The sequence below is a fragment of the Zingiber officinale genome, chromosome 5A, assembly GCF_018446385.1.
Source record: "Zingiber officinale cultivar Zhangliang chromosome 5A, Zo_v1.1, whole genome shotgun sequence".
Taxonomy (NCBI): Eukaryota; Viridiplantae; Streptophyta; class Magnoliopsida; order Zingiberales; family Zingiberaceae; genus Zingiber; species Zingiber officinale.
In genome coordinates, this window is record NC_055994.1 from 147881749 (window position 1) to 148025927 (window position 144179).

The 144179-nt window shown below is 38.4% G+C and overlaps 8 protein-coding genes and 1 long non-coding RNA gene across 12 annotated transcripts; 2 read left to right on the forward strand and 7 right to left on the reverse strand.

Moving 5' to 3' along the window:
- The first annotated feature begins 13628 nt into the window (after positions 1-13628).
- LOC121980148 lies at positions 13629-15067 on the forward strand. Its single transcript, XM_042532112.1, has 5 exons — positions 13629-13682; positions 13779-13890; positions 14099-14247; positions 14315-14368; positions 14699-15067. The coding sequence occupies exons 1-5, from the start codon at positions 13629-13631 to the stop codon at positions 15065-15067; spliced, it is 738 nt and encodes a 245-aa protein (XP_042388046.1).
- Positions 15068-29364: 14297 nt separating this feature from the next.
- Positions 29365-31644, reverse strand: LOC121983368 (THO complex subunit 5A-like). 2 transcript variants are annotated; one of them, XR_006112467.1, is made up of 3 exons: positions 31265-31644; positions 30005-30339; positions 29365-29564 (listed from the first exon to the last, which is right to left on the reverse strand). XR_006112467.1 is itself a non-coding variant. In XM_042536309.1 (2 exons), the coding sequence occupies exons 1-2, from the start codon at positions 31328-31330 to the stop codon at positions 30124-30126; spliced, it is 282 nt and encodes a 93-aa protein (XP_042392243.1). In that variant the 5' UTR covers positions 31331-31643; the 3' UTR covers positions 29871-30123. The 2 variants fall into 2 exon arrangements, 1 of the variants encoding a protein (XP_042392243.1); XM_042536309.1 differs by lacking the exon at positions 29365-29564 and having other exon boundaries at positions 29871-30339; positions 31265-31643.
- Positions 31645-32324: 680 nt separating this feature from the next.
- On the reverse strand, positions 32325-44072 carry LOC121982361. 2 transcript variants are annotated; one of them, XM_042535379.1, is made up of 12 exons: positions 43937-44072; positions 42502-42561; positions 42342-42395; positions 42173-42233; positions 41969-42045; positions 41166-41215; positions 35249-35331; positions 34246-34316; positions 33999-34164; positions 32880-33025; positions 32699-32788; positions 32325-32579 (listed from the first exon to the last, which is right to left on the reverse strand). In XM_042535379.1, the coding sequence occupies exons 1-12, from the start codon at positions 43973-43975 to the stop codon at positions 32493-32495; spliced, it is 984 nt and encodes a 327-aa protein (XP_042391313.1). In that variant the 5' UTR covers positions 43976-44072; the 3' UTR covers positions 32325-32492. The 2 variants fall into 2 exon arrangements, with proteins under 2 accessions (XP_042391313.1, XP_042391314.1); XM_042535380.1 differs by having other exon boundaries at positions 42502-42552; positions 43937-44044.
- A 10719-nt stretch (positions 44073-54791) lies between these two features.
- LOC121982362 lies at positions 54792-60651 on the reverse strand. Of its 2 annotated transcripts, XM_042535381.1 has the most exons (7): positions 59961-60651; positions 59825-59871; positions 59597-59741; positions 58783-59474; positions 58606-58695; positions 55179-55904; positions 54792-55081 (listed from the first exon to the last, which is right to left on the reverse strand). In XM_042535381.1, the coding sequence occupies exons 3-7, from the start codon at positions 59694-59696 to the stop codon at positions 55022-55024; spliced, it is 1668 nt and encodes a 555-aa protein (XP_042391315.1). In that variant the 5' UTR covers positions 59697-59741; positions 59825-59871; positions 59961-60651; the 3' UTR covers positions 54792-55021. The 2 variants fall into 2 exon arrangements, with proteins under 2 accessions (XP_042391315.1, XP_042391316.1); XM_042535382.1 differs by having other exon boundaries at positions 59825-60651.
- A 1157-nt stretch (positions 60652-61808) lies between these two features.
- On the reverse strand, positions 61809-64958 carry LOC121982364 (protein CPR-5-like). The gene is made up of 5 exons (XM_042535383.1): positions 64496-64958; positions 63614-63670; positions 63499-63534; positions 62620-63390; positions 61809-62534 (listed from the first exon to the last, which is right to left on the reverse strand). The coding sequence occupies exons 1-5, from the start codon at positions 64862-64864 to the stop codon at positions 61986-61988; spliced, it is 1782 nt and encodes a 593-aa protein (XP_042391317.1). The 5' UTR covers positions 64865-64958; the 3' UTR covers positions 61809-61985.
- Positions 64959-86679: 21721 nt separating this feature from the next.
- Positions 86680-87892, reverse strand: LOC121983369. The gene is made up of 2 exons (XR_006112468.1): positions 87438-87892; positions 86680-86763 (listed from the first exon to the last, which is right to left on the reverse strand). It is a non-coding gene; the product is annotated as an uncharacterized LOC121983369 (long non-coding RNA).
- Positions 87893-92005: 4113 nt separating this feature from the next.
- On the forward strand, positions 92006-92896 carry LOC121980149 (BRI1 kinase inhibitor 1-like). The gene has a single exon (XM_042532113.1). It carries the CDS (start codon positions 92006-92008, stop codon positions 92894-92896), a length of 891 nt encoding a protein of 296 aa, XP_042388047.1.
- Positions 92897-100510: 7614 nt separating this feature from the next.
- On the reverse strand, positions 100511-101333 carry LOC121983370 (calmodulin-like). The gene has a single exon (XM_042536311.1). The coding sequence runs from the start codon at positions 101287-101289 to the stop codon at positions 101002-101004; it is 288 nt and encodes a 95-aa protein (XP_042392245.1). The 5' UTR covers positions 101290-101333; the 3' UTR covers positions 100511-101001.
- A 20266-nt stretch (positions 101334-121599) lies between these two features.
- LOC121983371 (calmodulin-like protein 5) lies at positions 121600-122128 on the reverse strand. Its single transcript, XM_042536312.1, has one exon. It carries the CDS (start codon positions 122086-122088, stop codon positions 121795-121797), a length of 294 nt encoding a protein of 97 aa, XP_042392246.1. The 5' UTR covers positions 122089-122128; the 3' UTR covers positions 121600-121794.
- Between the last annotated feature and the right edge of the window lie 22051 nt (positions 122129-144179).

Below are 144179 nucleotides of genomic sequence, written 5' to 3' on the forward strand. Positions count from 1 at the left end.
ATCCCAAAATTTAAGTGGAACTGAGGCATAATTAAGAAGAGGTAAGACATTTTCAACTACATGACAATGTTTTTTCTCGACGAATATATCCATTTTGTTCAGGAGTGTGGGGACAAGAGACTCGATGGAGGATGTCAGAGGAAGTAAGATGACTATGAAATGCTTGATACTCTCCTCCCCAATTAGAATGAAGGAAGAGTATTTTATGATCAAAATAACGCTCAACATGCAATTAAAAGCGATAAAAAAAAAAAATCAAAGACATCATATTTTTGTTACGAAGCCGCAAGTGCACAACTACGCCGTTAGTAATAAAAATATCGATCTCACAGGGATTGGGAACACCTAAAGACTTATACCTTGAATTAGCTAAACTAAAGAACCTTGGAAAATGGTTTCTTGCATAAAAGCAAAGAACACAGACAAAGGAAAGCAAACTAGAAATAAGAAGATTGAGGAAGTCTTGCTTAGTAAAAAGTTCTAGGGGGTTTGATTTCAAAATAAAGGAACTTAATGTACTTGGACTCAACCATTCCTACCATCAACTCTTATACGTGCGAGAAACCTAACCAATGTACCAACACTAATCCGTATCAAACTCCACTTGTAGCATGGAGTTTGATTTTCATGCCCTAGAACCCCCGACGGACTAGTAGAACGAAAAAACAGAACCTTACAAGAAGCCGCTAGAACCATGCTCAACGAATATAATCTAAATCATCAATTTTGGGCTGAAGCAATAAATATGGCAAACTATATTCAAAATTGAATTCTAATTAACAAACTTTATAATAAAACCCCTTATGAAATATATTATAATAAAATTTCTAACTTAAACTACTTAAAAGTATTTGGATGTAAGGTTCATATTTTAAACACTAAAGACTACTTAGGAAAATTTACAGCCAAATCAAACCAAGGAATCTTTTTAGGATACTCTACAACCAGTAGGGCCTATAGAGTTTATAACCAAAATACACTAAAAGTTGAAGAAACAACTAATGTAATATTTGATGAAGAAAACAATCTGCCAAATATAGATAAAAATGCAGACATTAACCCAAGAATTATAGAAGACGATGAAATTCAACTTAATACTAGTAAACCAGAGGAACTAATTCCTAACACAAATATAAGACCAACGAGAATAGGTATTTCTCACCCACCTGAATAGATTTTGGGTGACCCAAATCTAGGAGTTAGAACTAGATCCTCTTACAGAAACCTAAGTCAGATTGCCCTTATTTCAAAGATTGAGCCTAAGACGATAGAAGAAGCCCTACCTGACCCAGACTGGATCATTGCTATGCAGGAAGAGCTAGCACAATTCGATAGAAACCAAATCTGGGAACTCGTACCTAAACCCATAGACAAGTCCATAATTGACATCAAATGGGTATTTAGGAGCAAATTGGATGATCAGGGTGAAATAGTTAGAAACAAGGTCAGACTAGTAGTCAAAAGGTTCAGTCAGGTTGAAGGTTTAGATTATGACGAAACCTATGCACCAGTAGCTAGACTCGAATCCATTAGGATGCTGCTGGCTTATGTAGCACATAAAGGATTTAGATTATATCAAATGGATGTCAAGTCAGCCTTTTTGAATGGATTTATTAAGGAAGAGGTATATGTAGGTCAACCCCTAGGTTTTGAGGACTTAGATCATCCAAACCATGTATTTAGATTTAAAAAGGCCTTATATGGACTAAAACAAGCACCTAGGGCATGGTATGAACGGTTATCTAATTACCTAATATCCAAGGGCTTTAACCAAGGTCAAATAGACCAGACTCTATTTGTCAAAACCATAGAAAAAGACATTTTTGTTGCCCAAATCTATGTTGACATAATTTTTGGCTCAACCAACACTAAACTGTTAAAAGAATTTGTTAATTTAATGGAAAACGAATTTGAGATGAGTTTGGTGGGGGAACTCAATTTTTTCTTAGGTTTACAAATTAAACAAACCAAAGATGGAATCTACATTTACCAAACCAAATATGCTAAAGAACTAATTAAAAAATTTGGCATGGATAACTCAAAAATTATAAATACTCCAATGGCAACAAATAGCAACATTGATTCTGACCCAGATGGAAAACCAGTAGACCCAAAGTATTATAGAAGTATAATAGGTAGCCTACGCTACCTAACTGCAAGTCGACCCGATATTTTATTTGCAGTAGGTATGTGCGCAAGATACCAATCCTGTGCAAAAGAGTCACACCTAACATATGTTAAAAAGATACTTAGGAACATCAAGGGCACCCTAAATGTAGGACTTTGGTACCCTAGAACTTGCACCCTTGACCTTTTTGGCTATTCTGATTCAGACTATGCCGGGTGCAAATTAGATAGAAAAAGCACAAGTGGTAGCTGCCAAATTCTAGGTCAGTGCCTAGTAAGTTGGTCAAGCAGAAAGCAACACTATGTTGTTCTATCCACTACTGAAGCTGAATACATAGCACTAGGAGAATGTGCTTCCCAACTTTTGTGGATGATGCATACACTAAAAGATTATCAGCTAGAATATAAAAATTTTAATTGATAATATAAGTTCAATTAACTTAACCAAAAATCCAATTCACCACTCCAGGACCAAACATATAGAGGTAAAATATCATTTTGTAAGAGATCATGTGGCTAAGGGTGAAATTGTACCCAGCTATGTTGAGTCCAAGTCAAACCAAGCTGACATTTTCACTAAACCCTTACCTGAACTTGAGTTCAGTGCACTTAGAAGGCAAATAGGAATGTGTTGGGTAGAATAGTTTTTTATTTTCAAATCAATTTCGTACAATTTTTAAAATCATCTTATGTTTTAAAATTCTAGGAAAATATTGTTTTTAAAATTCCAATTTTACTAGATTTTCAAAATATGGAATTAGCTTAGGCTCTACCCTAGAAATCATGCTCCCCTAGAATTCAGCCAGAGCATCTCACAAACACCTAGGCTTACCTTACTTGTGTTTGAAAAACATAGAATGGTGTGAGATGCATAGGGTACAGCCTGGACTCAAGAATGCTTATATCTGTGCATCAATATGAGTCTGAGCGTTAAACACCTAGTTAACAGTAATCAAGTCAAGTGTTCCAGCACTAGTCAAATCTAACTGGATCTATTGACTTAACTTGACTAACCAAGTGAAAGTTGTTGCCCTCTAGGTAATCAGCTAGTAGCTAAATGGTTAGACATGTGGCCACGAACCTACGTGCTTGATTTTTAAACCTTTTGAGATCACTCAGGCATGAACATTAAGGCTCTGATACCTTACTTAAAGAGAAATTAGCTAATTTACAATCAATCTCACTTAACTCATGCTTGGACATTAAGGATTGAAGCTCCTCCCTTGCCCTCAAAAGCTTTAAATTAATTATTTGTCTAAAAAAAAAATTCTTTCAAATTTAGCTAAGTTTTCAAAACTTTAAACTTTCAAAAGTCATTTTGGTTGTATTTTTTAGACTAAGCTTTCAAAATTATGGCCATTTTAAAAGCTAAGTATTTTGAAAATTTAACTAAGTATTTTTCAAAGTCAACTTTTTTAGCTTTTATGAAAGAAAAATTGCTCTTTAGACCTTGATTTCACTTAGCTAAAGAGTGTTACCAAAATACTTTGTCCCTTATTAAAAGCCTAATGTTTCGAAATCTTGACTAAAGTGCTTAAAACTAAAGTTGTTTTTGCTATCCTACAAAAGAAAAATCTTTCTCTAACAAAATTAATTGATAAAGTTTTAGAAAACTAACCTCGAACTCAAATTATTTCACATAGCGATTTGATCTCTTTTAAAAAGTGTCTTAAAGTTTTCTTACTTAATTTTTTTCTCTTGTCCTATAATTTTTGTGAAAAGTCAAGATTTTTTCAAACGTGCTCATTCTTTTTAATAAATGGCAAAGGGGGAGAGTAGAGAAATTCAGAATTCAAAAAGCAAAAATTTATAAAGAAAATTTTTAAAGAATACCTTTATTAAGGGGGAGCCTGACAAAGTTTAAGTTTTAGCTTAACCATGCGTGCATTTAAAATCTATTAAGCTTGCTTACTTAAACTTTATGTATCTATTTTACTTGGCTTTGAATTTCAGTTGTCATAATCAAAAAGGGGGAGATTGTTGGTACGGGAAGTATCAGATGATCGACCGTTGTTTTGATAATGGCAAAGGAATTCAAAGTTAAGTTGTTTTGTGATCTAATGCACTTAATTGAGTGTTTCAGGAAAGTCCTAGCTGCGGTTAGGTAGGTGGAAAACCCTAAGGGGTGGTAACCCTAGGTCATAGGGGGCGGTAACCCTATGCGAAAAGTCTTGACGGGTCGAGAGCTTCAGACAAAAGTCCTAGGGGGTAACCCTAGGTGGAAAGTCCTGGTGTCGCGAACCAGGTGAAAGACTGGACCAGCCGGGAAGCGGAAGTCCAGCAGAAAGTCCGGAAGCTTCGAACGCTGAGCAAAAGTCCAGTCGATCTGGAGGATTGCACTGGCATTAGGTAAATCTCCTGAGTGGAGTAGGTGAGGACGCGTTCCCCGTAGAGGGAACAATAGGCGTCGGGTCGACCTAGGGTTTCCGGTTAGAAATCCGAAGTCAGACCCGGACAGTCCGACGACTATCAAGTATATCTATCATATTGTTTTTGTGCTAACTTTGTTTTGCAGGGTTTGTGTTTGGGACTAACACAATTTGCAGGAACAAAGGAGCAACTTAGACCTATGATGAACAGTGTCCAAGGCGCCTCCATGGGGCTTGGAGCCTCGGGTGCTAGCCGAAGCTAGCTATCCAGAGACGCTGTTGGCGCTTCGGAGGTCACTGGAGGGGCCTTGGACCAGGCGTTGGAGGCGCCTTGGAGCAGCTTGGAGGCTCCTTCAGTGGGATAAGGTGCGACCAGATCAGAGCTGATCCACGCGTGCGACTCGGCGGCCTGGAGGCGCCTCGGACAGGCTTGGAGGCGCCTCCAGCACTGTTTAAAAGGGGATTCGAGGCAGAGGCTCAGAACATCATCTTCCAAGCGATCAAGCTACAATGCGCTGCCTCAAAAACACCCTGGAGTGCTGCTACAAGTTTCTGACGACCCGGAGCTCCGCGATTCTAAGATTCTGTCGTCGGTATAAGTTTACTTTAATTTGCACTTATTGTAATTCTAAGTTGTACAAACTTTTGCGTGATATAGTTGTTGTCCACAGTAAGTGATCAACGATCACGGACCTTGTGGTAGGAGTCACCCTAGGCTCCGAACCAAGTAAATGTTGGTGTGTTTTTGTGTGTGTGTCTACTTTATTTTATTCCGTTGCTTTATTACTCGAACGATTTATGAACGTCTTTACAAATTCGAAAATAGTGAAAGCTACGAGCGTTATTCAACCCCCCCCCTCTAGCGCTTTCGATCCATCACCTGGTATCCGCGACCCCTAGGATTTTCACCTAGCGTCCTCGACCATAGGATTTCACCCAATGTTCTCGACCCACTAAGACTTTCCCTAGTCTCCCGGACCAGGACTTCGTCGCCTAACCGCAACCAGGACTTTTCACCTGCCTAGTCTCAACTAGGACTTTCACCTTATCTAAGATCATTTAGAACTTTCCTGTAAACTCAGTCACGCTTATTAGATCACAAGACAGCTTAAATTTGAACTCCTTTTTCATTATCAAAACATAGGTTCCATCGTATGGTGCTCCCTGCACCAAGAATACAGTCATTGATTAACCCCCACTTAATGTTTAGGTCTTACTACTACAATTCACTACCTAAACTAGAGTTAATCTAGTTTACCCCTAATTAATCCATCATCTTCATAATACAACTTGTTGTGATTCAATTAAAATCCTACATTAGAAAGATTTGGTAAAGATCATGGGTTTAAAAGGATGTAAGATATCTCAATTAGCTTGAGGCCTTTTGGGGAGAGCCTGAGAGTAAAGTCATGAAGGTCTAGGCCCAAAGTGGATAATATCATGTCATTGTGAAGATATGTGAACATCCTTTGGGTACAACAATTGGTATCAGAACTATAGGTTTTGACAGATTTCTTCAACATATCGGGAACGACTTCTACAAAGTTTGATATGGTAAAGTTTGATAGAACCAGAAACTTCGAATTATGGCAGAGAAGAGTCAAGGACTTATTGGTGCAACAAGGCATGGTGAAGGCGCTAGGAGAAAGGAAACCCAAAATCATAGAGAAGTCGGATTAGGAAGAACTTTAGGCGAAGGTCATGGCAACAATCGGGTTTTGTCTTAAGGACAATGTGATGTACCATGTCATGGACGCTGATGTTGTTGAATTCTCTACCTTCATCTCCTACATACAAGAATTTGGTTACTACTTTGATATGGGGTAAGGACACTCTTAAATTGGAGGAGATCATAGGTGTATTGCTAGGTTTTCACCAAAAGAAGAAAACAAGAGATGAAGTTTCTCAAGGAGAAGGACTTGCAATAAATAACAACCAAGAGCATGGTAGGAGCAAATCTCGACATGGATCTGACGATAACAAAAAAGGTTCGTTCTAAGTCAAAAAGGAAAAAGGTGATCACGTGCTACAAGTGTGGAGGCAAAGGTCATATCAAGAGAGATTGTTCAAAGATAAAGAAACATGTTGCAGAGAACAAAGGTAGTTTGGTAAAATCTGCAAACATAGTTGAAGAGAAAAATTCAGAGAGCGGTGATGGAGATATGTTATCAGTTATGTCAAGTTCAAAGCAACTGACGAATGCATGGATCTTACACTCTGCATGTTCATATATTACATGATTTCAAACAAGGAGTGGTTTTACACCTATAGGGCAATGGATTCTAATTCAGTGTTGATGGGAAATGATACGTCATGTAGAGTTATTGGCATAGGGAATGTCAGAATCAAGATATTTGATGGTGTGATCAGAACTCTATGTGATGTCATATATATACACCAGAACTAAGGAAGAACTTGATCTCACTAGACACACTGGATGGTATTGATTGTAATTACAAATCAGTGAGAGAGATGATGAAGGTCAATAAGGGATCTTTGACAGTAATGAAAGGATAAAAGGTAGTAGGAAATATCTACAAGTTGATAAGGACAACAGTTGTAGGTAGAGTCACCTCGGTGGAGTCTGAATTAGACAGTACTGTATTGTGGCATATACAGCTAGGGCATATGAGTGAACATGAGATGCTAGAACTTTACAAGAGAGATTTGTTGAAGGATGTCAAGACGTGCAAGCTTGAATTCTACAAATTCTGTGTTCTTAGGAACATAGCAAAGTGCAATTCAAGACAACAACAAACAAGATAGAGGGGATGCTGGACTATGTGCATACGGATCTCTGAGAACCAGCGAGTGTAGCATATAGTATCACGTGGAAGGCACTTATATTTTTTGATTTTTATTGATGATTTCTTACGAAAGGTTTGGGTATACTTTGTGTCACAAGTCATAAACTTTTACAAAATTTAAACTGTGAAAAACTGAAGTGGAGAATCAAACCGGAAGGAAGATCAAATGTCTTAGGTTAAACAATGGGACTGAGTACACAAATTCAAAGTTTCAAGAATTTTATGAGCAAGATGGGATAATGAGGTATTTCTCGATTCGTAGGACACCTCAGCAGAATGGGGTAGCAGAAAGGTTGAACAGGACAATCATTGAGAAGGCAAGATGTTTCAGGCTGAATGCAGGGCTTGCAAAGAATTTCTGGGCAGAAGAGGTTAACATGACATGTTATCTCATTAATAGATCACCAATGGCAACACTAGAAGGTAAAGTATTAGAGGAAGTATGGACATGGAATCCAGTAGATTACTCTCATCTTCAAGTTTTTGGATGTTCAGCCTATATGCACATATCTAGTGAGGAAAGATCAAAGATAGATGTGAGGGCAAAGAAGTGTATTTTTCTAGGGTATCAAAAAGGAGTTAAAGGATTTAAGCTTTGGGATCCTAAGACAAACAAGATGGTGATCAGCAGAGATATGGTGTTTGACTATAAAACTATGCTACAGTATACTCAGGAAGAAGGAAATGAAACACCACAGAGCAACATGGAGAAAGATGTTATGTAGGTGGAGCTAAAGACTCATGACTCCGATGATTCTAGCTCAAAGCACACAAAGCATCGCATTATAGCTAGTGGTAGAATGAGATGAATCGTAAAACCACCCACCAGATACGGATTCGAAGACTTAGTCTCTTATGCGCTTATCACTAGTAGCGGAGACCCTACATCTTTTCAGGAGGTAATACATAGCTCTGAGAATGACAGGTGGACAAGTGCTATGGAAGAGGAGATAGAGTCGTTGCATAATAATCAAATATGGGATCTAGTGGAACTTCCTAAAGGAGAGAAAGATATAGGGTGCAAGTGGATATTCAAGAAGAAAGAAGCAATGTTAGAGGGAAAAGAAGTGAAGTTCAAGGTTTGGTTGGTAGTAAAGGGGTATTCACAGAGAAAGAGGATTAATTATGAAGAAATTTTCTCTCCAGTGATAAGACATACGTCAATTAGAGCGGTGTTGGCTTTGGTGGCACATTTCTATTTATAGCTGGAACAAATGGATGTGAAGACGACATTTCTTCATAAAAATTTAAAGGAGCAGATTTTGTCACAACCTGAGGGATTTAGTCAGCCTGGACAAGAGTGGTTGGTTTGTAAGTTAAAGAAATTGCTCTATGGATTGCAACAATCTCCTAGGCAATGGTACAAATATTTTGATTCATACATAATTCAAAACGAATATAGAAGATGTGAGTATGACTGCTGCATATATGTGAAGAGCCTTGAAGATGAATCATTGGTTTTCTTACTACTATACGTAGATGACATGCTCATTGTTGTGAAGAAGATGAAAAAAGTTGACAAATTGAAGAGGCTACTGAGCAAGGAATTTGACATGAAAGATTTGGGAAAGGCTAAGAAGATTCTTGGGATGGAGATTCACAAGGATAGAGCTGCAAGGAGATTATGGTTGTCTCAACGTAGCTATATGGAGAAGGTGCTGGATAGGTTCAACATGAAGAATGCAAAGTCAGTAAGCACACCCTTAGCGCATCACTTCAAGTTATCCAGTACACAGTGTCCAAAGATGGATGAAGAGATCCAAGAGATGTCAAAGGTTCCTTATGCCAATGCAGTTGATTGTCTGATGTATATGCATGATTTGCATGAGACCAGATTTAGCGCAAGCAGTTAGTATGGTAAAAGAAAGTATCTCTCAAATCCTGGTTGACCACATTGGGATGTAGTAAAGTAGATTTTTAGATACTTTAGAAATACAACTGATTATGACATCATATTCAGTAGACAACCGAAAGATCATTTAGTTGTTGAGTACGTAGATGCAGACTATGCAAAAGATTTAAATGACAGGAGGTCTATTACAGGATACGTGTTCACTATAGTAGGAGGACCTATTTGTTGGAAATCTATGATATAATCTATTGTTGCATTGTCTACTACGGAGTTGGAGTACATGACAGCAACTGAAGCAGCGAAGGAAGCTTTATGGCTTATAGGGTTAGAACTGGGTGTTCAGCAAGGTGGAGTCAAGTTGTTATACGATAGTCAAAGTGCTATCTATTTGGCGAAGAATCAGGTGTATCATGCAAGAACCAAGCACATTGATGTGAGATTTCACAAGATCAAAGAGTTGATTGCTTTCGAGAAAATTCAACTTGAGAAGGTTCACACTGTAGACATGCTGACAAAGCTAGTGACCATAGAGACGCAAAAATCCAAATAGAGATTTATTCAGATACTCGTGTTCTTCAAAAGGGTGAATATTCGTCAAGGTGGAGACTGTTGACGGGTGGCTCTTATTTGGATGAAGGTCAATGCGATGGATGTTATAGAAGAAAAATCTGTTAAGATTTTTCGTAACAAAATTCTGTTACGATTTTATATAATAGAATTCCGTTACGATTTTTCATAATAGAATTCTATTGTGATTTTTCATAATAAAATTCTATTATGATTTTATCAGATCTGGGGTTTATGTACTATTTATAGGGATCATTATAAACTTCTTGAACAACAATCACAAGAATCATAGAATGTGATTCTCTTATGTAAAGAGAATTCTAATAAAGCTTCGGCCTTTTTGTAGAGTTGGCACGTCGCCGAACCACGTTAACTCTTCTTCTTTGTCTTATTCTTCTCTTTCCTCATGTTTGTTGTCCTTTTGTGCGTCTTTGTTTTGTTGCTTCGTGCGATCTCTTTCTCTTCTTCTGCATTAAAGGTTGAGAGGTGTTGCCCCCTTCTTTGCGCAACACAACTTAATCCGACAATCATCTAATCGTTTAATCCATTGAATCAACTACTACGCATCATAAATCCATTATACATAGTTCATCCACATGATCAATTGCTAACCACCCAATCTAATCATTAACTAAATTCATTAATCCAATTAGATTTAATTCAAACCATTTCCATTAACTAGCATACCTTTATCCCTTAACCAATTAGACATTGATGGATCCCAAATCTAGAAATAATCTCCCTGTCAATCTAATATCCCTTACCCAAAGAAGGTGGAGATTGTTGACAGGTGGCTCTTATTTGATGAAGGTCAATGCGATGGATGCTATAGAAGAAAAATCTGTTAAGATTTTTCGTAACAAAATTCTATTACGATTTTATATAATAGAATTCTGTTACGGTTTTTCATAACAGAATTCTATTGTGATTTTTTATAACAAAATTCTATTATGATTTTACCATATCTGGGGTTTATGTACTATTTATAGGGATAATTGTAAACCTCTTGAACAACAATCACAAGAATCATAGAATGTGATTCTCTTATGTAGAAAGAATTCTAATAAAGCTTCGGCCTTTTTGTGGAGTTGGCACGTCACCGAACCACGTTAACTCTTCTTCGTTCTCTTATTCTTCTCCTTCCTCATGTTTGTTGTCCTTTTGTCCATCTTTATCCTGTTGCTTCGTGCGATCTCTTTCTCTATTCTTCTTCTGCATTAGTTCATCCACATAATCAATTGTTAACCACCAAATCTAATCATTAACCAAATTCATTAATCCAATTAGATTTAATTTAAACCATTTCCATTAACTAGCATACCTTTATCCCTTAACCAATTAGACATTGATGGATCCCAAATCTAGAAATAATCTCCCTGTCAATCTAATATCCCTTACCCAAATCAACCAATCACCATCAATCCCTAATTAACCAAAACAAGTACATATAGAATGGATTCAATTCTATAAAAACAACTTCAATTCTAAACACATATCTTCATCATCAATCAATTAACACAACCGACTATAGAAATGACTAAAATTTTAAATCCATTACTGAATAGATCTCACCTCATTTCCTACACACGCAACGATTGGATGAAGAGATTGAGTGCTGCCGGGAGTTGAAAGCCTTTGGTGTCACAATGCCTTGCTCTTCTCCCCAAAACTAAATTCGACTGGCATTCTCAGGTGAGCCAAGAACTATTCCCCTTGTTCCCATGGCACAATAATGATCTCAGAGGAGAGATCTAGCACAAATACAGGGATGATAGCTCACGGAGGGCCAAAGAAGGAATTTCTATTACCGATAGGTGCAGAGGAGGAGTAAGCTAAAGGCAAGGATCTAGGGCACCATAACGTGCCCCTGCTCATACTTGTAAAATGTCCTCTCGAGGTGAATTGTTGGCAGTCGGCGAGAGGGATCTAGAGCACCGCAGCTCTACAAGACTGGCCTCACACGAAGGATTGGCAATGGGTGATTGGTGGCACGACGAGGCAGTGACGTTAGGGAAGAAGGCAAATCATAGCTGCGAGTGTCGTGAGCTAGCCACGACTGGCCCCGGTGGCAATGTATAGTCGCCCGCATCTGATCGGAGAAGAGGAGCAGCGTCGAACGGAGCGGTGGTAGAGGTCTAGGGCACAACACAAAAAGGGAGCCGAGGTGCTCGGCTTCCGACGAACGCCGGGTGTCTGTGGCCAAGAGAGAGAAGGCGGTGGTGGTGTCAGGTGGCGCTCGGGTGCCGACGATAGTGGATCGGCGATCCGGTTACGGATTGAGTTGCGGAAGAGAAGAATCGGGGAGGAAAGGAAATCAGCGTATAAGGGCACAGTAACATTAGTTTTATAGTTAGGTTAACTTAATTAAATAAATCAACTCCCACTTACTAGATAATTCAAACATGCTTTCCGTCTAATTTATTCATCTCCTTAAACATGTCATACAGACTCCATTAATATCCAGAATTTTTTTTAAAATTTTAAAAAAATCTAATGAGATTATTTATCTAATAACACTTATTATTTAATTTATCATATCTTACAATTGGCTTTCAGTATAGGTCTCCATGTATATTTTTTCGATTTATCCAAGTGGTTAATCGAAAACTTCCGTAGGACCGGATCGGTCACCTCTAGATTATTCGAGACAAAGGTTTAGATACTTGGTGCCAACTAAAAAAAAAAATTATAACACTTATTAATATGTTTTAGAATTGTATTATAATATTTTTTTAAATTATAAATTATAATTTTATTAAAATTATTTATTTATTCTATTACTCAATAATTGGAGACCTATTTGCCTGTGTTAAGTAACCAACATTTGACCGTCCTTTATTAAGTCTCCAATTATCAAGTGATAGAAATAAAAACAGATAATTTTAATAAAAGTATAATTTACAATTTAAAAAAATTAATAATAATTTTTTAAAAAAATTTATAATAATATTTTTTAAAAATATTAATAAGACACAAAAACACTAAGTAATATTAACAATTTTTAATGGTTTTTTGTGAATATGTCCGACTTAATTGTTGGTTCCAAATAAACACAATGAATAAAATGCTAAGTAATATGATGTGATATGAAAGTTTAATTATTTAATATGTTGTAAATTTAGTCTCTTTCTCTGGTTTATAAAGACCAAAAAAAAAGTTTATAGTAAGCCAGATATACGAATCATTATTTAAATAAAAATAAATGGTAAAAACATTAATTTTACTATTAATTTTTATTAGAATTTAAGAATATATTAATAGAGAGATAATTGCTTACATTTTTTTGTATAAATTTATATTTATTATTTTAACAATAATAGAGGCTTCTATTAGTATCCATTTTGAAATTTCTTATTTTAACATTACTATAGATAAGCTTAAATTAATTTTAACATTAATTTCATATAAATTATAAGATTATAGTAATGATAAATTAAACAGATAAAGAATGCAAATAATTTTCCTTATTTATTTATTTATTTATTTTATTTAATAATTAATACATGTTACTAATTATAAATTTTAAGATTACATTAATAATAAATTACAAATTTAAAGAATACAAATAATTTCCCTTTCATTCATTTTTTATTTAATAATTCTTAAATTTTACCAACTATAGAATTTTTATGTGTATTTATAAGTGAGAATGGGCAAGATTTACTTACACATTGCGATACTAAACTTCTATATCATTTCACATCAACATGTTGCTTCGTATTTTATTTCTGGTGTTTATTTCAATTGGTGGGGCACAAGGAAGATCATGGAACAAGAAAACTAAGCATTCACTTAAAACTATTCAAGTCATTTTTACTATTTTTTGAGAAATTATAAATAATATTTTTATTAAAATTATTTATTTTTTATCAGACAATATCTGGAGATCTATTTGACTGTGTTGACATGTATAAGCAACCAGCATTTGACCACCCTTTGTTGAAAAATCACACTCTTCAGGTATTGAGCATTAAAAACATAAGTCAAATTGATATGATGTTTTTTATTGCATGGTATAGTTCATTCGGTCCTTTATCTGGCTTAATAATCTTGCAGTTAAAACCAAGTAGTCTTCCAAAAGAAATGAAGCTTGCAAAATTTAAACCAGCTTCTTTTAATGGATTCAACGATACTTGTCCTTCTGGCACTGTTCTCATCCACCGTGCTGGTAAACAAGATTTAATTGAGTCTCAACCCTTGAGAAACAAATTTAGAGCACAAGCTGTAGTTAACAATCTAACTACGGAAGGAAGTCACGTTAGTCATTATTTTTTATCACTTTTATTATTATTATTACAATTTTAATTCATTATTTATAGAGTTCAAAGATAAATAATCTTTGCATTATACATAGTACGCAATGATGCAAACTATAGATGGTCAATTTTATGGAGCATATGCAAAAATGGCGACTTATAAGCTTCCAAATCTACAACATGATCAATCATCATCTAGCGCTATATATCTTTTTGGCGATACAAAAGCTCCAAATAATGAACTCAATGTGATCCAGGCTGGTTGGCATGTAAGCTAATTTAAATGGCTTGTTAATATTGCTTTATATCGTCACTAACTAATATCTAATTTCACAGGTTGCACCCTCCATGTACAATACCAATTATCCTCGATTTTTTATTGATTGGACGGTAAGTATGAATCTTTTATTTTATTTTTATTCTTTTATTCATATATATTTTTTTAGACAAAATATTTAATTACATTTTTTCCAGAGCGATGGGTATGATAAAACGGGATGTATAAACTTTCTATGTGCTGGTTTTGTTAGCACGACTAATATTTATGGACCTGGAAGTTTTATTCCTCAATTTTCCACTTATGGTGGCGAACAGAAATATCTACCGATACTAATCGCTAGGGTAATTTCTTTCTTCTTTTTTTTCCCTAAATGTGTGTGTGTTTTAAATTTTATTGAAGTTTAATCCTTATTAATAAATTTTATATATTTTTATTTATAGGATTCTAATACAGGAAATTGGTGGATTACTTATAATGATCAGTTACCTCTTGGGTATTTTCCTAAGGAATTGCTTCCAAAGATGGATGATTATGCAAATGTGGTTCAAATGGGTGGGTTTGTTGACTCTCCCTTGAATGTGCCGAGCCCTCCGATGGGCAGTGGTCATCCATGTAATGAAGGACGTAATAAAGCTGCTTATTTCATTCAAGTTCAGTTTATGGATTCGTCCAATAACCTGTACAATTTGAATCCTCTTTTTATTGTGCCTTATACTGATAATGATGATTATTATAGTGTAGCGGATGATCATTATGAAGATGATAAAGATAAATATGTTTTTGCTTATGGAGGTGTTGGAGGTTTTTAATAAGAGATATCAATGTAGTAAATTGTTTAAGGTTGATTAATAAATTTATATTAACTCTTTTTTACTTATTGTTCCATATTGTTGAAGAAAATTTTTATTAAATTTAGATCTATTTTTTTTAATGAAATTATTTTAGCCCAAAATGAACCACTGGCTAGGTCCAAAATGGATTCTTATCATGCCAAACCCGACCTTCCATTGTGATATCAAAGTCGATCCTTTTTCAAATGTAAGGATTTTCTTTTATATAGAGGAATTATGTATTCACATCTCTGGACTATATTCAATATGAACTAGTGCATGTTTTCCTCCTCCATTATAATTGAAATAATCTAATAAATCAATTTATTTTAAAAATTCAGTTTGGTAAATTTGGTTTATTTTAATTAATCTCTATTTATTTAGTTCAATTTTGATTATAAAATTTAGAATTTAGTTAAACTGATTAACCTAAATTTTTAATAATCATTATAATCAATTGATTAATGGTTGGTCCACAAATTAATAACGGTAAATTCAAAAGTCGACTTATGCAGTTGATTATCCAACAGTTGATTGTTAATAAAAAATTTTGATTAATTTAGAAACAAATCAAATTAATTATTTTATTTCTGTTCGATTTATAATTTTAGTGACAAACTTCGATCAATTCGGATAGTTAAAAAAAATCGATTAATTCAATTAGATCGGTTCAATTTTAATCGAATGAACAACGGGCTCAATAAATAATTTAACTAATTATATCATAATTATTAAATGCTAGAATTTTAGTTTATTATTTATATTAATTAATTGGTATTGAATTTATTTTGTAGTTGCACCTTATATGTACATGGGCAAAAATAGAGATAATAGTGTATCTATCTATAATTTTGTTACCGACAACACAAATAAAGTATACAACTCTAAATATTGAATGCCTAAATTTACATAGGCTTTAGTTTCAAGGAAGCATAAAGTAGATTTGATAGTAATTACTACCAATGTTGGTGGTGTCAGCTCAAGTTAAATGTTTTATATCGACTCTTTCAATATGATTCTTATTGACATGGGGATCATCTATAACTTCTTAATTTATCTTTCTATATATGATCATAGGATCGACTACGTGGGATGCTCGGTCAACATCTGACCTTTTGTTGCATTATTATTGATATGGGTTATGATAAGTGAATCTTTTTGCAGGAGAAGGAAAGGGGATAACAAAGACAAGGAAGGCTTAAAAGGACGAGATGAGGGGCCGTCCGGAAAAGGTTTGACCCGATAATGGGGTCGCTACATGTATGGCAGACAAAGATCGGTCGAACGTAATAAACCGACCGAACATATAGGACCGACAGATGAAGATCGACCGAATATAAAGACCGATCGAGTACGTATGGTCGGTCGGATATAAAGGATTGATCCAGCGTAAGGAAAGGTTAACCTTAGGTGGTCAAGAGCATGGCAAGGTCATTTGAACATAGGAGTTTAGTAAGCAAAGACCGATCAAGCACGGTTACTCGATCGGGCATATATAACCGACCGAGCATAGAGAGTCGGCCGAGCATGGAAGTTCTTAACCTTGCACACAAGAAGCAGAGGTCGACGAATGAATAGACCGATCAAGTCTATAAGTTCGGCGGGCAAAGGCTGGCTGGGTTCCGTAGACCCGTCGAACACAGAGACATTTAGTCTCATATGATCCTTAACATACGGTCGATTGAAGGAAGGGCTATCGGATAATATTGTCTCTATAAATACAACTGGTTGAACTTGGTCAGTAAGGTAGGATCGGTCGCGCTCAATGGACCGGCCGAGCATATGAGTTCGGTAGGCGAAAATTGGTCAAGTGTAAGAAACCAATCGAAAGTAGAAGCACTTAGCGTTAAGTTGTCTTGAAGACCTATATACGCTTGACCTATTAGTCTCGGTCGATAAGGTAGGACCGGCCTGGCTTAATAGACCGATCGAAGCACAAAGGCATTTAGCAGCATATGATCGACCGAAGGAAGGGTTAAAGGGCAATGATGCCTTTATACGCCCGACCGATTAATCTCGGTCGACAAGGTATGACCGTCCGGGCTCAATAGATAGGCCGAATATGAGAAGTAGATCGAACATAAAGGTCTTCAACCTTACATGATTTCTGGCATATTTATAATGAAGTCCTAGTCGGTTATAAATAACCAATCGAGTATAGAATACCGACTGATACTAGTACAGACAGAAGATATTCCTCATGAGCTTATTTGACTAACCAAGTATGTGTAACAGGTGAACCATAACAATATGTAATCATATTACAGCTTAATCAATTTGGCAGCAAATAGCTGTTGGTACAATCGACCTAGGTTTTGATCGGTACGATCATAGTTTTGATGTGTGTGTCAAAGAGTTTAAGCTAGGTTCACCCTTGTATTTGATATGTGTATTTGAGTTGTGCATGTTTGCAAGGATACACATGCGACTCAGGTTGATGGCTTCGGGTCCGGTGAAGGATGAAGCATCCGAGGGATCATGAACAAGGCAGCGAGGACAAGGGTCGAGGGAAGCGACTTCGAGGCATACGCGAAGGATGACATTGGGGACGAGCCGCGGGCTTGAATGCATCCGAGGGACGAGAGCCAAAGGAAGTATGCTTGAACGCTAGAGGTTAAAGCTGCAAAGGAAGCGTCAAATGAGTCGTAAGGGTGAGGTTACGAGTGCATGAGAACTTATACTTGGAGTAAAATCATAGTTTTAGGGTTTTACTGTAGCAGTCGACTGCATGTTTTAGCAATCGACTAGTGCAGTCGACCGCGCAGTCGACTGGGTGTGAACAGAATGGTTCTGTTCGTTCGGTCAGTGTGGATCAGTCGACTGCTAAAACATGCAGTCGACTGCACCAGTCGACTGCATGTTTTAGCAGTCGACTAGTAAATGTTCGTTGGCATACTGTTGGTGCTGCAAAGTAGTCGTTGGCTACCTCCAACGATAACACCAGTCGACTGATGATTTTTCCAGTCGAGTGGTGTCGAGATGAGTTGATATGATGATCAACTCTCTCCTCTTGTTTAAGGGAAGTTTTGGGGCTTGAAGGAGGTTACTCATGCTTGTTGAATAACTCCTTGTCATTGCCCAAAGCTTCCAAGCATACTCTCTTCCTCCTAAACCTAAGTTCATCATTGTAAAGAGGAAGAGATCCTTTGTGAGAGGTTTGCTCCACCGAGAAGGAGAAAGCTCTAGCCGGAGATTGCTGAGGATTGATCCACCGAAGGATCAAGGGCGCATCCACCTCAAGGACACGCCGTGGAGTAGGAGCAAGTAATCTCCGAACTATGTTACATCGAGCTTGTTAGCGATTTGATATTCTTTCTTTATTTTTTTTCATTAGTTAATTGTATTTCCGCGTGTGCACTAATCTTTTGTAGAGAAGAAAAGAAGTTGGGGGTGACCTATCTATCCAACCCCCTTCTAGTCAACCACTGATCCCTTACAAGTGGTATCAGAGTGAGGGCGCCCTTCAACGGACTAATCGTCGAGAAGAGCACTTCATCAAAATGGCCGGCTCAAATATTCATCCACCCAAATTCGAAAGAGACTTCTCTTGGTGGAAGAAGAAAATGGAAGTATTTTTCAATACCGATTTTGACATTATGCTAATCATGAGAAGTGATTTTGAAGAACCCAAGGATGAATGCAATGAGACAATCGACATAACAAGATGGACCAAAAGGCAAAAAGAAGAGCATCTAGTAAATTCCAAGGTAATGCATCACCTATTACATGTTCTTCCACAATAAGAAGTAACAAGAATTGGAAACTATACAAGTGCCAAAGACTTGTGGGAAAAGCTAGTAGAGCTTCATGAAGGGACATCGGAAGCAAAATTGACAAAAAGAGACCTCCTTCGAACTCAACTCAACAATATCAAGTTTGAGAAACGAGAAAAAGTATCAATTTTATATTCTAGAATTAAGGAAATTATTAATGGGCTAACAAGTGCAGGTGAGACACTTTCAAATCGAGACATGATGATGAAAGCCCTAAACGCTTTCCCAAGAACCACAACTTGGAGTTCCATTGTAGATTCATACTACATATCAAAGGACCTAGAGAAATCCTCTCTAGATGAACTCTTCTCAACAATGGAGCTTCACGAAACAAGAGTTGAAGGATTAGATGGAGAAGCTCATAGATCAAGAGGAGTAGCCCTTGTGGCAAACAAGGGAAAAGGAAAGAAGAAGAAATCTTCATCACCACCATCTTCCGACTCCGAAGAATCAAGTGCCTCAATGGATAGCGATCAAGAGGCATATATGGTAAGGAAGATGAGAAAGACATTTAAATCTTTTTCTTCTAACAAATCTCGTGTTAGGAAAAGTTCTAGAAGCAAAAGTAGGACAAGGAAGATTATTTGTTATAATTGTCAAGGAGAAGGACACATAAGAGATTATTGTCCTCTCTTGAAGAAAAAGGAAGGGAAGAAGAAGGAGGAGGAGAAGACAAAAGAAAAAGAGAAGAAGGCTCAAAACCTAAAAGTAACATGGGATGATCCATCATCATCATCGGAGGAAGAAGAGCAGCATGTAGTCAATTTTGCTCTAATGGGAATTGATGATGTAGCCTCCACCTCATCCGAAAATGAAGAGGGAAATAGCTTAAGTGAAGATGAAGAAGGGAGCCCAAGTGAAGGGGAAGGTCAAACATCGGATTCGGACGTCTCGGTAAGTGAGGTATACAATCTTCCTCCTCATGTCTTAATTAAGATCATTAAAAGTACAAATTGTTGGTGCAATATCCCTCAGGTCAAGGTTGACCTAGGTAACCAAGCTGAGTCTTGGTTTGGGTTTAGATGTTTGACAATAAGATATTGATTGAAGAAGAGTCAAGTAGGTCAAGGTTGACTGGATACTTGACTGGGAAGTCCTAACTGGGATGTTAGGCAAAATGAAAGTCCTGGTGAGTGAAGCCAGGCAGAAGGAAGTCCTAGTGAGTGAAGCTAGGCAGATGGAAATCCTGGTGAGTGAAGTCAGGTGAAAGTCCTAGTGAGTGAAGCTAGGCAGATGGAAATCCTGGTGAGTGAAGCCAGGTGAAAGTCCTAGTGAGTGAAGCTAGGCAGAGTGAAAACCCTAGTGAGTGAAGCTAGGTGAAAACAAGTCCTAGTGAGTGAAGCTAGGCAGATGGAAAACCCTAGTGAGTGAAGCTAGGTGAAAGTCCTGGTGAGTGAAGCCAGGCAAGGGAAAATCCAGATGGATCAAGGATGATCGGACATCTGGTGTTGGGAAGTCCAAGTAGGTCAAACGATTGACTGGATACTTGGCATGAAAGAAAAGTCCAAGTAGGTCAAAGGGATTGACCGGATACTTGGCACAGAGAAAAGTCCAAGTGGGTCAAAGGGATTGACCGGACACTTGGTAAGGGAGTCCTAGCAGGTCAAGGGAGTGACTAGATGCTAGGCATGACATACCAACAGGTCAAGGTTGACCGAATGTTGGTTAGGGATGTTTGGGACTTGGTTTTGGACAAAACCAATCGGATCGATCCGTGGATCGATCCAGGCTCTGGATCGATCGGTGGATCGATCCGCCGATCGATCGACGAGCCACGGATCGATCCGTGGATCGATCAGATGTCCCAATCGATCAATGGATCGATTGGGACGCCCCTCGATAAGCGCCGGATCGATCCGTGGATCGATCCAGCGCGCTTCTGTGCAGAAGCTCTGGATCGATCCGTGGATCGATCCAAAGCCTCCCCGATCGATTGGGAACATTCGAATCGATCGGGATCCGACCGTTGGCGTCGTTTATAGCTGCAGGCGTTCGATGGCTGCGAGTAGAACTTCTTCGATTCACTCCAGAGCTCTCGCCAACTCCTCCACAGCGCTCACAAAGCTCAGATCGCCAGTTCTTGAAGGATCTTGGAAGCTCTCCAAGTCAAGAGGCGGATCAAAGCCAAGAAGAGAAGCTAGGGTTAGGGTTTTGTACTCATTGTAAGCTTGTAAGCTTGTATTTCTTGTATCCTTTCCCTCTCTTCTTGTATTGAGTATTGTAGGGCTTCTCCGCCCTTGGTAGTTACCACAAAGGAGAGTTTTATTTAGTGGAGGGTGTGTGTGTTGGTGTGGATCCTTGGATTAGTCACCTCTTGTGAGGTGGATACCAAGTAAAACCAACCGTGTTAGCGTTGTGTGTTTGTTTCTGTATTTTCCGCTGCACATCTTTGAAGGAACAAGCAACGCCGAGCACCGAGCGAACGCGACGAGCTATTCACCCCCCCTCTAGCTACTTTTGGTCCTAACAAGTGGTATCAGAGCAAGGCCGCTCTTCACCGGAATCATCGCCGGAAGGGTCAAGCATATCAAGAAAAGCTAGAGGGTGAAGAAGTTGGAGCAAATTCTTCAAGTTCAAGATTCTATCAAGCTCAACTTCAAGATGCAATTCCAAGATGGACTTGGATTTGACACAAGGGTGGCTCCACCGTACACATCGGCAAGCTTCGATTCTTGGAGATCAAGAATCGAAAACTTTCTTATGATGGAGATAGAGCAATGGTTTGCTCTAATGGAAGGCTTCAAAGCTCCAACGAACTCCAAGGGCAAGCTTCTAAAGAAAAGCAGATGGAGCTCAGAGCAAATTCAAAGGGGCGAGGCAAATGACAAAGTGACCAAGCTTCTGGTCAACTTATTGCCTAGCCACATCTTGGCTCGAGTTGGAGAATTCGAAGATGCCAAGGAGCTTTGGAGCAAATTGGCCAAGCTTCATGAAGAGATCCCCTCCACTGTACAAGATCATGAAGAATCCAAAGAGGGTGACTCTTTGGAGCAAGACCAAAAGGAGGATTCCGAGGTTGATAGATGCTCAACCTCCCAAGAAGAGGAAATCCAATAAGCTTCATCCTCAAGGGAATGCAACGAAGGGAACAAGGAGGGAGCATACTCCTTGTTTCATATTCAAGATGATGAAGCCTCCACCTCTAGGATTGAGGGGGAGCAATTCTTGGTGACGCCGGATCAAGAGGAAGGAGAAGCTTCTACATCCGGGTCAAGAGACGAAGAGGAGGAAGTAGATTCTACCTCCACAAGTCAAGAAAAATCAAATGGAGGAGAATCAAGGTCCGATCAAGAGAAAGCTTCTACCTCCGGATCCAAAGAAAAAGATGTCACCCCTACAAGCAAAGGTATAAATATTTCAATTAATAATAAAAATCATATAATATGTTTTGAGTGTAGGGAACATGGGCACTATAAGAGCAAGTGTCCCAACTTGGCCAAGAAGAAGGGCCAAATGACACAAAAGGGCAAGGAAAAGCTCAAGGAGACCACCCCCGGGACAAAGAAGAGCAAGGAGCACATTGTGTGCTTCTTGTGTCAACAAAAAGGGCATTACCAAAGTCAATGCCCCAAGGGGAAGAAGATGGTCAAGGCTCAAGGAGGCACTAGTCAAGGGGGAGCCTCCAAGGTAAAGAAGAAGGTAACATTCATTGAGCCTATTCCCTTGCAAAATGGTAAAAAGCATGCTAGGTCAAATTTTTATCATCTTAATGCGATTTACCATAAGAATAGGAAGCATGAGGGCTTTAAGGAAAAGCATGTGGCCCTACATGCCAAAACTACTATCCCAAAGGCTAGGAATGTAGGTAAAAACCTAGGCGATAACTCTAAGGATGTAAGATACAAGCCTAGAAACAAAAATGCTCATGAACTTAATGGAAAACCAAAAACTAAGGACTTAGTGATGGAAAATCAAGTCTTGAGGTCAAGACTTGATAAAATTGAAAAGACCCTAAAAAGGATGGAAAATATCCTATTAGGGCAAAATGAGCATAACCTAGGTTTAGGGGTACAAACGTCATCCAATGGCCATAAAGGTTTGGGATACAAACCAAAGGCTAAGAAGGATGTGCCCTCTTACCATAGAGTTCCATATAGTTATGGAACAAACCCTAGGTCTAGTGGTCAAGCCAAAAATACTAGGGAAGTCATCCCTAAGAGTATTTTTGCAATAAATGTGACTAAGACTTCTAAGAAGTCTAAGAAAGTCACAAACAAGGTCACAAGGGAGGTTATCCCTAGAGTTGACCTAGAAAATGTGACCAAGGCTTCTAAGAGGCCCAACAAGGTCACTAGGAAGGTATCTAGGGAAGTTATCCCTAGTTAGTACCTAGAGCATCCAAGGAGCACCAATAGGTGTTGGGTTCCTAGGAACATCTTCTCTACCCTATAGATGGGTTAGAGAGTGTCAACTCCGATTAGAAGGGTAGTTAACCCAACTTTGAGGAAATTGACACTCAAGGAGCATTTTCAAGGTTTTTGTTAACCTTTGAAAATGAAATGGAATTATTTATTACTCCTTGAAAGAGTAAAATGTGCCTAATGGTGGAAGAATTGATTTTAATCTTAAATGGCACATATTGGAAAATTAATAAGAACTATCAAGTTGGATTTTTGGTATGTTCTTAGGCAATTTAAGGCAATCCGGGCCTTAAATTTAAAAGTGCTACTCTTGAGGAAAAATAGAATATGCCAACATTTGAGGACATGTTTATTTTAATTGGCATAAATTAATCAAGGGAATAAGAAATGCAAACTTAGGCTTTGGCATTTTCTTGAAGCACTTTAGGGCAATCTAGGTTTAAGGTGTAAGTTTAGCTAAGACTTTAAGGATACTTAGATAGTTAATCTAGGTATATTTTATTTATGATAAATCTTGCCATGATTGTTTGCCCATCATATGCTATGACATCATGTCTATTTTTACATTCATGTTTTATTATGAAAAATTCAAAAAAAAAATACCATGTCATGACATTCATACATCATGTAGCAATAGGATATTTTCTTTTGAAAATTATTTTCTTTTGATGTATGCCATAACATAATCATGCATTAAGTTTAATTCCTTGTAATTAAGGACAAATGACATCTAACGACACTTATTGACAAGTGACATCCTGGGTGGATGTCTAATATCTCTAAAATGCCTAGATAGATATGCATGATCCCTAGAATGGGGCAAAACCAAATTTTACATCTCACAAAGACCTCTAAGGTGACTTGTATGTGTTTTAGTGAATATTATATACAAGTGAGATGTTAGGATGATGAACAAAGCTCAAGATGTTGATTTAGTGCATTCCTTTGAGTTTTAAATTCATCAAAACACATAGTTATGTGTTTTCCCATCATTGGAAAAGCTAATGTACAAGTCATGTGCATTAAGGCCAAGGAACATGATGGGATATTGGTTTTGAAAATGTTTTTAAAATGTTTTTGGAAAACCTTGGTGAAGGCTATCTTTTGAGAGTAATCACCATTGAATAGTTAGACACAAACTTGAAGAAAAACACTAAAGTTTTTGCAGGTTTTCAAGTTTGTGTCAATCTTTGAAAATATGATGTATTTTCATAGAAAGTTATTTTTCCATGATTAAGTATGCCCTAAATAATGTCTACACGAAATTTCATAATTTTTGGATTTTTGTAGAATTTTCTAGGGGTTTCTGAAGTTGACTGAAATGGAATTTCAGCAACTATCGAACTCGATCGATCCATGGATCGATTGAGTTCTGAATCGATCCATGGATCGATTCAACGGCAATTAGCCGAAGCTCGCTGGATCGATCAGCCGATCGATCAGGAGTCTGAATCGATCCGTGGATCGATTCGAAAGGTTCAATCGATTGGAACTCAACTCAATCGATCCAAGTTGTTGATTTTGGGAAGGCCTGATTTCAACATCTTTGAACCTCTTTGAGTCTAGGTAACCATTCCAAACCCTTAAATACATTTGTATACATACAAAGGGTGTTTTCATGTTGAAAACAAGGATGGATTGGTTAACGAAGACTAAGTAGAAGTTTAGGTTGAGGTTGTTTCAAATTTTGAATATTTGAACCTCAAAACTTCCAAATTTGGATTTCCTAATGTTTTAGGGATTCCAAGTCATTGTTGGTGCAATGACAGAAGTTACCACCATGTCTTTAGGGGGAGGGACTCTTTAAAGACATGAAAATTATTTTTCATGAACCTTGGAAGGTGGTTAACCTTCTGTTGTGAACTTGCTCAAGGTTGAGCATTTAAACTTGAAATGGGGAGAAATGGGGAGTGGATATCCTCATTATTTCAAGTGGACACTCAAGTAGTAGATAATGCTCAAGGTTGGGTAGTTGTCTACATTGAGGGAGAAGTTAAGGATAAATGAAGGGTATGGGACCTTCATTATCGTGTTGATCACAACGAGTGATGTTGTGAACAACGATGAGCAACTCTTCAGGGTAAGAGTCTTCAACAAATGGATTTGTTGAAGTGTGCCCAGAATTGGAGCATAGGTTGATGTGTGTCCAACGATGGGTTGATGTGTGCCAATAGGGGGAGAATGTATGGTTAAGCTTAGTCCTTCATTACCTATGGGAAGGTCATAGGGGGAGAATGAAAGGACTCATGAAAGGGAGTAAGTTAGGCTTTCATTACCTAGAGGGAGTTTGCCCTCTTAGGGGGAGAATGAAGAGCTTAATTTATGCTTTCATTACCTAGTGGCATGAAGAAGGAGGCTATGGGATTAGCCTAACTTACATATGGGATTGTAAGTGTTATTGTGGTATTGTCAAACATCAAAAAGGGGGAGATTGTTGGTGTAATATCCCTCAGGTCAAGGTTGACCTAGGTAACCAAGCTGAGTCTTGATTTGGGTTTAGATGTTTGACAATAAGATATTGATTGAAGAAGAGTCAAATAGGTCAAGGTTGACTGGATACTTGACTGGGAAGTCCTAACTGGGATGTTAGGCAAAATGAAAGTCCTGGTGAGTGAAGCCAGGCAGAAGGAAGTCCTAGTGAGTGAAGCTAGGCAGATGGAAATCCTGGTGAGTGAAGCCAGGTGAAAGTCCTAGTGAGTGAAGCTAGGCAGATGGAAATCCTGGTGAGTGAAGCCAGGTGAAAGTCCTAGTGAGTGAAGCTAGGCAGAGTGAAAACCCTAGTGAGTGAAGCTAGGTGAAAACAAGTCCTAGTGAGTGAAGCTAGGCAGATGGAAAACCCTAGTGAGTGAAGCTAGGTGAAAGTCCTGGTGAGTGAAACCAGGCAAGGGAAAATCCAGATGGATCAAGGATGATCGGACATCTGGTGTTGGGAAGTCCAAGTAGGTCAAAGGATTGACTGGATACTTGGCATGAAAGAAAAGTCCAAGTAGGTCAAAGGGATTGACCGGATACTTGGCACAGAGAAAAGTCCAAGTGGGTCAAAGGGATTGACCGGACACTTGGTAAGAGAGTCCTAGCAGGTCAAGGGAGTGACTAGATGCTAGGCATGACATACCAACAGGTCAAGGTTGACCGAATGTTGGTTAGGGATGTTTGGGACTTGGTTTTGGACAAAAACCAACTCTTGGATCGATCCGTGGATCGATCCAGCTCGATCGATCGGTGGATCGATCCGGACCTGCCCCAACGAACGAGAGCTCGGATCGATCCGTGGATCGATCAGATGTCCCAATCGATCAATGGATCGATTGACGTGATTCGCGCGATAAGCGCCGGATCGATCCGTGGATCGATCCAGCGCGCTTCGTGCAGACGCTCTGGATCGATCCGTGGATCGATCCAAAGCCTCCCCGATCGATTGGGAACATTCGAATCGATCGGGATCCGACCGTTGGCGTCGTTTATAGCTGCAGGCGTTCGATGGCTGCGAGTAGAACTTCTCCGATTCACTCCAGAGCTCTCGCCAACTCCTCCACAGCGCTCACAAAGCTCAGATCGCAAGTTCTTGAAGGATCTTGGAAGCTCTCCAAGTCAAGAGGCGGATCAAAGCCAAGAAGAGAAGCTAGGGTTAGGGTTTTGTACTCATTGTAAGCTTGTAAGCTTGTATTTCTTGTATCCTTTCCCTCTCTTCTTGTATTGAGTATTGTAGGGCTTCTCCGCCCTTGGTAGTTACCACAAAGGAGAGTTTTATTTAGTGGAGGGTGTGTGTGTTAGTGTGGATCCTTGGATTAGTCACCTCTTGTGAGGTGGATACCAAGTAAAACCAACCGTGTTAGCGTTGTGTGTTTGTTTCTGTATTTTCCGCTGCACATCTTTGAAGGAACAAGCAACGCCGAGCACCGAGCGAACGCGACGAGCTATTCACCCCTCTAGCTACTTTTGGTCCTAACACAAATGATGATTTGTTCAAGGCAAAAAGGAAAAATAAAACCTTGAAAAATAGCATTTGCATGCTTAAAGAAAAATTAGAATCCATGTCTATTAGGGATGATGATATGCATGCTTCTTCTACTAATTCAAATGATTCAGGTTTAGAAGAAGAAAATAACGCTTTAAGGGAAAAGGTAGAATATCTTACCAATGCCTTTAGAAAATTTGAAATTGGCTCTAAAACCCTAAACATAATCATTGGGAGTCAAAGGGCAAGTTTTAAGAAAAATGGGTTAGGATACAATGAACCCAACAATGATAAGACCTACCATTGTCTACTTGCTAGGGGGCAATCAAAAACCAAGACCATAAATAGAAAATGGATCCCCAAGGAATATTTGATTAACCCAATTAGAAAGAATTTCTATTGGGTGCCAAAATCAATCCTCAAGGGTTAGAGGATTTTAGGTCAAATTAACCATAAGAAATAATTATTCAAATATATGAAAGATGGTTGACTTGAGACCTTAAGAGGGAGCACTTAGCCTTGATAGAAAGTCATGATCAAGGGGGCTAAGTAGAAGTTACCATTGTACCTTATCTCACAATGACTTGTATGATTTTCCAACCATAAATGTGAGATAATGGAATGATACTAATAATTCACTTATGCTTATGGCATTTTGATGAGTTATGTGATGTATCAATTTTTAGTGATCATAGGTCAGCTATGGGGAAAGTAAATGTTTAATTAATGGACATCTTGCCCATAGATCATAGTTAGACATTTCAAATGTTTTGAAAACAATTCTATGTTTTATTTATAGTGGATAGTTATTTTGAAACATATGAATTCAAAACTAGGGTTTAATTTGATACAAACTTGAGTGTTTTTCAAAGTGTTTGAGTTTTTATCAAAACTTCGAAAATATGATGAATTTTCATGGAAGCATATTTTTCCTTGTTAAAGAACATTATAAGAAATATATGTTCAAAATTTCATGATTTTTCGAATTTTCTAGAATTTTTTATGCATTTCTGAAGTTGACTTCAGAAAGCTGAAATTCAGCCTTGTAATGTGCCAGTCGACTGCAACAGATGGCAGTCGACTGGTACCTGTAAAACGATTATTCGAATTGCTAGTGAATTTCCTAACGAAAGCACCCTCGTGTGCGGGCCTTGGAGTAGGAGTCACCAAAGGTTCCGAACCAAGTAAAATTGGTTATTGTGTTAGCATTGTTTTAATTTCGTCTTTTCCGCTGCGCTTACTCTTGTCGAAATTTTTATAATCGCTATTCCCCCCCCCCCCCCCCCCCTCTAACGAAACTTTACGATCCAACATTCAGAACCCGACAGTTCAAAGGCTATCAAAACTTATCTTAATGTACTATTTTATCTTTTATTCTAACTCTGTTTTTGTAGGAAAATTAACATTTTTGCAAGGTCAGATTATGTCTTGTTCGGTCGATTGAACCTTTGGATTGGTTGATCGAACCACTAAGCCAAAAGAGCAAATTTTAGCTCGCGATGAAGTGTAGACCAAGGGATCGATCTACCGAACAAGGAGGTTAAGTCAACCGAATGGTGGATAAACTTCGGACCGGATTGATCGGACTAGATAAGCCGAGAAGTGTCGAGGGTTCAGTCAATCGAACAGACGGATCGATAGACTGAACGAAGATTCTATTCGAAGCGACGGCATCTAGACGAAAAGTCGGGTAACTTCAACAGATTAGGTCGACCGATTTAGGGGATTGATCGACCGATCAACATCGAGTCAAACTTGATCCCGATATCAGTGGATCTGGATCAATTCCAACTCGGCTATAAAAGGAGACCAAGACCCAACACTTTGAGATAACGAATTTTGACAATCATTAGCTTCCACGCGCTGCTCCGAGAACCTCTACGATGCCCAAAATCTTCTTCAACGACAGAAAGCTCAGCCTTTTCAGATCCTTAGAAGTCGTCGGTATAATTTTAAGTAAGAGTACTTCAATTATATTATTCTTGTACTTCATATCTATATTTGTAATTTCCGAATTGATAGTAAATTGTCCAACGAAAATGATCAACAATCACGGACTTTAGAGTAGGAGTCGTCAAAGACTCCAAATCAAGTAATCAAAAATGTTAGCACTTGCTAGCATGCATCGATCTTACACAACTAATATGTGTATTATAGTATTGTTTGCCAAACTATATCCAAAAATAGAGCTAACAGTGTAATTTGTCTATTATTTTGTTACTGGCAACAAAATAAAACACTAACTCGAAAATACTAAATGTCAAAACTTACACAGGCTTGGGTTTCTAGACAACTAAAAGTAGATTGTGTTGGTGAAGGATGCACAACACTTAACCCAGAGTGTTGAACTCAAGATAGAAAAGAGGTATCAACTCCTGCTGTCCCTGCATAGATATATCTTAAAATATTTTAAACGTCTTAAATATTAGGCAAAGGAATGATCAAGTTATTAACTGTTCAATAATTTGAGGTCTTTATGTACGGAATAATCAAAGGGCAAATATATAAACCCTCCTTAGCAAGTGAACACTATTAGTATCCGAAATCAGACAAAAAAATTGTAACGAAGTTAGTAGCTATTCTGCATAATTGAGTTTGAACATCCATGTATCTATCAAAAACTTGTTATCTTTCAAGCCTATGCAGAGAGGAAGGCAGAAGATTCTACCTAGAAACTTGTTAACTCCAAATGGTCAAGAACAGGTAAATAAAATCTACCACGTAACTAAAAAATAAACAATATTACGACAATTCTACAAATACATGTGTGAAAAGGAATAGGATAATTCAGGAGGAAATATATTCAATGTTTTTTCTCAGTTACCATTTCCTTGTTTACTTGTTGCAGAGCAAAGGTTTGAGCATCCTTCACACTCCCCAAAATCTCCATTTCAATCTTCTCTCCAAATGCTTCTTTCTGTGCCAAAAGTTGTGAGTACAATGTTAAAGAGGTGGTGGAAGAAATTCTGCTGCATGAAGCTGCTTCAATTTCTTGGTATGGGAAAACCCCAGGTGTTGTTGCACTGGTAAAGATGCTTTCTTCAGAGATTTCAAATGTGACGGTAGACTTGATAGAAACTTCTTTCTACCAGATATGGCATCAAGAAGACTTGCTTTATGCTGTTCCAGTTTCTCATGAAGCTTGCAAAGCTCCTTTCTCTGATGACATGATAATACAAGAAATAAAATCATAAGTTTGGAATGGTAAAATCCAAACATACAAACACTTAAAAATTCAACACTTAAAAATCCAATATACTCAAAAGAGAAAGTTGCCTGAGAATATAAGGAGGGCAACTGGAAGAGGGCAACTGGAAGAGGATATAAGGAGGTAAAATCCAATAGTTAAAGACAGGTATCAGCAGTATTCTCAAAATCCAATGTACTCAATCACTTAAAAATTCAACATACAAACAATACTCACTTTCGATTGATATAGAGAATATAAGGAGGGCAACTGGAAGAGGGTACAAGAATAAGATGCCTCAACGAAATGTATGGCAACTCAAAAGAGAAAGTTGCCTGAGAAGACAATGCAGCTGACAAGGAACCATAGTCTAAATGAATCTGAAAATTAATCAGTTGTTTTCAACTATATACTTCTCAAAAGGACGGTATATTTTAATTCTAAATGCCAAGCAAAGAAATATTTGCAAATTAAGTGACACGGGGCAACAATTACCAAGTAAATTTCCACCAAATTTTGGGAAATTGAAATTTACATATAATGGAGAATAAAGGAGATGAAGAATAAGTTATCCTTCCCTCAATGATAAGCTTCCCAAAAAAGAAGAAGCAAATTCCTGTTCTCCATATCCCTTCAAACTTCTAATATAAACGAAACCAGAGAGGGTAAGCTGCTATCTAATACCCAATTTGTTTAATCTCGGCTTCCATTATCAACAGTGATTCCTTTTGATCCCCCAATGAATCTGTCTACAGAAAAATGCTTACGACTACCAAAGGCATGGATTTTAGCGATAGAATCAAGCCAACTTCCATCTGCAGCATTGATCGGCTCTAGGTGACAGAAACTATCGTCATTGAATCAACAATTTAACAGAAATACAACAAAGTCAGGTACCTGAAATAGCTCAAAGTTGAGCCTCTTCAACATCAAATCATGCGCCACGTGGCCCGCCATCGCCATCCCCTTGATTTCCTCCGGCGCGCTACTTAAGAATTCTTCTTCAGGCACGAGCTCAATATCAGGATACTTGGACCGGAAATCTTTGCAAGCCTTGATAGCCTTCAGGTAGTGGCTCTTCTCATACAGGAGGTTGTGAAGGTGCAGCGTGGTGGTATCCACCGGGCCCTTCGAAGCCTCCGTCTCCGCCTTGATGCAGTCCTCCTCCACCAAAATCGACCGATTGACCTACAAAACAGCTGAAGAAGAAGAAAGTTAGGGTTCCACTAAAACCCCTAGAATCAAAGTAGGAAAAAATTGAAACTTTCACCGAGAGGAACCTTCCGTAGGGTGATGAAGTGCTCGCAGCGGGCAGCTCAAGAACCCAGCATCTTTTAGTTGTATGTCTCATTTAGAGAAAAAATTTCTATAAATTCATCATAACTGAAGCTCGAACTATGGATATCTAGGTGACAACTTAAATGTCCTCCCGTTACACCATAGCTCCGGGGCTCTTTGAATGAACATTGATGGCAAAAGACGAATACGTTCGCCCCCAACGTCCCCATCAACCCGTCCCAGAACTAATACGAAGGAACATGAATAATGAAGAAAGGTAGATAAATGGAACGAAAGTGAAGGAAAAGATCTATTTTACCGTCATGCCAAAGTACATCCTCATAAACCCATCCTACTCGCATTGGCAAGCCAAACCTACTCACTTGGGAGCGATTACAATCACTCAACTTGACAGATCTTAGATGCACACCTTGCCACCCATAGAATTGGAATTGGCTAGGGAGCTCAATCTCCTAAATCATACGATCAAAGATGGTACAATATATCAATCAATCTTTGCACAAATAAACATTTCTCGAATAAAGATGGATTGCCTCTTCACCAATCAACTCGTATAGCTTCCTTTCTTGTTTTCCCGAATTTAGTCTATACTTACAAAACTATGTTAAAGTTGCCACCTTATGCGGTATCGCAATTAACTTGATACAAAGCATTCGACTGTATGTATATTGACAAAGATTAGATTGATTTAACAAGTGTACAAAATGGCTACAATAAATATTGCCAACACACATGTAATGAACGGTCTGAATGAGGAAATTCTATGTTTTAAAAATCGTCGAATTGAGTATAACACAGTACGTAGCCAAGTTCGCATGACATCTAGCTATTTTTGTGAGGAAAGATTTGGTCGAAGTGTAGCCTGAAGGCCTGCGTGGAACCCTTGTGTGTATGCTGCATTCTTCAAACTCATCTGCAAAATGAATGCATAATGCTTTAGCTCGTAGTCGATTGATAGACATTAATTCAGGCATTAATGTTCGAGTTGTTCTAGAGCTACTCGTAACTACACTAGATGAATTCATCGCTTACAATCATATGCTCCAAATCAGAGCTGACGCGTCTGCTCGCAACATCCACAACTGAAGGTCTAATTTGCGTATCATTTAACTCCTTGGTTACCTGCAAGACAAAGTAAGTGCAAGATAAAGTAATTCGAATGGAAATAAAATATTGGTTGGAAAATTAATAAGTGCAAAATTAATTTTTTAACCTCAGTAAGCAAGGCTGTGGATGTCTTGTTCAATATTTCTTTTACGAGTTTCTCGATATCGGTAGCTTCAGCTAGCGGGTCTATTGAGCGTTGAACTTTGTCGACCTTCTTTGGTAAGACTGCCCGACTTTTGGCATCTCCTGAGGCTGGAAGAGGAAAGTTCCATATTAGTAAAACTAAACAAATCTTAGATGAGATTGCAGCATATTTTGCAGAACGAAGAACTCAATAAACTCAACAAACATATGCAATATGTACAGTTTGAATGAGCATTGGGAATTAACTGTCAAAAACTTGGATCTAGCAATTAAAACTCTCGCAGTCAAATAAGTCGAATCAATTTATAAGAGGGTTAAAGGTAGACAAAACAAATGCTACAACACAACTATACAAACAAAGATCTAAGTGATCTAGGTATTGACGTATTGTTACATTAAAAGGGCTAGGAGTAAGGTATTTCATGCCAACTGATATAGATGAACATATGTATTGGTGGCCTACAATATGATCATAGCACCCTAAATGATCTAAGTACAAACACAGAAATATTACTTCAAAATATATCAGAAACATTTTCAGATTAAATTACCTGGGATATCAGATAAGTGAGCACATGCTGTATACGTATGCTCCACAGAAGTTAAAGATTGAGAGATATATTTGCATTCATGATTTACTAATTATGGATATCATTACAGGAGATTAGTGACGGGTGGGATCTCCGATGGTAAAATTAGTGCCCTATACCTTAATTCTGTATGCTATCTTTCATGCTCATGCTTTATACATGTTAAGATTCTATATGTTCGCCCTGCTTTCGGTCGATAAAGCTAGCTCAAGAAACAATACGATTCTAAAATCACCATTAACTTGATGCAACGAGCATAAAGAAGGAAATTGCACAGGAGACTAGATGAAATTTCTCGTGCGAAAAGAAACCAAGAGCAGAAATTTTATATCCTTGCAAGCCAAAGTGGTCATTTCTTTATAAAGACCACTCAAACCATTAATGCAAAAAAAAAAAAAAACAAAGAGATAATAGGTAGGTAAAAATTCTCTAAACATCATGATGTGAGGGAAAAAAAAAATATTCTACTAGCTTTAAAAAAAGAAGCTCACCAGGATGGTTTACAGATTTCTTAGCAGGAAGAACATCCTTTTCAACAACCTTTTCAGTTGGAGCAGAAGTAACAGTGTTTGCTATTGTATCCGACAAGGTGGTAACTCCAGATGGAACTAAATCAGCAAGATCAGGTGGATTGTCCTTCCCAACCACTGGATTTGCCTATTATAAAAACTATTATCAATTTGTATTGAAACAGCTACCATGAACTTATGTTTACACTTCCACTAACTGCTGAATCACCTCTAGATCCACATATGAAGGCTGTCTTCCAAGTGATACCAGAAACTTGTCAAGGCTGCTTGCGCTGAGGGCTGTAGAACAAAATATTTGATGATAGCAATCTGCCTAAGTAATTGATATACAAACATTTAGTAGAGGGAAAAATGCAATCAGCCTCACATCAGTAGACCAGAGAGTTGAATGATTCACCATTGGTCTAGGAGGACAATGAAACTAAAAATTGTCCAGATATCAGTTAGCAATGCTATTGTGATTAAGATCATATCAATATTCGCTCGTCTATCATTACTTTCTTCTGTTTGCTACATTAAGTCAATTTAACAAAGTTTATATTGTTGAAGATTAGATTTGACAAATTTGTTTGCTACAATGATCAGGAAGCATGATAAAGGAAGGGATGTACTAAGACTCAAGCAGAGACTGCTTCAATTAGATGAATCATCCAACATGTCATCCTACATTTGAATATATATTTGACCATAACTACAGAGGTTTATGATGCAAACTTGATTCATGCACTTAATTTTAATCATGATTTTTTCTTATAATTGTCATATATAGCCTCACCATGCTTGATCAACGAGCCACCGGTTAAATGATTTTCACAATAATATCACCTGCAACTATATTGATGAAGCATGCCCATGGTTCTTGAATCAGAAGAATTTTCAGTTACAAAGATTAAGAAACATAATTCTGGCCAAATTCATCATCAGAGAATGTCACATCACTTTATTTTAGCAGTAGAATGCACAAAAAATTCTCACAGTTGGAGTTTCTTGTGTGATGTAGCAATAGAAATAAAATGTGCATATATATAAGGGAAAGAATACTTCAGATACTTAAAATGCTGAGTTGATGCAACAAACTGATTATTGAGCCCAATCCTTAAGTATAAATATGTAACTGGCCCTAACAATTTAATAAACTTCAAATAAACATATTTAAAAGGAAAAAATAACAGGTGGAAAAGGAAGCAATCAGAAAAGACCCTCTGACTTACAAATTGTAACTTCATTAGTGATTGGGTGGAAGTAGCAGGACGGACTAGCTTTGAATCCTTGATCCAGCAACAACGAGACGCAACTTGAAAAATAAATAAATAGTCTATTAAAACACCAGCTCTTAAACCAATAGAAGAAAGATTACAGCAAAAAGAACTTCACTCGAATATACTTGAGAAAGCATTTTCTTGTCATATAATTTTTTTAACAGGCAAAAATTTGTCATTGATTTGAAAAATAGAGAAGCAATAAGGAAAATTGGGTTAAAGATAGTTAGGCGTCTTGTTTAGAGTTGTTGAAGTCTCTGCATCCTTCTCAACAGAAATTAGAGAATCACAATGACAATTGATAAACTTGCTGCCTTGAGATCCAACAAGAGACCAGAAAGCACCTGCCAGTAGGAGGCAATCAGATTCATTGAATTTGAAAAATGTTCTAATGGGAAGTGGGGGTTTCTAATCAGCTAGAGACGTAATTGTCATGAGGGAGAACAAGAGAGAATGGTATCTCTTGGCTACTCATCTAGAACAAAAAGGAAAAGTAGAAAAGGCAGAGGGAATAGAGTTACCATGATTAGAGGAAAAGAGTGCATGATCCTAAAACAACGTCGGCCATCCACGCGAGACCCACCAACGACGCCACAACCCTCGCCGTTACTGGAGGCGACGCTGCTAGCCCAGAGATGTCGCGAGGCCTCTCTGCTCCTGATCCAGCCAAGGTCCTCCCACCTCCTCAGCATCGATGCCGACCCTCGCAGGCCACCGACCCTCGCGGCCCAACGTCGATTGTCCGAGGCCTATCGCTGACATCATTGGCCGTCAAGTGAGACACCTCTCCTTCCGTCGACGCTGTGGAAAGGGGATTGATTTCGATCTGTGCATCTTTGATCGGCGATTGGTGTCGATCGATGTTCATCGTGCTCCTCTCCTTCCTCCAACCACTGAGTCGAGCCCTAGTTTTGATTTCCGTCACCATACCTGAGTGTCGCGGCTCTGACCAACTGATTTCTCCCCTTCTTGCACCCATCTACCTCCTGGGCCAGCGCTAGGCCTCACCTCCTGGTCCGACAAGAAGATTTCCGCCTGAACCTCCAAACATTACGGCTCCAGCTCACAATCAAGGATCGATTGAAGGTAGGTTGTTTAGTATCTTTGGTGGTAGATTAAGATTTGGGAATAATGATCGGATCCTAAGCTTAGTTGTGTTTTAGGGTACTCGTGTGGAGATCAGTGACTCCACTTTGCTCCGGCCACTGTTTCTGATAGCAACCTCCTCCGGCAGCGGGTCAAGTGGTTGTGCTACGGATTTAGATGAGTTTTGGGTTGATTTATGCCTGAATTTAAATTCAGATTGATTGGTGACATGGTTGGGAGATTAATCAAAGATTATGTACAATTAGAGATACCCTAATTAGGTTGGGGATTTTGTTTAGCTATTTAATTCAGATGAAATTAGCTAAATAAAATATGTTGATGCAAGACGTTGATTCGAAACAAGCGTCTTGACGTGGGATTTGTTCCCATATGAACTACTGATTAAGGCGGATACTTCTTACTTTGATTCTTTAGTACTTTGACCTTAATGCAAGATCTAGATATTTAGATAGATGTTGTATTTACTTTGACTCCACTCGTATTTTTCCTGAACTTGATACTTATCTGCTTGATCTTTGAGATGATCGTTTCGATATATATACAGTCTCTTGTTGTCATCCATGATATTTAGCAGATACTAGATACCATGTTTACTTGCTTTGATTGTTGTTTATTCATGTACCTTATTGAGCATGCTAGCTTACTGTAGCATACCTGATTTCTATTTATATATGTGATGACTGTTGCATCTTACTTATCGTGTCATTGCATGCATACCAACGAATACGTCTTCCTTGTGGTTGAGTGAGTTGTTGGTCAGCGCCGCACACTCGGTTACTCATGGGTAGTGGTAGATGGAGGAGATGTCGCTTGTCCTGCCGTGCCACACTCGGTCACTCACGGATAGTGGTAGCTGGAGTTGCGAGCAACAAGAACCCCATTGCTACGTAGCTAGTTAGCTATTATGCACCTGTCCACTCGGCCACTCGAGAGTAGTGGTAGCTAGAGTGTTGTACAGTTGTCATTGTCTAAGCCTCTCGACCATACAGGGGTCATGGTGCAGAGGGGTGGGCGGGAGTAACCATCCATGCATATGCTTTTGTTATTATACTTGTTTATGTTATTGATTGCTTATTTATGCAGTTATTTTATTGTATCCATGTGATATGCTTACATATGTTGAGTTATATACCTGTTGCATGTGGTTCGACACTGGTTTACTTATTGATAGTATGTATATACCTCACATGATACCCTTGTAGTTATGAGCAGTACTATTGCAAATCCTCACTACCCCTAACTTTCTATTACTAGCTTAGTATATGGGTTCAGGTATGAACATCTATTATGATATCACTGTAGTACATGATACTCTTCCCTATGAGACTATATACCTTTAAATCTCTAGATATTTATTATGCTCATGCACTATCTATCTATTATCCGCTTAGTCCCAGCACTCACCACCCCTTGAACTGATTTTTCTTTTGCCGGGGAAGAGGTAGATGATACAAGAATACTTGGAGGATCCTGACTGCCGGTCCCACGTCACATCTGAGGATGATTTTCTGGTTTTGTTTCCTGCTTTGTTTGTGTTTTAAATTTGTGAACTTGGTATTGTAATAACTCAATGTGGACTTGGAGTTTAGCCTTGGCCCTTGTGGTTTCTTGTATTTGGTTTGATGTTGTGGTGTCAAGCCAAGTCGGCTCGCAGTTTTTTTTTTTTTTTGTGGCTTTGCGTTCGTTATTTTGTGACTTCTGTTGTGTTTTATTTCAGCCGTGTGGGTTATTTATCAATTGTGTGGTTATGTTTACATCCATGTGGACTATTGATTACTTGTGAGTAACCTTGTGGCATTGTATACATGTTTCATTTATCATTGCTATAGGGAAGGTGTTGTCCGATTTTTGTCGGACAACCTTACCCTCGGGGCATGACAAGCTCCAACTCCTTATGTTTTCCGCCGGCCCTAAGAAGCTCCCCTCCCCATTGTTCTCCACCGGCTCTAGAACTCCGAGGGAAGACCAAAAGGAGAGAGTTGGTAGCTAAAGATTGAAGGCGTGTTCCCTACTTAATTTATGCTTTAGCAAGTTTCTATAATTACTGAAAACTCGGATCTTATAGTGTGATGTTCTTGGCTGTTTTTGGGAGATTGATTCCCTAGTTTAGGTTCTTTTCCTAAGCCCCAAATGATTTGTATGAATAGAAGATTTCGGATTTCTTGAAGGGATAGTTTCCTCACTAAATTTTAAAGGTTGTCCATCATACTCTTACTTTACAAGTTTGTACATGTTCTTTATCTTCTAGTTGCTTTAAATCCTTCATATAATGTGTAAAATTAAGGGGCATGTATGGAGAACATTTTAGGTGAATTAATCTGAATTTAATGTCATTTAATTACTAGTGAAAACGTTTAGGATTCTCTATACTTCATGAAATCGGATCCTTGTTTGTAGTTTTAATATTTCATGTAGTTTCTTCATTGTTTTGATGTATACAATGACCCTTAAAATTTAGTAACTCGTGGAAATGTATGGAGAACATTTTAGGTGAATAAATCTGAATTTAATGTGGAAACGTTTAGGATTCTCTATACTTCATGAAATCATATCCTTGTTTGTAGTTTTAATATTTCATGTAGTTTCTTCATTCTTTTGATACATACCCTTAAAATTAGGGAACTCGTGGAAATGTATGGAGAACATTTTAGATGAGTAAATATGAATTTAATGTCATTTAATTACTGCTGAAAACGTGTAGGATTCTCTATACTTCATGAAATCGGATCCTTGTTTGTAGTTTTAATATTTCATGTAATTTCTTCATTTTTTTTATGCATATAATGACCCTTAAAATTAGGGAACTCGTGGTTAATGGATTGAAAACATTTTAAGATGTTTTATCAGAATTTAAGGTCCTCTAAATACTGTGAGAATAATTAAGGATCTTCACATTTCATGTAGTGGGACCATTGAGAATGATGTTGTTGATGTGCTAGTTTGTTTGATATCACATGTTATAGTTTAGTTTCGGTTTGTATCATGATAAATGTTAGGAAATCAGTAACCTTAACAACTCATCAAAGCGATAATAGTTTTGGATCCTTGGGACTTAACAAGTTAAGTCATAAAGCATGTCCTTGATGACCTTTCATTGTATAATGTTGTTGATAAGTTTGTTGTTTGATATGTACCAATTAAATTTCGGTTTACATCATTTCAAATTATATGAAATCAGAAAATTTATTAACTCATTAATGGGATGAAAGTTAGGATCCTTAGGATTCAACAAGTTAAGCTATAAATCATGTCTTTCCTTTACAATCATGTTTAGGTCCTTATACTTGCTTCCGTTAGAAGTGGCACTTTCCTTGTTACTCTTGATGGATTGTATAATTCCTATGTTTCGGATTTAATAAAAGTTAGTTTTATTCACGGTATTAGGGAGCTTGATCATGTTATTCCCTTACTAGCATGTTAGTTTCTTATGCATGCTCATGCTATGTTGATGCACAGTCTATGCTTAAGCTTACGTTATGAATTTGCATGTTTATGTTAAGATTTACGATTATATCCATGTTTAAGTAATGATCAAGTTTATGTTAAGTGCATGATTATGCTTATGTTCATGTTTATGTAATGAACATGGTTGAGTGTGACCAACATCCTTAACCCGGGAACTCACTAAATCTATGTGGTCGAGTGTGACAAGTGTCCTTAATGTGGGAGCTCACCAAATCTACGTGGTCGAGTGTGACTGGTATCCTTAGCCCGAGAGCTCACCAAACCCTATGTGATCGAGTGTGACCGGTGTCCTTAACCCGGTAGCTCACCAAATCAGTGCCCGAGAGCTCACCAACCCTACGTGGTTATGTTTATGGCTGTATGTACATGCTCATAATTAAGTCTATTCTTATGTGTATGTTTTTATGCCATGTAAGTATGCTTATGTTTATGTACATGCTCATGATTAAGTTTATTCTTATGTTTATGTTTATGTCATGCAAATATGCTTACGCCTATGCTTATCTGCTCATGATCAAGCCAACTGTTATGCTTAGCTTATCTACATGCTTATGTTTATGCTCTCATGCTTATGTTGATGCCTATGCTGGTATGCCAATAGGAAAGTCCTAAGCGACCTAGCATGTGTTTCCCTTAGTACACTAGATATAGGCGCTAACTATTGCATAACACAATTTTGAATATGCTAAGTCTATCAACTCACAAATTTTAACGTTTTCAAATAATGGGACCAATGAGATAGGAGGCATTAACCAGTGAGCTAGCCCGAGACAATGGCATTACAATCCGAAAACCTTCCAGTTTAGTTTCCGCATTAGTTAGATGTTTTCTTTGAAGAATAAATCCCGAACTATATGACCAGTACCAAAGGTCACTAGTAATTTATGTTTTAAGAGCTATCTATGTATCTTAGTTGAATTAAGAACCCATTATGGAAGTATGTGTAAGTGATGCCTGTAGTTTTATATATATATGTATATATATTAGGGACGTCACACAACTCACTAGACATTGGAGGTTTGTTGTAGTTTCTAACAAATATGCTAACTTTATGTAACACTTTGCGCTGATACTAGTTAAAGACTAAGCATACCGGGTTAATTCCACTGTTTGGAGAATTGACCTTGAACTAGGCATGAGAAAAATAGGTCAGAAAAAATTAGAAAATGAGAAAACTTAAATAACATGCATTTTTCACAAAACTATATATTACAAATATATAGCAAAATAAAAGGTTAAAAATCCACTAAAACTTTTCATACAAACAACATAACATACACAGTTAAGGAATAAATACCTTGCAGAGTCATTAATTAATGCAAATGGTGTTACGCATCCAAGTGGTACCTTGAAAAGCAATCCAGAAGTTATATTAACTACAGAAACATGATATCCATCAATATAATATAATAGGCAAGATCCATAATTTTTTGTATTGCTTCCTTCTAGTAGTATGGATTTTTTCTTGGTAGAAATCAAATCAAAAAAATATTCTATATGTGGGTTCTGTAAGTACCCGAGATAGTTTTGATGTGGTCAACCAAGTTCAGTTAGATCCTATTGTGTTTAATCCTCATGTCTAAGTGTGCAAGTTCGTAGTCATCTTTTATTTAATCACTGACAAATCTTGATCATGGTTAAATATGAAGCAAAAGGCAAAGGTGACAAGAAATGGTAAATGATTGTAATAAAGTAGTTCAGGTTAAAAGGTTAACATTTGTATTCCATGCAACTTTTTTAGATCCATTTATGATCTCCATATTAATTCACTCACATATTGATAATTAAATAATCTCAAATGAAATATACAAGCGAACCTGGTACGTTCATGCATAGCTTGTAGTAACTATGACTGGTTTATAAACACTAGTAGATGAAATTGCCAAGACTAGTCTGTTTTATCTTGAACCAATGCTGAGTTTTTATAAGCCAAAGAACAGAGAAAACCAAAGTAGTTAATAGACTAGCACCAAACTGTAAAACTATTTGAAAAGGAAACTATAATCCAACATAGTCATTATTAAGGCATCATGAACAGAGAGATAGTCATGATATCCGACAAAAAGGAATTATTGAAAAATATACATAAAAACAAGAAACCTGAAGTAATTCTTGCAAAGCTTCTTCAGGAGCCATCCGCAAACCTCCTTTTCCCAGACCAAGCCTTTGGGATAAAACTATTTGATAAATTGCATATGTTTAAAATCTCAGAAATTAGACAAGCTGATCATTCTAGTAGCAATACTGAATGCAACATAAATAATTAATCATGTAATATGGAAACCATTAAGTTATCATCAGTACCCTTTAAGTCAACGTTTGTGTCTGCAAGAGCAGAAACAACGTAAAACCTCTGTTTCTTGTCCTGAAAAAATAATTAACTGTCAGATATATAAACAGGATCGAATGTTTTCCACTGTTGGCAAGCAAAAACTTTGCATTACAGAAAATCCATTTTTTCCACTTGTATTACCTTTAACAGCAAATTTTTACTTAATGCACCTCCCAAATGCCCCACTTCCTTTGCCTGACAAAATAAAAAATATTTATAGGGGAAAATAGTTGATACAAGACATATTTCATCATAAGGAAAACAATTATTTAAAAATAGTGAAGAAGCAATTATTACTAACCTGAGCCTCCACAGCGAGGACAGGAGGATGATCATAGCAAAGGAAGTCTATCTGAAGTTCCTATAGACGAACACAATGAGCCAGAGTGTTAGAATCTATAATACAGAAGAGACCAAAGTTTGTTTCAATAAATAATAATAGATGTGCAAAACTAAATCCCCACACTTTCAACGACACTTAAAATTAACTGCTCAATAAATAAGTTGTTTCAAACCAAATCATGATACACAATTTTTTGTATCCTTGAGTAAAATGAATCAAGTAATTGCATCCCTATAGGATAATTTAAAGGTTCTAAAGATTGTGCAAGTGTCATTGAGTCATTGCACAATATGCGTGATATGTGGATCGTATACGAGCAAAGATGCAGTCTATCATCCGCATCAAGACATGTTTGCTACAACAATTGAGGCCAGCTACATAGATATAGTCCCTCAATGGAGACCTACGTACTATATATTTAAGAAATTAATATTCACAGTAATGAAAAACATGTGTCAAAAATATATATATAATATTTTTTTTTTGCTATATAATATGTCAAATAATCAACCTAAGTAATAAATATGAAAAAATCGTCCACCAATCATTTAAAAAGTAAATCAATCATTCATTCCAATCCATAATTCCAACTAAATATTTTGCATACGAATCTATGTGATTCATATAACACTAAAAAATATAAAACATGACAAACTATGCTAATCAACAGACACACTCTAAAAAATAAAGTTTAAATGTTAACCTAAGAAATATATAAATGTGTTTTTCATTTGTCTATTTGTAAAAGTATTGTTTAGTTAAATCAATAGCAGTTCTATATGACTTAGACTTTTAACAATCCTTATGTGTCCATAAGCAGATGCAGTGCAACCCAGTAGGTTCCTATGCATGAGAAGACTAAGCGACTACTAACACTTTGAAAATATAAATCACACTAATGAAAACGTAGCAAGGAAATTGAAACTAATGATTAGTTAACATTACAGAAACTGTGTTTGTATTCGATTTCATGACTCGGAAACAAATCCCATGGAGGCTCAAACTAAATCTAACACTTCAAACATAAACAAGATTGATAATGTCAACTTGTAATATTTCATGAATTTGTACTTATAATAAACGTCCTTCCTAATTAAAAACACTGGTCAACACATTTCTTTTGCAATCTATCATTAGCGAACAAAATCCATCTTTCTATCCTTGCTAATGCCCTGAAACAAAAAAAAAAAAAATTTCCGGTACCTGCTTTTTTTAGAAAAAATAGTTTTTTAACTTAAAACTAGCACAGTAGTTTTGAGAAAATGCTGTTGTCGATAGAACAAGCTTATAAATGCATCCGATAAATCACAGAGAAACAATTGACTGGAAAATTCAATGGCATCGGAAGAGTGCGCGATGAGAAATGCATCGACGGAAGGCTTAAGAGACGCACCTTTAGGCGAGCAAGGAGCTGATCCTTAGTATACCCCATTGCGGAGACGGCGACTGAAAGAGAGACAGAGGAAACCCTAATGTCAAAGCATAGAAGGCAGAGGAGACGCTAATGGGTAAGCCTGGCCCGTTGAAACATACAATTTACAAAAATAATAATAATTCATTTTTAAAAAAACAACTTAATTAAAATTAGTTTAACATAAATCATCTTAAAATTATTATAATAACTACTAGATAATTACTATTTTAACCTTTTTCAAATGAATATTAATTAAATTTAAATAATATTAACTTAATTAATAAAGAAGTTTTGATATAAAAGAATATTAATTATAATATTTTTGTAAAGTTAAATTTTAAAAAATAATAACTTATTTTAATATATTATTTTACTATTTAATTAAGAAACAGAACTCTTTAATAACTAATTTGGATGAATTTAAAATTAAATTATGTTAAATTGTCAATACTATGAGTAAAAAAGTTTTTATAAATATTTTGAACGGATGACATTGCATATATGAATGTAATATCTATTTTTATTAATTTAATATTTGATATAAATAATTAAATTAATTTTTAATGAGAAATAGTCTATAGAAAATGTCATTTTACTCTCTCTATATTTTATAATTGCTAATTAGACTAGACTAATCTATTTAATTATATGTCCGCTCTTTTCTTCTTCCTCATAATAACTAGAATGGTAGCCTTTTTAAATATCATTATTTTTTATAATGATAAATTTTTGCTTGTCCGTATTAGGAACTATGGATTTCTATCGATCATAGTATCTATTTTAGAATGATTGGTAATAAAATTGATACTTAATTGTTTTTGGTATATTAGAAAGAATGATATTTCCTTGGGAGAAAGGAGAATTGCAAGAGAAGATGTTCGTAAAGGATAAATCATGGATTAGGAAAATCTTAGTGTGTTTGGTTCGGGGTTATTCTTGATAATCTTGATTATCCATCCAAGGTTATCAACAAAAATCTTGTTTGGTTTAGGTATTCGATGATTCCCGAGTAATGTTCCATGCCCGACACGTCGGCAAAAGGGTCATGAAGCCCGGAATCGGAAAACCTCAGAAAACTAAGGTTTTTCTTGATTCCGGGGTTAACGAATTTTTTTTACCAAAAATACCCTCCGATAAGAAAAATATGAAAAAAAGAGAAAAAAATATTAAAAAAATATTATAAAATGTTTAAAAAAATTTAAAATTTTTAAAAATAAATAGTTTTTTTAAAAAATATATATAAATTTTAAAAATAAAAAATAAAAAATTTAAATTTTAAATTTTAAAAAAAATTAAAATTTTAAATTTTAAAAAATAAAAAATTTATAAAAATTTAAAAATAAAATAAATAAATAAAAATTAAATTTTAAAAAATGTAAAAAAAAAATATAAATATAAATCACATAAAAAATATAAAAACATTAAAAAAATAAAAAAAACACATAAAAAGGTAAAAAAATATACAAGAAAAAGAAAAGTAAAAAAAACATAAAATAATAATATTAATATTATTATTATTATGTATAGTTGATTTTGTAATTGAGGGTAATATAGTAAAATATTAAACTAAGGTATTCATTAAAACCTTCAAACAAATAAGTTTTTGTTGCATTACCTAGTTTGAACCAAACAACATTTGGTTATGTTTTATTTCCCATAACTTTGGTTATGTGATTACCAAGTAATCATATAACCAAGGTTATACATAATAACTTGAACCAAACGCACTCTAAATGGTATTTTTACACTGTAATTAGGCAAAATGATAATTTTCTCATGTAAAAATAGTGCTGGACTAAACTAAAGAAAAAATAAAAAAACATGCAAATGGAGGGATATAGTTTTATTAGTCTGCCAATTTTATGACACTAAATTTAATCCCCTATTTGGTTTCTACATGATATTCGTAGCTCTACTGCTAATTTTAGATATATTTTGGATCAATTAATCTGTTTAGGTGTATCACTATTGCCATTTTTTTATTTCAAAGTTCTTCTTGTGCTTGTAATAAAGTTTATTTTAGTTGGCGGATCAGTATGAATATTGATATCAATTATCCTACCTATAGATTTTATCCTAAATTTAAAATAGAGTAGTTAAATTTAAAATAAACCTTTGCATCAGCTACCCTATTCATTCCCTAAATTTTGATTTGATGAATAATAATTCTCTAAATTTAGAGAATATACCCTAAAATAAAATAATATATTTTTTAATCTCTCTCCTTCCGCTCAATGTTTTTAATCTCTCCTTCTATTCATTTCATAAATATAATAATTAAAAAATAGAAGAAAGAAGATAAATAATAAAAAATTAAAGATGATAAAAATTTTAAGATAGTTAATGTAGTGTGTAGTGAAAAATAATTATCTAAATTTAATAAAATAAATTATTTGTCTTAAATTTTAAATATAATAATAGAAAAACGGGTGGACATGCTCTAACATGTTATGCATCTTACCACTCTTTACCTCTACTTTTATATTTTTTTTTCCAATTTTTGTATTATGGATATGGAAGACACCAGTAAACTGTATTTCTATTTGGCATGTACGATTATATTTTTATTTTTGATTATCTATTGAGAAATGATTATTTATTAATACTATGATAGATTAGGCTACTTAAATTAATTGATCCAAATAAAATTTAATATTTATTTATATTTTATTAAATTTATGCAGATAATAATCAATTTTTAAAATATTATCAAATTAAAACTACATGATATAAATCATATTTTATTATTCATTTAATTTTAAATAATATTATTTTGATAAAATAGTATGGACTTATTTTTATTAGTATTATTATTATTATTATTATTATTTGAATATAAATATACTGGCTAAAAGAAACTGAAAGAACTTATTGAGATAGGCTCTTAATAAATTTATTACTAATATTTAAAATCAAAATTCAGAAAATAATATAATTTAAATTTAAAAAAAAACTAGTTAAATTTTCATAATTACTTTAATTATATTATTAATAGCTACTTCTTCCTTTCAAAATAAGTTTGAACAATTTAAAATGGAAAAATGGCTCAAAACGTCATATTAACAAATTATTTTTCTTCCTTAGTTTCTACATTAGAAAAGTTTGTTTTCAAACCTGCTTATAAACTTTTCTTATATGCAACTTCTTAATACATACTTATTTATCTAGTTACCTTTTATTTTTTATAAGTACAGAAAATATAAAAGAAGATGTAATTGTTCCTAAATTCAACACATTTTAGATTAGAATCTAATATTAATTTTATCAAATTAAGCAAAAAAAAATTTCCACCTGATCAATCGATTTGGAGCGCAGACCAATTGATTAACGTAGAATGAATCGATTGGTCAATCGATTCAGTCTAAGTCAATCGATTAATATAATTCCTAATCGATTGGTTCGATGAAAAAAAAGTTGTATTCAATTGAATAGAAAATATATTAGATTCTCTTTAAATTAATCTGAATTTAGAAGGAATTATCTCTCCTTTTAGACTTTGTGTACTTATAAAAAATTAGAGTAATTAGATAAATTGGTATCCATTATGATTGGTTAGAAAGTGAGAACAAATATTTTCTGATTTATCTAATTATCCTTTATTTTGTTATGTAAAAAAAAATCCAAAAGAATATACAATTCTTTATAAATTTAGCATATTTAGATTTTCTATCAAATTGAACATAATTCTTTCAATCGATTGGGAGTTGATACTAATCGATTAACTTAGAATGTATCGATTGGTCAATCGATTCAACTTAAGCCAATCGATTAATATAATTCTCAATCGATTGGTCAGGTGAAAAAAGAATTGTACTTAATTGGATGAATAATATACTAGATTGTACTGAATTTAGGAAGAATTATATCTTCGTTTAGACTTTTTGTACTCATGGAAAATGAGGACAATTAGATAATTTTGTGTTTATTATGTTTGATTAGGGGTATTTTCTGACACGAGGAGTAAGGATAAAATCTAATTTATAGTTGGAGATTTTTCTCTAATTTATTTATTTATTTAAAATATATGAAAATAATTTTAATTATTTATATTACATTAAAAAATAAATTGTTTGATGATGAATTTTAAAAAAATAAAATAAAATTTTTAAATTTTAAACATTTAAAAGAAATAATAAACCAAATTAAAAACCGAATATTTAACCTAATAAATTCCAAATACAAGAATAGGTCCTGGAATATACTTCCGATATTATTTTTTTTAATGAAGAAAGATTAAATAATTTAATAATTTTATTAATTAAGAAAAAAATATTATTAAAATTTAAATATAAAATTTTAATCAATAATTTTATGTCAGTAAATTTTATATGAAATTTTATTTTTAAAATTAATATTTTATTTTTTAAAAAAATTAAAATCTGTCGGTCCCAAGAATAAAAAAGAAAAATTGGGAAAATTTTATTTTATTTTTTAAAAAATATTATAGGTCTAAAAAATTTTTTTGCATAACGTTGAGACGGCCCTGTCGCCGCTCACGTCGTCCGCGACGCCGAAGCAGAAACGTCGCCGGTTTTCTGGCGGAAAGACGACAATTGAGTTTCTTCCAGACGACCTCCTGCATTGCACCCTCTCGACGCTGAGCGGCAATCTTCGGGACGTTGCCGCATGCTCCTGCGTCTCCCGCCGCTGTCGCTCCGCCGCCGCCTCACTCCCTTCCCTCACCTTCGGATATCTTCAACGACTTCCTCCGCCCCCGCACCGCTGCCGACGCCGTCATCGGATGCATTGTCGCCGCCTCCCTCTGGCACCTCGCCATCCTCTACCACATCTCCGAACCCCCACCTCGCCTCCTGGCTAGCCCTCATCACCCTCGAGCTCCGATTCGACACCCTCGCCGTCGGGGAAATCGACTGAGTCGGCCTCGCGAAGGGGCTGGAGTCGCTCAAGCTCGAGAGCGCTGATGCGACCGCCCAATTGGGGCTCCGGTGCCTTTCGAGACATGCGGATCTTGGAGATAGAGGTGTTGATAAATGATTCAAAATTAACAATTGAGTTAGTGGTGGCAATAAGTGGTAGTAGTGATAGTAGTGGGGTAGAGTAGTTGGGTTAGTGGGGTGAATTGTGGAGCTAGTGGGTTATGTAGGTAGCTTATAAATAGGCTACATGTTTTATAATTTAATGAAGAAGTGTGAGAGATTATTGTATTTCACTTGTTCATCTTTGTCCCCTTATCCTCCTCCTAATTTTCTCTATCAGTGGTATCAGAGCGTCGAGTTTGATGTGTCTTAGTTTTCTCGCAATGGCAATCAATGGAGTTTCTCAACCCCTCATCCCCATTTTCAAAGGAGAGTGCTACGAATTTTGGAGTATCAAAATGAAGATTCTATTTAGATCTCAAGATCTTTGGGATTTAGTAGAGAAAGGTTTTGACGACGAGGATGCCGATGAAGCTAAGGTCGATTGAAGGAGAACAGAAAGAAAGATTCGAAGGCACTGTTCATTCTTCAACAAGCAGTACATGAGACGATTTTCTCAAGAATTGCAACTGCCTCATTTTCCAAAGAAGCATGGGAAATATTGCAGAAAGAATTTCAAGGCTCCTCTAAGGTGATAGCAGTGAAACTCCAGACTCTCAGAAGTGAGTTTGAGGCCTTGCTTATGAAGGGTTATGAAACTTTACAAGACTTTCTATGTAGAGTAATTTCGATTGTCAGTCAAATGAGATCTTATGGAGAAAAGATCACTGATGCAATTATTGTTTCGAAAGTTTTATGAAGTTTGACTCCTAAATATGATTACATAGTAACTGCGATCGAGGAGGCAAAAGATCTCTCGATTTTATCTTTTGATGAACTAATGGGTTCTTTGCAAGCTCATGAGGCAAGGCGAAATAGATCCGTTGAGAAGAATGAAGAAAAGACATTTCAAGCTTCTCAAGTGAAGGGGGAGATAGAAAAAAAGGAAGACTTCGCTGGCAGAGGTCGTGGAAGAGGAGATTTTCGTGGTAGAGGAAGAAACCATTTTAATGGACAAGAGAAGCAATTTAACGGGGATCAAAGATGGAATAAAAATTCCATTCAGTGTTATGGCTGCAAAAGATTTGGGCATATAAAGGCAAATTGCATAAATGGCTCACAAGCAAACTATGTGAAAGAAGAAAACGAGAAAAGTAAGTTATTTATGGTTCATTCTCATTCTAACGAAGTTCAAAAAGCTATTTGGTTTTTGGATAGTGAATGTTCAAATCACATGATTGGAAATAAGTCATTATTTAAAGAGTTTGATGAATCACAAAAGATGATAGTAAGACTTGAAGATAATAAGCAGATACAAGTTGAAGGCAAAGACACAATTGCCGTGGAAACTAGCGATGGTAAAGTAAAATTGCTTTACAATGTCTATTTTGTTCCTAGTTTGGCACATAGTTTGTTAAGTGTTGGACAATTGATGATGGGTGGCTATACTATTGTATTTGATAACGAAGCTTGTGTTATTTATGATAAAGGTTCTGGAAAGTCTATTGTTAGCGTGCAAATGACAAAAAATAAGATGTTTCCACTGAAGATCTCTAATGTGGAAAACCAACCTTTTATTGCTAGCGAAGATAATGAATTCAAGATGTGACACTTGAGATATGGGCATCTCAACATCAAAGGCATGCAACTTTTAAATCAGAAAAATATGGTTTTTAGATTACCTCAAATTAGCTCTCTTGGTTTATGTGAAGGATATATTTATGGAAAACAAACAAGGAAGTCTTTCCCAAGTGGGCAATCATGGAGAGCATCAGAATGTCTTGAGCTAATTCACGCTGATTTATGTGGTCCTATGAGAACTACATCATTTGGTAGGAGTAAATATTTTTTAATGTTTACTGATGATTTTAGCATGATGAGTTAGGTATATTTTCTAGCAGGCAAGTCAGAGATTTTTGAAAATTTCAGAAAATTCAAGGATGAGTTGGGTATATTTTCTAGCAGACAAGTCAGAGACTTTTGAAAATTTCAAAAAATTCAAGGTGCTTGTGAAAAAACAGAATGGTACTTTAATAAAGACTCTTCGTACAAATCGAGGAGGTGAGTTCTTATCTAAAGAATTTAGTAAATTTTGTGAAGAACATGGTATTCACAGGGAATTAACAACGCCTTATACACTGGAGCAAAATGGTGTTGTCGAACGGAAAAATCGAACCGTTGTAGAAATGGCTAGAAGTTTGTTGAATATCAGAGGACTTCCAATATTTTCTGGACTGAAGCAGTGGCCACATCAGTTTACTTGCTGAATATTTCTCCAACAAGAGTCGTTTTAAATCAAACATCATATGAAGCATGGCGAGGTAGAAAACCATCGGTAAATCACTTAAGAATTTTTGGTTGTATTGCATATGCCTTGATTAACTCTCAATTTCGTCATAAACTTGAGAAGAAATCTGAAAAATACATATTTGTTGGATATTGTAATCAATCAAAAGCATATCGATTGTATAATCCTCTTACTAGCAAATTAATTATATGGAGAGATGTAGATTTTGATGACAATTCAAAGTGGAATTAGAATACACAAGGAGAAGAAACTCAAATTCACATCCCAATGGAGGATAGAACTCCAACAACAGAAGGTATTGAATCATTTCCTTTGGAATCACCAGCTCCATCACCATCAAATTCAAGAAGTAGCAGTTCATCCTCCTTACAAGAATCTTCTGATGAAGCACCTCTAGCAAAGGTTAGATCTTTAAGAGAAATATATGAGTCAAATCAATTTACTCTTTTAGTTATAAATCTGAAGAGACTCAAATTCACATCCCAATGGTGGATAGAACTCCAACAACAGAAGATGTTGAATCATCTCCTTTGGAATCACCAGCTCCATCACCATCAAATTCAAGAAGTTGCAGTTCATCCTCCTTACAAGAATCTTCTGATGAAGCACCTCTAGCAAAGGTTAGATCTTTAAGAGAAATATATGAGTCAAATCAATTTGCTCTTTTGGTTACAAATCCGAAGAGACTCAAATTCACATCCCAATGAAGGATAGAACTCCAACAACAGAAGTTGTTGAATCTATCTCCTTTGGAATCACTAGCTCCATCACCATCAAATCCAAGAAGTAGCAGTTCATCCTCCTTACAAGAATCTTCTGATGAAGCACCTCTAGCAAAGGTTAGATCTTTAAGAGAAATATATGAGTCAAAATAATTTGCTCTTTTGGTTACAGATCCTATAACCTTTGAAGAAACAGTAACAAAAGAGGAATGGAGGAATGCAATAAAAGAAGAGTTAATAGCAATCCATAAAAATGAAACATGGGAGATGGTAGATCTATCCGAAGGCAAGAATGTGATTAGTTTCAAGTGGGTGTTTAAAACAAAATATCATGTTGATGGAACCATTCAAAAATACAAAGCTCAACTTGTTGCAAAAGGGTATTCGCAACAACAAGATATTGATTTCAAAGAAACCTTTTCTCCAATTGCTAGATTTGAAACTGTGAGAATTGTCCTAGCATTAGGCTGCACAAATGCATTGACATGTTTATCAATTTGATATTAAATCTGCATTTCTGAATGGAGATTTGCAAGAAAAAGTTTATGTAGATCAACCAGAAGGTTTTATAATTGAAGGCAAAGAGATGAAGATGTATAAATTGAGAATGACACTTTATGGGTTAAAACAAGCCCCACGGGCATGGTATAGCAAGATTGATGGTTATTTTCGTCAACATGGTTTCACAAGAAGTGAAAATGAAGTCACTCTCTATGTGAAAAAATAAGGTAGAGATGATTATATTATTGTGTGTCTTTATGTCGATGATACAATTTATATGAGTTCTTCTGATTCTCTATTGGCTGATTTTAAATCTAATATGATGGAGAGGTTTGAGATGTCAGATATGAGAATATTACATTATTTTCTTAGTCTTGAAGTAAAGCAAGGAGTTGATGGGATCTTTATCTCACAAAGAAAATATGCGACAGATCTTCTGAAAAGGTTCACTTATTCAATTGTAATCCAGCTACTACACCTATGAATATAAATGAGAAATTACAGCTAGAAGATGGTTCAGAAAAAACTAATGCAAGAAATTTCATAAGTTTGGTTGGAGGTTTAATTTATCTAACTCATACTAGACCAGATATTGCTTTATCTGTTAGTGTAATCTCCAGGTTTATGCAAAATCGTACGAAGCATCATCTTGGAGTAGCTAAAAGGATTTTATACTATGTTGCTGGAACCATGGATTATGAAATTTATTATAGTAAAGTTTCAAAATTTGATCTTTACGGATTCATTGATAGTGATTGGGCAAATTCAGTGGATGATCGAAGGAGCACTCAGCTAGTGTTTTTAATATTGGATCAGGAGCAATTTCATGGAGTTCAAAGAAACAAGCTACTACAGCCTTATCATTTTCAGAAGCAGAATATGTAGCAGCAACTTTAGCAGCATGTCAAGCAATTTGGGTTAGAAGATTACTTGCAGATCTTCGCCAACAACAAAATGATGCAACTACTATTTTTTGTGATAATAAGGCGACAATTGCAATGACAAAAAATCCAGCTTTCCATGGGAGGACTAAACATATTTATATTCGTCTACATTTCATTCAAGACTTAGTTGTAAACAAAGAAATTATATTGGAGTAATGCAGCACACATGAGCAAGTGGCGGATATCTTGACGAAGTCACTTCCAAGAGAGAAGTTTATTTATTCAGATCGTGTCTTGGTATTTGTAATTTTGAATCAAGGGGGAGTGTTGATAAATGACTCAAAATTAACAATTGAGTTAGTGGTGACATTGAGTGGTAGTAGTGGTAGTAGTGGGGTAGAGTAATTGGGTTAGTGGGTGAATTGTGGAGCTAGTGGATTATGTAGGTAGCTTATAAATAGGCTACATGTTTTATAATTTAATGAAAAAGCGTGAGAAATTATTGTATTTCACTTGTTCATCTTTATCCCCTTATCCTCCTAATTTTCTCTATCAAGAGGACAACATTCTTACTGGCGAAACCTTCTCCGCTTTGCTCCGCGCTTGTCCCCACCTCACCGATCTGTCCCTGCTCAGGTGCTTCAGCGACAGTGCCATCTCCATCGAATCAGAGTCGCTGGAGAAATGCAGCTTGCACGTCCACGGATTCAACCGGATCACAGTTGCCCATGATCATCGGAACAAGAGGCTCTTCATCTCAAACTACCCGGGTGACGTCGAAACACCTTAATTTAAACACAACTTAGTAGACATCAAAATCTTTATCCATGTTTAAGTTGTGTGACCGTCCCCTCGGGACGGTGCGATGGTTAAGACATGGGGTGTTGCCACATGAGGTCTTGGGGTCGAAACTCGACGTGACCGAGCATAACCTCCCCCATATCTTGACCATTTGCACTAATGGCTAGTAGCTACCCGTGATTTACCTCCTCCGTGTTGACCTAAGGACGGGTTGGCGGGGGCGTTGGGGGCAAGCGAATTGCTTTTTGCCACATGTTTAAGTTGTGTGACCATGCTTGATGGCCATGAGAGGGCAAGAGTGTAGGTGGAATGTGATAAACTATGTTCTACAACTTGCAGTTGCGGTGAAGCACTTGGCGATGAACATCGAATCCTGCAGCGATATCCATGAACCCGAAGTTGCTCTTCAGTCGATTCAAGTAGAATAGTTCTTCGTCAACCATTTGAAGCTGCACCAAGTTGGAGATTCCTGGAGCAATCTTCGTGGCATTGTGCTACGATGCACGGGTGAAGGAATTGAAACAAAACAATGTTTAGACTAACTGGCACTGGGAACATAAAAAAAAAATAAAAAACAACAACAAATACTTCTTCTTGATTCCGGTTGGAGCTTTATCCCTTGACAAAACACGATTGAACATCTTATAAGGGAAGAAATTTGATCTTATTCATCATTTCAAATTCATTTTGGAAGCTAAAGGACCAAAAAAAGAACTCATTGATTTCTTTTCTCCAACCTATATTTTCACAGCTCGTATCTCTAGTTCCCATAAATATCAATGAGAAAACACTTCAAGAAAAAAAAAAAAAAAAAAAAAACTAGCTCACTGAGGGCATTTGATATTGAATGGAAATATGCTCAGTTTCAGACTTCAAGCATCGGCACCAGACGAATACTCGGGCACAATCTTCAGTGGTCTCTGCTTCTCGTACTGGGAAAACATTGAAGCAAAGCAGCATAAGGAATACAAAATAAAAAGGGACTAATGCTCAAGGTAGATTGGTTTACAAAAAAGAAGAGAACTTTACCTTCTTATGAAAGTCGTCAATCTCCTCAGCAGTAAGGGCTTCCTCCCATCCATTTTTGTCCCATCCAAGAGATCGTAAGAAGGCTTCCTCTTCAGGATCGACAACAATGTCCGAGTCAGGATTAGTTTCTCCATTGTCCGAGTAAGATCTCTCTGACAGATTCGAAGTGCAAAAATCTTCACTCATGCTTCCGACCTCTGTTGATCCATTAAGATCAGATTCTGATGGAAAGCTATTATTCAACTTATTATTAACAGGGGAGGTGCAGTGCTGGTGCTCTGCATTTGACTTCTCAGTGATCAGTGCTGGTTCAACTGAGCTTGGCTTTGAAACACTAGTTGAACCACTTGAAGATTTCTTCCTTAGTAAATTGAAGAATGCATTCCTATTTTGAGCTTGAGAAAGGATTTTTCTATCCCCTGCATTTTTGTCTATGTTAAGATTTTGGTCAGTTGGGATCTTCGATGGAAGAACTGCAGAAGGAAAAGGGGCAACAACGTTCACAGACTTGCTGACACCTTGGCCATCTTTAGCAACAGAGATGATGTCATTCTTCTCTCGGTTAAGAACCTGAAAAGTCCCCACTGACGATATCTTTGCAGCATCAGAATTAGTTGATGACCGGATAGTTTGGTTCACATGTGACTGTTGGGCAACCTTGCTAAGAGAATTAAAATCCCCAGCTCTTGCAACTTTGGATTTTGTCTTATCCGATAGACTGCCATTCTGAGAGCAACAGACAATAACGAACAAATTAAAACATAAAAAATGGAGCAGTAAAAAAAAAATAATTTTATCAAATTGAGATCTCGGTTTGAGCTCAAAAAGCAGTTTAACACACGAACTTGGGCAATTTTTTTAGCTCTGCTTATTTACAGAAATAGCATCCTAGTATCAAAATGATTATCAGAAATTTGTAATAGTTATTGAAATCTGAACTTCCATTAAACTGCTAGATATAAACAAATAAGAATGATGCTGAGCAGTTTAGAGCATGTTAATTAGCCAGATTGTTGCCTACTTTCCTTGATCATCGTTTTTTCATTTCTGTTACCAATATTCAAGAGTAAGTTGATTGAGGAACCACAACTGGTTTGCAGTATGTGATCTCATATGTGAATAACAATTCAAGAGATAAAATTAGTTTTGTCAAAAATAGCAGAGAAACAAGAAGATAAGTGTGGGTGTATGTCCCCACCTAATGGGATAAGGCTTGGGTGTTATTATTGTACTCATTGCATATCTTTCCCCAGATGTCATTGTGGCAATTTTGGAAAATACTTACTGTTTGTAGTCTCTAACCTCAAGGTGCAATTTATGCTGAAGATTAAAAGCACACGAACTAATCATACACCCGTAAGCTATTGTGTTGTCCACCTCAGCTTGAAAGTTCAAACTGCCCAACCATATTACAAAAATTAGATACTCCACTTCATTATTAGTCATCATAAACTAGAACTAGAAGGCCTTTTCATTGAATGCCCCTCTAGGCATCTTGTCCACTTTTTTTAATGGTCAAATCATCAACAAACAACACTCAGCTATGTTTTGCTCAAAAACGTTCACAACCATATCATCTCTTCTATAAAGTTACTAATAGCTATACCATTATTGCAGACCTTTAGAAAATTAAAGCAAACTCACTCAATACTTTGGCCCAATATGCTATCGTCCCAGGAAGCCTTAGCGCAACGATAAAAATTATTGTCGTGTGACCTAGAGATCATAAGTTCGAGTTGCGGAAACAGACTCTTGCAATATAGGATAAGGGTTGCATAGGAATTAAAATACTGTGCCAAACCAGTCGAAACATCTCGTTTCGTCCATTGATTGGCACCGGCATGACCTCGATACTAGGCCCCGTAGCGGCAGAGAGGTGTCGCCCCGTGTTCGCGACGGAGGGGTTGTGCGCCCAACCGCACAAGAGTCGCACGAACCGCCGCATTGTCATGCAACTTTCTCACGCAGCAAGTCTGGTGGGTGGATAGTTTTTTTTTTAATTAAAACTTAGGTAAATTATTTTAATCAACTCCTAACTATGATAGGGATAATATAAAGAGTCTTTATTAAACTCTAATAAAATTATCTAATTAATTTATTTTAATTATAAAAAATATAATAAAATTTTTATTTATTTATTTATCTATTTTCATATTTATTTCCATATTTCTTTTATATTTTAAATATTTATGTTAAATATTTTATTTTTAATTAATATATTATATATTTAAAAAATACCAAAACTATATCAGCACGGCACGATACGATACCGAAATCATATCATTCTAGTCCATATGACCGAAACCTTGGCACGAGTTGAGATTTTAAACCATGGGTGTATCTTTAGCACTAATATGTCACCAAACAGATTTCTTTTTCCAATATAAATAAGGTTCCATCAAATTTCAAGTCTCTGTTAAAGAGATCCATATTTAGCTCCCATAAGAACCTTAACATCTTAATTGTAACATCATTACATCAAACCATGTTTGTCCCTAACTATTTGGGGTCAGCTACATCTACATGAATCGCCTTCCTACATTGAGCTCCATACGACTAAGAATATTTAAATTAATATATTAGTTTTTATTATAACCACTAATGTCTCCTTTGTCCTCCCTCTACTCCATACCACCCTCTCTAATAGATTCAACTCCTTTAACATCTCCTTCAATGTGTCATCAATATCTTAATCTGATCATTTTACATGAAAAAAAAAGCATAATAAATTTATTTAACTCAGTTAATTTCTTTTATTCTCTGTACATGTATAGCAACCAAGCAGCCACCTTCACGTTTACTAAGAAACATATCATAGTAAAAGATTCAAACAACAGTACATTACTGATGCTGCTAATGTGCACCCTAAATCACACAGAACTGACGTTTTAAAAGTTAAGCATCATATTTATTCAGCCTTTAAGTTTGAAGAACATAAACTATGCAAACTAAGCATATTAGAATAACCCACCAAAATTCATATATTCACGAATGTCTTAATTTTCTGAATATTTATATGGAAAGTTGTTTCACATTTTAGTTTATCATAGACAGATGACAATTAAATATTTTTGCTTTCACAAATCACCAAGAGTTCCCACTACAACCTATTTATCATTGTCTAATGTGAAACATGAATTCTCTTAAGAAATGTATATATGACTGGTTGAGGCTTTTGTGCTGAAATTGACTTTGGGTTAAGGTTTCAAGGTCCTGTTTATGTAGCAATAAGAAAAAGGCGCTAAACTGCTTTTCATAGTCCCCATTGATTTGGTTAATTATTGGTGGTCTCTCCTTCGCTAGTACTACTATTCTAGGTTTTAAGAAGAGTTGAACAATTGAAAACTGAGGAAAGGGAGCAATATTTATTCAACCGGAATAAAATTGGAAAAAAACAAATCACCAAGACTCAAGGAGATTATCATACCAAGGATTTAGGCAATGAAGGTGTCATGGGTATTAGTTGCTTGCATTTTCGAAGATTAAGTTCCTCAATCCTTTGAGTGTTTATGAGCAACTGCAAAATAAATAGAAAATCAGTTTGATGGAAATGTTATCTCAGTGTTACATAAATAGGCAACAACTATCCCTTTCTATGAATTACCTGAGGAACATCACTAACTTGAGATGGAACCTGAGTCAATGCCTCTGCCATGTTTAATCCTGGCATACTGCTTCCAGGTGTAGATGCTTGATTGACGGTACTAGTTGGTAAAACAGGAGAATGTATACTTCCATCAGTCTCAACTTTGGCTGGTACTTCTGCCAGGGCTGAAGTCCCAATTATGACAGGAGTAATAGCAGGAAGACTCTGAACAGCAGTTCTAAGACCAAGAGGTGATACAGTAGATGCATCGTAGAAGCTCTGCTTTGCGTCAACCCGAAGAGATGGAAACTCTTTCTCAAATGAGGTTTTACCAATATTTCCAATGATACTTCCCCTAGATGGAGAACTGTTATTTCCACTACTTCCAAGCTTTTTTGCCCGGGACTCAGCTTGCCTTTCTGCTATCAAAGATTGGGAGCGCCTTAAGGCATGCTCTTCGGACCTAACTCCTAATACTGAATCATGATAATCAAATCCATTGTCAAATGAAAGTGACTTATTTTCTCTGTCACGGGAATCAAAATCCCTATCCTGGTACCTATCACGAGACCTCCGAAAATTACTGTAAGCCTGTGATCTGCCAGAGCTCCCTTTCTCTACAGATTCATTGGAGCTCAAACTCCGTCGTATATTCCTATCATGGTTGCCTAGTAATCTATTTCTTGGGCTATGTCCCACACTATTTTCATCTAAGGAAAACAAAAGAGCATTGCATTAGCAGTGATTCTATTTATAAACATAATAACATACACAAATTGTAAAAGAGCAATACTTAGAATCATAACAAATTTAATGTGGAATAGTTGGATACCAAAACGTTTAGATGAATTGGTTCGCAGGCCATTGGTTGAAGTGTTCCCGTTTGCAATCTTGTACCACTGTGGAACCAATGCTGGTTCACCTTGCTCCATTTTCCACAAAGACCATTATCAATATGCAGTTAAGATCTTCTACCTCTGCATCCAATTTCGAACAGACTTATCCAATGAATGTTATTTCCTATACAATACACATCCATAACAGAAGCCCATACTACTACCTCGCCCAAACATGAAGCTTCCGAAATGAAGAACCAATCTTGAAGTCCTGCACCCACCACAGCCTCTAAGTTTGCATCATAAAATTATAAGAACTTTTCTGGTAGGAAACCTAAACCGTCAGGGGAGGGGGAAAACCTCTTTTTGCTCAGATGGTCAAGCTTCGCCCTTTATGTATGCGTCTCACGGTATCAGACATCTACGGGAGCGCATTCTATCCGGAACGAAACAAAGATGCCACCATAAAAACCACTCCAATTATTCCAGAGGACGACCCTAACACCCAAAGGGGCGATCAACTGACCCAATTCCTCAAACGATAAGCGTTGCTAATCCAGAGCAGCAAACCCTAAAAAGTGAGGAACGAGGGCGAGGAAACGAAAGAGGGAAAATATCTCACCCTCGCCTCAAAGCCCCTGAGGCAAACTAGTACGAGCTTCAAAGTTCAAACCCTAATTTCGTCCGATAAAAAAACACTCAAATAAGAAGAAGAAGAAGAAAGAAGGCGAAGATTGGCCGCGAATCTCCGCGCCGAAGCGGGACAGATACCGACCAACTGGAATCCGGTTTCGATCGGGCAAAGGGAGTTGCGGGAGATCCAGAAAGGGACGACTGGATGAATCGCAGGGGCCGAGAGCTCGGTATCAAGTCTGGAATCGAGGAACCGGCAGCCGCCGGGTGTCGTGCGTTATTGTCTTGTGGAGTGGCTAGATCGCTTGATGTGGTCGTTGCGGTCAAGATTGGAAAACCTACGACCGATGACGACGATGATGACGATAACGATGACGAAGGAGAGAAGAGTAAGGAAAGGAAGGATGCAAATAACTCGCCCTCCTCCTCGCTCTTCTCTTGCTTCGTTTATTAATTAAGGAGTAACACGCGAATTAAAATAATAATATTCAGTAATCAATATTTATTTATATTATTTCAAAGATTTTACAAAAGTTTATCTAATTTAAGAGATAAATTCTAGTTAACTGTTTTAATAATACTATTATTGGTAGGACACTGGGTAATCATAAAATTAAAAGAGGCCATCTATGTAATATCAAAAAAAAAAAACTGTGCTTTAGGGTTCTGCTCCAAAGAACCTTGTCAAGATGTAACGTGCCTGAGTGATTTAGAACCCGAGCCAGTCCCATTTCTTATCATCGCTCAATAGACCCACGGATTAGAGTTCTACTTCTAGTTTTTTTTTTTTTTTCGAAAACGTAAATGACTTGGTGCTCCGTAATCAACGTTCCCGAATTATCTTCCCACACACGATCGAAAATTAACGCAATGCATCGTAGCTAAGAATCGATTCATGAATATCTGATTAACTGTCGAAGTGTTTTACCGTTGCATCATAACCTGGGGCTATAGTTAGTGCTTTCCGATTTTAATCGGTATCAAGTGTTCAGCATACGTCGATTAATACTGGGAGTGATCTGTTTGACTCCAAGGAAATTTTCTACCCGAATAAATCGGAAAGTACTCACTACGGACGACTCCTCCGTCCAGTTTTGTAAAATCAACCATTTATTAAAAAAAAAATCATCCGCTACCATTAGGTGCTTAAGAAATTGAGAAGGTGTCCCCTCAGAAATTGAGAAGATGTCCCCTCGGATGGGTCTAGTGGCTAGCACATGAGGTGTTGCCACAGTGAAATATGGGGTTCGAATCTCGACAAAATCGAGGTAAATATCTCCCTTATGTACTAGTCACTATTCCAAATACTAGTAGCCGCCCATGATTTACCTCCTCTGTATTGGTCTTGAGACGGATTGACGAAGACACTGAGGGCAAGCGTATTCACCTTTTGTCACAATTAAAAAATTGAGAAGACTCTACATCATTGTATTGTTGCCCTAGGGATTAGAGTTCTACTTCTAATTATAGTAAAAAATGATTACGTTCATCCTAAACGTCTCTCACAACCCACCCCCAAATTATATGGACAGGAGCTCTTTCCAGCGAGCTATAGATATTGCCTCATCGTTGATATTTAGATTCTTGAATACCGGCATGGAGCATACATATATTATTCGAGGTTAAGCATACATACATTTGCAACCAACAAGGAGACTCGAAAGTCCTCCCTATAGATACCACAATGAGCTCAAGTAAGAGGTGAGACTCGCATGTTCTATATAAACAGCATAATTAAGGTACAACATCTTCTCATAAATAAAACATACTTAGAGTCGTCAAATTTGGACCCCAGGAAGATAATTTCTCGGCCAAATGCGCTTTCCATTCAGAGACAGAAGCAAACGGCAGTAGCCCGCTCGACAATGGGAGAATCGGCAGCAGCAGTGAGTAGAATGCATATCTTCTCATCCAGAAAGGAATGGTAGCTGATTTTGCTCCTCGCGACAGGGTTACAGGGCCGTAAAGAAGATGGTATAATGCGGACGGGAATGCATTGGCGAAGAAATGGAGCGCGCACATAACTTCCCAATCAAATAACCAGCGATATCCATTCCCGCCTAATGTGTCAATGCATAACTTTCCAGAAAACCCGCAAAGAACTCCTAGTAGCAGCACGATAAATGTCACTGGCATGGCCGCGGCGGACTTTACTGACCGTTGGAAGGCCACGTAAGCAATTGCTACAATCATTAACATCCCAAAAGACAGGCGAGATAGGACCATTAATTGGCACCTCAACATTTCCATGCCTGAACTGAAAGAATGAACTCCTTTAGGAATCCACCAGGATTTTGATTTCTGGAGAAACAAACAGAAGTTTCAGTAAGATTACGAAAACAACAGAAAGAAAAAAAAAAGTCGAGAACACCAAAATAGCTCATACCTCAGTAACAGACACGCACACAGATGTGATCTCTGAGAGGCGTTGGTACGAAAAGATGAAAACTCCGTATGTAAGGAAGATACACATGACAATCAAACCAGCAACAAGAAGGTCCATACATCGTTGCAAGAGTTGAGCGTGTCTAGTCTCTTGCATTTGATTCCTCAATTTCTCTTCTTTGAAGGAAGCCTTGGAAATACCTAATGATATCTTGATCTTCTCTAGCAAATTTGCATCCGAACTAATGACTAACTGGGATTGCTTCAGCTGCAACTTCTTCATAATTAGCTCTATCTCAACAGCCTTGAGGTCATTAGAGCGTGTCTGCTCGATTACAGATCTCTCGATTGTACTCAGAATAGACTGACTAAACCCACTCCCACGTGTGCCACTGTGAATATTTGCAAGTTGCTGATTTCTATCTCGATGGAGAATGAGTTGATTGTCTGCTGATTTAAATGGAGCATGTTCCTCTGGACCTTCAAGGGTTCTGATAAATACAGTACCAGCCAAGTCAGGTGTGATTTCATCACTCTTGTAAGAACAAGAACCGGAAGGAACAGCAGTTTCCACAGGACCTTCAGTGGTTCTGATAAGTTCAGTATTGGTCAATTCAGGTGTTATTTCGCTGTTGAAAGAACATGAACCAGTAGAAGTTGCATTTTCCTTCCTATTAACAGACATGTTATTGATCAAACCAAGGGTCTTCAATGAGCTACAGAATGACTTATCAAAATTCCTTATGAAACAATCAAATTTTTGCCCATATATCTGTCCAAAATTTTTAAAAAAAAAGACATACTTAAAAAATTATGCATTATATATCTGCAAAACAATCCAAGCTACATGAGAAATCGATTGATTTAGAGACAGACTTACATTTGTTATAGATTCTTTCACTGCTGAACTGCACATCTGCAGCCAATAGTATATCCAAATCATACGGGTGTAAAACACTAACGGCATGAAAACAAATGACAAGCAAAAGACTAACCTTGGAAAGATGATCTATTTCTATATTATCTTTTGAAATGCTCTTCCCAAACGAAACCTGGAAAATATGGTATTCCAAGCATCAAAATTTGCAACTATTAACCAGCTAAAAGTACAGTAAACCAAAATATGATGATCCTGTCACTAAGAACTTCACAAAATAGCTCTTTCTCTGCCCGTGAACATTACTGAAACTGGTAGCCGAGAATAGAAACTGAAGGAAAAACTGAAAACTTTAACAAATCAAATGCATCTTTACTCTCCTTTTCTTTACCCTTTTCATCTTGTGCAACATTCATACAATGGCTCAATGTGTTCCTTATCTATCCCCTCCCCAGCCCCCATCAACAATAATACACACAATGATTCAATGGTTTCTTATTTACCCACTCCTCCCTTCCTTATTAAATGTAATATGAACAAAAGACCTAAAACATAAAAAATAAATAAATCAAACCACAGGTTTCATGGAGACTAAGGATCTAGAAATGATAATTAACTTGCTTTTGCTAAAGGGCAGCAACACATTGATAGCTTGTAGATAACTATATGCATTTAAGTTTTAACAAAGAAAATAATCATTTAAATCTCATCTGAATTAACTATCACTTCATGTTTAGAAATATGGTCGCAAGTCTTGATTTCACTTCATTCTACAATAATATTACTCCAAACTCCAAATTCTATCTAGTTTAAGTCCCACTGCCCACTGAAATGAAAATTTTTAGTAAACGGTGCAACGAAGTATTGTAGTTTATGTCAAAGTTGCTTCTTTCGTAAAAAGGGGGAAAAGGACGATCTTGATTGAAAATAATGCAAAAGAATTAAATCATTAAATTTCATGGATAAAAGCATAAGCTTCGAGCCTCACAAACCGAAGCACCTGAGCAATAACCGCAGCGAATGACATGCCGAGAGGGAGAGCGAGATCCTGGAGACTCTCATTGCAGTGATCGGACGCGAACACCAAGAGGCTTCGACTGCTTCCGCTCCGCAAACGCACCCATCTCATCTTCCACCGCTTGGTCGTGGAACGCGAGGTCGGGGAAGAGGAGTGCGAAGACGACGAAGAAGAGGCGTCGTCCCTCTCCCCCCTACTGGCTTTCGAAGTAGCAACGCCTCTTCCCCTCCTTAGCAGCAACGACCGCCGCCTCCCAGAGGAATCGGAAGCCAAGCCTCCGCATCCATCGCTGGCGATATTTCCGCCACCGCCGTCGCGTGTAGCGCGGCCGTGAGAACGAGAGAGATTCATGCTTAGCGAAGAAGGAAAGGAAAGGAAAGGGCGAAAGGGGTTTCCTTTGGGTTTGGGAAAGGAAACAGGAAGGCGATGGATGGCACAAAGAGGGACGGTGGCACGTTGGTAATTTCAACAACAATAATATCGAACGGGCGCTCAAAAATCGGCTACTGATTATTTTTATTTTATATTTTCCCTTTTTACTTTTTCCTTTTTTTCAGTGATACAAGGAAAATATTTTCCAGTTCCTCCATTGTACGAAATTATTAATGGGCAAAAAAAATGGAAATAGCAGTTTTTTTTTATAAAAAATGCTAATAATTTTTTTACTAGAATCATCAAAATTATTTTTTTTACTTTTTTTTTGAATTATCCCTTTTGACATTACCTTAATAACTGCCAGGTTACAATATAATACTATTCATATTGATGATAAATAAATTGTTTATACTATTATAACACCATATAATTGCTACAACATAGTTTATTAGTCCCTAGGGCTTAGCTGAATTTGTCACAATATGATAGAATTTGTCAAATTTCATTTCACCGATCAGCCGTGGACAAGCAAAGCAAACTACCAAGGTGAAGTATGGTAGGGCAGAGATTTACTGGGCTCCAGCCCAGTGCAACCCAGCAAGTAGCCCAATAATTTTAGGTCTCAATTTATTTATGACATACATAGGGTTGGGCTTCATCGGGCTCCAACCCAGTGCAGCCCAGTAATTTTAGGCCTCAACTTGTTTAAGCATAACACATGTTTAAAAATAAATTGGCACATGCTTAAAAATAAATTGATATCAAAGAATCTCCTGGATAAAGCTTGGACATCTGGAAAATTGAATGTATAAGATCAACAAAAAAATTTAAATACTATATAACAAATCACAAATTTTGATTGTAGTGGCTTCAGATATGAGTTCAAGTCGACCATGACAGGTAGCCCCTAAATTGTTTACAAACTAATTGTCACAAAATAAGTTTCATGCAAAACTTGTAGGATACCAGAGTGCCTATATTAAAACATGAAACGAACATACTCACATATAAAAATTATTAGAATATGATATTAAACATGATAGGAAAAGAAAATGATATACCTTGCAAGATCCAAGTCAGCATCATCTGGAAATAAGTTACAGAAGATATTGCTGTCTGATTTTTCATCTGTATCCTCAAACCCGACACAAACAACATTTAATTTTACCAAGTATTCGAACTTCAAAGTGATTAGTCTACTTGGTTTTGCCCCAGTATATTCATCATCGTAAACATGAAGAATGAATTTGAGTGGATGAAGTTTGGCAGATTCCTGCCTGTTCAACTCTATCCTTCACCACATTCTTCTTTGGCCTTTTTCGTCTTCTTTGGACATCATCCTCTAACTTGGCATTGTAAAGATTTGATAATGAACCTGTCATTATAATTTCCTTCCATCAATCTTCTATAGGTGACGTGTCCAAACTTGCGTGACGCGTTTGGACACCTCGTAGTGTCCGGACGTTATGTCCGAGCTCGCGCGATGCATCCTAACTTGTCGTCAGGCTCAAGTCATGCATCCTAGTGCATCGCAATAGCGAAACGGCAGTAGTGGTGACTCCAGGCACAGCGATGGCGGAAGCAGGTGAGTTATCGCCTAAAGCACCTCCTCATCCTGAGGCGGTGCAATTGATGTCCACCTCCTGCCTAGACGGTCACCTACCGTCATTTAAAACCAGGGCCGTCTCAAGATTCCTTGAGGCCCTAGGCAAAAAAAAAATTAAAAAACAAAATTTTTTAATATATTTTTAATTTTCTTTAACATTTTTCATTTAGATTTGGGACCGAAAATAATAATTTTAAAAAATATTTTTAAAATTAGTTATTAAAAAGAATTAAATATTATTTTTTAAAAAAACTAATTTTTGATATAAAATTTAGTTTTCTGACGGGTATTTTGATAATAATTTTATTTTTATTAATAAAATTATTAAATTATTTAATCTTTTTAGTTAGAATGTCAAATAGATTTTATTAATTTTAATTTTAAAAAATTTATTTTTGCTAATGCATTTTACTTTGTATTTTATGATAAAAAATCTCTAATTCATATTATTATCGAGAAAAGAAATATTATCGGCAAAGGAAGAGAAGGACGTTATCTCCGAGTATCATTGGTGAGGAAGGAGAAACATGCAAAATCGCTGATGAAAAAAAGAAAATGGCACAATACACTGACGAGAGAACTATTAGGATTTTTAAGAAATATTGAGGAGAAAAGAATTCATTAGGTTTTATAAGAATAGTATTACTAATTGTAAAATAAAATGGGAATCGGAGTAATAATAATAATAAAAAAATATGTCAATTTAAAAATGAATTATATTTAAGGCAGAATAATCTCATATAAAATTATGGTAGGCAATTAATGAGGAAATAAAGATAACTACAAGGTATAAATAGGAAGTGGAATCGATAATAAATTAATTGACAAGGTGTCATTAATGAATTAGCAAGACATTTATAATTAATTAATATTAATGATGCTAATTTAATTTTTTTTAATATTTTTAATTAATTAATCAATGGGCCCCAATAAAATTGGGGCCCTAGGCATAGGCTTTAATAGCCTATGCCTGGAGCCGGGCCTGTTTAAAACACTGTGAAATAGTTTCCGACGACGGGCCCAGAGGCATCGCCTGGACCCCACGATATGTCTCGACACGTTGCTCGGACCCAGTGACGCATCCGAACTCGTCGCCCGACAAAAACAGAGTACGTAGATAAGTTGTAAGTTAGGATTTAATTAAAGTATTTTATGTTAATAATTTTAATCAACTCCTAACTATGATTAGGATAATTTAAATAAACTTAATTAAAACCTAACAAAATTATCATATTAATTATATATATAATTATATTTTTTATTTTAAAATATTTAGATTAAATATTTAATTTTTAATTAATATATTTGATTAAAAGTAAATATTATAAAGAATAATGAATATTTATAATAGTAAGTATAAAAAAGGTGAAAATTATTCAACTTCCTAGGTATCGCTTAGGTGGTCGAGACAATAGACGGTCACTCACCGTTCCACCACCATCTACCGTCATTTACAGCACTATTATTTCACTATAAATTAAGCAAATATCAAAACATCAATAGACATTTTGCACTCTTATTTATTGACTCCAATCTTTCTGCATACCAAGCTTCTCACTATAAACTAAGAAAATATCAAAAGATCAATGGACATTTTGCAGTCTTTAATTTAACAACTAACTGCTAGTCCAACACAACGTATGCACTTGTAAACAAGAAATACTAAAGTTAACTTTTATGATTTATTTCAGCAACAAGCTTAATTAAGGGCCACTAGCTAGCATACTGACCAAGCTAATTAAACTAAGAATATCAAAATAAAACACACACACACATATATTATCTAGCAATATATCAAGTTATTAACTGATCAATAATTTGAGCTTTTTATGTACGGAAAAATCAAAGGGCAAATATATAAACCCTCCTTAGCAAATGAACACTATTAATATCCCAAATCAGTTTAAAAAAAATTGTAACAAAGTTAGTAGCTATTCTGCAGAATTGAGTTTGAACATCCTATCTATCAAAAACTTGTTATCTTTCAAGCCTATGCAGAGAGGAAGGCAGAAGATTCTACCTAGAAACTTGTTGACTCCAAATGGTCAAGAACAGGTAAAAAAATCTACCACGTAATTAAAAAAATAAAAAATAAAAAATAATACGACAATTCTACAAATACAAGTGTTAAAAGGAATCTGATAATTCAGGAGGAAATATATTCAATGTTTTTTCTCAGTTATGAGTACACTATATAAAGAGGTTGGGGGAAGAAATTCTGCTGCATGAAGCTGCTTCAATTTCTTGGTATGGGAAATCCCCAGGTGTTGTTGCACTGGTAAAGATGCTTTCTTCAAAGATTTCAAATGTGATGGTAGACTTGATAGAAACTTCTTTCTACCAGATATGGCATCAAGAAGACTTGCTTTATGCTGTTCCAGTTTCTCATGAAGCTTGCAAAGCTCCTTTCTCTGATGACATGATAATACAAGAAATAAAATCATAAGTTTGGAATGGTAAAAGACACGTATCAGCAGTATTCTCAAAATCCGATGTACTCGATCACTTAAGAATTCAACATCCATAATAGTGCATCAGCAATACTCACTTTAGATTGATAAAGAGAATATAAGGAGGACAACTGGAAGAGGGTACAAGAATAAGATGCCTCAACGAAATGTATGGCAACTCAAAAGAGAAAGTTGCCTGAGAAGACAATGCAGCTGACAAGGAACCATAGTCTAAATGAATCTGAAAATTAATCAGTTGTTTTCAACTATATACTTCTCAAAAGGACGGTATATTTTAATTCTAAATGCCAAGCAAAGAAATATTTGCAAATTAAGTGATACAGGGCAACAATTACCAAGTAAATTTCCACCAAATTTTGGGAAATTGAAATTTACATATAATGGAGAATAAAGGAGATGAAGAATAAGTTATCCTTCCCTCGATGATAAGCTTCCCATAAAAGGAGAAGCAAATTCCTGTTCTCCATATCCCTTCAAACTTCTAATATAAACAAAAGCAGAGAGAGTAAGCTGCTATCTAATACCAAATTTGTTTAATCTTGGCTTCCATTATCAACAGTGATTCCTTTTGATCCCCCAATGAATCCGTCTACAGAAAAATGTTTCCGACTGCCAAAGGAATGGATTTTAGCGATAGAATCAAACCAAACTTCCATCTGCAGCATTGATCGGTTTTATGTGTTAGAGACTATCGTCGTTGAATCTTGAATCAACAATTTAACAGAAATACAACGAAGGTACCTGAAATAGCTCAAAGTTGACAAACCCATCCTACTCACATTGGCAAGCCGAATCTACTCGCTTGGGAGCGATTATAATCACTCGACTTGACGGATCTTAGATGCACACCTTGCCGCCCATTGAATTGAAATTGGATAGGGGATCAATCTCCTAAATCATGTTGAGTTTTAATTCAAACCATTCCTTTTGTTTTTTTGGTAATGCATACGTGTATGCATTTAGTCCTACATTGCTAAGCTAAGTGTTGTTTCCGGGTAGCTTCTGGAGTATGCAAACTGATCGTCGAGGCTAGTGTTCGACACTATCTCCGTAAACAATATTGCTCCGCACGGAGTATGCAAACTGATCGTCGAGGCTAGTGTTCGACACTATCTCCGTAAACAATATTGCTCCGCACGGAGTATGCAAACTGATCGTCGAGGCTAGTGTTCGACACTATCTCCGTAAACAATATTGCTCCGCTACGGTGCTTAACGGATTGTTGTAATTCGTTCCCAAGATACAACGATGACGAACGTCTCGGAATCGTAGCACTCCGACTTCCGAGACCAGCGAACCTTTTAGTAGACTTCTTGGACTCTTGAATGCACAAGATGAGATGAATGCTTGAGGAAGAGAAGAGAAGATTGAGTGAGTATTCCATCATCTGGAGGGTTCTATTTATACTGAACGAAGAGGTTGAGTGTCCTTTGGACGTGCAAAGTGCGCCTACAAAGCGCTCATTGCGCACGTGCGCACGTGGCGGGTGGCGGGCTCACAGGTGCGAGCACCTGCTCGCCCTGGGCTAAGGGGTCACCTGTCCTTTTATTTTTTGTGTTAACTCCATTAACACATCTTCATTAATAAGTAGAGAATACACATCGAGAATTTCCGATGTGGGACTATTCTCCTATGCACTTTATTAATGAATAACAAATGTTATTTTGGGTTGACTTTAAATATTAATTTCTCATTCACCCTTAATCGGTTTTGAGCAAATTAATAGTCTAAATCTATCTACGCGAATCGTAGATTTCAATTTTGAAGTCAATTACGACTTTCAACAATTGATGGCTTCCTTCCTCTAAATCGTTTTGGTCCATTTAAGGCCCCAATATCCAACAATCCCCCACATGAATGGAAATTAATGCAATGCGTGTATGCATGCTGACATTTTACAAGAGTCCAATCGATAAATCACTGCATCGGGAGAGGTAGCTTGTGGCTTTGAACCTTCCGTAGTGAAATGCTATCGAGTATACTAGGTTGCGCAGTGAACGTGTCTTGAACCGCTCATTGTTGGTGTATACTTAGACAATAACACCACACGGAGATCTATCTCACCTATTTTAGGTTCTCATGGTTGGTTCCGTTTCGGCCATGGATACCATCTTGGATTCATGAGTGTTTCATTGAAGCGGCCTGTCTTCACACTCACATAGGTGACACTTCTATCAAGAGTATCCTACCATACTCCACCTTATCAGGTATAGAAGTCACTAAAAGCATAAGCTTAACCTCACTACATGAGGTAGGACAGCACAAATTCATCCTAGGATTGGGATAGAGATAAACTATCTAATGTGCTGGACCACAACTTCTGTAACTTCGTTGTCCCATTGAACCAAGATCTTGGGATCTCCAGTCAACAAGGTTGGGTTACCGCTACAGTCGTTTTTAGTTGTAGATTTTTAATCCCATTCCTCTTGATGAGCAGTATACTTGATCTCGACTCAACCCCTTCGTTAGAGGATCTGCCAAATTATCTTTGGACTTAACATAGTCGATTGCAATCACTCCATTCGAGATCAATTGCCTAATGGTATTATGTCTACGACGTATATGTCGTGACTTCCCATTATACATATTACTCTGTGCCATTCCAATCGCCGATTGACTATCACAGTGGATTAGTACGGCAGGCACAGGTTTCACCCAGCTAGGAATATCTTCCAAGAAATTCCGCAGTCATTCAGCTTCCTCAGCTGCTTTGTCTAGTGCTATAAACTCGGATTCCATAGTTGACCGAGCAATGCAAGTCTGCTTAGTGGATTTCCAAGATACTGCTCTCCCACCGATCATGAATACATATCCACTAGTGGATTTGGAGTCTTTTGTATCTGATATCCAATTAGCATCACAATATCCTTCCAATACAGCGGGATATTTTCCATAATGTAATCCATAGTTCATAGTATATTTCAAATATCTGAGAACTCGCATCAATGCTTTCCAATGGGTGTCGTTTGGATTACTCGTAAAACAACTCAGTTTGTTGACCGTACAGGCAATATCCGGACGTGTGCAGTTTGTGAGATACATCAAACTGCCTATTATCCGAGAATATTCCAATTGCGATATGGTCTCACAATGGTTTTTTGCTAAGTGTTGACTTAGATCCATAGGTGTTTTCACTGTAGAGAGATCGTACGCATTGAATTTTTTCAATACAGATTCTACATAATTGGATTGTGTTAAAACTATCCCTTCTGATGTCCTGAGAATTTTAATTCCCAATATAACATCTGCTTGACCCATATCTTTCATATCAAAATTTCTGGTCAACATTTTCTTTGTAGTCATGATTACATCATGATTATTGCCCATTATTAGCATGTCGTCTACGTATAGACAGACAATTACATAGCCTTCAGGTGTGTTTTTGACATAAATGCATTTGTCACATTCATTTATTCTGAATTCGTTTGACAGCATTACTTTGTTAGATTTTTCGTGCCATTGTTTAGGCGCTTGCTTAAGTCCGTACAACGACTTAACAAGTCGACACACCTTTTTCTCATTTCCAGGAGCCATGAACCCTTCGGGTTGCTCCATATAAATTTCTTCTTCCAACTCACCATTTAAGAATGCAGTCTTAACATCCATTTGATGTATTTCAAGGTCATACAGTGCTGCAATGGCTATTAGCACTCGTATGGACGTAATCCTTGTCACCGGTGAGTATGTATCGAAGTAATTAAGGTCTTCCTCTTGCTTGTACCCCTTGGCTACAAGTCTGGCCTTATACTTGTCAATTGATCCATCAGCTTTATACTTACGTTTTAGTATCCACTTACAACCTAATGGTTTATTACCAGAAGGAAGGTATACTAATTCCCAAGTATGATTATTCATGATAGACTCAATTTCACTATTGACAGCTTCTTTCCACATTGGAGCATCGGGTCTAGAGAGAGCTTCACTTAATGTTCTTGGTTCCATTTCTGACATGAAAGTCATGAAATCTGGCCCGAACGATTTCTCAACTCTAGCCTGTTTGCTACGACGTGGCTCTTCACTTTGATCGTCAATAGTCCTTTTATAACAGCTAAGTTCGGTAACGTCATTTTTGTTTGAACTTCCGTTGTTATCACTTTCAACGTTTCCCTTTTTATTTGGGAATACGTTTTCAAAGAATATCGCATTTCGAGATTCTATGGTTGTTCCCACATGTATATCAGGAATATCTGATTTGTGAACTAGGAAACGATATGCACTACTATTATGGGCATATCCGACAAATATCGCATCGAACGTTTTAGGTCCGATCTTTACTTGCTTTGGTTTAGGTACTTCGACCTTTGCCAAGCACCCCCACATTTTCAGGTATTTGTACGATGGCTCGCGGCCTTTCCATAGTTTATATGGAGTTTTATCATTTTTCTTATGAGGGATTTTGTTGAGAATGTGATTTGCCGATAATATTGCTTCCCCCCACAAGTTTTGAGGTAAGCCTGAATTTATCAACAAGGCATTCATCATTTCTTTTAGTGTCCGATTTTTACGTTCGGCAACACCGTTTGATTGAGGTGAGTAAGGTGCCGTTGTTTGATGGATAATGCCAGATTCTGTACAAAATTCATCAAACGGTGCACCATATTCTCCACCTCTATCGTTTCGAATTATTTTAATTCGTTTGTCAAGTTGGTTTTCAACTTCTGTTTTATAGATTCTGAACGCCTCTAGGGCTTCGTCTTTACTTCTTAAAAGAAAGACATAACAGAACTTTGTGCAGTCATCGATAAAAGTAATAAAATATTTTTTACCTCCTCTAGTTTGCACAAATTTCAAGTCACATAGATCACTATGTATTAACTCTAGAGGAGTTGTCGTCCTTTCCACCGAATGAAAAGGTAGTTTCGTCATTTTCGCTTCCACGCACACTTCACATTTGAGTGTTCCGTCAACATTGACGTTTGGTAATAAATTTAATTTGACGAGACGTTTGAGAGTATTATTATTCACATGTCCGAGTCGATCATGCCATAAATTAAAACACTCAACAACATAACTGGAAGCATTTATTTTATTACCATCAAAATTTCGGAGTACAGGCATTACAACCATTTTGAATAGACCCTTTTCTAGGTACCCCTTTCCTACGAAGACACCATTCTTCGTAAGTACAAAGTTGTCTGACTGGAACACTAGCCTAAATCCGGCCTTGACCAATGCCGCTCCAGAAACTAGGTTCTTACTGATGTCGGGAACATGGAGTACATCAATGAGTGTTAGCTCCTTTCCGGACGTCATCTTCAGAACAACTTTTCCGAGTCCAATAATTGGCGACGTCGTGGAATTACCCATATAGAGCTTCCTGCCATTTATCGGAGTATACTTGGAGAACATCGCTTTATCGGAACAGATATGACGAGTTGCTCCAGTATCAATGAACCACTGCTTCGGGTTGGTATCCACCAAGTTGGCTTCAAATACAACCGCAGTGAGATCCAAGTCCTCAAGAGAGGTTGCGACATGATTCGCAACATCCTTCCCTTTGGTTGTGCTTTAGGTAATCCTTGATATCCTTCCATGACGGAGGGAGCTTCTTGAGCCTTCCTTTTGAACTGCTTCGGCTTTTTGGCGTTCGGCTCGACCAGGTTGGACATTTCGTCTATAGTCCGCTTGGTTCCTCTGGAGTCGGATAACTTTCGATTATCCTCTTCTATTTGTTGGTGCGGTTAGCACTAACGGTCTAACTCAGGTTTTGATGAATGACAAATCAGGTTAAGTTAGGTTTGTTGTTGTCTGAGACTTTTATCAAGTGTGCAGGAAAAGTCCAGCTAGGTCGACGGGCTGACCGGATAGCTGGCGAGAAGTCCAAGCGGGTCGACGGGCTGACCAGACGCCTGGCGAGAAGTCCAGCTAGGTCGACGGGCTGACCGGATAGCTGGCGAGAAGTCCAGCTAGGTCGACGGGCTGACCGGATAGCTGGCGAGAAGTCCAAGCGGGTCGACGGGCTGACCGGACGCTTGGCGAGAAGTCCAGACGGGTCGACGGGCTGACCGGACGTCTGGCAGGTAAGTGAGGTAAGTCACTGGAGGGGAGTGACTGCGCGTTCCCGGGAAGGGGACATTAGGCGTCGATCCGCTTAGATCCATTTCGGATATCTAAGTCGAGATCGTGACTAGATTCCGGCCCCGAAAGACGGAATCTAAGTCATACTTTTCTCATCTATAAAGCGTGCTAACATTCTTTTCCGCAGGTACATTTGCCTGGACTAACCTTTCTTGCGGAGAAGGACTTTCCGAGAAGAGGGATCCGGCGCTGAGGTCCGGGCGCCGGAAGGATCCGGCGCCAAGGCAAATTTCATCCACCGAGTCGCCGCCACGTGGAGCATCATGGTTTGTGCAACTACATTCAGTGCGCCCGAAGGGATCCAGCGCCGACAAGATATAAAAGAAGCCTCGTGAAGCTTCGAATCAATCATCGATCGAGAACTTTCGATCGGTCCACGCTTACGCTCGCGACGCTAACAAAGCTCCGACAAAGTGCTTCTTCGCTTTTGGTTAATTTTCTTGTCGGTATTACTTTGTTTCATTAAGCATTTCCTGTATTCATTTTGTAATTATTATCGAATTGCTAGTGATTGCCCAACGAAAGTGGTCAAGGACCACGGCCTTCGAGTAGGAGTCGCCACAGTTCGAACGAAGTAAAAACAACTGTGTCTACTTTACTTTTCCGCTGCGCTAATACTCTATATTTTGAATCGATATTCACCCCTCTATCGAACCTATCGGTCTTACAAGTGGTATCGGAGCAGTACCGCTCCGATTTGGTGCAACCACCAATCGAGGGGGTGAAATATTTTCTAACTCCAAACCGATATTATTATCGTTTTGGAAGATTTTTTTCGTTACACTTAGAGTTTCTATTTTTTCCCGCACTACTAATCCAAGACGAAGTCTTGGAATTTTTTCTAGTTAATTTAGTGTGTGCAGGATAAGATGTCTCAACAAGAAGGCTTCAGCACAGTTCGTCCTCCCCTATTCAACGGGGATGACTTTTCGTATTGGAAGAGAAGAATGGAGGTCTACATGAAGACAGACTACGACCAATGGATGAGCGTCACAAAGGCTTATAAAATTCCAGTAGACAACTCCGGGAAAATAATAGACCCTGAAGAATGGACAAATGATTTAAAGAAAAAGGCATCAATTGAAAACAAAGCCATCAACACTCTACACTGCGGACTAACACGAGAAGAACTGAACCGGGTCGGACCGCATGAAAACGCTAAGGAGCTCTGGGATAAACTGATCGAGCTGCACGAAGGAACAAGCGACGCGAAGGTAACAAAAAGAGATTTGCTGTTAAATAAAATTTTTAATATAAAAATGCAGGAAGGAGAAACGGCAAGTCAGCTCCACGCGAGGATCAAAGATATCCTCAACGGTCTCCACGCGATAGGACACCAAATGGAGAACCGAGACTTAATAAGGTACGCGTTAAATGCTTTTCCACGAAATAATTTGTGGGCATCAATTGTAGATGCCTACAAAATTTCAAAAAATTTATCTAAATTAAAATTGGATGAACTCTTTTGTGAATTAGAACTTCATGAGCAAACTAACGCCGGGGTCGAGAAAGGTGTAGCTTTAATTGCAGGTTCCTCTAAAGAAAAGAAAAACAACCCGAATCAAGAAGACTCCGATCAAGACTCAAGACGAAGAACACCTGATGGAAAATGTTCACCAGGAAAAAGAGAAACTTCAGCAAACAGGATCTTCAGAAGATCAGTTCGCCAACCGACTCAAGAAATGTCACATGTTTCGGATGTAACAAAAAGGGGCACTACAAGAACGAATGCCCAAGATTGAAACTTGACAAAACAAAGTCAACAAAGAAGAAAGCCCTCAAAGCAACATGGGACGATTCCTCCTCAGACGAATCGGAGGGAGAAAGGCAAAAGCACCAAAGTCACCTCGCGCTGATGGCTCGCGAAGCTGAAACGGAAGACGAATCAGAGGAATCGGAAGACGGGTCCGAACCCGAATCGAGCCACGAGTCCGCACTCGTTTCCGAAGGTTCCGAAGAGGTATACCTAAACTTAAATCATAAATTCTTTAGAATTATCTCGTGTTTAAATAAAAAATTAGTTAAATTGGAAAATGAAAATAAATCGCTTCTTGAGGAAAATCAAAACCTCGAGGAACAATTAAAAAATTCGAATTCAACTCAAGACCGAACACTTGAGGAGGAGAATTTATCATTAAAATGTGAAATTAATAAGTTAAAAGAATTGTTGGAAAAATTCACAACAAGATCTAAAAATTTAGATTTAATTCTAAATAACCAAAAGGCATGCTATAATAAAACCGGGCTTGGATATAAGTCAAAATCAAACAAAACCTTTAAATCATTATTAACCCAACACAAAGCAACTAAACAAGCTTGGGTCCCGAAAGCGTGCTTAACCACGCAAGTAGGACTTAATCAATTCTATATACCTAAAGATAAAATACATTATATAAACTTGAATAAATCAGATCAAAAACTAAAAAATAAATTTAACTTAAAATCAAAATTCAAAACTCAACAAAATTTAGACTATCACCAAGTTGATTATAACTATAAAAAGAATCGACACAAACCCAAAATCTAAATTAATGGCCAATAATTCAGGGGAGGCTCTAGAATAGCCGGCACCTCCAAAACTAACATACCCGACAGGGTAACCCAAACAAACTAACCCGGCAGGGTAATCAGGATTAGTTAAAAAGAGACCGAGGTTAACTTGACTCATGGTACTGGTGAAGTTTTTGGATGATAGTACGTTAGGGAAGCTTGGGCATCGATGTCTAGAAAGATATGGCTTCGATCTGGTGCATTTGGCCAAGTGGAACTGACCGAAGCTACCCTTAAACGAATCCTAACCAGTTAGACCAAGATTTAGTACTAAGTTCCGTGGATAGGACTATTCGGAAAACTTCGAAAGGTTGGTTACTTCTAATGATGTCCCTGTGACTCACCAAGCTTAGAAGTTTATCCGAAGAATGCCTATTTGTGGAAACCAAAACTAAATCTGAATCTAACACAAGTTAAACCAAAAGTCTGTAATCAAACCAATTTCATCTCACAAAATCATAAGATTCCCTGATTGATAATATAGATCGGGTGAGATGAATTAGGCTAATTTTAAGTTTAAAACTTAAAAATTATTTTCAAAATTCTTAAACTTAAAAATTAATTTCAAAAATTTTAATTTTAAAACTTAAAAATTATTTTCAAAATTCTTAAACTTAAAAATTAATTTCAAAAATTTTAATTTTAAAACTTAAAAATTATTTTCAAAATTTTAAACTTAAAAATTAATTTCAAAAATTTTAATTTTAAAACTTAAAAATTATTTTCAAAATTCTTAAACTTAAAAATTAATTTCAAAAATTTTAATTTTAAAACTTAAAAATTATTTTCAAAATTTTAAACTTAAAATTAATTTCAAAAATTTTAATTTTAAAACTTAAAATTATTTTCAAAATTTTAAACTTAAAATTAATTTCAAAATTTTAATTTTAAAACTTAAAATTATTTTCAAAATTCTTAAACTTAAAATTATTTTCAAAATTTTAAACTTAAAATTATTTTCAAAATTTTAAACTTAAAATTAATTTCAAAATTTTAATTTTAAAACTTAAAATTATTTTCAAAATTATTTTCAAAATTTTAAACTTAAAAATTAATTTCAAAAATTTTAATTTTAAAACTTAAAAATTATTTTCAAAATTCTTAAACTTAAAAATTAATTTTAATTTTAAAACTTAAAAATTATTTTCAAAATTCTTAAACTTAAAAATTAATTTCAAAATTTTAATTTTAAACTTAATTTCAAAAATTTTAATTTTAAACTTAAAAATTAATTTCAAAATTTTTAATTTTAAACTTAATTTCAAAATTTTAATTTTAAACTTAATTTCAAAAATCTCAATTTTAATTTCAAAAATTAATTTTAATTTTAAACTTAAAAATCATTTTCAAAAATTTTAACTTAACTTAAGTAATGATTGATTAAAAAATTGATAAACTAACATAAATCCTACTTGTTGTAGGAAACCAAGTGGATTTTGGACAGTGGTTGCTCCAAACATATGACTGGAGATCACACCAAGTTCACTCAATTAACCTACAAAAGCCTAGGAACAGTTGCCTTTGGAAACAACGGTAAACTCAAGGTAATTGGTATAGGTAATATTGAATTAAACATAGATTTCATAATTTCAAATGTTCTACTTGTTGAAAATTTTAAATACAATCTTCTGAGTATAAGTCAATTGTGTGACACTAGGTATAAGGTAAAATTTCTATCCACAGAATGTTTAATCAAACATCTAGATAATCCAACTATAAGCCTAAAAGGCTTTAGGAAAGACAATATCTATGCCATCAACTTAACCACTTCTTCAGTCAAGTGTTATTTAACACAAAAAGAAGAAACCTGGTTATGGCACAGAAGAATGTCACACACCCATTTCAGAAACATAAGTAAATTAAACGGTCTAGTTAGAGGCTTACCGAAATTACCTAACTTAGATTCAACAATATGTAATGCTTGTCAACAAGGCAAACAAACAAAATCTACCCACAAACCAATTAATGAATCCCAAACCAACTCAGTCCTAGAGCTTTTACACTTAGATTTATTTGACTCCCACGGGGTCAAATCAATAAATGGAAGTCTGTACTGTTTAGTTATAATAGACGACTATTCTAGGTTCACTTGGGTCAAATTCTTAAAACATAAAGATGAAACCTTTGAAATTTTTACGAATTTCTGCAAACAAATTGAAAATGAAAAAGGCATAAAAATTAAAAGAATCAGAAGTGATAATGGAGGAGAATTCAAAAATCATAATTTTGATAAATTTTGCCTTGAAAATAGCTACCATCATGAATTTTCTTGCCCTAAAACTCCTCAACAAAATGGAATTGTAGAAAGAAAAAATAGAACCTTACTTGAAGCATCTAGAACTATGCTAAATGAATACAACTTACCTAAATATTTTTGGGCAGAAGCTGTGAGCACAGCATGCTATGTACAAAACCGAATAACACTAAACAAAAACCACAATAAAACATTTTTTGAAATATTTTACAACAAGCGACCTAATATAAAATACTTTAGGGTATTTGGTTGCCCAGCCTTCATCCTAAATACTAGAGAACACTTAGGCAAATTCACTTCCAAAATAGAAAATGGAATTTTTCTAGGTTACTCTCTAAATAGCAGGGGCTACAGAATTTATAATAAAGTCACTTTAAGAATTGAAGAAACCACCAATGTAAAATTCAAAGAATCCAATCAAAACCTAGAACAAGCCCAACTACAACCAGTTGACTCTGTTCACGAACATATCAATTCTGAGGGAACAAACCAAACCCAAATTCATGAAGAAGAAGAACAACTACAAGAAAGTCAACCGCCTAGAACCATAAGAGTCAACCCAAACCATCCTACCAATCAAATAATTGGTGACCCAGACCTGAGGGTTCAAACTAGGTCATCTTTCAGAAACCTAAGTCAAATCTCGTTAATCTCAAATATTGAACCCAAAACTGTAGCTGAATCTCTACTTGACCCAGACTGGATCATAGCTATGCAAGAAGAATTAGCTCAATTTGAGCGCAATGAAGTTTGGGACCTAGTACCTCCACCTACCGATAAGAAAATAATAGAAACCAAATGGGTATTTCGAAACAAATTAAGTGAAACTGGAGAAATTACTAGGAATAAGGCCAGGTTAGTTGCCAAAGGGTTCAGTCAAGTTGAAGGTCTTGACTACGATGAAACTTATGACCCGGTAGCTAGACTAGAGTCCATTAGAATGTTACTAAGCTATGCAGCCCATAAAGGATTCAAACTATACCAAATGGATGTCAAGTCTGCCTTTCTTAATGGATTGATAAAAGAAGAAGTATATGTAGGTCAGCCGCCAGGTTATGAAAGCCTAGAACACCCTGATTATGTCTACAAATTAAAAAATGCATTATACGGACTTAAACAGGCACCTAGGGCATGGTATGAAAGACTAACCTCTTACTTAACTTCTAAAGGGTTCAATCAAGGTCAAATTGACCCAACACTATTTGTGAAATCAATAAAAGAAGATATTTTTATAGCTCAAATTTATGTAGATGATATCATCTTTGGTTCAACCAATTCAGAATTTTTAGACGAATTTACAAACCTAATGGAACACGAATTCGAAATGAGTCTGGTAGGAAAATTAACTTATTTTCTAGGGTTACAAGTCAAACAAACAAATGAAGGAAATTATATTTATCAACAAAAATATACTAAGGACTTACTTAGAAAATTTGGAATGGAAAATACTAAAGAAATAAAAACACCTATGGCCGTAAACACAATCCTAGATGAGGATCCTAATGGAAAATCAGTAGACTTAAAACATTATCGGAGCGCGATAGGTAGTCTACTTTACTTAACTGCAAGCGGACCTGACATTTTATTTGCGGTTAGTATGTGTGCTCGATACCAAACCTGTGCTAAAGAATCTCATTTGACTCAAGTCAAAAGAATCTTTAGATACCTAAAGGGAACCACAAATGTAGGTATTTGGTATCCTAGGACCAACAACTTTGAATTAATAGGATATTCTGATTCAGAGGATGCAAATTAGACCGCAAAAGCACAAGTGGTGGATGCCAACTACTTGGTCCATCCCTTGTCAGCTGGTTTAGTAGAAAGCAACACTGTGTTGCACTATCTACAACTGAGTCAGAATACATAGCTATAGGCGAGTGTGTTGCACAAATATTATGGATGATGCATACTCTAAAAGATTTCAACTTAAATATCACAAATGTAAAAGTATTAATTGATAATATAAGTTCGATTAACTTAACCAAGAATCCTGTGCATCATTCAAGAACCAAACATATTGAAGTTAGGCATCACTTCATCAGGGATCATGTTACTAAAGGTGATATTGAACTCAAGTACATTGAGTTTAAATCAAATTTAGCTGACATTTTTACAAAACCACTCCCTGAAAGTGAATTTAGCAACTTACGACGACAATTAGGGATGTGCTCAATAGACTAGGAAATTTCAAAAATCCTTTCAAAAAATGATTTTATCAACTTATAGGCTAAACTTGTGTGCTTTCAAAATCTCCATTTTTTAGACTTTCAAAAACAGTTTTGGCCTTAGACTAGGTTTACATCCTTAGAAAGCATGTACCCATAGGTTGAGTTCTTGAGCATCTCACCAACACCCTAGGATTACCTTGCTTGTGTTTGACAAACATAGAAAGGGGTGAGATGCATAGGCCATCTGTCTGGACTTAAGATGCTTATTTCAGTGCATCAGTATAAGTCTGGACGTTAAATACAAATCAAATATTAATCAGATTAAAAGTTCATCAGTCAAGTCAAACACTGACTGATTACAATTAACTTAATCTGACTAACCTAGTGAAAACTACTGTCTTCTGATAGTTAGTTAGTACCTAATTGGTTAGACAGCTGGTTGAAGATAGGTATCAAATTCAGGGGGAGAAATATAACTATTTAGTTTTACAAATTAAGTTTTAACCTTAATTTTGAAAATCAAAGTTTAATAATCTGTTTAAAATTGTGAAAATTTTAAACTCACAAAATTTGTTTAACCTTTCAAGTATTTTAAACCATGATTTTGAATCTAATATTTTTTAAACTTTGAAAAATTTGATTTTGAAAAACATATTTTAATACACCCTTGAAAACTAAAAGTAAAGATTTAAACTTAATCTTACTTAATTTGAAAGATAAATTGAGCTTTCTCAATATTAGTTTCCTTGATTTTGAAAATTGAATCTTAAACACCTAGTGTTGAAAAATAAATTTCAATTAGTTTTGAAAAATAGACCTTTCAAACTTAGTTTTGGAATTTCGGTTTTGAAAACTTATGTTTAAGTAGCATTTCAAAGTTAATCTGATCTTTTCTTGGATTTAAAAACTCAGTTATTTTTCAAAGTCTTATTGTTTTCAGTAATTCTCACTATGTTTGTTTACCCTCGGTTTTTGATGTATGCCAAAGGGGGAGGGTTAGGTTGGTTAAGTTAGAGCAACTTAATGCAAACTTAAAAAAAAAAACTAACTTAAACCTTAAAAATCATGCTTGATTCTTGCATATTTTTTTCACTAACTTAACCAGGTTGTCATTCCATCAAAAAGGGGGAGATTGTTGGTGCGGTTAGCACTAACGGTCTAACTCAGGTTTTGATGAATGACAAATCAGGTTAAGTTAGGTTTGTTGTTGTCTGAGACTTTTATCAAGTGGCGAAAAGTCCATCTAGGTCGACGGGCTGACCGGATAGCTGGCGAGAAGTCCAAGCGGGTCGACGGGCTGACCGGACGCTTGGCGAGAAGTCCAGCTAGGTCGACGGGCTGACCGGATAGCTGGCGAGAAGTCCAGCTAGGTCGACGGGCTGACCGGATAGCTGGCGAGAAGTCCAAGCGGGTCGACGGGCTGACCGGACGCTTGGCGAGAAGTCCAAACGGGTCGACGGGCTGACCGGACGTCTGGCAGGTAAGTGAGGTAAGTCACTGGAGGGGAGTGACTGTGAGGACGCGTTCCCGGGAAGGGGACATTAGGCGTCGATCCGGCTTAGATCCATTTCGGATATCTAAGTCGAGATCGTGACTAGATTCCGGTCTCGGAAAGACGGAATCTAAGTCATACTTTTTCTCATCTATAAAACTGTGCTAACATTCTTTTGCTGCAGGGTACATTTGCCTCGGACTAACCTTTTCTTGCAGGAGAAGGACTTTCCGGAGAAGAGGGGATCCGGGCGCCCGGAAGGCAAATTTCATCCAGCCGAGTCGTCGCCACGTTGAGCATCATGGTTTGTGCAGCTACGTCACATTCCAGGCGCCCGGAAGGGATCCAGGCGCCCGGGACAGCATATAAAAGAAGCCTCAGGCAGAAGCTTCAGAATCAATCATCGACTGAGAACTTTCGACTGCTGGTCCCGCTGCTCTACGTTCCTGCGACGCTAACAAAGCTCCGACAAAGTGCTTCTTCGTTTTTGGTTAATTTTCTTGTCGGTATTACTTTGTTTCATTAAGCATTTCCTGTATTCATTTTGTAATTATTATCGAATTGCTAGTGATTGCCCAACGAAAGTGGTCAAGGACCACGGGTCTTCGAGTAGGAGTCGTCACAGGCTCCGAACGAAGTAAAAAACAACTGTGTCTACTTTACTTTTCCGCTGCGCTAATACTCTATATTTTCGAATCGATATTCACCCCCCCTCTATCGAACCTATCGGTCTTACACTATTCGTAGCCTCAGGATCAGGTCTTGCAGCCCTATTTCCTTTTGCTTGTGCTTTAGGTAATTCTTGAAATCCTTCCATGACGGAGGGAGCTTCTCAATTACCGCAGCAACTGCGAATGTCTCGTTCAGCTTCATGCCTTCGGCGTCCAGATCATGCAGTATTAATTGCATATCTTGGACTTGAGATGAGACGCTTTTTGAGTCCACCATCTTGAAATCCAGAAATCGACCGACGATGAATTTCTTCAATCCAGCATTTTCGGTCTTGTATTTCTTCTCAAGGGATTCCCACAAAGATTTTGCCGTCTCCAGAGAACAATATACGTTATATAACGTGTTGTCCAAGGCGTTGAGTATATAATTGCGGCACAGAAAATCTCCATGAGACCACGCATCGCTAGCAGCCTTACTACCTTCCGTAGCGGCTGGCGTGTCTTCGTGCAAAAATCGTACAAGGTTTAGCGTTGTTAGATAAAACAACATCTTCTGCTGCCATCTTTTGAAGTCGGTTCCGGTGAATTTCTCCGGCTTTTCTCCGTGCGGAATGGTTGTCGGAACGACGGTCGGAACGGCCGTCGGAATGTCGTTGGTAGCCATATCAGTTTGCAGGAAATATCGTTTACGACTGTTGTTTCCGGGTAGCTTCTGGAGTATGCAAACTGATCGTCGAGGCTAGTGTTCGACACTATCTCCGTAAACGATATTGCTCCGCTACGGTACTTAACGGATTGTTGCAATTCGTTCCCAAGATACAACGACGACGAACGTCTCGGAATCGTAGCACTCCGACTTCCGAGACCAGCGAACCTTTTAGTAGACTTCTTGGACTCTTGAATGCACAAGATGAGATGAATGCTTGAGGAAGAGAAGAGAAGATTGAGTGAGTATTCCATCATCTGGAGGGTTCTATTTATAATGAACGAAGAGGTTGAGTGTCCTTTGGGTGAGTGGATGTGTTCCTTGGGCTGGATCGATCTAGATCATCTATTCTGAAGGGTTGTAACCTTTCACCAAGCCCACTTCAATCTCATCCATCAGATCTGAGGAGTTGTGACCCTCAGATCCCGCCTATTGTCATCAGCCATCGGATCTGGATCCATTGATTCGATGCTTCAGATCAAGCCTCATCCCAGGCCGTCAGATCGTTACTCTTTGCGATCCAACGCTCTAGATCGCATCACAAGCAATCCATCATATCTATTTGATCAACGTTGATCAACGGTAGCCATCCATTTCCTAAGTCAACTGTCCAGTCATCTCCCTTTGCCCACGAGGATGCCGCATAGGCACTGCCACGTCAGGTAAGAGCCTGACACGTCACCCGAGTGCCACGCAGGCACTGCAATGTCACCTGGTGCATAAATTTAAGCTCCTCAAAGTGCAAAGTGCGCCTACAAAGCGCTCATTGCGCACGTGCGCACGTGGCGGGTGGCGGGCTCACAGGTGCGAGCACCTGCTCGCCCTGGGCTAAGGGGTCACCTGTCCTTTTATTTTTTGTGTTAACTCCATTAACACATCTTCATTAATAAGTAGAGAATACACATCGAGAATTTCCGATGTGGGACTATTCTCCTATGCACTTTATTAATGAATAACAAATGTTATTTTGGGTGGACTTTAAACATTAATTTCTCATTCACCCTTAATCGGTTTTGAGCAAATTAATAGTCTAAATCTATCTACGCGAATCGTAGATTTTAATTTTGAAGTCAATTACGACTTTCAACAATTGATGGCTTCCTTCCTCTAAATCGTTTTGGTCCATTTAAGGCCCCAATATCTAACACTAAGAAGGTTGGAAGGTCTTATATATGGAGCCCTTCCATACTTACTTAGCAAAGTTAAGGGGATCTACATGCATGTGCGAGCTGAGTCCAAATCAAGTGGTTTCAGAAATTTTGAGTCGGAAATTCATAAATCGGGCGCGACGCAAGAGGGGGTGCAAATCCTCAGCTGAGTGCACCTACGGACGACCCTTCTACCGGAGATAACATTTTCTCGACCTCTCTTTTTATTTACCTATTTACTGCATGTTTGCTGAGTTGCTGCTCTCGTTCAAACAACTTTCTGCAACAAATCATACGGTCAAAGATAGTACAATATATCAATCAATCTTTGCACAAACAAAAATTTCTCGAATAAAGATGGATCACCTCTTCACCAATCAACTCAACTCATGTAGTTTCGTTTCTTGTTTTCCCGAATTTAGTCTATACTTACAAAACTGTGTTAAAGTTGCCACCTTATGCGGTATCGCAATTAACCTGATACAAAGCATTCGACTGCTTATTGACAAAGATTAGATTGATTTAACAAGTATACCAAATGGCTACAATAAGTAATGAACGGTCTGAATGAGGAAATTCTATGTTTTTAAAAATCGTCGAATTGAGTACAACACAGTACGTAGCGAAGTTCGCATGACATCTAGCTATTTTTGTGATGAAAGATTTGGTCGAAGTGTAGTCTGAAGGCCTGCGTGGAACCCTTGTGTGTATGCTGCATTCTTCAAACTCATCTGCAAAATGAATGCATAATGCTTTAGCTCGTAGTTGATCAATAGACATTAATTCAGGCATTAATGTTCGAGTTGTTCTAGAGCTACTCCTAACTACAGGCATTAACAAATTTTATATTGTTGAAGATTAGGCTTGACAAAATTTGTTTGCTACATTGATCAGGAAGCATGCTAAAGGAAGGTATGTTCTAAGACTCAAGCAGAGACTGCTTCAATTAGATGAATCCTCCAACATGTCATCCTACATTTGAATATATATTTGACCATAACTACAGAGATTTATGATGCAAACTTGATTCATGCACTTAGTTTTAATCATGATTTTTTCTTGTAATTGTCATATATATCCTCACCATGCTTGATCAACGAGCCACTGGTAAAATGATTTTCACAATAATATCACCTTATTTTAGCTGTAGAATGCACAAAAAATTGTCACAGTTGGAGTTTCTTGTGTGATGTAGCAATAGAAATAAAATGTGCATATATATAAGGGAAAGAATACTTCAGATACTTAAGCTGCTGAGTTGATGCAACAAACTGATTATTGAGCTCAATCCTTAAGTATAAATAGGTAACTGGCCCTAACAATTTAATAAACTTCAAATAAACATATTTAAAAGGAAAAAATAACAGGTGGAAAAGGAAGCAATCAGAAAAGACCTCTGACTTACAAATTGTAACTTCATTAGTGACTGACTAGCTTTGAATCCTTGATCCAGCAACAACGAGACGCAACTTGAAAAATAAATAAATAGTCTATTAAAACACCAGCTCTTAAACCAATAGAAGAAAGATTACAACAAAAAGAACTTCACTCGAATATACTTGAGGAAGCATTTTCTTGTCATATAATTTTTTAACAGGCAAAAATTTGTCATTGATTTGAAAAATAGAGAAGAAATAAGGAAAATTGGGTTAAGGATAGTTAGGCGTCTTGTTTAGAGTTGTTGAAGTCTCTGCATCCTTCTCAACAGAAATTGGAGAATCACAATGATGATTGATAAACTTTCTGCCTTGAGATCCAACAAGAGACCAGAAAGCACCTGCCAGTAGGAGGCAATCAGATTCATTGAGTTTGAAAAATGTTCTAATGGGAAGTGGGAGTTTCTGATCAGCTAGAGAAGTAAATGTCACGAGGGAGAACAAGAGAGAATGATATCTCTTGGCTGCTCATCTAGAACAAAAAGGAAAAGTAGAAGAGGCAGAGGGAATAAAGTTACCATGATTAGAGGAAAAGAGTGCATGATCATAAAAAAAATAAATATAAGATTGTGTATGACAAAATGGAAGGGATAAATTCCTTTTGACTTATGTCTTCGTTCATGTATACGTGCCCTACATCTATCAGTTTGTTTGGAGCATAAGCCCTCTCGAGAACCATTTTGCCCATGGGTTGGGAATACAACCTTTGGAATTTCATCTTGGTTGTGGCATATGCCCTTTGAGATCTAATCCTAGGTTGAAGCAACACACCAGAACTTTTGTCCTTGTTTGGGGGTATGCGCACTTAGCAACTTAACGGGTATTTTAGTTCAGGAAAATGGAGCATAAACTCTTTAAGATTTTCATCCTTGGTTGGGGCATGCACCCTCAGCATCCTTATAGGACCTACGTCCTTACTTGAGAAAATAGGGCTTATGCTCTTGGATTGTGTTATTTACTTGAAGGGAATTTAATGGATAATTCTTGCATTTGTAAGTAGTTTTCATTGTTTCATTCATTCTATGTTTATGATGCATAGATAATATACTAGCTTTGTTATATACTAATGTTCAGGTCGTCATTGGACGTCTAGTTTGCACATTTGTGCTCAACTCACTAGACATTGGAGGTTTGTTGTAGTTTCTAACAAATATGATAACTTTATGTAACAGTTTGCTCTGATATTAGTTAAAGACCAAGCATATCGGGTTAATTCCACTGTTTGGAGAATTGACCTTGAACTAGGCATGAGCAAAACAGGTCAGAAAGAATTAGAAAATGAGAAAGCTTAAAATAACATGCATTTTTCACAAAACTATATATTACAAATATAGAGGAAAATAAAAGGTTAAAAATCCACTAAAACTTCTCATATGAGCAACATAACATACACAGTTAAGGAGTAAATACCTTGCAAATCATTAATTAATGCAAATGGTGTTTCAAAGCCACATAACCTCAACTCTACTCCAAACTCTTCCTTAACCTTAACTATCTCTAATCTTAAACTCATTCACTTTATACAAACTACTCACCTTCTTAGTCAACTCAACCCACATCAATTGAATTGAACTTTGGATTAATGTTAAAGCAATTCAATCTAGTTGAACCCATAACTACGTACTTTCAATTGAGTTGAACTCCTTCCAATCTTATCTTCTTAGCCAATTTCCTAGATAGGGTTGTCTGAATATTAGTTGGAACAAGTTGCATATTTTTATAATTATAATTTCCATCATAATATCAAACACCAAGAAAAAAAGTACATTCAGTTGGATGTCATATCTTGTTGGTTGCAGTGCACAAAGGGCCTAACTAATGTGATTATTTGATTAGATAGCTTGAATGCATGCTTGCTCTAGCTTATGACTAATATAGGTAAAAAATAACAATATCAAATTTAGTTAAATTGATATATATATATAGAGTTATGATATCCTGCGCGACGTGCACAAGACGTGATTGTGCGTGTCGCGCAGGATATCAACGTTTTTTTATTCTTTTTAATTTTTTTAAAAATTTTGAATTAAAAAATAATTAAAAATCAATATTTCCTCCTATATAAATCTCTAATACATAATATATCTCCTAAATACATTACAATACTCTATAAATATTTAAATTTATTTTATTTTTAATTTTTTTTACTAAATACTATAATTCAATTGGGAAATACCCTAGAGATAACATCTTTAAAAAAAATAGCTTACAAATTATAACCCAATTGGGAAACATGAACCCTAGAAATAAAATTTTTAAAAAATATTTTAATTATTTTTTTTAATTCAAATTAAAAAAAAATAAAAAAAAAAAAAAAGCGTTGATATCCTGCGCGACGCGCACGTCGCGCAGGATATTACAACTCTCTCTCTATATATAACTTCTAATTTATTATTGTCCTTTTGACATGTAGATATGAGCAAAAGATTAGTTAAATTAAATTAATTGATCAAATTGATAAGTTCGGTTCAATTTATTTAATTTTTTTTTAAAAAAAAGATTATTTCAATTTATTTAGTTTAGTCTTGATTGTAAATTTAAAAAACAATTAAACCGTTTAAATCAAATAGTATAATCGACTGATATTTTTAGATCACTATTTAAAAAAAAAAATTTAAAATTTTAATTTTCAACTCGACTATCCAATAGTAGTGAATTAATATTGTGCATTAGTCCACTAGTACAGAAGATTTATTAATTCGATAATAGATTGAACTAATTAATTTTATATCGATTCAATTTATTTAATTTTTATATTAAAGTTGGATCGATTTGGTTTGAAAAATAATTTATTTACTTTTGGTTTAATCATTTCGATTATTAATCGATTGTAAAAGAGTTCCAACACAAAATTATCTTAAATTTTTTTTTAAAAAATATCATTAAAATAAAAGGTGAACCCAGATAAGTGCAATTAACTTTCTAATGTGATTCTTGAGAAGGGAACACCCTCCACATGCACAAGCTTTTAGTTAACTAATTAAGTGAACCTTTCAAGCAAGCTATTATTGAATGGGTTTTATTTTCTCATTTCCATGAAAAGTACCCTTAAAGTTAGAGGATCTCATTTAATCATGATCACCATCAAAAGGCCCCGTTAGTGCCATGTGGGCCTAATGCTATGTGAATGTGCCCTTGGTCTTCCTTCCATATATATCTATTGGCTCCTTCCTTCCTTCCTTCCTTCTTTTTCACGTAAACAATGTTTTTCTTTCCTTTTTTCTAAGAAAAGTAAACAAGCTTTATGTGAGATAATTTATTCTTAAATGGGCCGAATAACACGTCTCCATAGAGCCCATTAGATATAATAGGTCTCCATTGTTGCCCAAAAGTTATCAGCCTAATTACTATCAACTCAGAAACTCTCAACGGAGTGTGTGAGCTAGCTTAATTAGCTAGTAATGTCGTTATTAGGAGATGTTGTTAGGATCTTGAGTTTGAAACTCTCTGTTCTACTTACTATCGTTGGATTAGATAGGTCGAACTATTAAGACTCGGCATAATACAAGAATTCACAATTCATTCTTTTACCTTGATACCTACAATGGCAGGTTCGAAATTTACAAGGAAAGCTTCTACTTCTCTCTTTCATTGCTTCACGGCCATGGTAGCTTTTGCAATTCATTCTCTCTTCTCTCCTGATCACGAAGACAAATGCGGGACACACCATGGTAGCTTTTGCACTCCCGGCCCCAAGGTATTTATTTACAGTGTGATGGATGCATCTAGCTAGTTAACCCAACTCCAACTTGATTGGGCATCTTCTTGTTTTGTTTTCCATGTGAGAAAGATCGAATGGGAATGGATGCGCACGGGGCCGGTCTGTTTGGATGCTTCTCGACTCATACTTTTGCTTGCAGGACCAGCTAGCTAACTAGCTAGCTATTGTAGGGAGAACCAAATTTAAAAAAGCAGGATGGAGGGCACATCTTCATGCTGCTGCTGCAGCAGTGACGTCCGATTGAGCTTCCTCCTCCCGCCGTTAGTAATTAATTAAGCACTAAACAGCACACGTTACAGCAAAAGGTGAAATCCTCGCCCCAGGACCCCCACTGACTGGATCCACGGTCATTATAAGGGAGGTAAATCGTAGCACCCGAGCTAATATGGGATGGACCGGATAGAATACAGGGATAGGAGATTTATTCCCCCATTGTCATTGAATTTCGACCCGACGATCTCATTCCGGTAACTCCCGTCCTATATCATCTCAGATGATCCACGGGATCGCACTAAACAGGACACGTGCATGCATAAAGAGAGGGGCATACTGACGAAGAGATCACGTAGGTGCATGCACGAGGACAAAGTACATCTTCAACATTAATTCCATATATATATATGCTTTGAGTCAAATCAGGAGCTAGACTAGACTTTTTGATGTTATTGTCTTGCACACGTTCTCTTTTCTTCTCTGAGGGTATATATATAATTTTCTTGTGAAATAATTAATGAAAAATACATGGCCAAACTCAAATTGGGTTGATATATCTCCTCCGACCTCATCTGGTATCGTGTGTATGATTGATTCTGGGCCATGGAGATAGAGGATAAGGTTACTTCTCCACCACGACCGCCACATCTGCTGCCGCCGTCGGCGATCACTTCCCCCACGCACGATTTCTCCTTCGCCATCTCCTTCCAGACTCTCAGCTCGCCGGCCACGCTCAGAGGCAGCGCCGCCAAGTCGCCCTCTGCCTCCTTCGGGGCTTTCGACTTGGCCCCCGCCGACGATATATTCCTCCACGGCCACCTCCTGCCCCTCCACCTCCTCTCCCACCCCGGCAGCCCCCCGCGGGATTCTGATATCTCCTTTGAAAACTTCAGGTTCCCCCTCGGGCATACCGACAGCGATCGCAATCTCAACTACTTCGACCCCGGCAAGGCCGGCGCCAAGGAGGAGAGCAGAGCGACGAAGCCGTCGTCGGCTTTGGCTGCCTTCTTCGGCCTCGGGAAGTTGAGGAGGCGCAACGAGAAGGAGGGCGCGGAGGCGGCTGCGACGACGACGAGGAACAGAAAGAGGAAGGGGATCGACGTGATTCGGCTTCTGCGGAAGTACGCGAACCTGGTGGAGCTCCTGTTCTTCTCCAGAACAGGGGAGAGGGAGAGGGAGCGGAGGCGCCACGAGGACGACCTGCGACAGCGGCCGTGCTCCTTCTCGGGGCACTCCAACCGGAACAGTAAGGCCGAGGCGGCGGAGCAGGGGGAGTGGAGGCGGCGGAAGAAAGGACAGATGTCGGCCCCAGCGTCGATGAGGACGTCGCCATCCAACAGCGGCCTCCTCTCGGCCTCCTCGATGACCATCTCGTCGACCTCCACGTCGGACAGCAGCACGATGGAGGAGCTGCAGAGCGCAATCCAGGCGGCGATCGCCCACTGCAAAAACTCCATCGCCGTTTCGGCGAAGCAGAGAGCCGGCGAGACGTGACGTGGAGGCAGATGTTGATGAGGTGGCAGGACGGTGGCAACTACGAAGATGACGCGTGGAAGTCAACCAATTAATTTTGCTTGTTTTCCATTGTTTTCTTCCTAAAATTCTACAGATTACTTAGTGAGAATGATCTTTAAAAAGTTATTAAAATTTTCATCGAAATTTAGATAAAAAGTTCGATGGTAAATTTTCTATATAATCAGAAAAAATATGTTTTTTTCCTCAAATTTTTATTTATGAAAAAATATCACTTATTTTTAAAATCACCAAAAAAAATTGCTCCTATTGTCAATACTCAAAATATGATTTCTTTTTTATTTACTAAAAGAACATAAATAGTTTACTTTCATGATTTTAAAATAAAAGATTGGTTTTTGTCAATTCCATCTTTTATTTTTTTCCCTTAATGTTAAAAAGAAGTTTATCTTGCCAAATAAATACGCTTCTTTAAATGCCCTTTTTAATTTTTAAAATGGTCAAAAATATAAGTTTCAAACTTTAATTTTATTATTTTACTTTTTTTAATGATAATATTATTTATTACCTATTATAGTAACAACATGATTACATTCACAGTCTTCCTAGTTCATCCCAAAAGTAATGCAGTCGTAGAAATTTTATCATTACAATATCAGAGCATCGACAATGGATTAAATATTTTTCTCATGTTAATACCATTAATTAAATATCTCACTCTTTAAATCTTTCAAATTTTACGATCAAATATCTCCTCAACTAAATATTTATGGATCTACCTACTAAATATCTTACTCTCAAATATCTTAAATTCCATAAGAGATCCCATTATTATTTTATTAATTTATATCTAATTTTATATTTACTTAATATTAATTATACTGATTTCATAAATATTTTTAATTAATATTTATTTACAAAATAATTTTTACTTAATATATTTACTTAATTAAAAAAATACAACAACTGTTGTAGTAGCTACAAACTACAACAACTTCTTTCTTTATTTATTTTTGATAAAAAAAATCGCAATCATCGGGTAAAGAATTATGCCCGATAATGCTCACAATGAGGATATTTGATTTGAGGGGATATTTAAAAAAAAAAATCTCTTTTAAATATCTTTTGGATGCCGCTATAGTAAATTTGCCACGGTGGACATATTATTTATTATCTAATATTATAAAATAATGACATTTATGTGACTTATTTATTGCATCATTATAAACTAATATTTTAGTAATCAAAATGAAACGACAAAAATTTGAAAATTGACATTTTAAAACATAATTTAAAAGGGGAAATAAAATAACATAAAAATATCTGAATAAAACAAGGGGATTGTAAGTGCGGTAAAGTGGAGAAAAATCCCCAATTCCATTCTTAATTTTGAATGCAGTCCCCCTATCTAAAAAAGTTTGTTTCCACTCCCTACATGCAAAGTTTCCTTTGCTTCAACTCCCCTCATGTAAATATCATGATCAAATTGCCCTCAAATATTTTAGGTATAAAAAGTTTAAAAACGAGTATTATTCTGATTAAATTCAGTACTTTATAATTAGAATTCAGTACTTTATACTAGAATTGAGTATATTTTCTATCAAAATTAACCCTCATATTTTTCGGTACAAATACTTTAAAAATGAGTATAATTTCTATTAAATTCAGCACATTAAATTAGAATTGAGTATATTTTCTATTAAATTGAGTACAATATTTTTCATGCTTAATATAATTACTCAAAAATTCAACATCATTTACCATTTAAAGAAAATCTAGTAAATTTTTCATCCAATTGAGTCATTTAAAGAAAATCTAGTATAATTTCCATCTAATTGAAGTGAAAAAAAAATTGTACTCAATTTGATAGAAAATATACTGGATTCTAATTTTAATGTACTGAATTTAAGAGAAATGATACTGATTTTTGGATTTTTTATACCCAAAAATATCATGGACAATTAGGTAAATATATTTGACTAGGGAGTGGAAACAAAATTTTTCACTACTAGGGACTGCATGTAAAATTTTGTTTATTAATGGGGAGTGCATATAAAATTACCCTTGTAATTGTCATTTGGAATGATGAATGAAAGCAATTAATGCACTTGATGTGTTTCTTCGGAATTATGCGAGAATTAATTGTTTACGTGTTTGTGTGGACTAATTAATGATTGCTTTGTCTTTTGTTTGTTTTGTATTATATTTTTTTTAGAAAAAATTTAGATGAATTGAAGGGCCCATTTTGTCCATGTGAGTAAAATGTCTAAATCATTTTATAGATTTAAAAATAATTTTATATAAATCATATAATACTATTAATTAAAAATAAAATAAATAATACATTTAATGAAAATATTTGCATTCTATTTTTTTTAAAGAAGATACAAATATTTGAATTTCAGTTATTTTTAAAAATAAATATATAGTATAAGTAAGGCACATATATAATATTTATTATTATTAAATGCAGATATCTACCATAAATAAATAAAGAAACTAGTATAACATTGGTTATAAGCAAATGAAAACACTTACAATAGATAAAAAAATATATAAAAGTTTTAAATAATTAATTACACTTAGGGGGTGTTTGGTTCTTTCCTAGGAATAGGAATCGGAATGAGAATCATTGTATTGTGGAATGAGAATTAGTATGAGCATGAATATCACTCTTAGGGTGCGTTTGATTCAAGTCATCATGTATAACCTTGGTTATGTGATTACCAGGTAATCACATAACCAAGATTATAGGGAATAAAACATAACCAAATGTTGTTTGGTTCAACTTAGGTAATGCAACAAAAATTTGTTTGTTTGAAGGTTTTAATGAATACCCTAGTTTAATATTTTACCGTATTACCTTCAGTTACAAAACCAACTATACATAATAATAATATTATTATTATTATTATTTATTTATTTTTTAATATTTTTTTACTTTTCTTTTTCCTTGTATATTTTTTTTCTTTTTTATGTGTTTTTTTATTTTTTAATGTTTTTATATTATTTATATTTATATTTTTTTACATTTTTTAAATTTTAATTTTTATTTATTTAATTTTTTTAATTTTAATATTTTTATAATTTTTTTATTTTTTTTTACTTTTTAAAAAATTTTAAATTTTTATAAATTTTTTTAAAATTTTTTTAACATTTTTAAAAATTTTATTTTTTATTTTTAAAATTATTTATTTTTTTAAAAAATAAATTTTTAAATTTTTAAATTTTTTAATATTTTTTTTACATTTTTTTCTTTTTTTTTCATGTTTTTTCTTATCGGAGGGTATTTTTGGTAAAAAAAATTCGTTAACCCCGGAATCAACAAAAACCTTAGTTTTATGAGGTTTTCCGATTCCGGGCTGCATGACTCTTTTGCTGACGTGTCGGGCATGGAACATTACTTGGGAATCATCGAATACCTAAACCAAATAAGGTTTTTGTTGATAACCTTGGATGGATAACCAATGTTATCAAGAATAACCCCGAACCAAACGCACCCTTAAAAGTAATGTTTGGTTAGTTGCATATTTTCTATCGGAATAAATCAAAATTTTCCTTTTTACCCTTAAAGAAAAATAAGAGAAAAAATTATATGTGAGAGAAAAATATGATGAAAGAGAATGATGAGGGAGAAAGTCTGATGAGAGAGAAAGTCTGATGAGAAAGAATGAAGAGAGGGAAAGTGTGATGAGAGAAAATGAGAAAAGAGAATGTGATAGGAGAGATCATGATGAGAGAAGATGAGAGAGAAAATATGATGTGAGATAAAGTATGATGGGAGAGGATGAAGAGAGAGAAAATGTAATGAGAAAAATGAGGGGAGAGAGTGTGATGAGAGAGATTGAGGAGAGAGGAAGTATGATGAGAGCGAAAATGTGATGAGGAAAAAAGAGAGCAGTGAGTGTAATGGGAGAGATTGAGGAGAGAGAAAGTATGATGAGAGAGAAAGTGTGTTGAGGGAAAAAAAGAGAGAGCGTGACAAGAGAGATTGAGGAGAGAGAAAGTGTGATGAGAGCGAAAGTGTGATAAGAAAAAAAGAGAAAAGATAGTGTGATGGGAGAGATTGAGGAGAGAGAAAGTATGATAAGATGAGAGAGAAAGTATGATGAGAAAAAAAGAAGGAAGAGAGTGCGATGGAAGAGATTGAGGAAAGAGAAAGTATGATGAGAGAGAAAGTGTAATGAGAAAAAAAGAGGAAAGAGAGTGTGATAAGAGAGATTAAGAAGAGAGAAAGTGTGTGATAAAATGATGAGAGAGAAAATACGATGAGAGATAACAAGGAGAGAGAAGTGATATAAAGAAAAAATAAATAAATATATTTTGATATTTGGTATTAAGGGAGAAAATTTTAATTTTAGGTCAAAGATATTTTTGGAATAAGGAAATATTTTGATTGATGAAAATAGGGTAATGACTCATTGAACGGGAGGTACATGGAAATGAGTTATTATCCAATTTCAAGGATTCATTCCCTTATTTGCATTCCTATTTCTATAATCCAAATATTAACAATGACAATCAATGATTCTCATTCTCATTCCCCACTCCTATTCCCCTAAACCAAACACCCCCTTAAATTAACAGTTTGATAACGTCTACACCGAATCATGTTCAAACCAAAACCAGCCTTATCATTATTTTGGTAGTTTGATTAATTTTAAGCTCAATTTAGTTTACTTTTGGGTCATTTTACTAAATAATCTTGAAGAACGTATCAGATAATTTGGCTAGTTGTTATTGTTAGGACATGTATGATATGGAAGAAGGGTGATGCACAGTAAAATTCTTAATTTAAACTTGATTTTATATGTACAATTTTGAGATTTTATTTATTATTTATTTCATAGGCGACTAATCTAAGACCTACTTCTAATGATCTCCCTCCACTAGAATTTTTTTCTTTTCAGATATTTTTCGAAGACGAAGAAGCCTCTTACAAGTTATTTTTACAAGAATACAACGAAAAAATAAATACAAACGAAATTGAAAATGACTTTACAAATAAAACTTTACTTTGCTTACTCTTTTGTTGCTTAGAAATTCTTCTTATTGGTCTAAAAATACAGCAACATTTTCCTTCAAAATCTCTAAGAATCAACACCCAAAATCTCATCAAGAATTAATATTCTTTTATAACTTTCAAGTCAGGATTTATTTCTCTTATCAGTCGACTGATCTTACCCATTAGTCAATTGATATGCCAAATCTAACTATTGAAACCTACAAAATGACTCTTTCTCAACTTGTTTGACCACCATCGGTCGATTGATGAAACTCGTTAATGGATTGATGCCATTAGTTGAGTCCAACAACTGAATCAACTTGCTTTTGTTTAGTTTTGATCGTCATCAAAAGATTGATGCAACTTATTAGTCGACTAATGTCTATTAGGATACTTGAGAGCTAGAGAGGGGAGGGAGTGAATAACTTCTTTCGCTTCTTTTTGTTGATGTTGCAACGGAAAACTCAAAGCAATGCTAACACTTTCGTTTTACTTAGTATCCACCTCCTTGGGGTGACTAATCCAAGGGACCACTCTCCTCACTTATAGATGCACTATGAAAACCTCCTTCCTAGAGGTAGAGAAGTTTTGTACAAGCTCAAGCAGAAGAATACAAATAAGAAACACAAACTATGTTTAACTCCCAACTAACCCACCTTGGACTTAACTTAACTTAGTTCCCAACTAGGTTTGCCTAGTCCCATTAAGACTTCACTTGTGCCAAGTGTTTAACTCCTAGCTAACCCAGCTTAGACTTATCCTAGTTCCCAACTAGGTTTGCCTAGTTCCACTAGAACTTCACTTGTGCAAAGTGTTTAATTTCCAGCTAACCCAACCTTGACTTAACCTAGTTCCCAACTAAGTTTGCCTAGTTCCACTAAGACTTCTTTTGTGCCAAGTGTTTAGCTCCTAGCTAATCCACCTTGGAGTTAACCTAATTCCCAACTAGGATTGCTTAGTCCCACTAGAACATCTATTTACCTAACCTCTAGTTAAGACTTCTCATTTGTCTAACTTCCAGTTAGGAATTTGTCAGTCAAGTCTCTAGTCAACCTTGAAATAATTTATTTTTCATTCACACATAGTATCTAAACATCGAAACTCAAACTCAAACTAACCCGAGCTTGGTCAACTGTGACCCAAAGAAGATTGAACCAACAATATCATCAGTTGAGTCTAACAATTGAATCGACTTATTTCTATTTAGTTTCTAAAGTCATAAATGGACTGATCAAACCCATTAGTTGACTAATAGATGAGTTTTACAAACATAGATATCTGAACGAACTTCATTTTACAATAAAAATCATCCCGTTCTAATATTTGAATCAAAAGTTATGGTATTTAGAAGTTTGCTCTATCGCGACTTCCTCGTTATCTGACATCCGATTAACGTTGGCCCGTCAAGACTTCATTGTTGCCTAACATTCGATCAACTTAACCTAGTGGGACTTAACACCTCAAACCAACTCTCTGTTAAACTTCCAACCGCCAAGTGTTCGGTCAACTGTGACCTATTTGGATTTTTCTCTTGCTAACTACTTGTTGAACCTCCGATCACAAAATGTTCAGTCAATCAGGACTCACTTAAACTTTTCATCTCGTGCCAATTCCATATTGGACTTCCGACAGCCAAGTATCTAGTCAACTGTGATCCACATGAATTTTTCTCTTGTTAACTACCCATTGGACTTCATATCACTAAGTGTTCGATCAACCATGATTCACTTGGACTTTTCGTTTTGTGTCAACTACATATTGCACTTCCGATCGCCAAGTGTCTAGTGTACCATGACCCACTTGAACTTTTCATATATTGACAAACATTCAGTCAACTTTTATCTACTTAATTTTTCACTCAATCAATTTAACATATTAATTAATTATTAAATATCTAATCAATTTTAACTTACTTAATATCTCACTCAATCAACTAATATATCAAATAATAAAATCCCTACTTAAGTCAACTTTGAACTTCATCAATTTGGTCAAACTAAGACCAAGGGTCGATTGCACTACTCGTTATTTATAAGTAGTTGACAATGGTTCAGCAATTGAGTAAAACTGAATTGAGCGAATCCATTAAATCTAAATCTAATATATGGAATTTTTATGTAGGCGAACCAAATTGAAAAAACTTTGACACAAAAATATAACAAATTAAGCGGATCAAAAATTGATTAATTAGTTATCGAATTAATCAATTTTTTTCTCGATTTTGGAATTGGAGTCGGAAATTGAGATTCGAATAGATAAGTTTTAGGAGTTGTTTTTAAAAATCGATTTACGTATTATTATAATACATTAGTCCACTGCGACCAACAGATTTGGTATAATCGATTTAATCGAATAATTGAATTTAAAAATCAAAATTGAATTGAATTACTTGGAATAATTATTTTTAAAAAAAATTAAATTTCTGAATTAACCAAACTAAATATTCAAATTCGATCTCTTATTTAGGTTTAATCAAAATTTTGATCACCACAAGTGATTTGATCTTTCAAATTATATTTTCATTTAAATCATTTGAACCGAACGGTCTAATCAAGTTTATACATGTTGTAATCAAGATGCATGGCAAATAGTTATTCATCGGGTGCATAAAAATAAAAATGAAATAATAATTATACTCAAAACGGATAATTCCATTCGTTTTTTTTCGCCTTTAAAACAAGTAGAAAAATACAAACTACAAGTAATAACTAGCAAGGGATTTTCTTAACCATATTTTATATTAATTCAAATAAGTTAATTATAAGCTGCAGTGGTCACTTTATAGACACATATTTATCACACACATATTTCCTCGAGACGATCTAATAACATATGAAGTGTTGTCATCATAAGATCAAGTATCCAAATCTCAGTAAAATCGAGATAAATATCTTTTTTATGTGCTAGTTACTATTCCAAAGACTAGTAGTCATCCATGATTTACCTTCTCTTAACCTTGGGATAAATTGACGGGATACTGTGAACGAACGTATTCACCTTTTTACCATCATATTTATCACACGCACATAAATTTATTTATGCTTAGTGATCATATAAATTATATGATCCGTTAATTTTATTTATTTATTTATTTATTTGATAACTAGTTAATTAATTAGTATTAGGAAACGATTCTGATACCCAACGACGTCCGAGCGAACTCCGCCAGCTTGTCGACCTCGTCGGCGTCGATGTAGCCGTCACCATCACCGTCGGCGTACCGGATGCCTCGGCCGCTCTTCCAGCCGCTGAAGCGGACGTTGATGCTGCTGATGGCCCGCCGGAGCTCCTCCCGGCTGATGCGGCCGTCGTTGTCGACGTCGAACAGCCTCAGCCACTCCTTAAACTCCTCCACCGTCATGTCGACCGACCGATTCTTCGCCGTGGTGGCGTAGTACTTGATCGCCATTGACGCTGCTCTGAGCTCTGATCGTTATCGATGGCCGTTGGATTTATAAGCCTTCAAAAAGAGCTGCTATACATTCTCCCTTATTAATTAAAAAAAATTAATTACTAATTATAATCGGATAAGAACAAGCTGATTGTTGAACAGTTTGTAGAATCTGAGAAAAAGTGGCGAGGGACAAATTTGTGGTTTCCAGAGAAAGAAGGGAATAAAATATGTAAAGCACTTTAATAATTAAAGGGAATTAAGATAGAAGATATATGACCACGCAATTTGTATGGGATTCCACAGCAAGAGTATCAAATTTTATTAAAGTGAAAGGAATTCGATGCTGAAATATTATGTTGAATATATTGGATCTTTTTAATTAAGCAACTTTATTCATTTTATATATAATTCAAAAAATGATCTGAAAATTATATATATCTTGATACCCTTGAGATAACGATCCTCTTCAGGATGTCGAGCATACCGAGCTCAATTTTATTTGTGGGTTATGATTGTGTATGATCTGGAAAGATGACTGGAAACACTCAATTAATTCTAAGATTTAATAATTCGTTAGAATTTTGGAGGATTCTCAATAAATAACATAGTTAAAAATGATATAAATTAAAATGAAAATTTTAATATCTAATCCTAATCATATTTTTTTTTCTCACATTGTTGATGTCAAACCTAATAGAAACTAATCTTAAGTTCATATCCTTTTGATACGTGACAAAGGGGGAGAGTGATATTTTAAGTTAGAAAAATTAAGGGAAGACAGTTTTCTTAAGTTAGAAAAGTTAAAATATTCCTAAACTTTTTCGAATTTCTCAAATCTTGAGAATTAACCCTTAAAAATCCAAGCCTAAATTAAGTAAATTGTCAAACATAAAAAAATGGGAGATTGTTGGTGCAATCGACCTCTAAGGTTTCGATGTTTGACAATATACCTAAGTTTGGTTAATTTGACCAAGGATTGATCTAAACAAGACTTGATATTTGGAAGAAAGAAGTCTAGTCAGGGCTAGATGACTAGAAAAGGTAAGTCCTAACTAAAGGTTAGGTAAAGTGAAAGTCCTGGTGAGTAAAGTCAGACCCTAGTGAGTGAAGCTAGGTAGTGGAAGTCCCAGTGAGTGAAGTCGGGCCCTAGTGAGTGAAGCTAGGTGATGGAAGTCCCAATGAGTGAAGTCGGACCCTAGTGAGTGAAGCTAGGTGGTGGAAGTCCCTGTGAGTGAAGTCGGGTTCTACTGAGTGAAACTAGGTGGTGGAAGTCTTGGTGAGTGAAGCCAGACCCTAGTGAGTGAAGGTAGGTGGAGGAACTTCTGGTGAGTGAAACCAGGCAATGGAAGTCCTAATGAGTGAAGCTAGACAACCTTAGGGAGGTAACCCTAAGTTTACTATACTATTTTATTTATTGTGCTAACTCAGTGTTACAGGGAAGTCCATCTAGGTCGACGGGCCGACCTGATAGCTGGCACGAAGTCCAGACGGGTCGACGGGCTGGCCGGACGTCTGACAGGTAAGTTAAGGTAAGTCACTCGAGGGGAGTGACTTGATGAAGACGCGTTCCCTGTTCAAGAGAACAGTAGGCGTCGATCCAACTTAGAACCATTTCAGAAATCTAAGTTGAGATCGTAACTAAATTCCGGTCTCAGTGAGACGGAATCTAATTACTACTATTTTACTATATATTATGCTTACTTCTGTTTTGCAGGGTAGTTTAGTTGTTATATTGCCTGAGACTAACTCTTTCTTGCAAGAGAACTTTTTGGAGAAAGGTGGTCCGGGTACCCGGAAGGGATTCGGACTCCTGAAGTTGGTCCGAGCGCCCGGAACTGGTCCGAGCTCCCGGAAGGCAAATTCTATCCTCGACAGCTTGGAGTGCATTGATTGGTCCAACGACGTCACGATCCAGACGCCCGGAACAGATTCGAGCGCCCGGAGGTCCTATATAAGGAGATCTCACTCTGGAACGATGAACAACTAACAACAACATCTTCCAACGCCTACTCTACTACGTTGTGCCCCTGTGACGCAGTGAAGCTTCTCCGACAACGTGCTGATTTTTTCTTTCCTTTATTGTTGTCGATATTTCCTCTTTAAAAGTTCTGTACTTTCATTTGTAATATTTTTGTGAACTATTAGTGATTTCCCAACGAAAGCACTCGACGAGTGAAGGCCTTGGAGTAGGAGCTGACCAAGGCTCTGAACCAAATAAATCGATTTTTGTTAGCATTGTTCTCTTTCTTTTCCGTTGTGCACTTAATTTTGCTACGATAATTTTTCGATCGATATTCCCCCCCCCCCCCCCCCCCCCCAATCGACCTTCACGATCCAACAACAAGAGTCATCGTCAACCAACAAGAGATTAAGCGAGAAGGCTTTCCATTTGTATTTTTACATTTACTTCTTGTTTAGAGTTGTATTCTTGTTCTTGAGTTGTACAAGGATTCTCTACCTCCGGATTGTTCTAAGAAGGAGTATTTTTGATAGTAGAGAGTGTGCTCATATGTGGATCCTTAGAATAATTACCTCATCTTGAGGTGAATACCAAGTAAATCCTTTGTGTTAGCATTGGAGGAGTTCGCTTTGTATTTTACACTGCAAATCATCATCGACAAAGCGAAACGAGTTATCCCCCCCTTCTAGCTCTGGAGTGTCCCAACAATTGGTTAACGCTCTATTGGACCTCCCACCCAAGCCCCTCGCTCAGTATGAGGGCATGTTGCTGACGTAGGAGGGTCATGCACAAAAGTACGACCAGTTACTACTTGTTGTTGTTGCTGCTTCAGTTTCTGCGCTCGGGCGTTGATTATATTTCTAGTTCCTCTTGTGTCAAGGTAATTGTAGTGAGTCGTCCAACTTTTTCCATCTCTGAGTTTCAAATTCAAGTGAAGATTCTCACAGACGACGCCAAATATGATCCTGTTTGAAAGCTGAAGAGATGATGCGCTAGCTAGATGGTTGTGAGGTTGACTAAGTGAAGACTTTAGATGAGAGCAGGGGCTACGAACGGTAATGAAAATTCTTCCCGTGCACAGTCGAGAGAGCAGACAAACGTCAATGTCAAAAATCAAGGAAGGGGTTCTTGACAAAGGACCTCCAACGCTCAAGTTAGTATGATGCCCAAGCGGGAAATTGAATAGTAGTTATGTAGCAAAGCGTGTCAAGACATATCAAAGCGTAAGTGTCTCAAAAAGCATCTTAAAGCATACCTTGCCATCGTAAAGAACCCCCCTTTATATACCACGTGACATGACCTCCGTAATCATGAGGTGGCAGAGAATGTCGGATGTCAAAAGTTATCGAGTAAGGGAATATGTATTTTCGGAGGTGTATAGTCACCGTCCGAGGAATCTTCCGTTACCCGTGTGCCCCCCTTTTGTAACTGGCTCCATTAATGAGGCAGTTGAAGGAATATGCTGTCATAAAGTGTCAACTAATAGAAAATGTAGAGTCACCTTCGAGGAAAGTTATATTAAATGGCCATGTAATAATAGGAATATTCTCTAACAAGCGATTGTTATTCTTTGACAAACTATTGTAATTCTTTGATAATGTGGTCCCCTAAGATATCCCGACCGGATATTCAGCAGACCGGATGCATATATAAGAGCAAAATACTGAGTATAGTAGAACAAATGACCCTTAAGACCGCTCGGATATAGCTGAGTATGGTAGGACGAACAACCCTTAAGATCGCTCGGATATAGATTGTGAAATGCTAGAAATCCGATTATTAAATAATGAGAAGCCAAGTCTCCTAGGCTCGGATTGTTTTTAAAATGAACCAACCATATGCAGGGATACTTATTTTGAAAAATAGAGAACTAAACTCCCAAGAAGCCCGACTAATAATTTCAGTCGATCGTCCTTGAACTAGGAGGTCTATCCCTAAAGTGATATTTGAGTTCTAGAAATCTAGTTAGATTTCTTCTAAGATTTACCTTGTATATTTTCTTGGTGAAGATAAGCAGTTGTTTATATGGCCGTCTATATACAAGAGGATGGGAGAATGAATAGTGTGTTGGAAATGTGAATGAAATAAAGAGATGGAGACAAAGAGACTCTATTGTGCATGAGTTTAGTCCCACATTAGAAGTCTCTTGGCTTTATTGTTGGTTTAAATTATGACACATGCATTGACGTTGTAAACATATGCAAGGGGAGAGACTCTCTCACGCGTGAGTGTGCAGGGGTGGGTGCAAATCCAGGGCCCGGATTGTACCAAACCAAGGTTGACTCGTGCGCGAGCACGACTTGTGCATGTCGAATGCCGGACCGGTTGAGGTAAAATTTATCCAAAAGAATGAACTAACATATAGCCACTTGAATCTTGCTCAAGAATGTAATGGAAGTATTAATGTGAAATTAATGCTGATTCCGTAACGTCTCGACATTAATGGCGGCATTAAACTCATTAATGGTGATTTCGTAATGTCTCAGTATTAATGATGACATTAATCTCATTAATAATGATTCTGTAACGTCTCGACATTAATGAAGACATTAAACTCATTAATGACGAAATTAAACTCAGCATTAAATGATCATAATTTGATCATTTATTGCAGGCAAGATGAGAGCTCCTATATAAGGAGGCTGGATCTTAAGCAAAGGGAAGGAAAAAAAAAAACGAAAGCAAAGCGAAAGTAAGAGAATTCCTCCACCTTCGTTCCCTGATTCTTTTCTCTCAGTCGTGCATCCGCTTGGCTAAACTATTTGTGATAGCACTCAGGTGCATTCTCAGTTCGCCACGAACAACCAGTGCTTGGTTGCGTTCGTGGTCTTGCCGTTGTATCCTAGGAAACAGACGATCCGAGAAAACATCGAAGCACAGCCGGAGGTGGGACGAATCTGTTTCAAGGAAACTGCGTCGATCGCAGGCCTCGGTCCGGTGCTCTGTTTGTCCGCTCGGTTGGACTCTTCATTTGCTGGGTCGGCCACTCGCCCTTCTGATCTGCCCGACTGGTCTCCCGCTCTGCCTGTCTATCCTTCAGTCTGCTCAGACTCTGAGGTCAGAAAAACCAGCCCCTGTTGGCAGCCTGAGATTATCTGCTCAGGTCATCTTAACTGTGAGTTGAATTTAATTCGAGTATTCAGATTCAGCTAATTTCCTGTAAATCTCCGGCTACAGATTGTTTGGTTTCCAACAGTCTTGAAACATATTCGATTCTGTTGAGATGGCCACGGAACGAAATGTTAAGGTGCAACAGACTCAACATGTTCAGGCCCCCTCCGCCCCGATTGGAACTGTGCCAATCAGTCATGGGGAAAGGTCAGAGAAGTTCAGTGGACTGAACTTCAAGAGGTGGCAGCAGAAGATGCTCTTCTACCTGACCACACTCAATCTGGCTCGGTTCTTGACCGAGGACCCTCCCAAATGTACTGAGGATGCTGATGCGCAAACCATCAGTACAGTGGAGGCATGGACTCATTCCGAGTTCCTTTGCCGAAACTACATCCTCAACTGCCTTGCCGACTCGCTGTATGCTATGTATAGCATGAAGAGTACGGCTAAGGAACTGTGGGAGTCCCTAGACAAGAAATACAAGACGGAGGACGCAGGAGCAAAGAAGTTCATCATGGGCAGATTCCTGGACTACAAGATGATTGACTCCAAGACAGTGATCAGTCAAGTCCAGGAGCTTCAGGTGATCTTGCACGAGATCCACTCAGAAGGGATGGTTCTGAGTGAAACCTTCCAAGTGGCTGCTATCATCGAAAAGATGCCTCCCGGCTGGAAGGATTTCAAGAACTACCTGAAGCACAAGCGGAAGGAGATGAATGTGGAGGAACTCATCGTTCGACTTCGCATCGAAGAAGACAACAAGAGTTCAGAGAGAAAGTTGTTCTCTCCTACTGTGAAAGCCAACGTGGTCGAGCACGGACAAAGCTTGAAACGGAAGAACCCCAAGTCTTCCAAGATAGGACCCAAAGGAGGCATCATTAAGAAGAAATTCTCTGGGAAGTGCTTCAACTGTGATCAAGTGGGTCACAAATCTTCGAAGTACAGGAAGTCGAAGAAGAAGCAGGAGGCCAACCCGAACGAGGGACCAGAAATGGACGACCTCTGTGTTATGGTCTCTAAGTTGAACCTAGTCGGTTCAAATCCGCGATAATGGTGGATCGATACTGGAGCCACCAGACATGTCTGCTGCAATAAGGAGCTGCTCCACAACTTTGAAGAAGTCACTGGAGACGAGCTGTTCATGGGGAACTCAGCAACCTCGGACATCATGGGCCAAGGAAAGGTAGTGCTGAAGATGACCTCGGGCAAAGATCTCACTCTGAACAATGTGTTGTATGTTCCAGAGATTCGAAAGAATCTAGTATCCGGATCACTGTTAAGCAAGCATGACTTTCGCACTGTCTTTGAGTCGGACAGAGTTGTACTGTCCAAGAATGGAATGTTTGTAGGAAGGGGCTATGTATCTGATGGGCTGTTTAAGCTCAATGTAATGGCAATTAGACCTAAGATAAATAAAACTGAAAGCTCTTCCACTTATATGCTTGAGTCTTCGTGTTTGTGGCATGGTAGACTAGGACATGTTAACTATGATGTATTGCATAGATTAATAAACATGCAAAGCATATCTACATTCCATCTTGACCCAAAACACAAGTGTGAGATTTGTGTTAAAGCGAAAATGACAAGGTCATCCTTTCAACATATTGAAAGAAGTAACGAACCACTTGACCTAATCCACACTGACGTGTGCGATCTAAAAGGTATGCCAACGCGTGGTGGAAATAAATACTTCATCACTTTTGTAGATGATAACACAAAATACTGTTATGTGTATCTTCTCAAAAGTAAGGATGAAGCTATAGAGAAATTTGCTCTCTATAAGAACGAGGTTGAAAACCAGCTTAATAGAAAGATTAAGGTGGTTCGAAGTGACCGAGACGGTGAATATGTGTCACCGTTCGCTGAGTTGTGTGCTGAACATGGGATCAGACATGAAACAACAGTTCCTTATACTCCTCAGCAAAACGGGGTTGCTGAGTGAAAGAATCGAACTTTTAAGGAGATGATGAATGCTCTTCTATTAAGCTCTGGATTGCCAGAGTTCATGTGGGGGGAAGCTGTGTTAATAGCTAATTATCTTTTAAATAAGGTGCCTCGGAAGAAAATAGATAAGAGCCCTTATGAGTTGTGGAATGGAAGACAACCGTCCTACAAATATTTACGAATGTGGGGGTGTCTTGCCAAAGTGTTAGTGCATGATCCTAAAAGGATTAAGATAGGACCAAAGACTGTTGATTGCATATTTATTGGATATGCACATAACAGCAGTGCTTATCGATTTTGTGTGTATTGTTGGTGCAATATCCCTCAGGTCAAGGTTGACCTGGGTAACCAAGCTGAGTCTTGGTTTGGGTTTAGATGTTTGACAATAAGATATTGATTGAAGAAGAGTCAAGTAGGTCAAGGTTGACTGGATACTTGACTGGGAAGTCCTAACTGGGATGTTAGGCAAAATGAAAGACCTAGTGAGTGAAGCTAGGCAGTATGAAAGTCCTGGTGAGTGAAGCAGGAAAGTCCCGTGAGTGAAGCCAGTGGAAGTCCTAGTGAGTGAAGCTAGGCGATGGAAACTCCGTGAGTGAAGCGGTGAAAGTCCTAGGAGTGAAGCTAGCGATGGAAACTCGTGAGTGAAGCCGGTGAAAGTCCTAGTGAGTGAAGCTAGGCGGATGGAAATCCTGGGGAAGCGTGAAAGTCCTAGTGAGTGAAGCTAGCGGATGGAAAATCCTAGTGAGTGAAGCTAGGTGAAAGTCCCGTGAGTGAAGCCGGGCAGGGAAAATCCAGATGGATCAAGGATGATCGGACATCCGGTGTGGAAGTCCAAGTAGGTCAAAGGATTGACGGATACTTGGCATGAAAGAAAAGTCCAAGTAGGTCAAAGGATTGACCGGATACTGGCACGAGAAAAGTCCAAGTGGGTCAAAGGATTGACCGACACTTGGTAAGGGAGTCCTAGCAGTCAAGGGAGTGACTAGATGCTAGGCATGACATACCAACAGTCAAGGTTGACCGGATGTTGGTTTGGGAGGTTTGGGACTTGGTTTTGGACAAAATCAAGTGCTGGATCGATCGGTGGATCGATCCGCACCTGTCCCAGCGAACAGAGAGCCTCTGGATCGATCCAGAGGTCCCAATCGATCGCTGGATCGATTGGGACGCGGCTGCCGCGCGATAAGCGCCGGATCGATCCGTGGATCGTTTCCAGAGCACAGAGGCGCTCTGGATCGATCCGTGGATCGATCCAAAGCCTCCCCGATCGATTGGGAACATTCGAATCGATCGGGATCCGACCGTTGGCGTCGTTTATAGCTGCAGGCGTTCGATGGCTGCGGCATCTCTTCACGGATACACTCCAGAGCTCTCGCCAACTCCTCCACAGCGCTCACAAAGCTCAGATCGCCAGTTCTTGAAGGATCTTGGAAGCTCTCCAAGTCAAGAGGCGGATCAAAGCCAAGAAGAGAAGCTAGGGTTAGGGTTTTGTACTCATTGTAAGCTTGTAAGCTTGTATTTCTTGTATCCTTTCCCTCTCTTCTTGTATTGAGTATTGTAGGGCTTCTCCGCCCTTGGTAGTTACCAAAAAGGAGTGTTTTCATAGTGGAGGGTGCATGCGTGGTGTGGATCCTTGGACTAGTCACCTCCTTTGGAGGTGGATACCAAGTAAACCAACCGTGTTAGCGTTGTTGTATTTGTTTCTTTGTATTTCCGCTGCACATCTTTGAAGGAACAAGCAACGCCGAACGACGAGCACGCGACGAGCTATTCACCCCCCCTCTAGCTACTTTTGGTCCTAACAAGTGGTATCAGAGCAAGGTTGCTCTTCATCGGAATCACCGCCGGAAGGGGCAAACATATCAAGAAAAGCTAGAGGGTGAAGAAGTTGGAGCAAATTCTTCAAGTTCAAGATTCTATCAAGCTCAACTTCAAGATGCAATTCCAAGATGGACTTGGATTTGACACAAGGGTGACTCCACCATACACTTCTACGAGTTTCGATTCTTGGAAATCAAGAATCGAAAATTTTCTTATGATGAAGATAGAGCAATGGTTTGCTCTCATGGAAGGTTTTGAAGCTCCCACAAATTCCAAGGGCAAAGTACTCAAAAGGAGCAAGTGGAGCAAAGACCAAATCCAAAGATGTGAGGCCAATGACAAAGTGACCAAGCTTTTGGTCAATTTATTGCCAAGCAACATCTTGGAACAAATTGGAGAGTTTGAAGATGCCAAGGAGCTTTGGAGCAAATTGGCAAGAATTCATGAGATCCCCTCCACTGTATCAAATCAAGGAGAATCCAAAGAGGGCGACTCATTGGATCAAGACCAAGAGGAGGACTCCGAGGTTGAGAGATGCTCAACCTCCGAAGAAGAGGAAATCCAAGAAGCTTCATCCTCAAGGGAATGCACCGAAGGGAACAAGGAGGGAGCATACTCCTTGTTTCACGTTCAAAATGATGAAGCCTCCACCTCTAGGATTGAGGGGGAGCAATTCTTGGTGACGCCGGATCAAGAAGAAGGAGAAGCTTCTACATCCGGGTCAAGTGAAGAAGAAGAAGATAGTGCCACCTCCGAAATTCAAGAAATATCAAATGGAGGAGCAAGTGCCATCCCTATACAAGAAGGTATAAATGTTTCAATTAAAAATAAAAATCATATAATATGTTTTGAGTGTAGGGAAAGTGGGCACTACAAGAGCAAATGCCCTAAATTGGCCAAGAAGAAGGGCCAAGTGGCACAAAAGGGCAAGGAGAAGCTCAAGGAGACCACCCCCGGGACAAAGAAGAGCAAGGAGCACATTGTGTGCTTCTTGTGTCAACAAAAAGGGCATTACCGAAGTCAATGCCCCAAGGGGAAGAAGATGATCAAGGCTCAAGGAGGCACTAGTCAAGGGGGAGCCTCCAAGGTAAAAAGGAAGGTAACTTTCATTGAGCCTATTCCCTTGCAAAATGGTAAAAAGCATGCTAGGTCAAATTTTTATCATTTTAATGCGATTTACCATAAGAATAGGAAGCATGAGGGCCTTAAGGGAAAACATGTGGCTCTACATGCCAAAACTACCCAACCTAAGGTTAGGAAGGTAGATAGACACTTGGGCAATAACTCTAAAGATTTTAGATACAAGCCCAAAAACAAATATGCTCATGAATCAAATGAAAAATCTAAAACTAAGGACTTAGTGATAGAAAATCAAGTCTTGAGGTCAAGACTTGATAAAATGGAAAAGACCCTAAAAAGGATGGAAAATATCCTATTAGGGCAAAATGAGCATAACCTAGGTCTAGGAGCACAAAGGTCATCAAATGGCCATAGAGGTTTGGGATACAAACCAAAGGCTAAGAAGGATGTGCCCTCTTACCATAGAGTTCCATTTAGTTATGGAACAAACCCTAGGTCTAGTGGTCAAGCCAAAAATACTAGGGAAGTCATCCCTAAGAGTATTTTTGCAATAAATGTGACTAAGACTTCTAAGAAGTCTAAGAAAGTCACAAACAAGGTCACAAGGGAGGTTATCCCTAGAGTTGACCTAGAAAATGTGACCAAGGCTTCTAAGAAGCCCAACAAGGTCACTAGGAAGGTATCTAGGGAAGTTATCCCTAGTGAGTACCTAGAGCATCCAAGGAGCACCAATAGGTGTTGGGTTCCTAGGAGCATCTTCTCTACCCCATAGATGGGTTAGAGAGTGTCAACTCCGATTTGAAGGGTAGTTAACCCAACTTTGAGGAAATTGACACTCAAGGAGCATTTTCAAGGTTTTAGTTAACCTTTGAAAATGAAATGGAATTATTGATTACTCCTTGAAAGAGTAAATGTGCCAAATTGGAGAAGTATTGATTTTATTTTAAAGTGGCACAAATTTGAGAAAACACAAGAACTACCAAGTTGGGATTTTGGTATGTTCTTAGGAAATTAAAGGCAAACTAAGCCTTAAATTTAAAAGTGCTACTCTTGAGGAAACATGGAATATGCCAACATTTGAGGACATGTTTATTTTCAATTGGCATACATTAAATCAAGGAAATTAGAAATGCAAACTTAGGCTTTGGCATTTTCTTGAAGCACTTTAGGGCAATCTAGGTTTAAGTTGTAAGTTTAGCTAAGACTTTAAGGATACTTAGATAGTTAATCTAGGTATATTTTATTTATGCTAAATCTTGCCATGATTGTTTGCCTATCATATGCCATGACATCATGTCTAGTTTTTGCATTCATGTTTTATTATGGAAAATCCAAAAATACCATGTCATGACATTCATACATCATGTAGTAATAGGATATTTTCTCTTGAAAATTATTTTCTGTTGATGTATGTCATAACATAATCATGCATTTAGTTTAATTCCTTGTAATTAAGGACGAATGACATTTAACGACACTTATTAACAAGTGACATCCTGGGTGGATGTCTAATATCTCTAAAATGCCTAGATAGATATGCATGATCCCTAGATTAGGGCAAAAACCAAATTTTACATCTCACAAAGACCTCTAAGGTGACTTGTATGTGTTTTAGTGCATATTATATACAAATGAGATGTTAGGATGATGAACAAAGCTCAAGATGTTGATTTAGTGCATTCCTTTGAGTTTTAAATTCATCAAAATACATAGTTATGTGTTTTCCCATCATTGGGAAAGCTAATGTACAAGTCATGTGCATTATGCCCAAGGAACATGATGGGATATTGGTTTTGAAAATGGTTTTAAAATATTTTTGGAAAACCTTGGTGAAGGCTATCTTTTGATAGTAATCACCATTGAATAGTTAGACACAAACTTGAAGAGAAACACTAAAGTTTTTTGCAAGTTTTCAAGTTTGTGTCAATCTTTGAAAATCTGAAGTATTTTCATAGAAAACTATTTTTCCGTGATAGTAAACACCCTAAATAATGTCTACACGAAATTTCATAATTTTTGGATTTTTGTAGAATTTTCTAGGGGTTTCTGAAGTTGACTGAAATGGAATTTCAGCAACTATCAGAGCTCCGATCGATCCATGGATCGATTGGAGTTCCTGAATCGATCCATGGATCGATTCAAACGGCAATTCCCGCGAGCAGAAGCTCGCTGGATCGATCAGCCGATCGATCCAGGGAGTCTGAATCGATCAGTGGATCGATTCAGAAAGGTTCAATCGATTGGAACCCAACTCCAATCGATCCAAGTTGCTGATTTTGGCTGGGAAGGCCTGATTTCAGCATCTTTGAACCTCTTTGAGTCTAGGTTACCATTCCAAACCCCTTCAATACATTTGTATACATACAAAGGGTGTTTTCATGTTGAAAACAAGGATGGATTGGTTAACGAAGACTAAGTAGAAGTTTAGGTTGAGGTTGTTTCAAATTTTGAATATTTGAACCTCAAAACTTCTAAATTTGGGTTTCCTAATATTTTAGGGATTCCAAGTCATTGTTGGTGCAATGACAGAAGTTACCACCATGTCTTTAGGGGGAGGGACTCTTTAAAGACATGAAAATTATTTTTTTTTCATGAACCTTGGAAGGTGGTTAACCTTCTGTTGTGAACTTGCTCAAGGTTGAGCATTTAAACTTAAAATGGGGAGAAATGGGGAGTGGATATCCTCATTATTTCAAGTGGACACTCAAGTGTTAGATAAGGCTCAAGGTTGGGTAGTTGTCTACATTGAGGGAGAAGTTAAGGATAAATGAAGGGTATGGGACCTTCATTATCGTGTTGATCACAACGAGTGATGTTGTGAACAACGATGAGCAACTCTTCAGGGGGAGAGTCTTCAACAAATGGATTTGTTGAAGTGTGCCCAGAATTGGAGCATAGGTTGATGTGTGTCCAACGATGGGTTGATGTGTGCCAATAGGGGGAGAATGTATGGTTAAGCTTAGGCCTTCATTACCTATGGGAAGGTCATAGGGGGAGAATGAAAGGACTCATGAAAGGGAGTAAGTTAGGCTTTCATTACCTAGAGAGAGTTTGCCCTCTTAGGGGGAGAATGAAGAGCTTAATTTATGCTTTCATTATCTAGTGGCATGAAGAAGGAGGCTATGAGATTATCCTAACTTACATATGGGATTGTAAGTGTTATTGTGGTATTGTCAAACATCAAAAAGGGGGAGATTGTTGTGCATATCCCTCGGTCAAGGTTGACTGCAACCAAGCCGAGTCTTGGTTTGAGTTTAGATGTTTGACAATAAGATATTGATTGAAGAAGAGTCAAGTAGGTCAAGGTTGACCTGGATACTTGATCGAAGTCCTAAGGGATGTTAGGCAAATGAAAGACCTAGTGAGTGAAGCTAGGCAGATGAAAGTCCCGTGAGTGAAGCCAAGAAAAGTCCCGTGAGTGAAGCCAGTGGAAGTCCTAGTGAGTGAAGCTAGGATGGAAATCCTGGTGAGTGAAGCCGGTGAAAGTCCTAGTGAGTGAAGCTAGGATGGAAAACCCTAGTGAGTGAAGCTAGGTGAAAGTCCCGTGAGTGAAGCTGAGGAAAATCCAGATGGATCAAGGATGATCGGACATCCGGTGGAAGTCCAAGTAGGTCAAATGATTGATCGATACTTGCATGAAAGAAAAGTCCAAGTAGGTCAAAGAGATTGACGGAGCTTGGCACAGAGAAAAGTCCAAGTGGGTCAAAGGGATTGACCGGACACTTGGTAAGGGAGTCCTAGCAGTCAAGGGAGTGACTAAATGCTAGGCATGACATACCAACAGTCAAGGTTGACCGGATGTTGGTTTGGGAGGTTTGGGACTTGGTTTTGACAAAAACCTGGATCGATCGTGGATCGATCCAGCTCGGATCGATCGCGGATCGATCCGCACTGCCCCAAATGGTCAGAGCTCGGATCGATCCGTGGATCGATCCAGAGGTCCCAATCGATCGGGATCGATCAGAGGTCCCAATCGATCGCGGATCGATTGCTGCTTCACGCGATAAGCGCCGGATCGATCCGTGGATCGATCCAGCGCGCTTCAGTGCACGGCGCTCTGGATCGATCCGTGATCGATCCAAAGCCTCCCGATCGATTGGGAACATTCAATCGACGGATCCGACCGCTGGCGCTTATAGCCGCAGCGCTCGATGGTCATGCGATCTCTTCACGGATACACCTGCAGCTCTCGCCAACCTCCACAACACAAAGCTCGGATCGCCAGCTTGAAGGATCTTGGAAGCTCTCCAAGTCAAGAGGCGGATCAAAGCCAAGAAGAGAAGCTAGGGTTAGGGTTTTGTACTCATTGTAAGCTTGTAAGCTTGTATTTCTTGTATCCTTTCCCTCTCTTCTTGTATTGAGTATTGTAGGGCTTCTCCACCCTTGGTAGTTACCAAAAAGGAGTGTTTTCATAGTGGAGGGTGCGTGCGTGGTGTGGATCCTTGGACTAGTCACCTCCTTTGGAGGTGGATACCAAGTAAACCAACCGTGTTAGCGTTGTTGTATTTGTTTCTTTGTATTTCCGCTGCACATCTTTGAAGGAACAAGCAACGCCGAACGACGAGCACGCGACGAGCTATTCACCCCCCCTCTAGCTACTTTTGGTCCTAACATGTATGAGTCATACATACCGGAGATACATAAGAACTCGATAATCGAATCGAGAAATGCCTCTTTCTTCGAGCTTGTGTTTCCATATAAGACCCGTGAAGATGCTAGCTCCTCAAAACGGGCGAATGAAACACAAGGTGAAGAAGAAAATGATGACAATGAGGAACCAGTGGAGGTTGAGCCTAGACGGAGCAAAAGAGCTAGGGTAGAAAAATCCTATGGATCGGATTTTATCACTTTCATGTTGGAGAATGAGCCCCGTAGTTACTCAGTAGCTTTAGGCTCTTCTGATGGACCTCACTGGAAAGAGGCAATTGCATCTGAGATAAAATCTATCTTGCAAAATCACACTTGGGAACTTGTGGATCTTCCTCCGGGAAGTAAACCACTAGGTTGCAAGTGGATTTTCAAGAAGAAAATGAAGTCAGATGGCACGATCGATAAATACAAGGCCAGATTGGTAATCAAAGGATACCGACAATGAGAAGGCCTTGATTACTTCGATACATACTCTCCGGTATCGAGAATAACTTCCATTAGAGTATTGTTGGCTATTGCCGCTCTATGGAATCTCAAAATACATCAAATGGATGTAAAGACAGCTTTTCTAAACGGGGATTTAGAAGAGGAAATCTACATGGACCAACCTGAGGGGTTTTCTGTGCCAGGACATAAAAACAAGGTATGTAGATTGGTGAAGTCATTATATGGCTTGAAACAAGCGCCAAAGCAGTGACATGAGAAATTTGATAATGTCATGAAGGAATGTGGATTCAAGATCAATGAATGTGATAAATGTGCCTACATGAGAGTCACAGAGAGTGACTATGTCATCTTGTGCCTCTATGTAGATGACATACTTATCATTGGGACTAATGATAAGATAATCAAATCCACAAAAGATATGTTGAACTCAAGATTTGACATGAAAGACATGGGCCTAGCTGATGTGATTCTGGGAATCAAAATTCTTAGAACGACGGAAGGACTTGTTCTTAGTCAGTCCCATTACGTGGACAAAATTCTTGAAAAATTTACCAAGGGTGATACTGCTTTGGCACGAACGCCGATAGATACGAGTCAACATCTATCGAAAAATCGAGGTGAAAGTATCTCGCAGATAGAGTACTCTCGAGTGATTGGAAGTCTGATGTACTTGATGAGTTGTACTCGACCAGACTTGGCCTACGCAGTAAGCAAACTGAGTAGATACACGAGTAATCCCGGTGTTGAGCACTGGAAATGGATAACAAGAGTACTGAGGTACTTGAGGTATACTCGTGAATATGGACTGCACTATACGAGATATCCTGCTGTACTCGAAGGATACAACGATGCAAGTTGGATATCCGATATAAAAGACTCTAAGTCTCTGAGTGGGTATGTCTTCACTCTAGCTGGTGCAGTCATTTCCTGGAAATCTTCTAAGCAAACCGTAATAACCAGATCCACGATGGAATCTGAGTTTGTAGCTCTTGACAAGTGCGGTGAAGAGGCTGAGTGGCTACGACAATTCATAGAAGATATTCCACGATGGGCGAAACCGGTGCCGGCGATATGCGTACATTGCGATAGTCAATCAGCAATCGGTTGGGCACAGAGCCATCTGTATAATGGTAAGTCTAGACATATACGTCGTAGACACAATACCATTAGACAACTACTCTCAACTGGAGTTATCACTGTTGACTATGTGAAGTCAAAGGATAACCTAGCGGATCCGCTAACCAAAGGGTTAAATCGAGAGTTAGTTGCAAGCTCATCACAGGGAATGGGCTTGATGCCGTTGTCAGCGATCAGTGCAGAGGACACCCAACCTATGCTGACTGGAGATCCCAAGAACTAGGTTCAAAGGGACAACTAATCTGCGCTGACAAGACACACTGTGGGGGTAGCCCAATGAAACAGTGACTAGACGAGGGTAAGCCGATGGGTTTTAATGATCAAAAAGAGTAGATGACAACTCTTGAGGGATCACCTATGTGAGAAAGAAGTGGGGCCGCTTCGAAGAGAATTGGAGGCACAATTCTTAGAGCTTCTCACAGAACCAGGCGTGTTCATGGCCAAGAACGAACACACTCATGAGAACTGAGTTGTATCAGGGAGAGTCTTGGGTGAGATTTGTCACTGCTTACACAGACGGCAGTATAGTTCAAAGACATCATGTCTACTATCAGCCAGTAAGCAACCAGATCTTCACAAGGGAGGGTTCAAAGGGTAAAACCTACCTATCCTATACTTGACTCAACTGTTGAATGCTATCACATACCCTGTTTTCCATTCATGTGGGGGATTGTTGGAAATGTGAATGGAATAAAGAGATGGAGACGAAGAGACTCTATTGTGCATGAGTTTAGTCCCACATTAGAAGTCTCTTGGCTTTATTGTTGGTTTAAATTATGACACATGCATTAACGTTGTAAACATATGCATGGGGAGAGACTCTCTCACGCGTGAGTGCGCAGGGGTGGGTGCAAATCCAGGGCCCGGATTGTACCAAACCAAGGTTGACTCGTGCGCGAGCACGACTTGTGCATGTTGAATGCCGGACCGGTTGAGGTAAAATTTATCCAAAAGAATGAACTAACATATAGCCACTTGAATCTTGCTCAAGGATGTAATGGAAGTATTAATGTGAAATTAATGCTGATTCCGTAACGTCTCGACATTAATGGCGGCATTAAACTCATTAATAGTGATTTCGTGTCTCAGTATTAATGACGACATTAATCTCATTAATAATGATTCTGCAACGTCTCGACATTAATGAAGACATTAAACCCATTAATGATGAAATTAAACTCAGCATTAAATGATCATAATTTGATCATTTATTGCAGGCAAGATGAGAGCTCCTATATAAGGAGGCTGGATCTTAAGCAAAGGGAAGGAAAAAAAAACGAAAGCAAAGCGAAAGCAAGAGAATTCCTTCACCTTCGTTCCCTGATTCTTTTCTCTCAGTCGTGCATCCGCTCGGCTAAACTATTTGTGATAGCACTTAGGTGCATTCTCAGTTTGCCACGAACAACCAGTGCTTGGTTGCGTTCATGGTCTTGCCATTGTATCATGGGAAACAGACGATCCGAGAAAACCTCGAAGCACAACCGGAGGTGGGACGAATCTGTTTCAAGAAAACTGCGTCGATCGCAGGCCTCGGTCCGGTGCTCTGTTTGTCCGCTCGGTTGGACTCTTCATTTGCTGGGTCGGCCACTCGCCCTTCTGATCTGCCCGACTGGTCTCCCGCTCTGCCTGTCTATCCTTCAGTCTGCTCGGACGATCTGATTGCTCAAACTCTGAGGTCAGAAAAATCAGCCCCTGCTGGCAGCCTGAGATTATCTGCTCAGGTCATCTTAACTGTGAGTTGAATTTAATTCGAGTATTTAGATTCAGCTAATTTCCTGTAAATCTCCGGCTACAGATTGTTTGGTTTCCAACATAGTGAAGGTTTTTATGTTTAACCGGTTGCCAAATTAGCCCATTGTATATTATGCTCCTAGCGCGGGATGTTAGGTCCTCAGGTCTTGCTTGAATATTATATTATATTCGGTCGGCCTTGTGGTCGGTTGACACTCTCTTAAACTATGACAGATCATAACTGGTTGAGTATATATTAGGCGTCTTACTATAGGCAAGTAAGTCCCTTAGGTCCGACCGACTTGTTACCGGAGCGTCCTTGTCAAGGGCGGAGCCAAGTTCATGGCTACCCGGGCTGTAGCCCGGGTAGCCAACGACGGCGAGAACGAAAATTACAAGGCAAGAAAGGGAAAAAAATGAGAAAAATTAGGGATTAGCCTGGGGCGGCGATGTCGACGTCGGCGGCTAGCCCGGGGCAGCGACGTCGCCGTCAGCGGCTAGCTTAGAATGACGACGTTGGCGATCTCTGTGTCAGCACTTGTGACCCATATCTTGAGATCAGCCCAGGTAATTGACTCGGGCTGGCTCCGCCATTGGTCCTTGTATTAATGACCTTAGTGCTAGTTGAAGAACCAAGCCTTATTATGGGTAGCTCCCTGACCACCATCTCATCTTAGACCGTCACTCCACCATAACTTTAACTGTCGTATTATACAAGAGCCGGCGAGACGTGACGTGGTGGCGGATGTTGATGAGGTGGCAGGACGGCGGCGACGAGGAAGATGATGCGTGGAAGTCAAACAGGAATTAAAAAATAGAAAAAGAAATTGAATGAAATTAATTTTGTCCTTGAAAAGAAATTTATGATTAAGTTCTAATTATATTCCTCGAATTATGCTTATTTTCCATTGTTTTCGATCCTAAAATCCTACAAATTACTTCAGTAAAAATGATCTTTAAAAAGTTATTGAAATTTTCATAGAGATTTAGATAAAAAGTTTGGTAGTAACTAGTAAGTTTTCAATTTAATCAGAAAAATATATATATATTTCTAATTTCCTCCAATCTTTATTAATGAAAAATTACCACTTATTTTTTAAAATCACCAAAAAATTGTTCCGTTTGTTAATATTCAAAATATGTATTTTTCTTGGTTTACCAAAAGAATATAGATATTTTGTTGGTTTAAAAATAAAGATCGGTTTTGTCAATTCCATCTTTTATTTTTGTTTCTTAATGTAAAAAACAAAGAAGTTTATCTTGCCCACCAAAATTATGCTTCCTTGAATGGACTTTTAAATTTTTTAAATGGTCAAAAATATCTAAAGCTTCAAAGCTTAATTTTGTTATTTACTTTTTTGTGATAATATTATTTATTATCTAATATCATAACAAAGATGAGATTTATGTGACTTATTTATCACATCATTATAAATTAATATTATAGTAATCAAAATGAAATGACAAAAGATTGAAAATTGACATTTTAAAACAGAATTTAAAAAGGAAAAAATAAAATAAAATTTTCAGAGTAAAACAAGGGGATTGTAAGCTTGTTTATTTGGGAAGTGGAAAGCAAAATTAAGAAAAAAAATTCATAACAAAAAAGTTTTTGTTATTTACTTATTAAAATTTTAAAAGGAAAAAGAATTATAATCAACGGATAATTTTAGAATCAAAATTGATCACCTTATTTTGATAATGTCTAAACCGAACCAAATTCAAACCAACCTAGTTTTAAAATTATTTTGGTAGTTTGATTAATTTTAAGCTCAATTTAGTTTACCTTTTGTGTTATTTTACTAAATAATCTTGAGAACGTATAATCTTGAGATTGGAATAATTTAAAGATTTTTTTTAAAATCGATTTAGATGCTACTAGCCGATTTGATATAATCAATTTAATCGAAAGTTGAATTTAAAAATAATAAATGAATCGAATAAATTGAAATGATTATTTTTAAAAATTAAATTTCTGAATTAACTAAACTAAACTTGAATCTATTATTTCGGTTTAATAAAAATTTTGCTCACCGTACTTGATTTATCTTTCAAATTATATTTTTATTTAAATCATTTGAACCGAACGCTCTAATCAAGTTTACATATATTGTAATCAAGATAGCAAATTATAATTATTCTTTGGATCAAGGGCGGAGCCACATTCTGTGTTACTCAGGTTGTAGCCCGGGTAGCCAACGACATGCAACAAGAAAAAAAAAATCTTTAGTTTACCTTAGAGAAAGAAAGCAAATAAAAGAGTAGAAGAAAGCAACTCGAGTGACGGAATCGACGTAGCTCATAGCCCAAGTAGATCATCCGGGCTGGCTCCGCCCGTGCTTTGGATACATAAAAATAAGAATGAAATAATAATTTACGATATTTCCATCCTCTATTTCTCTGTTTTCTTTTGCCTTTAAAACAAGTAAAAAATACAAATTATATATTAGCAAGGGCTTTTCTTAATTATATTTATATTAATTCCAAATAAGTTAATTATAAGCTGCAGTGGCCACTTAATATAAACACATAATTATCACACACATAAATTTATTCTTGCTTAATGATCATATAAACTATATGATCCGTTAATTTTATTTATTTATTTATTTGATAACTAGTTAATTAATTAATTAGTATTAGGAAACGATTCTGATACCCAACGACGTCCGAGCGAACTCCACCAGCTTGTCGACCTCGTCGGCGTCGATGTAGCCATCGCCGTCGGCGTCAGCGTACCGGATGCCCCGGCCGCTCTTCCAGCCGCTGAAGCGGACCTTGATGCTGCTGATGGCCCGCCGGAGCTCCTCCCGGCTGATGCGGCCGTCGTTGTCGACGTCGAACCGCTTCAACCACTCCTTGAACTCCTCCACCGTCATGTCGCCCTCGACCGACCGATTCCTCGCCGTGGTGGCGTAGTGCTTGATCGCCATTGACGCTGCTCTGAGCTCTGATCGTTACCTTATCGATGGCAGTTGGATTTATAAGCCTTCAAAAAGAGCTGCTATACATTCTCCCTTATTAATTAAAAAAAAATAATTACTAATTATAATCGGATAAGAACAAGCTGATTGTTTAAAAGTTTGTAGAATCTGAGAAAAAGTGGTGAGGGACAAATTTGTGGTTTCCAGAGAAGAGAAGGGAATAAAATGTAAAGCAGGTTAATAATTAAAGGGAAGATACGACCACGCAATTTGCATGGGATTCCACAGAGGAATATTATCAAAATTTATTAAAGTGAAAGGAATTCGATGCTGAAATTGTTGAAAAGTAAATTTAATTATGGATAGAAATGATATGGTAGGGATATGGATGAGGTGGAGAGTTGATAAGATAAGAATTAGTGAAAGAATGTTGAATGGTCTAGATTTAATCTATTTGAGGATAATGCTTACCGTTTAAGCCTATAAATATGTAATGTTTCTAAGAGGTTGAACGAGAAATACAAATAAGAAAAGAAACATTAGAGTAGCTCACCTATATCTCATTTGCCTTCTGGCCAAGAAATTTTTTTTCTTATTTTATTTTTTTACCAATAAAGTGGTATCAGAATTATGTCGATGCTTCCTATCCCTCGTCTTGCTGATTCGAAATATTGTAATTGGAATATCCAAATGAGTGTTTTACTGGAGAGCGAATGCTTGTGAGCTATTGTTGAAAGTGGCTATAAAGCGCCTCAAGAAGGAGTTGACCAAACAGAGGTATAGAGGACGGCAATGACGGAACAAAAGAGAAAAGATAAGAAAGCTCTTTTCTTAATCTATAAAGCTCTTGATGAAGCTACTTCTGAGAAAGTAGCCGAAGCTATAACTTCCAAAAAGGCATGAGAGATCCTTCAAGTAGCATACAAAGGTGATGAAAGAGCAAAAAGTATTCGCTTTTAAATCCTGAGAGGGGAATTTGAATAGTTGGAGATGAAAGAGTTCGAAAGTGTATCAGACTACTTTACAAGGGTATTAGTTATTGTCAACCAATTGAAAAGAAATGGACATTGAAAATAGTCGCGTCATAGAGAAAATTCTACACTCGTTGGAGCCAATGTATGACTATGTAGTTACGGCCATATAGAAGAATCAAAAGATGTGAAAGAAATGAAGGTGCAAGAACTATTAAGCTCTCTACAAGCTCATGAAGCAAGAATGCAAAGAAGATGGAGAGAGCCTATGGAGCAGGCTCTACAAACCAAGCTCATAATTCTTGACCAGAAAGAAGAGTCAAAGACCGAAGGCTCGCAAGAAAACGACGGTGGCCGTGGTGAATTCCCGTGGACATGGCCAAGGTAGAGGTCGTGGCAGGGGCTCCGCTCGAGGCCGAGGAAAAATAAAGACAACAATCAAGGTAGAGATCAAAGGTATGACAAAAGAAATGTAAGTTGTTATACTTGCAACAGATTTGAACATTATGCAACGGAATGCCGCTCTAACAATGTGCAAGGGAATGCTAATTATGCATCAAAAAAAGGCAATGACAGTGATGTAGTTTTGCTAGCAAGAAAGCATGGAGTTCCACAACCAAGAATTTGCGGTATTTAGACTCTGGGGCAAGCAATCATATGTGTGGGCGTAAAGATATGTTTGCCGAGTTGGATGAAACGGTGAATGGACAAGTCTCGTTTGGAGACGCGTCCAAAATCCAAGTAAGAGGCGTTGGTAAGATTCTCATCAAACTTAAAGATGGAGCTCACACATACATCACCAATGTTTATTATGTGTCCAACATGAAAACAAATATTATTAGTCTTGGACAATCACTACAAAAAAACAGGGCTTCAGAGACGAAAAAATCAGTTTCTGAAAGTCACTTTTTTGTTTCTAAAAAAGGTTTGAGACAGAATATTCCTTATCTAAAATCCGTTATTGAAAGCCCCGTTGCTAATTTAAGAGACGGAAATATTCCGTCTCTAATTTAGAAATAAATTAAAAAATCATTTCTAAATCTGTTTTTAAATTAACCAAATAAAATAAATTTCAAATACAAAATCTGTCTCTAAATTTTGTTTTAAATCCGTCATTAATCCGTTTTAAATAACATATAAAAATTAATTTTAATCTGTTTATAAATCTGTTTATAATTATATTTATAAATATAAATATAATTTTATTTTTTAATATATTGCTATTTTTTTTTATTATATTTCTATATTCTTATCTACTACAAGAAACACACACATTCCAAATAAATAATTAAAATAACTAATTTCTAATCCAAAAGTATCATAAAATTAACATTGGGATAAATAAATATTTACATCATCTAAGCAAATGTATAAATTTTTAAATCTCACCTTAAGTAATCTAATCTTTACATTCTATCACGACGCTCATGATCACAGAGATCAAATCCTCTTAGATATAAATGATTTGAATATTTCACCTTTTGAATCATTTTACAAATCTTCTCCTTTTCTTTGTTTTGCCTACCTTACTTGATAAACTTTTCTTCCCATTTTTTGTGATAAGAAGTTCAATACTTTGTTACTTTCAATAATGTCTTCATATTCTCTTGCTAGTAGCATGTATGTCTATGATTTCTTCCCTTTGCCCTCCCTTGTCTCGAACTCCATGAGATGAATTACTTCATATGGATTAATGAACCAACCAAGTTTGTTGAAACAATCTAGCAAAATCAAAACATGAAATGAGTAAGTTTAATAAATATAAAAACAAGCATGCAATGAAATAACCTATATAAAAAAAAAGACTACTTACTAACAGTACAAATTTATATTATCTCCATTGAGATTTGGACCACAACCTAGGGGAGAAATGAGATAATCAAACTTAGGACAATTAACATGCAATGACATTATTTGTTTAAAAATCTATACTTGAGTCTGGGTCATAATTCTTATATTCTCGCAAATATGTCATCAACAACATTCTAATCAACCGATTATATTTTTAATTGATCAAGTTCATTATCCTAACTGATTTTCCAAGTCTTGACTTATTTGCCATCCGTGCAATCTTCAAAACCCCTCAACAAAAGGGGAAGCACTTTTCATCCTGAGAGTCCAAAATAACTCATGAACATACATACACTTAATTTTAGTAGAAAGCTACAAATTTTAGAACATCTAAACCCTGGTCGATTGATGCACAACCAAACTTTCTTCACCATTGTTTTCTGGTCCTCTTGAAATGCTACACTCATACAAACGAGATCATATCAGACTAAATAATAAATTTCTTTTGCAATTATATTTACACTAGAAAAAGAAACTCTTGGAGTTTGAATTTTGAACCAAGCATATTGATCCTGTCCGAACCAGAAGTCAACAGACGCTGGGCACGTGGCGCTCCAAGGCTCGCTGATGTAGATCTCCAACTAGTGTCGAGATGCTCCGGCTATCCTGCACAGAAGTCGAGCCGGGAAGGGGATTCCCAGCGACGACCCTCCGACGCTCAAGTCAGGTAAATCACGATGAACAAGGTGGCTCCAGAAGTCTCAGAGTACGTACCAGAATCCTTTGTCGATGAAACCTGAGGTTCTTTATATAGAGCTGTGAAAGGTTTGGGCACGCGTACCAAGGTGCATAAGTGTCCTCTGTTCTATCCTAGGTATGCGGCTGTCAGAAAGCTTACCTGTCCTTTCCTAGGTACGCGGCTGTCAGAAAGTTTACCTGACCCATATCGCTACAGTCAAAGGATGCCCTCGATGGGACAGCAGAATCCCCTGTCACAAGATTTGGAGCATGGCACGCACGTGAAACCTACAGGTTGTCAAAGAAAGAAATCCTCTGCCCTTTTCCTTTGCTCCAAACTTGTAGTCCGAGCGGACGGATACCTAAACATCCGACCGGACATCCGCAATGGTTTACTTGTGCTTTGTGGAGACTAACAAACAGGGTGCTTTTATGATCGCGGTCAAAAGGTCACTCGGTCCATGACCTTTTAATCGAGCGCCGAACCCCGATTTGACAGGTGCCTCCCAACTATAAGTGCGAGCCGACGGACCCCTCCAGGTACTCGATTTCGCCAGTCCAATCGGACCGGCCGTCTCGTCCGGTCGAACCACACTCTCCTCCGGGTGGGCGGCTGTTCCGGTGACTTCCCTTGGCGTTGACTTTGCAAGAAAAAGGGAGGCCCTCTTACTACGGATCACTTGCCTTCCTTCAAGTCTAGTCGAAGGAGGCGATAGTCCGATTGACTGGACGAGTCTAGCCGAACGGCAAATTCATGATGGTATACTACGCCCGGTCAGCCGTAGAGATGTCCTTGAATGAGTCAGTGATGGCCTTCACCGGATCTCCTCGCGTTCTGCGCCAATCTTCGCCATCAAGGTTGATCATACCTTCATTAAATGCTCCGAACGATTGACTGCCACGTGGAGCGATGCCATCGGAATACGGAGGCGGCAGCGTGATATTTTGATGTGACCGAAGCAATTCGAAATATACGGCTAGATGTATGCTTTGATTCCTGTGACCTGGATCCGACGGTGGAGGCCGCCCGGCCCTCACCCTATAAATTCTTCATTTCCTCCTCACCTTCACACGCCTCCGTCACCTCTACTGTTGCTTTCTGCGCTCTGGAGCTCCGGCGATCTCGCTTCTACCCTTTGACGCTATCCGGCGCCTTTCTTCGATCCCTCTTCCCCCAGTAAGGTTTTAGCCCAAGTCTCCAGGCCCGAAAGTGATTTCCGGTCCACTTGCCCGCTGGGCTACAGCCGACCGTGTGGATCTGCAGCTGGCGCAGAAGATCGCGAATGGATGGTCGAACGTTGGACTGAACGACGAGCAGGGGGGAGAGTGTCGACCGGAGTGGCCTCGACCGGAGTGGCCTCGACCGGAGCAGTCAGCTCGTCCCAGTCAGAAGGCGTCCGGTCGGACGAAATGGTCTCGGGCACAGGCGCCTTCCCTTTTGTAGTCGAGGCGGCCCGGTCAGAGTGTTGGACCGCGGAGGTAGCCGAGCGTAGCGGGGTCTCCACTCGGCGTCTCTTTTGCAGTGGCTGATCCTCCTCCCGAACGGACCCTTCCTCGGGGGCCGTTGGTTCCCTGGAGGGGGTAGGTCCGCTGTCCACCTGCTGTTGAGAGGCCTGAGCGGCCGATTCGGCCTTTCTCCTTCGTGAGAACCGACCGGCTGAATACCCAGCGCTTTCATTTCCTTGGCCGGTCGGTGCGGCAGCTTTCTTTAGAACGCCGGCCATCACCGAGTCCATGACGATGTCAGCTGCAAGAGAAAAAGAAATCGGTTAGCAATTAAAGCAAGTGCCAAAGCAAAGTTCTTACCGGCCGGTCGGAAGTGGGGTCCATATAGGACTCAGCCCAAAATGTACATCACTCCCTCGTGAAGAAGCTTGTTGATGTCACAGACCGCTAGTACATTTGGCGTGAAGATAATCCGTCGGGTCTTGAATTTCTTGATTCGGGAGGGAGGTAGACCGACTTGCCACCGGTGGAAAGTTTGGGGTGGGCATGCGGAGGTAGAATAATAGTCCTTCAATGTTTATTGGAAGTGGGTAGTTATTGAAGAAGACAGACCGGGCCGAGCTTGGAACATAAAGGTGCCCGGCTTGCTTAGGATAATAGAAGTAAAAGAAGACCTCCGTCGGAGGGGATGTTGTGAATCTTAAACAAAACGACAACGCCACAGAGCAGACGAAAGGTATTTGGTACTAAACTTCCGAGCGGCACGCTAAAATAGTTACAGACGTCTACTATAAAAGGATGTACGGGGAACCGCAGACCGGCGATGAATTGGTCGCGAAAGACACAGAAACCGCCACGCGGTGGTCTGTGAGGCCGAGCGGCAGGACCAGCTAGGCGAACTTCGATATCCTCGGGGATTTCGAAATTGTCAGCCAAAATATCAAAATCCCGTTGTTCGAAACGAGATCGCATGGTAGTATACCATGGGCCTAAGGATTGTTCTTCGGGATGAGAAGAACTGGCCATGATCGGGACAGAAGAAATCAAAAAGGAAGTTTCAAAGACGAGGAAATGTAGTTTCAAAAACTAGAGCAGAAGTGCGAATTAGATATCGGAAAGGAAAAAGGAAAGATCTAAACCTCTTTGGGAAGAGGGATCAAGAAAGGCGGATAGCGTCAAAGGGCGTGCGAGATCGGAGCTCCAGGCAACAAGAGAGGTGACGGAGGCGTGAAGGTGAGGAGGAAATGAAGAATTTATAGGGTGAGGGCCGGCCTCCACCGTCGGATCCAGTCACGGAATCAAAGCATACATCTAGCCGATATTTCAATTGCTTGGTCACATCAAAATATCACGCCGCCTCAGTATTCGATGGCATCGCCCACGTGGCGTCAATCGTTCGAGCATTTAATGAAGGTATGATCAACCTTGATGGCGAAGATTGGCACGAACGCGAGGAGATCCGGTGAAGGCCATCATCGACTCATTCAAGGACATCTCTACGACTGACCGGGCGGAGAATACCATCATGAATGAGCCGTTCGGCTAGACTCAGGCGGACTATGCGCCTCCTTCGACTAGACTTGAAGGAAGGCAAGTGATCCGAGTAAGGTGGGCCTCCCTTTTTCTTGCAAAGTCAACGCCAAGGGAAGTCACCGGACGGCCGGCCAGAGATGGCCGGTCCGACTGGACTGCCGGCCGGCCGATGGAATCGAGTACCTGGAGGGGTCCGGCCGGCTCGCACTTATAGTTGGGAGGCACCCTGTCAAATCGGGGTTCCGACGCTCAGTTAAAAAGGTCATGGACCGAGCTGACCTTTTGACCGACCGCAGTCATAAAGCACCCCTGTTTGTTAGTCTCCACAAAGCACAAGTAAACCATTGCGGATGTCCGGTCTGATGTTTAGGTATCCGTCCGCTCGGACTACAAGTTTGGAGCAAAGGAAAAGGCCAGAGGATTTCTTTCTTTGACAACCTGTAGGTTTCACGTGCGTGCCATGCTCCAAATCTTGTGACAGGGGATTCTGCTGTCCCATCGAGGGCATCCTTTGACTGTAGCGATATGGGTCAGGTAAACTTTCTGACAGCCGCGTACCTAGGAAAGGACAGGTAAGCTTTCTGACAGCCGCATACCTAGGATGGAACAGAGGACACTTATGCACCTTGGTACGCGTGCTCAAACCTTTCACAGCTCTATATAAAGAACCTCAGGTTTCATCGACAAAGGATTCTGGTACGTACTCTGAGACTTCTGGAGCCACCTTGTTCATCGTGATTTACCTGACTTGAGCGTCGGAGGGTCGTCGCTGGGAATCCCCTTCCCGGCTCGACTTCTGTGCAGGATAGCCGGAGCATCTCGACACTAGTTGGAGATCTACATCAGCGAGCCTTGGAGCGCCACGTGCCCAGCGTCTGTTGACTTCTGGTTCGGACAGGATCACATATATAAATTACTTTGATAGATATTTCACAATAGCAATGAGTCACCAAATTCTTAAAACCCAATTTTAGAAAACTACTATCTTATTCACTAAGATTTTCCAATCAAAACATATGAAATTACATATGGAACACCGACCAAGTCTTCAACCTTGATATTTGATATTATATTCTAATACAATTTACAAAATTTAGAATCATGGATATATTGTATCTCAGTAAAGCAATCTAACAAGTTTAAAAGACATCATTTAGTATTTACCTTGCACTGCAGTTGCCTAGCCTTGATAGGAGAGGAACCACTAAACCAATTTAATGATTCAACATGGAATGCCAGCCGCCTTTTATTTAATGAAAAGTAGTTTCTTGATTAAGAAATCACATTGTTATGTACAAATTTTTCAGCAACATACCTGCAATGATTGATTCAAGTAATATGAAACTGAACTAAACATTAGTCATAAGTTACAACTGAATCATGTAATGCAGTGAATATAAGAAAATAAGAGAGAAGCATTTCTATCACCACTATAGTGTTCATGCAATGAAACGAGGCAACAGAGCAAGATATGTGTTGAGGCAATACAACATACTAGGGTACACCAAGAAGCCACATACCTTGTTCTTTATGGAATTTCGATCAAATTTAACTTTGACAAGTAATGCAGACCTTGATATCAGCGTCTGAGGCCTGATAGATCTCTAGAGCCTTAGCTTCGAGTTCAATCTTCCTCTCCTCAAACTCCTTGGTGATCTCCTCCTGCAACATCAAGATAGATTATATATATAAGCAAATTAAAGAAGAAGAAGAATTAAGAAGAAAAAAAATATTGTTGGGAATTAATTATCGACTTGTGATTCCTCAAATGACTTGCAGGCCTCTGTGGAAATTAAGCATTGAATGAAATCTAGAGCATTAAAGAAATCTAATCCTAATTGCATCCAAACAAAGAACAGAACTTATAGCAATTGAAAGAGACAAGACCAGTAGAAATTAAGTAAAATAAAGTGCATGAATTTAAACCTAACTATTGGAAGAAACATTTTGTCAAACACCTTAAGAGCATGAATCAAAATGACATGGGTACATGCAAACCTAAAACATGGGAGAACATCTTAAGTACAAAAACATCAAACAATCAACCATGCAAATCAACATATCGACCATTGAAGAAGAAGCTTGCTGTTCAGAATCTGATGAAGGCCAGAGATGTCTGTGGGAAGCCGGTGCTGAGCATAAAGTGAAGAGCTCTCCGAAAGAGGACCGCTGCTTGCTTAGGGCGGCCAGATCTTGGAGATGTCGTGGCCGGATGTTGACTATGAAGGACCCCTTATCTTCTAGCCCGAAGAGAAGAGGGTTGCGGTTTGGATCTGAAGTAGAGAAACTCCGTCGTGGCCTGGATGCTGGTGTCGGCACGTCGGGGCAGACAATCACGAAGAGCCACTGGAGGAAATGATGGCGTTGGTTGGAATCGCGGGTAGAAAATGATGGTGGGAAGATGGAGAGGAGATGGTCGGCCGGCAGCGGTGGAGTGGTGGCGTACCGCCGGCCCCTTTGGTGGAGTGATGGCGAAGGAGGGAGAAGTGGCGTACCGGCCTTCGCAGCGCGAGAAACCGAGCGAAGGAGAAGAAGATGCGTGCTTGTGGATTTTATTTCCCCAGATCTGATCCGACGGTCCTGATCAATCCAGATCTGATGGAGCGGTTGAGATCAAATCTGAGTGAATGGTCGAGATCCACTAGAACACATTGAATGGTCAGGATGGCTAGATCAAGATGAGCGGCTCAGATCATGCTAGATCTACACAGATTGGCCAGAATCAACCAGATCTTGATGAACGACTATAATTAATCAGATCTAAATCTTTCATTTAGTTTGCTTTAGATATAATCCAATGACTCAGATTTCTTCAGATTGGACTTCTCATTAACTCAAGTCTTTATGTTTAATTTGGTTCAACTTGAGCTCAATCCATAAAAACAAAAGTACACAATTATAAGTAGAAATCCATAAAAATAGGACAAATTATAACAAAACTCATAATATGAATTCAACTCAATAAACATGAGAAGAACCAACAATTAATCATATGAAAGGATTAAAATATGAAAATTAAGGACAAAACTAATGCATCAAAATGTTAGTTATCAGCAATTGAGCGAGGAAATCCCACGAAATTGCTACGACGAGAGAAAGAAAGGGAAGGGTTGATTTAGGTTACAAAGAGGGCTCAAGCAAAAAAAAAAATATATTAAGAAAAAAAATAATACAGGCTAATAAATTTTAGGGAAAAAATAGTCCATAATACTTGAGAATAATGACATAAATTTATAAATCCAAGTTTATTTCATCACAAATTTTATTAATTTAGAAACTAATTTTTTATCTCAATTGTTTATATTTTAAATGATATTTTTAACATTTTTTTAAAAATCTATTTATACTTAATATTTTTTTTAAAAAAAAATTATATAAAATTTTATTTCAAATCTATTTCATATTTCATCTCAAATTTCATTTTATACATTATATTTTTAAAAATAAAATAAATTCATCTTCGTTAAATTTTAAATAATTTTAATAGAAATATGGTTTCAAATTCTATTTATAATCCATATTTATTTTCCTAATAAAACTTTATATTTTATTTTGTATTCAATTGGTTTTAAATTCTAGTTTAGTTTTTTATATTATATTTTATTAAAGTAAAACAAATTAGTGATTTAGTAGTGATCCTGTCCGAACCAGAAGTCAACAGACGCTGGGCACGTGGCGCTCCAAGGCTCGCTGATGTAGATCTCCAACTAGTGTCGAGATGCTTCGGCTATCCTGCATAGAAGTCGAGCCGGGAAGGGGATTCCCAGCGACGACCCTCCGACGCTCAAGTCAGGTAAATCACGATGAACAAGGTGGCTCCAGAAGTCTCAGAGTACGTACCAGAATCCTCCTGCCGGTGAAACCTGAGGTTCTTTATATAGAGCGGTGTCAAGTTTGGGCACACGTACCGAAGTGCATAAGTGTCCTCTGTCCTTTCCTAGGTATGCGGCTGTCAGAAAGCTTACCTGACCCCTATCGCTACAGTCAGAGCATGCCCTCGATGGGACAGCGGAATCCCGAAGTGCATAAGTGTCCTCTGTCCTTTCTTAGGTACGCGGCTGTCAGAAAGTTTACCTGACCCATATCGCTACAGTCAAAGCATGCCCTCGATGGGACAGCAGAATCCCCTGTCACAAGATTTGGAGCATGGCACACACGTGAAACCTACAGGTTGTCAAAGAAAGAAATCCTCTGGCCTTTTCCTTTGCTCCAAACTTGTAGTCCGAGCGGACGGATACCTAAACATCCGACCGGACGTCTGCAATGGTTTACTTGTGCTTTGTGGAGACTAACAGGGGTGCTTTATGACTGCGGTCGGTCAAAAGGTCAGCTCGGTCCATGACCTTTTTAACTGAGCGTCGGAACCCCGATTTGACAGGGTGCCTCCCAACTATAAGTGCGAGCCGGCCGGACCCTCAGTACTCGATTCCATCGGCCGACAGTCAATCGGACCGACTGCCGTCTCCGTCCGGCCGGACCACACTCTCCTCTGGGTGGGCTCTGACTTCCACTTGGCGTTGACTTTGCAAGAAGGGGCCCACTTACTACCGGATCACTTGCCTTCCTTCAAATCTAGTCAAGGAGGTCATAGTCCGACTGACTGGACAGTGAGTCTAGCCGAACGGCTCCTCCATGCTAATCAGCGGCAGAGATATCCTTGAATGAATCAATGATGGCTTTCACCGGATCTCTATTCTGCGCCAATCTTCGACATCAATGTCGATCATACCTTCATTAAATGCTCCGAATGATTGACTGCCACGTGGAGCAATGCCATCAGAGTACGGAGGCGGTTGCATGATATTTTGATGTGACCGAAGCAATTCGAAATAAACGGCTAGATGTATGCATTGATTCCCGTGACCTGGATCCGACGGTGGAGGCCGCCCGGCCCTCACCCTATAAATTCTTCATTTCCTCCTCACCTTCACACGCCTCCGTCACCTCTATTGTTGCTTTCTGCGCTCTGGAGCTCCGGCGATCTTGCTTCTGCCCTTTGACGCTATCCGGCGCCTTTCTTCGATCCCTCTTCCCCCAGTTTTTGAAACTCCATTTCCTCGTCTTTGAAACTTCCTTTTTGATTTCTTCTGTCCCGATCATGGCCAGTTCTTCTCATCCCGAAGAACAATCTTTAGGCCCATGGTATACTACCATGCGATCTCGTTTCGAACAACGGGATTTTGATATTTTGGCTGACAATTTCGAAATCCCCGAGGATATCGAAGTTCGCCTAGCTGGTCCTGCCGCTCGGCCTCACAGACCGCGACCAATTCACCGCCGGTCTGCGGTTCCCCGTATATCCTTTTATAGTAGACGTCCGTAATTATTTTGGCGTGCCGCTCGGAAGTTTAGTACCAAATACCTTCCGTCTCCTCTGCGGCGTTGTCGTTTTGTTTAAGATTCATAACATCCCCCTCCGACCGGAGGTCTTCTTTTACTTCTATTATCCTAAGCAAGCCGAGCCGGGCACCTTTATGTTCCAAGCTCGGCCCGGTCTGGTCTTCTTCAATAAACTACCCACTTCCAATAAACATTGGAAGGACTATTATTTCTACCTCCGCATGCCCAGTCAGCCAAACTTTCCGACCCAGTGGCAAGTCAGTCTACCTCCCCCTCCTGAACTGAAGAAATTCAAGACCCGACCGGATTATCTTCACGCCGCAAATGTACTAGCCGGTCTACGGCTTGACATCAACAAGCTTCTTCACGAGGGAGTGATGTACATTTTGGGGCTGAGTCCTATACGGACCCCACTTCCGACCGGCTTCGGTAAGAACTTTGCTTTGGCACTTGCTTTAATTGCTAACTGATTTCTTTTTCTCTTCTGCAGGTGACATCGTCATGGACTCGGTGATGGCCGGCGTTCTAAAGAGAAAGGCAGCGGCGCTGGAGGCCGTGGCGACCAAAGAAATGAAGGCGCTGGGTATTCAGACGGTCGGTTCTCACGAAGGAGAAAGCGGCACCCACGGCCCCCGAGGAAGGGTCCGTTCGGGAGGAGGATCAGCCACTGCAAAAGAGACGCCGAGTGGAGACCCCGCTACGCTCGGCTACCTCCGCGGTCCAACCCTCTGACCGGGCCGCCTCGACTGCGAAAGGGAAGGCGCCTGTGCCCGAGACCATTTCGTCCGACCGGACGCCTTCTGACTGGGACGAGCTGACTGCTCCGGTCGAGGCCACTCCGGTCGAGGCCACTCCGGTCGACACTCTCCCCCCTGCTCGTCGTTCAGTCCAACGTTCGACCATCCATTCGCGATCTTCTGCGCCAGCTTCTGATCCCGGTCGGGCGATCCCTGGTCATGGCCGCACAGTACGGGTTACTCTTCATCTCCCTACTGAAGAGTTGCTGCCAGAAGCTGACCGGACAACCGTGCCCGAGCACACTATTACTTTGAAAGGGCCCCTCGCCGAGATGTGGGCCGACGCTCGGGCGCGCGTAGCACTGATCCCTCTCCAGAACTTAGCCAACAGCCACATGCAAGCGGCTACGGGGGTAAGTTCTTCGTTGTTTTTTGTTTTTGTTTTGCCTAAAATATTTCCGCTCGGCTTCTAACAACTGCGCCTTCTCGTTTCAGAGGTGGGTGGAAGAGATAGCAGTTTCCAGCCGTCTGGCTATGGCGGACGAGGAGATAAGGCAACTGCGGGCGGCAGGTGGTCCGAGCGGCTCCCAAGGACCTTCCTACTCCGAGCTGCAAAAAGAGCTGAAGAAAGCTCAAACTCTGCTGGCTGCTGAGCAAAAGAAAACAGCTGACCAGGCCCACGCCCTAGCCGAGTCCGAGCGACAGGTCAAGTCGCTTGACACAAAGATAACTCTGGCCACCACTCGGAAGAACACAGCCATCTCCGATCTGGAGAAGAAAAACGTGGAGGCCCGGGGCCTGGAGTCGAAGATAAAAGAGCTGACGGAGCAGCTCGATCGGGAGAAGGCAGGCCGCTCGGCTGATGCGGAGAAGATCGAACGTCTGAATGAGGCCCTCACAAGCTCCCAGGCAACCTTCAAAGAATACCAGGATGCCGAGCCGAGCCGAGTCGCCGCTCTCCGACAAAGCCACATCCGATCGCCCGAGTTCTCGGAGAAAATTTGCGAGCGGATGTACTCGGCTTTCGACTTGGCAATTACGGCTACTATGACCTATCTGAAGTCGAAGGGCCTTCTTCCGGAGTCCACCAATATTCCGGGCGGCGATCAGGTGGAGCTTCTGAGCAACATTCCGAGGGACCTCTACGACTACATCGAGTAATTCTTGTAATTTAGCCGCTCGGCTGATCATGAACCCTTTTGTATTTAGGCCACTCGGCCTAAGGTTTTAATTTTAATGAAATGCTTTCCTTTAGTGTATTTTATCTTCTTGCACTGTCCCCTTGCTAACACTTGTGCTGTCCGCTCATCTCCTGTCACATCACACCTTTGGAGAATCGCTGGAGTATTTTCTCCAGCTCTTCCGTTCGGTCGCACATAATTCTGTGTTGCTACCAAGAATCGCTGGTTATGAGACGATCCGAACCTCTCGATGTTCAACCTCGGAGCTCGACGGTTGGCCTGCTCGGATTATTTATAGACGCCGACTCGTCTCTCGATTTTTAACGACGGTGCTCGTCGGCGCGGATATTTATAGCCGGTCGGCGCGGCTCTCGATCTTTAACGACGGTGCTCGTCGGTCTTCCACTCGGAGGGTTTATACCGACCTCTTGATCTTTAACGCGGTGCTCGTCGGTTGCCTGCTCGGAGGGTTTATAGACGCCGGCTCGTCTCTTGATCTTTAACGACGGTGCTCGTCGGTCTTCCGCTCGGAGGGTTTATAGACGCCGGCTCGTCTCTTGATCTTTAACGACGGTGCTCGTCGGTCTTCCGCTCGGAGGGTTTATAGACGCCGGCTCGTCTCTTGATCTTTAACGACGGTGCTCGTCGGTGCGGATATTTATAGCCGGTCGGCGCGGCTCTATGGTTTAACGTCTGGGCTAGACGGCCATCAAGGCTAATTTTGAAACTTCCGTTCGGCGTAGCTCTTTGCCTTTCCCCCAGCTTGGATAATGCCCTCCTGGCCGCACGGCTCAGGATCTACTTCATCGAGTATTTTGGCTCGGATAATATACCTCCGTCCGAATGGCACGGGGCCTTCGATCTTCGAGCATTTGGCTCGACCCATTTACCTCCGGCCGAACGGCGCGGGGCCTTCGTTCCTCGAGCGCTTGGCTCGACCAATTTACTTCCGGTCGAACGGCACGGGTTATTTGCTTACAAGTCTTAACCACATAAACCTCCCGGCCGATCGGCTCAGGGGCCTTCGCGCTACGATGATAATGCCTTATATTCGCTCCTTTGACTTTTCATCTCGATTCGGGGGGCCTTCCGAGCGGAAGAAGCTTCTGCTCGGATCATCTCTATATAGCATCGCCGAGCTGCTAGTTGATCTCCACGCACCTCTCCTACTTTGTCTTCCACAGGGAACTTTATCTTCTGGTGGAAGGTTGAAACAACCGCTCGGAATTCGCCGAGCGCCGGTCGTCCCAGAATGACATTGTAGGATGATGGAGAGTCGACCACCACGAAGTTTATTGTCCTGGTCCTCCTGAGCGGCTCTTCCCCCAGTGAGGTGGCCAGCCGGATCTGTCCGACCGGCTGAACTTCGTTGCCCGTAAACCCGTAGAGCGGGGTAGTCATGGGCAGCAGCTCGGCTCGATCAATTTGCAGCTGATCGAACGCCTTCTTGAATATGATGTTGACCGAGCTCCCTGTGTCAACGAATATGCGATGAATAGTGTAATTTGCTATTACCGCTTTAATGAGCAGCGCGTCGTCATGGGGCACTTCTACTCCTTCCAAGTCTCCAGGCCCGAAAGTGATTTCCGGTCCACTTGCCCGCTCTTGGCTACAGCCGACCGTGTGGATCTGCAGCTGCCGGACGGCCGCCTTTCGGGCTCGGTTGGAATCTCCTCCGGTCGGTCCGCCAGCAATAACGTTGATCTCGCCCCGGGAAGTATTGCTCCTATTTTCCTCCTCCCGAGCGGACGGTCGGGACCGTTCTCTGGACGTCCGGCGACTCTCCTGTCTTGGGGATCTATGCCGATCGGACGTCTGGTGATGTCGCCTCTCTATGCGGGTCCGGTCGGCTTCCTGGGTCCTTTGCCTCCTGTCGAGGGGAGGAGACCGTCGTTCGGCTCTCCGGGGAACAGGATTGGACACAAAGGGAAGGCTTCGGCAATCCCTCGTGTTGTGCGTATCCGTTTGGTGGAATTTGCAGAACATAGGGGTCCACCTCTTCTTTGGCTTGGGCGGCAGCCACTTCTTACGTGCGATCGGCGTGAGGATCGAATTGCTTGACCCTCGGTCCTCGGGTGGGCTCAGGCGGTGTCTCCGCTCGGCATGAGCAGTGTTGCGCTTCACCGAGTTTCCTTTTCCGAGCGGCTTACGCTTCTTCCACATTTATATATTCGTTGGCCGATGTAGCATGTGATCATAATCTCGGGGCGGCTTTCGGATGAGCGACCGGAAGAAGTCCCCATCCACAAGGCCTTGCGTGAAGGCATTCATCATCGTCTCCGATGTGGCCGTTGGGATATCCATCGCCACTTGGTTGAATCGCTGAATATAGCCTCGAAGCGATTCTTTCGGCTCTTGCTTGATGGCAAACAAGCTGACACTTGTCTTTTGATAGCGCCGACTACTGGCGAAGTGGTGGAGGAAGGCCGTTCGGAATTCCTTGAAGCTCGTGATGGATCCGTCCGGCAACCTTCGAAACCACCGTTGAGCCGATCCCGAGAGGGTGGTAAGGAAAACTCTACACTTTACTCCATCTGTGTACTGATGGAGCGTGGCTGTATTATCGAACTTACCCAGATGATCATCCGGGTCCGTTGTTCCATTGTATTCGCCGATCGTCGGAGGCACGTAGTGCTTGGGCAGAGGGTCTCGTAAAATATCTTCCGAGAATTGGCGATTGGTCCGCTCGGGAGATGAGTCTGCCCGGGGGGCTTTCCCTTTTCTGTCATCCCGCCTTGGCATTTCATCTGAAGAGGAGCCTCTATCTCTTCGAGCTGGTGCGGCTTCTGGAGTGCGAAACAAGGCTCGGTGGAATGCGACAGCGGCTTGAGGTGCTTCCGCTCGGCCATGAGACGCAGATGTTGCTTGCTGCTCCGCCCGCTCGGCGTATGCTTTTTGTTTTTGCTCCATGAGTTTGGCGGCCCTTATCTCGACCAGGGCGTCGAGTTCCTCTGTTGAAAGCGTCACCGTGTGTTGTCGTCCAGCCTCGTCCATTGTCTCCGATCGGATGCAGGAGCGTTCCCACAGAGAAGTCAAATGACGCTGGGCACGTGGCGCTCCAAGGCTCGCTGATGTAGATCTCCAACTAGTGTCGAGATGCTTCGGCTATCCTGCACAGAAGTCGAGCCCCAGCGACGACCCTCCGACGCTCAAGTCGGGTAAATCACGATGAACAAGGTGGCTCCGAAGTCTCGAGTACGTACCCCCTCCTTGCCGGTGAAACCCGAGGTTCTTTATATAGAGCGGTGAAGTTTGGGCACGCGTACCAAGTGCATAAGTGTCCTCTGTCCTTTCCTAGGTATGCGGTTGTCGAAAGCTCACCCCTATCGCTACTGTCGAGCATGCCCTCGATGGGACAGCAGAATCAAGTGCATAAGTGTCCTCTGTCCTTTCCTAGGCATGCGGCTGTCAGAAAGTTTGACCCATATCGCTACAGCCAAAGCATGCCCTCGATGGGACAGCAGAATCCCCTGTCACAAGATTTGGAGCATGGCACACACGTGAAACCTACAGGTTGTCAAAGAAAGAAATCCTCTGGCCTTTTCCTTTGCTCCAAACTTGTAGTCCGAGCGGACGGATACCTAAACATCCGACCGGACATCCGCAATGGTTTACTTGTGCTTTGTGGAGACTAACAGGGGTGCTTTATGACTGCGGTCGGTCAAAAGGTCAGCTCGGTCCATGACCTTTTTAACTGAGCGTCGGAACCCCGATTTGACAGGGTGCCTCCCAACTATAAGTGCGAGCCGGCCGGACCCCTCCAGGTACTCGATTCCATCGACCAGCCGACAGTCCAATCGGACCGACCGTCTACGGCCGTCCGTCCGGTCGGACCACACTCTCCTCTGGGTGGGCGGCTGTTCCGGTGACTTCCACTTGGCGTTGACTTTGCAAGAAGGGGGGGGGCCCACTCTTACTACCGGATCAAGTAGAAAATCATTCTTTGATTTATAAAAACTTGAAATAGATTTTATTTCTGTTTCAAATATTCATTTATAATATGTATTTATTTTTGTTTATAAAAATTTATTGACAATTTCATCTCAAATTCATTTTAAATTCTGTTTCAAATTTATTTTTGTATATTTTATTTTATTTAACTAAAACGGATTAGTAATTCTGTAGAAAATCTGTTTCTGATTTACAAAACTTTGAAACGGATTTTAATTCCGTTTTAGAAATCTGTTTCTGAAGCCTTGTTTTCTTGTAGTGAATTGCTTGAGAAAGGTTTTAATATGCAACTAAAAGATGGTAGTCTTCGTTTGAGAAAGCAAAGCAAACTTATTGCTCATATTCCTATGTCTAAAAATAGTATGTTTTCTCTTGATATTAAACATATTACTGTAAAATATTTAAGTGCATGCATAAAGAATAGTACATCGCTATGACATATGAGGTACGGGCCTGTGAACTTCGGAGCTCTAAAGCTTCTCTCAAGCAAAGGAATGGTGAATAATCTTCCTCATATTAATATTCAAGATAATATTTGTGAAGGGTGTGTTCTTGGCAAACACCCTAGAGCAAGTTTTCTGAATGAATCACACAACCAAGCTAAGAAGCCACTTGAACTCATTCATACAGACATATGTGGGTCAATCACTCCGACCTCATTTGGAGGTCGTCGATATTTTCTAACCTTTATTGATGATTTCAACAGAAAAACTTTGTAAGGATCGGTGGTCGGCTTGAAGGGGGTTGGATAGACGACACCCCCAAATCGATTACTTTTCTACAAGATTAGTTTACGCAAGCAGAAATACAAAAACTAAAGCAATAAAGATAAGCAAGAACACAAACGCTAACACAATTCTTTTATGTGGTTCAGAGATTGCTTGCTCCTACTCCACGGCGTATCCTTGAGGTGGACGAACCCTTGATCCTTCGGTGGATCAATCTCCGGCAATCTCCGGCTAGAGCTTACTTCTTCTCGGTGGAGTACAACCTCTCATAAAGCTCTCTTCCTCTTACAAGATGAAGATTTAAATTAGGAGGAAGAAAATGACTTGGAAGCTTTCGACAATTGCTAAGGAGTTATTCAATAAGCATGAGTAACATTCTTCAAGCCCCAAAGCTTTCTATAAATAAGTGGAGAGAGTTGATCATCATATCAACTCATCTCGGCACCAGTCGACTGACAAAACCATCAGTCGACTGGTGCTACCGTTGGAGGTAGCCAACGGCTACTTTGCAGCACCAACGGTCTGCCAACGATCATTTACCAGTCGACTGCTAAAACTAGCAGTCAACTGGTAGCTGTTTGCTGAGCGAACAGAATGTTTCTATTCGCAGCCAGTCGACTGCTAAAACTAGCAGTCGATTGGTGCAGTCGACTGCTAAAACTAGCAGTCGATTGGTGCAGTCGACTGCTAAGACTGCAAAGACTGCACATACACACTTATCCTCTCCGGAGTCGCCCTTGAAGTCCTCTTCCTCGGCCTTCATCCCTCAGATACACCTGAGCCCACGGCTCCTCTCCGTGCCATCTTTCACGTTACCTTGAAGTCCACTTCCCTCGGTTCCACTTCGTTGCTCCTCGTCCGGCGGTCCCTCGGATGCCTTCCACACCATCCTTCATTGACTCAAGGATCCAAGCCCTAGGATGAGCTTCCCAAGCTTAACTGCACCAAGCTCCTCATGTGTGTTTCACCAAGTCCTGCAAGATTCAAACACACATATCAAACACATATGAAAGACTAACTTAAACTCTTTGACGCACACATCAAAACCATGATCGTACCGATCAAACATGGGTCGATTGCACCAACAATCTCCCCCTTTTTAATGTGTGACAATATGTTTAAGTTAGGCATAAATAATAACATTGAAAATTAAAAGTAATATGTAAACATGAAGGATAATACCCAAGCTCCCCCTTAACATATACTCTCAACCTTAATTTTCAAGTTTTACACATAATAACTTAAACCTTCCCATTTCTCCCCCTTTGACACCATCAAAAATCGTACCAAACAAGTACATATACCAAGGTATCAAAGTGGACATAAAAATACCCAAAACTAACTCTTGATAGTGCTGAAAAATAGCTACCAGTCGACTGCTAACTGTCGCAGTCGACTGGAACAAACCAATCTGAATTTCAACATTCAGAAGCCAACTTCAAAAATGCATAAAATTTTTTAGAAAATTCAAAAAATCATGAAATTTTGAACACATATTTCTTATAATGTTCTTTAACAAGAAAAAATATTATTCCATGAAAATTCATCATATTTTTGAAGTTTTGAGAAAAACTTAAACACCTTGAAAATCACTTAAGTTTGTATCAATTTGAAACCTTGCTTTGAATTTATATGTTTCAAAATAAATATACTATAGTAAATAAAACATAGAATTGTTTTCAAAACATTTTAAATGTCCAACTATAATCTATGGGCAAGATGTCCATTAATTAAACATTTGCTTTCCCCATAATTGGCCTATGATCACTAAGAATTTATACATTTCATAACTCATCAAAATGTCATAAGCATAAGTGAATTATTTGTATCATCCTATCATCTCACATCTATGTTTAGAAAATAATGAAAGTCATTGTGAGATGAAATAAGGTAACCTCTACTTAGCCCTCTTAATCATGAATTTCTATCAAGGCTAACCAAATATTCTCCCCCTTAAGGTCTCAAGTCAACCATTTTTCAAGGATTTGAATTATGATTTCCATGGTTGACTTGACCTAAAATCCTCTAACCCTTGAGGATTGATTTTGGCACCCAATAGAAATTCTTTCTAATTGGGTTAACCAAATATTCCTTGGGGATCCATTTTCTATCTATAGTTTTGGTTTTTGATTGCCCCCTAGCAAGTAGACAATGATATGTCTTTTCATTGTTGGGTTCATTGTATCCTAACCCAATTTTGTTAAAACTTGCCCTTTGGCTCCCAATAATCATATTTAGGGTTTTAGAGCCAATTTCAAATTTTCTAAGGGCATTTGTAAGATATTCTATCTTTTCCCTTAAGGCCTTATTTTTTTCTAATAAACATGAATCATTTGAAATTATAGAAGAAACATGCATATCATTGTCCTTATAACACATGGATTCTAATTTTTCCTTAAGCATGCAAATATTATTTTTCAAAGATTTATTCTTTCTTTTTGCCTTAAACAAATCATCATTTGTACTTGAGATAATTTTAATTAAAACATGGGGACGAAGATTATGTACCTCACTTACCGAGAAGTCCGAATCCGATGTTTGACCTCCCCCTTCACTTGAACTCCCTTCTTCATCTTCACTTGAGCTCCTTCCATCTTCTTGTTCGGATAAGGTGGAGGCTACATCATCAATTCCCATTAGAGCAAAATGGGACACATGATGCTCTTCTTCCTCGAATGATGATGGATCATCCCATGTTGCTTTTAGATTGTGAGCCTTCTTCCCCTTTTCTTTTGTCTTCTTCTTCTCTTTCTTCTTTCCTTCCTTCTTCTTCAAGAGAGGACAATCATCTCTTATGTGTCCTTCTCTTTGACAATTGTAGCAAATGATCTTCCTTGTCCTACTTTTGCTTCTTGAATTTTTCCTAGCATGGGATTTGTTAGTAGAAAAGGATTTAAATGATTTTCTCATCTTCCTTACCATATATACCTCTTGATCGCTATCCATTGAGGCACTTGACTCCTCGGAATCAGAAGACGATTGAGATGGAGCTTTCTTCTTCTTCCCCTTTCCCTTGTTTGCCACAAGGGCTCCTCTTGATCTTTCTCCATCTAGCCCTTCAATTCGTGTCTCATGAAGCTCCATAGTTGAAAATAATTCATCTAGAGAGCTCTTCTCTAGGTCCTTTGAAATGTAGAACGAGTCTACAATGGAGCTCCCCATGTCGAGGTTCTTGGGAAGGCATTGATGGCTTTTATTAAGATATCTCGGTTTGAAAGTTTCTCACCTACACTTGTTACTCCATTCAAAATTTCTTTAATCCTAGCATGAAGTATTGATATCTTTTCTCCTTTTTCAAGTTTGATATTGTTGAGTTGAGTTCGGAGAAGATCCCTTCTTGCTAGTTTTACTTCCGATGTCCCTTCATGAAGCTCCACTAGCTTTTCCCATAATTCCTTGGCGCTTGAGTATTTTCCAACCCTTGTTACTTCTTGTTGAGGAAGGACATTTAGTAGATGATGTAAGGCCTTTGAGTTTCCTAAATGCTCTTCCCTTTGCTTCTTGTTCCATCTTATTTTCTCTAATATCTCATTGTTTTGATCCCTAGGCATTTCGAAACCATTTTCCATGATTAGAATAATGTCAAAATCGGTTTCGAAAAATACCTCCATTCTCTTCTTCCACCAAGAGAATTCTCCTTCGAACTTCGGTGGATGAATGCTTGAGCCAACCATTTGATGATGT

Bases quoted from the DNA above. Each gene is read 5' to 3' on its own strand.
- LOC121980148 (XM_042532112.1), top strand. From the start codon at position 13,629: ATGTATAAGCAACCAGCATTTGACCACCCTTTGTTGAAAAATCACACT. The intron at 13,683-13,778 runs GTATTGAGCATT...ATAATCTTGCAG, and splicing joins TGAAAAATCACACTCTTCAG to TTAAAACCAAGTAGTCTTCC. The intron at 13,891-14,098 runs GTAAACAAGATT...TGCAAACTATAG, and splicing joins TGTTCTCATCCACCGTGCTG to ATGGTCAATTTTATGGAGCA.
- LOC121983368 (XM_042536309.1), bottom strand. From the start codon at position 31,330: ATGGCGATGGCGGGCCACGTGGCGCATGATTTGATGTTGAAGAGGCTC. The intron at 30,340-31,264 runs GTACCTGACTTT...TCATGTCATCAG, and splicing joins TCAACTTTGAGCTATTTCAG to AGAAAGGAGCTTTGCAAGCT.
- LOC121982361 (XM_042535379.1), bottom strand. From the start codon at position 43,975: ATGGGGTATACTAAGGATCAGCTCCTTGCTCGCCTAAAG. The intron at 42,234-42,341 runs GTAATACAAGTG...TTATTTTTTCAG, and splicing joins GTAAAAATTTGCTGTTAAAG to GACAAGAAACAGAGGTTTTA. The intron at 32,580-32,698 runs GTAAGCGATGAA...TTCATTTTGCAG, and splicing joins CTGATTTGGAGCATATGATT to ATGAGTTTGAAGAATGCAGC.
- LOC121982362 (XM_042535381.1), bottom strand. From the start codon at position 59,696: ATGGAGCAAGGTGAACCAGCATTGGTTCCACAGTGGTACAAGATTGCA. The intron at 59,475-59,596 runs GTATCCAACTAT...TGTTTTCCTTAG, and splicing joins CAATTCATCTAAACGTTTTG to ATGAAAATAGTGTGGGACAT. The intron at 58,696-58,782 runs GTAATTCATAGA...TTTATTTTGCAG, and splicing joins AAGTTAGTGATGTTCCTCAG to TTGCTCATAAACACTCAAAG.
- LOC121982364 (XM_042535383.1), bottom strand. From the start codon at position 64,864: ATGAATCTCTCTCGTTCTCACGGCCGCGCTACACGCGACGGCGGTGGC. The intron at 63,391-63,498 runs GTAAGTCTGTCT...AATTTTGGACAG, and splicing joins TGAAAGAATCTATAACAAAT to ATATATGGGCAAAAATTTGA. The intron at 62,535-62,619 runs GTATGAGCTATT...TTGTTTCTCCAG, and splicing joins TGTGCGTGTCTGTTACTGAG to AAATCAAAATCCTGGTGGAT.
- LOC121980149 (XM_042532113.1), top strand. From the start codon at position 92,006: ATGGAGATAGAGGATAAGGTTACTTCTCCACCACGACCGCCACATCTG.
- LOC121983370 (XM_042536311.1), bottom strand. From the start codon at position 101,289: ATGGCGATCAAGTACTACGCCACCACGGCGAAGAATCGGTCGGTCGAC.
- LOC121983371 (XM_042536312.1), bottom strand. From the start codon at position 122,088: ATGGCGATCAAGCACTACGCCACCACGGCGAGGAATCGGTCGGTCGAG.